This window comes from Natator depressus, chromosome 1 (genome assembly GCF_965152275.1).
Source record: "Natator depressus isolate rNatDep1 chromosome 1, rNatDep2.hap1, whole genome shotgun sequence".
Lineage (NCBI taxonomy): Eukaryota > Metazoa > Chordata > Testudines > Cheloniidae > Natator > Natator depressus.
The window spans coordinates 154,631,627-154,749,253 of NC_134234.1; the positions used below are offsets into that span (position 1 = coordinate 154,631,627).

Genomic DNA, 117,627 nt, shown 5'->3' on the forward strand with positions numbered 1-117,627 from the left:
TTGCCAATTAGAACTGGACTGATATGTTTTTCATGGCCATGAATTTGGTAGGGCCCTATCTATAGCACTTCAGTAGCAGCATTGTGTTTTGCACACATATACAGAGATCTGTGCATTAGACTGATGATGCATGCCCACACAATTTCTATCTACTTTATCTTCCTACCTACTGGCTTATAAAGAGACTTCCTCAGGCTGATTCCAAATTCCTGAAGTGGAATAAGATTCAACAGAGAGGGGGCGGGGGGAGAGGGGGAGAACGCAGCAATTTAAACAAAGCCTTAGGACAAAATTAGTTTGTACTGCTTGAGATCATGTGTTAACATCTTGAATTATGAGTCAATTCACCCTGAAAAGGGCCCCACCCCACTGTTCTTCCTTGTCCTTTTACATGCCCACACAACACATCACAATTAAACAATTAAAGCTGCACTCCTGAGATACAAAGAGGATCAAAAGGGCCTTTAAGAGGAAAGTTTTGTCTCTCTGCCAAATATTCTCATGTCTACAAACCAAATTGTGTTTGGACAAGGAGGCAGGCCTGTACAGTACCCTCAAGATCAGCTTCCCTTCACAGAGCTTTGAGACAAGATATAGCATGGGAATGAATGTACTGTAAATATCTTGGCTGTGTAGCATTACTACTGAAATGTGTGCATTCTCAAAGTACCACAATAGGTCCCCGTCCGATAATGGGACATCTCACGTACTGGAGATAACAGATGCTGAATGCGTTGCTGGATTGGGGCCTTACAGCATAAACAGTTAAGTGTATATTTTAAGCATCAAGACCATCATTCTATCTATCTTTGTCAAAACAAAGCTTACTCCTGTGCATCTCTTACAAAGGAAAGGAAGCTTTTTATCTTGTTCTGATTTGTCATTTATTTCCACCCTTCCCCAGCTCTCCCCCCCAGATAACAATGACATTTTGCTATTTTTAGCCATGTTTGTCAGAATCTTGGACAATCTCTAGAGTCAGGTGTTTTGTATCTTCTGAGATTTCTATCTCTGGCTTTTAGGACTGACAGCAGATCTCCCGGGGGCCAAGAAAAATCTGTTATTCTTAAAGAGAAATGGTAATTTGTTTTCTCCTGTGAGAATATTTGAGATTTTGGACAAATTTCCAGCATAACTAGAAAACAGATTCATTTTAAAATGCTTTTATTACTCAAATTAGCCCTGCAAAATATGTAAATACTGCATCTTCTGTGGAGGGTTTTGTTTTGTGAAGAGCAGACAAGTGGAACTTCAGTGAGCTAATTAAATGAACAGTTATGGAAAAACCAAATGGATGAAATAGTGTCTAGCTCAGTCCACAACAGTTTCAAGACTAAATAAAGCATCTTCCAATAACAACCTTCCACATACAACCTCTAAGGTTTTTACTTCACATTGCACTAAGGAGCCTGAGCTCCTTCTCTCTATACTGAAGTATCTGAGCATCTCAGTCTTTAATTTATCATACCAACATCCTCATGTGCTATTAACTTCACGTTGCAGATGGGGAACTGAGGCACAAAGAGGCTAAGTGGCTTGCCAAAAATCTCACAGGGAATCTGGAACAGAGCAGGGATCTGAACCAAGTCCCAAGCTAGCAACCTAACCACTGGACCCTCCTTTCTCTCAATGCAAAGACACCCATGGATTTCATTTGGAGGTGGATCATGCCTGTTGAGTGCCCAGTTGAAGTCAAGGGGAATTTGCCTTTGTAGGAAATGAAGGAAAACTTAGTAATAACTTAAGAACTTGGCCCAAGAGGGGAACACTATACAGAATGAAGTTTCATTGGCAGCTTATTTTTGCCTTGCAGCAAACATGTGACTTTCCAACTCTGTCTTAAGGTCACATCTTCACTGGCAACGTTCAAGCGCTGACACGGCAACGCTTTAATGTGGCTTGTATAGTCGCAGCACCAGTGCTGGGGGAGCTCTCCCCCAGCGCTCTAAAAAAACCCACCTCCATGAGGGGAATAGCTACCTGCACTGGGTGTGCGACTCCCAGTGCTGGTGCATGATCTACACTGGCACTTTATAGCGCTGAACCTTTCAGCACTCAGGGGAGGTGTTTTTTCACACCCCTAAGCAAGAAAGTTGCAGCACTGTAAAGTGCCGTGTAGACAAGCCCAATCTATCCCATACCAATCACCCTGGCATCTGAGCATCAGACAAAGCAATATAAATTCAGCATGCAAATTAGCTTTAGGTTCTATCCTGACATCACCAGCAGAGATGGAAAATTTCTCCCCACTTTTTCCTTCTCGTCTATTCCTTCTCCTTTAGAGTTTCACTAATATGCTCTAATTTTACCACTTTCTTTTTACAGCTGTTGAGTATTGGGAAAAAAACAAAACGATGGGAAATGATTAAAGGAACTTATGTTTTTCCAGTAATATTGTAAGACAGTGTTTTGACAATCAGTGGAGGCTAGTGACATCTGAACAAGGATAGGTAAAACAGACATGGACCGGTGTACAGTATTCAGAGCCATCTTAGCAGACAAAGATCGATCATACTGTATAACAGCCTAAGAAAAGCCTGTCTTGAGGAGCTGCCACTGCTGATAGCTCTATGTGCTCACAGCTTGACAAAGTCTAATTGATAAATTGTTATAGAAGCTTTCTCTGTAATGACATTAGCCATGACTAATTCCTATCACTATGGATGTAATATAAAGTGATCAATTAAATCCTAAATCACCAGTGGCAGATTAAACTGCCACACTAAGACCAAGGTTTTTCATTCATAGCTGGATTGGTGGTAAGTGGGATTCTGTTGTAGAAGTTTATATTATGAGATCACTTTAAAATAGATTAGGCCAGTGTTTCCCAATCTGAGATGAATCGGATGAGTTCATGGGGCAGAGGAGAGGATGAGTGAGGGTGGGGAATCCACAGGACCCCAAATCCATCTCAATGCCCTCCTCCCCATGCTGCCACATCTCTTTACCTATTTATAAAGGTCCCCATCACGAGCAAAGCTGAGGACCTCCCAAGCATTAACGAATTTATCTTCACAACACGTCTACAAGGTAGAGAGTATCATCATGCCTATTTTACAGGGGGAGAACTTTGGCGTGGACAGTTTTAAGTAATTTGCCTATGGTCCCACAGGAATTGTCTTCATGAGCAGACCCAGCAACTGAGCCCTGATCTCTCAAGTCCCAATCCAGTGCTTTGACCACAAGGCTATTCTTCCTATCAGGTAAAGTGGCAGGGGGGTCCTGGACAGCCACTCCTGCTCCTTGCTCCCTGTCTGTCCCTTTCTGTAGCTGGCTGTGGGAACAGCTCATAATGTATAGGCCGGCAGACAGCGGCCGCTGCCTGCCAGCCCAATCGACTTTTCTGTGTTCTGGTGCCACAGAGCTCAGCCTTGTGTTGACACCAATGTATGTCCTCTCCACCCAGCAGCATTTAGCCTTCTAGTGAGTGGGGGTTGGGAGGCAGGCACTGACCTGATAGAGAGGATGGGGTGGAGCAAGGGAAGAAGAAGAGTCAGCAAAAATAGAGGAGGAAAAAAGTGAAGACGACCAGAAAGAAAACAGAAAAAGAGGGAAGAGGGACAGAAATTAGATGGCAAAAAAGAAAGATGGTGCCAGTTGTGTCAGGCTGTGGTACTAGCAAAAGAAGTCTTGGAACCACTGACAGAACTGGGTACTATTTATAGAATCCCAGTTCAATGACAGTAACTTTAAGAAATTCCTCTCATGGGAAGGGACCAAGATCTCTGCCCCTCTGACAGAAGCTTGAAAAATCAGTCCCTCATCAGTGCGTCCGGCTACGGCTTAGATCCTGCACACATGTACGTAACTATAAAGCCTGTATAATGGAAACCACTTCAAACCAGGGGCTGTGGCAGCACCCATGAAACCCACTTACACCAATGAGACTACTCATGCGTTTAAAGATTGCAGGACTGGGGTTTAAGAAATCCATTTCTGCAATGGGAGGGTGAGGGTGGAGAGAGGGAGGGAGAGAAGGAAATGGCTATTACCTTATGTACATCTAACAAAGAGGAAAGTACCCTAGACGCGTTGAAAAACCAAACAGCAGCACTGCCGCCAAGTGTCCAAAGCGAAAATATCTTGTTCATGGTAGTGAGAGAAATATGGATGAGAATTCCCAGTTCATATACACTTACAATGCTACAATTACATCCAGGGGAAATCACTTGGCTTAGAAGTACTTACGCTTCTCCTACATCCTTTATCATCAAAAGCCCTTAAAGAAATTACAGAGAGGGGGAACATTTTATTTTTTGAAGATGAAATTTGGACGTTTCTGAAAAATGGAATTTTGGGGAAAATATTTTGATTTGAGATTTTCTTTAGGGGTTTTTTGTTTTCATTTACTACTTTCAGCTTTTGCAGGGACTTAGGCAGTAGCCCTGTTGGCTGCTTCAGCATCTAAGATGCTTGTACTGGCCGATTGCTGCGGTTCAGGAATTACATGGAGATGGTTGGGATTGCAGGCCATGAAGTCTGAAAGCGAGTCTGTGCTTTCAGCTCTCACACAAAAGCTTTTTTTTGTGCTGCATTATTCAATATGTGTATATACACATTATATATATGGATTCATCTTGAAGAAGACAGTCGGAGGCATAATGGACACACACTCATAAAAGTAGCGTCCCTACCTAAGTGCCGGAACGTGTGTGTAAGTAACATCCACACAGTGCTTGAGTAGCATCTCTACACAACGAAGCGTCTATTTTTGTTGACAGGGACGCCCTCTAGTGTCTGTAAATAGAACAGTCCATAAAGAGTCATTTTAGTTAGCAACAAACAATCCCAGTAACCTTGTGGCATTAAAAATAGTAAAAGGCTACTCAGATTTCAGAACTGGGAGCTGAACTCTCTTCCTTCCCCAAGGAAGGTTTCTTTTCATCATCAGCTAAAGAACTAAAATATAGCAACTACTAACCATTGCTCCCCACAGACTCCCTCTCAACACTTCCCTCTGACTCTGCTGGGTGGTGCAGTATTCATCTGCTTCAGGGTGAACAACCGAGGCAGGCTAAAGAAGATTCCCCCTATTCATACATTAAACAACAACACTTACCACCAGGCTCTGGGGCTATTTCTGTCTCCGTTTCTGCTGCCGGGCCCTTGTGGGCTGCTTCTGCGGGGGTGTCAAACAGCTCCTCCAAGTATAGACGCAGGACATGCTGCAGCTGCTCTGCCAGCAAAGCCTCCTCAGAGCAGTCTGAGCGCTAGCCTGATCCAGTGGCTGCTGGCTCCCCTCTCGTTGTATACTAGAAGATCACCATCCCAGCTGACCAGGCTATTGTGAACCACTGAGGGCACAGTGCCTGGCGCAGTGCCCAGCACCCAGTCAGTATTTGTAAAAGAGGCAGGATGATAGGGAGATCTCAGAGAAGTTCTCATCCCTGGCTTTCCAGTAGTTGCTCTTGAACCACTTAATCTGCTCCCTGCACTGGTCACTGATCTATTGAATCCCCAATGCCGTCAGCTCATCCACTATTTCTTGGGACACATTGTCATTCCTGGTACTTTTGCTGAAGTTGAACATCTTGCTCACCTCGCACTGGAGATTTACCAGAATCTGACTGGGTCCTGTGACCAGGTAGCAGTGCTCATGGCAAAGGACTTCTTGTTGGTGGCCATAGCTAATGCAGGAGACGGTTCACTCTGTTTGCATCTCAGTGATCAGAATCAAATGGAAGGGTTAAACGCTGAGCAGCTGCACTTGAACCAGGGGGATTGTTTCCGTTTCCTGGAAGTTGATTGGGTAGACTTGGGATAGAAAGGCTAGAGACACTGTTCCAGGGGACCCTTGCTGGGTTGTAGGGCCAGCATCCAGAGGGCTTACTGACCCGAGTCAGATAGATTTGTGTGGACAGAAGTAGGTGGGGTTTAGACTCGAGCCTGACTCCGAGCCCTGGCTTACATTGCAGTGTAGACATACCCTTATGGTCATGTCTGACTGGAACTCTGTCACACAGAAACAACTAGTGGCTGAAGGATATATTGCAACTAAAGATATTGCAACTAGAGCTGTGCAACATTTTTCGGGCAAATAGTTTGTTTGCTGAAAAATGCAGGTTTGGGTCGACCAAAACTATTCACAAAGTTATGCTGAGTTCATCAAATTGTTTCGAGTGAACCAAAAATGTCAAAACATTTTGGTAATGTCAAAGAGAAACACTGATGCAGACACAGTGGTGAAATGACAGACACATGCACGGAATTAAGCGGCAGGCTGCAACATTATTATTAAACTTTAACCCGGGGGAGGGGCAGTACCCGCACAACACCTGCACTCTCCCCTACCTGGCATTTAATTGGTTCCACTGCAGGGGTTAGAGGGCTCCTTACCATACAACCCGTAACTTGGGGTGGCTCTCCTTAGCCTACCTGCCGCCCAGGACTCAGCACTTTATGAGTCCTAGCACCCTCCCCCCCCCCTTTGAGGGGGACAGAGGGTGCAGCAGGGTGGGGACCTCTGTCCATGAGGGTCACAAGGTCTCACTCTATCCCATGAGCCCAAGGCCCATCACCAAAATCCCAGGTCTTTGACCTCTGGAAACTGTTCATTTTATCCTCTTAACCTCACTGGAAACCAGCTACAGGGAGGACCAGTGACTAGCTTGGTTGCTCTTCCCCAAGCCACACATCCTGGTGTCACAACTCCTGCCCAGTCAATTCCCTCACATTCTGTAGCCACGTGTCAACACCTCCATCTGACAAATGTACACCATCCTCCCTGAAAAATTCAGGCCAATTGTAATGGATGTCCCTATGCTGCATACTGAACCCTGTCTCCAGGGGTGTCTTGGTAAAACTTCCTTTCTAACCTTGTCCACACGGCTGGTTTGGCAGGGAGCCACAGACCCAGCTCAGGTGGACATTTCTGATCATACTAAACCTCACCTGTAGCTATGATTACCTGATCAAGCTAACATCCCTCTGGATTCTGTCCCCTAAATTGAGTCCTCTCCCACTGCCAAGATCATTCTCCCCAAGGGAAATAACCAGGACATGAGGTGGGTCTGTACCATTCATCAGAGATTGCAGAAGTGATATAAGCTGATCCAACTGGATGCCTCTTCTGCAGGCCCATTGGATGCAAACAGCTGTGGCCCTGATGCCCATCTGAGATCCAGCTGCCATCCTGGCAGTGATTAATTTGTGCCAGGACTGAGCCCCGGCACCTCTTGGCTTGGCAGTTCATAGCCCAGGCACCTCTGAGCTTGCTGCATCAGTTATGAATGAAAAGAAGAAAAAAAAAAGTGTTTGAGCCCCAGCACCTCTTTCATTACAAAGTAAGCACTACATCCTGTCCACCCTCTTGTGAAGCCTATACACTATAGAGTGCCCACAAAACCAACTCTCACATATGCTGTAGGCACCCTCTGAAACAAACAAGTGTATTGGGTTAGTTATGTTTTAAAGTTCCCTGCCATCTTTTTCTTGCTGCAGATGTAAGTCCTGTAACACCTTGATTTCCATTATCCTATTGCCTGCACTTCTCTTGGGCCAAAACCCCCATTGCTATCCCAATCCTGAAAAAAATGAGTACCAAATTTTCCTGGATCAAGACCGCAGCAGCTCAAGGTTTTGCTCAGCACCACACTGAATTGGTAGTATGTCAGGAAGCTGCCATTGCTGTGTGTGAACAGCAGGTCTAGCTGCAGGTGCTGGGGTTTTAGTAAGGCTCTCATGCCTTTAAGGGACACAAGTGCTTGTCTGTTCATTCCTTCAATGTCATGTAAGCCCCCCTTCATTCCTGATCTGTTTTTGCATGGTCAGACATTCTACAAAAGCAAAGGATTCACAAAATGGCCAGAAGTACGGATGCCAGTGCTCCACTTGGGAGCTTTTGCCCAGCCGTTAATACACTCACATGGGATGTGGGAGACCTGGTTTCACTTCCTCTGCCTGCCTGATGCAGATAAGTGCTTTTAATTTGGGTCTACCATATTGCAGGAAAGTGGCAGAGCCACTGGGCTGTACTAGGATGGGACATCTCAATCTCTCTTCTTCAAGGTGTTCTGCTTAAGTAGTCATTGGAACAGGCATTTGAACTTGGGTCTCCTATCTCCAGGAGAAGGACCTGTCAGACTATAGAGTCATTCTGGCTCACTTTCCCTGGTCAAATGACTATTCATTGTCATCATGAATGACTACATATTGCCCCTTTGAATAACTATGGATAGTCACCAGTCCAGGGCAAGAGCGCCTCATAATTCGCTATTCCATATTTTGTGCTTTATTCCGCTTAATGGGAAGTTAATTTAAACCAGGCATGCAATCAAATGCTAAACAGGGCTGCAATGGGGTCAGGACTCACCACCGCTGGTGCCTCCTTCTGGTTGCTCTGGGAATTAGCTCATCAGCTGTGGCGCACCCTCTGCGTGTGGTGTCTCACCCATTGTCTGCTCTGCTGATTTGGGAACCGCCTTGCTCCCTGCTCAGCGGTGTCTGCTTCAGGACACTGCCCTCTGGCAGCACCCACTACTCCATTCTCACCCCCTTCCAGGGTGGGGAGGGTAATGATAGTCCTTCAGCTTGCACCTGCCACAGTGGCCAACCACAACCCCAAAGTCTAGCCCCTCACCTAAGGGCAAGTTGCAGTCTGTCTCAGCCACACTCCTCTGTGGCCAGGTGCAGTGCAAGTGGGGAAAGGAGAGACACAGGCCCACCCACTACTCTGGGTCCCGACTCAGGGACCCTCTAGCGGTAGCCTCTCTCTGTCTGCCTATCTTCCCTGGGCCACTTCCCCTTTGGCCCTGTGCACCTTCTCAACCCTTTTTAGCAGGGGGCCACAGCCTGGCAGGTAACTGGGCCAGAGCTCTCCTCTGCTTCCGCAAGCATGCCCAGCGCTACTCTGTCAAAGGTGCTACCTCCTTACCTCAGGAGCCAGTCCTCCTCCATCACTAGTCAGAGAGAGACTACCCTCTCTTTTGCTAGGCAGCCTTTATATAGGACCCAGCCCAGCCCTGATTGGCTGCCTCTTCCTGCCGTGATTGGCTCTCCACAGGCCTTTGTTGATTGGCTGCTGGTCTGCGCAGCCTGTCTGGCCTGTTTCAGCCCTTTTTCTCATGGAGTGGGGCAGCCGCCCCACTACAAAGGCACACAGAAGTACTTAAACCCAACACGCGCGCTCTGAGCTGTACCCATTCAGCCCTGGTAGGAGAGCAATCCAAATGGACCTAGAACTGAGACTCTCATCTCTCCATGAATAAATGGTGGTTCTTGCATTTGAAAATAAGATAGCCCAGACACATCTGGCACTTATGAGCTGACTACTATCTCGAAAGTTAAAAGGGGCCTCAGTCAAAACAGTGGATAAAATTTTTAAAAGATCCTAGGTCCCAGCTTATAATATGGATCTGACATCACAGAGATATACTTTACGCAAGATGGCTCATGTGAGATATGATTGGAAAGGTAATGATTTACTGAATGTGATTATCCAATTTGTATGCCTGTATCATTTCTGTGACTGAAGTAGGAATATTGACCATGCATCTGTATTTCAAATGTATTACTTTGGGGGTCACCCACAACCAGCCCTTCAGGTACAACAATGGAAACGCCAGACAGTGCTAATGGCCCATTTGCCGAGACAATGGACTGTAAAAGAGCTTAGTCTTCCTGTGGATGCTGGAGACAGCCTACGGGCAATGCAGAGACATGGGTCTGAGTCACCTTGTACTGGATACCCCTCCTCCCCTTTTGGAATGCCAGTGGTTTTCCACTGGAAGACAAAGGGCTCCTGCCTTATACAAGAGCTGTAGAGGCAGGGGAGTGACATCATCATGGTTCTCTCCTCTGCCTTCCCACCCAAAGAGACACTGAAAAACACCTGGAAGCAAGAACTGAACTGGGGAAAGAAGAGTTGAGCTTGGCAAGCTGGAAGGGGGTCCAGCTTGTGAGTAACAATAATTGAGGTTTCAAGCTGCAGACTAGTGCATCTGCCTTTCAAGACTTTCTGTAATCTCCCTGAAACAATATCTAGGGTGAGAAATTACTTAGTTACCAAATTTCTTTAATGAAACAAGCTTAGTTTGTGTGTTTGATTTTATTTGCTTAGTAATCTGCTTTGTTCTGTTTACTATCTCTTTAACCACTTTAAATCCACCTTTTGTACTTAATAAACTTATTCTTGTTTATAATATAACCCAGTTTGTGCAATTCATAATGGGGGGGAGGGGGACAAGAAGTTGTGCATATCTCTCTTCACATTGAGGAAGAGGGTGAATTTTATGAGCTATACAGATATTTCTATACAGAGCAAGACAGTATTATTTTGGGTTTGTCACCCAAAAAGGGGTGTGCACATGAGTGCTAGGGGAGTCCTCTCACACAGAGCTGACTTCAGTTATTACATTATTATAATTTATAATAATTTATTATATTATTACAATTTATAATATATCATATTATATTCTAATATACTAAGCCCCAGACCTTCTTTAACATGCATGTGAGGTGAGCATTGGCCCCTCATTCTATTTTCCTCCTAGTGAGATTTGCATACAAAGGACTCCAGAGATAAATAGGTCATTAAAAAACTCCAGGTAAGACGTTTAGCAAAAGAAACATTTTATTGAAAAAAAATTACATTTCACGTATACACCATGAAAATAATGATTTGTGTTTAATCTTCATTAAGAAGAGGTTAAGACTTTCACAAAAATGTACACTCTGTATTACAGCATTACTCTATTTGATAACAGATTCTGGTGACCTCTGCCCTGTTCATTTACATGGGACAACAGTACAGCAGGACTAAATGTGCTACAAACAAAAGTCCTACACATTGGCCTCTTCCAGATGCTACCACCTTCTGTTAAGAAGAAAAAAAAAATCACCAACTGGGTCAATATTTAAGGTTCATTTTATGTATTTTAAGTAAGGCCAAACTTTAGTTCTCCTTTTCAGAAATCAACAGCCTGGAGAAAACGCCAATGGAAAACAATTCCAAACTCCCTTTTCTCCAGTGATTGAATAAGTGAAAAGCACAGTAAAATGGCATTTAGGAAATAATGTTTCTTCATTTTCCGAAGTGAAAGTGACATAAAAAGGCTACATTTAAAATGGCGCCCACAGCAAATTGTAAGGTCACGATTCAATGGCATTAGAATATCCAGAACTTAAACCCTTCTATCACATCATCTCTCTCCTCTAATGACAAACCATACTACAGTTTTCCAATATACTAATAAGTCAGAAGAAAATATTCTTCAATCAGTATTGAACATTTCTTGTATAAATATCAATTCTGATGGAGCCACTTGGCACTTATGGACAAAGGCTTCAATCTAACAAAGTGCTTAAGCACATGCTTAACTTTAAGCACATGAGTAGTATCACTGAAGTCAATGGAACGACTCACGTGCTTAAAGTTAAGCTCATACTTAAGGGCTCTGCTAGACTATGATGTATATACATCTACAAGTCCTCTTTTACAATGGATCATTTATTAATAGGTTCTTCAGACAAAGTCGTATTCGGCTGACAGCTCACAATGACTAGTATTATACTGCCTGAAACTAGGTCTTCTGGAACACCCTTCCTCATAGGGATACTAGTATTATTTTGGTTCAGGAAGTTTTTTTTTTAATCTGTAAATAAACAACAACAAAAATACATATTAATGCCACTTAGACTGGGAGATTTAAAAAAAGTAACCCATTAGATGCTGAAAAGTGCAGAACAATTCAAATCCAGCGTTTTCTACAGTGAACAGCAGGGTTTATTGGGTGCCTTAAATTTTTCTTGTGCAAAAACTATGAGTTCAGATAGTGTGGCAGGTTTGCTGCAAGAACTACAATAATTTGTTCTACAGAAACAGTCTAATTTTTAAACAATTCTTGTCAGACCTGGATAACACTGACAATGTACACGTACTGTGAAAACAGGCACTGTGAAAGCTACTTCACATTACTTTACCCACATAACTGTAGTTGTAAAAGGCAACCCGTATCCAGTTCTAGTGGCTCTTCCAATGACAACGACAATCACTGTACTACAAATTGTGCAACTGTGTAGTGGTTTTGCAGTGGGAGAGAGGTACTCGGTTGAAACAATCAAACTGAATTCACTTGAGAGCACTGAGATTTCAATATTTGTTTGAAGTAGTTAGCGTTTAAATACCAAAGTTCTTCATGAAATAAGTGGGGCCCACCACACCAGCTGGCAATTCAATATCAAGGGTATCAATTCTTTCAAAATGAGATAGCGTTTGGGTGTGGAAGAGCACATGATGCTAATTGTATCTTAGAGTGTTCTATTAGCCTCATACTTACTATTGTAAAAGTTAAGGAATATAATTTAATACATTACATTACATCTTGCAAATGCATTCTTAACTTTTAATGCACGTGGATAGCCCCATTGACATCAATAGGACCTACTTGTGCATGTTAAAGGTTGAACATGCGCATGACTATTTGCCGGATCAGGGCCTAAAAGTTTTTGTTGCTCTTAGGAAAACAGGGCAAAATCCTGCCCCAATTGTGTTATTGATTTCACTTTAGAAATATACAAAAAGAGGTGCAAATGACTGCTGTATGCAAGCACCTTCCATTTATTTCCCCTATGTGAATCTAAGGGCCCATGAAGACTATGTCATCGTGAGAAGTCTCATATGGCTAGAAAGACAGCAAGTGACCCATGAGGGCACAATACAGCAAAGCACATAAGCATGTGCTTTAATATCAAATGCATGATATGCTTAATCAGGCCCTGGGGGCTGTATTTGAAAATAAAACCAAACAAACTTGGCACTCCCTGCCTTAAAGGATGTTGTCACTAAGTGAAAAGCATAGCCATGTACCTATACTCCTTGCTAGCTTCCAAGAACTGCTGCATCTCCTCCTGAAGGTCAGTGCAGGTAGAGAAGTAAGTGCATTTTGATTCTGCCTCAGGGGCTCTATTCTTTCCTCAAGACTCATCACACATAAATTGTGCTCACAGATTCCAGTGGGAGTCGGGTATATGCACAGTAAAGCACAGAATAAAGCATACCCTCCTCTGTCCCGTATCACATGATTAGATGCTCCATCAGGTTTTTTAGTTCTTTGCTATCTCTACAAAGCCGAGTAGCACTTTGTCAGGCCTGGATACGAAAAAGCTCCCAAGAGAACACAGCTCATAAGTTCTTCCCCAGCTATTGCAAAAAGTGAGGAATTTATAAGTGTTTTTAGGAGACTGGACTCTTTCTTTAGAAAAATAAGAGAAGGGAAAGAAGACATTATTGTTTACTATTGTCAAATAATTTCTCCAACCCGTATGTATACATGGCTGGGATATGGATACAGCATCCAACATTGGACCCTAACCCAGTTTATCTGTGCAGGCAGCCCCTCGCCCTTGCATGGAGGCCCTGTAAAATAAATGTAAAAAAACCCCAAACCAGTTTCTTGATACTTAGAAGTGATTTGCTTTTCTCCTATTCTCCCACCCTAAAAATTAAACATAAAAAAAGTACATCAAGGTAAGAAATAATTGGTCTGATCTTCAAAGGTGCTGGAACCCACAACTCCAACTGAATGAGATTTATTGGTAACTCAGCTCTTCTTAAAGTCAGGCCCCATGTTAAAAAAACGTTCATAACACTTCAGATTACAACAACTTGCTGACCAAAAAAAAACCCTTCACTTTTCTCCATCCGTACTGTTTGTCTATTTTTGCACTCCACTCAGCATGGGCAGCTAAACAAAGCCAGTCAGCTTCACATTCAGTTTTAGTTTAGTCATGTTAACTTTGATTCTCTTGACTCATCTCCTCAGCACCTCCGAGACATGCTGAATTCAAAATCCATAAGTTTCTAACTTACCCCAGCTTTTTTTATCATTATCGTTAATGCAACTCAAAACTGAAATTTGGGACTACAGATGTTTAAAAAAAATCAATGCACAAATTACAGTGGGTAGGGCAGCAATATTTAGCCCTTTATCTACTGTACTACTACTCCCCTCCACAATTAAGCATAAAAGCCTTTCTGTAGAAAGAACAAAATGCACGAGAGCCAACCAGAATATACACAAACACTATCAAAGCCGACATTTTCACCAGAAATTAAAACCATTACATAGCACTCTGTTTGTCTGGCATAGAATTCGTTTACTTATTTTATATGCCTCAAGGATGATCTTTAAGAGATCCAAACATACAATAGGGTCATCTATTCAATACGAAACACCACGCAAATGTCAAGTACATAGAAAGTTTACTTGTAAATATTTCTCTGTTTAACAATTTAGAACTAAAAAAATATTACTTCAAAGGCATATTTTATTTATTTGTCATCTGTCCAGGGCTGGTGGGGTTGTACTATCCCTACCATGTCGTAGCCACTTTCTGCTCTCCTCCCTCACAATGTTACGCTCCTAGAAGAGGCAGATATGATGTGACTGGGACCTGAAGCCACAGTGCTGTCTATAAAAATATAATTCGTAAGACTTTCCGCTCCCATTCTGAAGGCCTGCACAGCCAGCCCCCAAATTCTGCATTTTCCCGCCACTGCAACTAAAACGTTAACACATATACACAGTACATATGCTACATTCTTCTAGACACAGATTTTTCTAAATAGCAATGCAACAACAAAGGCAATATGTAAGTTATACAGGTAATTTCAGTGATAACATATGGCACAGCCTTCAAATATTGTTGGTATTTTCTTCAATGTGCTACCTTATTCTCTACAAATTCATGGTTTTTTGCCTCAAGACCTGCAGCTGGTTCCGGAAGCACCAATTGAGGAATATGCATCCTTATTCAGGAAAGTATTTCAGACACATGCTTAACTGTACACGTATGCTTACGTCCCATTTACTTAAAGACTCACTGAAGTTAAGCATGTAAGTGCTTTCCTGAATCAAGGCCAGAGGGAGCTTGGTAGCTGGAGCAACAAGTGCCAATTCATAGACTCTGTTTTTGGTGTCACTATCGAGGCTTGGGATTGGTTTCCTGGTTAACTGTATGGAAGTTGTGGGGCTGCTATACTGCTTATATGTTCTTCTCTCCAGGATAGTTTCTTTTTGACTCAATTTAAATGATGAGCAACTAGCTTGGGATCTCATTCTGAAGAACACATATTAAAAACAACAGATTCCCTATGAGATCTGTGTTCAAGGCTCTTCTTTGGTAAAATAAGCACACACGTTTCACGTTTCTGATAAGCATCAGGGCATCCTGTTTACCTTAAATCTTCTACTATAAATGTGCATAAACTCATTGATTTACCCAAATATTTAAAAGTAAGAGATTTCTAGTTTCAAAGCTTAACAACTATTGCAGACTTGAATGTTTAAGTTGCTGTGCATAGCATAATGTATTTCAGAATGCTATGGAATAGAAACTGTCCTCGAATGAAGGGTCTCATTTGTCAATAGTTAACACCAAGAGGAGAGGAGAAAGGTATTTTCAAAAGCCATTTTTCTTTTGAAAATATTCTACTCTAAATATTTAATTAATAAATCTGTTCCATTGACTTAAATAGACATTGAAAGGTACTCCAACAATGAAAAGCTGCAATCTGATTTAAGAGAAATTATTTGTTTAATGTTTAAGCTTTAGTAAAGAAACATTTTGGTTTCCAAGTAGCTGGACTATGTGTTAGTTTTATACCAGCGTATAACTCAACTTTTTAAAGGGGTATAGGGGAGCCATTGTTTCATTTAATTGGGGGGCACCAATTTCATTTGGCTAAGTGACCAGAACAGCCTTTCTGACTGGCACAGGCATTTTGCAGAAGTGACTTCTTTAATAGAGGAACTCCCATGTTTCTCACTAAACTGGATGTCTGCCTTCTTCCACTCACAGAACGGCCGGAATGTGTAAATTATGCCATGTGGATACAGGCCAGGGGACCTGACCTGGCACTGCACTCCCTTCGATTTCACTGCTCAAGAAGCAGACCAAGGAATGAACTGTGGTTCTTGCTCTGGAGCCCCTGATCCCCAATGAGGGCAAAATACTCTCTCACCCTATGCTTTCAGTAACATGTATATGGGAATGGAGATGCAGAATGCCAGAGTCACTTTTCAATTGCAACATGTAGGTCTCTCACAGGCAGTTATGGAGCTAAACATCATGTATAAATCAGTCTAGCAACCTCAAATCACTAACTCCATCTCCTCTCCATTAGTGAGCTTTAACTCTTAACCTTCCAGCAAGTTTCTGCTGCTATGAAAGTTATTCAAAGAAATGCGCAGAAGATAAGCCTAGTATTGCCCCTCCCGCCCCCAATCCTGTGGTTTTATATTGGGATAATTTAGGTGTCCAAATGTGGGCTTTCCCCTTATCCACCCAATCTTTATATCAGCTACTAATAAAATCTTAATCAAATCCACGTACTCAGGAACACTACCGAACTGTTCTTGTTTTGTTTAATTCTGAAATGGGTCAACATATTCAAAACTAAGAGCTAACAATTTTTATGCACAATATATTAATGTAGACATTTTTATTACAATCTTTCTTGCCACATGTTGTAAAATAAAATAGACTATCACAATCACTGTAACAGTATCAGACAACGAATGAACATCGACCAATCCAGATAGGTATGGGATACTCTTAACAAGGCAGTATTTTTAGCTAGAAACCTTGGTCCGCCAATTCTTTTGTATAGTATGTTGGTTATAGAGTTTTTGCATTTTAAATATAAATCAGCAAATGAACATCTCCATTACCAATTTTAATGCAGATTTTAAAAAAAAAGCGTACGTACGCCAAGCATGAATAAACTTCCACAACACTTTTTTTTTTTTTAAACTGCGAAGTGTTGTGATGTATATATCTTCCAAGGAAGTCAGTAGGAATTTTACGCACAAAAAGGTTGGGTTCTGGCCCAGACGAGACGAGACAATTCATTTTAAAGAGAGTTTTGGTCCATTCTGCACAAGGGCTCCACAAATAAGTGAAACTATAATAATCAAAATGGCTGCCCACAAAGAAGTTCATCACAGAACACGGGGTCAAACACAAATGAATTAGCTCAAGTAACACCAGCCTTCCATTTTGCTGACCGATGAAAATCACTGAACAGAATGATTGAATCTGCTGCTCTCTGCCAAATTGCTTGTAGCTCTGCAGTCATTAGAGACATTCATTTTAGTTTGACAGCTTTTCTTTGTAGGAGGATCTGCCAGTGGATAAGACTTGACCCCTGTGATAGACTCATTTCCTTTAAAGGGATAATGGGCAACTGTGCTAAAGGCCAGAGTGAATACTGAACCGTTTCCTAGCTGCTCTGGAAGTACATGGAATTTCTGTATCAGTGGAACCTTCATGGATGTTACATCCAAGAGAAGAGAAGAGAAGGAGGAATAAAAGAATGACTGGATGGGATTGTTTTGAGTTTGTGCAGTGTGGCGCACACAGTTTGTTCTAAAAACACTAGGAAAAAGTGCTACATAACATTTCACTGGTAAAAATGACTGCAAGTTACATGAATTGCTTTAACGTTTAAAAATACCTTTGTTCATATGTTGTGACCAGAATGTACATTGTTACAAGGTAACTACAAAGTGCACTTACAGTCAGTTTCTCCATGCTTCTTGAATTATTAGACACTGAGCCTGATTCTGCAGCTGATGCATGGCCTGATCTAATTAAAGTCACAGAAAGAATATAATTGACTTCAATGGGAGTTCATTCAGATATCATACGAGCATCTCCCACTGCCTTCAACAGAAGATGGTAGAATGCAGTGGCTGCAAATTGTGGCCAGTTCATAACTGAACTTCTCCAAGTTCAGTTCTGCATTTTCATGTCTTTATTTTCCCTCTGTTTTTTTGTGGGTATTGTGTCAATTCATCACAGATATTAAAACTAGAAGGGCATTAATGCAGGAGATGGGGGAAGAGGGGGGTCCCCCTTCCTCTGAAGCATCAGGCACAGGCCATTCCTGAGGTCTGAATATCTGATTTAGACCACAAGTCCAAGCTGCTATGGCAAGTCATAGGCACCTCTTATTAGCTTGCCTCTGTTCTGCTTCATAGGAAAATTCATTTTGGCTAAGTTTTACAGATAAAAATTCTGTACTGAATTATTGTCATTTAATTTATTAACCCCTTTCATGGAATCTATTATTCCATTTTCCATATTAACCCCTCCCTTTTCCTAGAAGCACAAACCAATGTATTTGCTCCTACACACCAAAAGAGACTCCTTTTGTAGCATCTTATTGCAAGCTTGCCATAACTATGCTCTCTTGATGGCAAGAAGCTTGGATCTGTATGGTTACTGCTGCTTTTCAAAAAAGAAGAGGATTATGAACCTCTCTCTTTGACCCCCTGACATGAAGAACAGGAATTTCTCACTAAGCTATGGAAAAGTTGAAAATTCTGGATGGGCTAGTGCTAGAAGTTTAACACAGCGAGGATATTTAAAGAATCATTGTGTGAAGAGATGGAGCAATAGTCTGTTGATCAGAGCTTCCCAAGTCTATGGGAAGCACTGCAAATGTCAACATGAAATGTTATGAGTTTAAAAAAGTGAAACAAAAAAGGCTTATGCTTATAGTTATCTCTGGGGTGGGATACATGGCCACTAAGCGATTAGCACTTGGCAGTGGTAAAAACGTATTTGTGTTGAAAAATAAGTAGAAAGCCCTTGGAGTTGTATTACTGAAATATCATTTTTGTTTAAAAGCTACTATCTCTAATTTGAAAGTTGATTATGTTTCCCATGCAGCTTCCACAGCAAACATTGTATGTTAAAGAGGGCAGTTTTTAAAGTAATAAAGATCAGTTTTTAAACATTTGGGAATTAGCAATTATCTAGAAGGAAAACAGCTTTAAACTGTTTAAAAATACAGTGCTGAGGACTTTGCTAACACTATGAATGTTGGACATCAGCCATAAGCTCATGCGCCAAAGGAGATTGCTATGCTTTATTCATATTACCAGAATTATTATTGCTAGGAAGTTATTTCATGGTGGAGGTAATTGTAAATTGTGGCAGTCCAGTCAAGTTTACTAAGTAATTTCCAGATTCTTTTTTGCGTTTCTTATGTCAGCAGAGCAAATTTTTAAATTTTAATTGCTGAGTGCATTGGCGATGATAAAGTATTAGCCACTTAGAGCAAAAGCTGAGAGTTCTTCTCTTAAACTTATTGCAAAATGCATTAGTGTCTTATGGGTTATTTGCTTCAGAGATGCTGAAAAAGAGAGATTTAAGAAGTCTATTAGTTGGAAAACTTCCACTCTATTAAAAAGAAAAAAATTAAATCTGTTTGACCTAAAATTAGTGATACCTGGGTAAATTCTCTCCCTGGGTTCTGCTAGTTGAAATAAAATAGGGGCTCCAATGGCAGAAAGTCCACTCGGATAGTGGATGAACAAAGACTGCAGTGGCACAATCTACCTACAACCCAGGGACCTAGACCTAGCCAGTTGACCCAGCTTAGTAACTGGGCAGGGCTGGCCAGGAAGAAGTTTCTGGGAAGGTACCCAGGAAACACACAGATCAAGTGCTTTTTCTGGCAGCCTCAGACCGTGGATGGAACTGAAACTGCCCTCCTTTTAGCATCTCCCTCGGTGCACAACTGCTTCCTGCTACTGCAAGAGGGTGCAGTTTGTATCTCTGTGTGCCAGGGTGAACAAATCAAGTTCACAGGCTGTTTTCAGGTTTGGGCACATAGAACACACTAAGACTCATTCTCAGAGGTGCAGAGAACTTGCAGTGCCTGCTGAAGTCAAGAGGAGTTGCAGGTGGTCAACATCTCTCAGGAATATCCCCAGTGCCTAATCAGCACCCAGAGTACAGAAATTGTCAAGAAACCCATTCTGAGAACACTTCAGGGAACAGGATTCTGATACAAAAAAGGTTAACCAATAAAAATTCCCCAGCTGCCTCCATGAAAGGGAGGGGAAAAAAAGAGATCAGGAGGAACTTTATACTGAAGTGCTTTGGTACTATGGAGGATAATAAGCAGTAGTATAGCTCCTTAGATACACTCTAACATCTTGCAACACACATTAAAAAAAAAATCGCTATTTGTTTTGGAGAGGAAGCATAAAATAATTCAGTAAAATTCAGATCATGAAACTGTCTAAAGAGTGGCATTATAAACAAACGAATCTCTCTACTTATGTCTGCAGGCAAGGTAGGCAACTGTTCACTATTTAGTGCTTTACTGATGAACCTGTTATACAGTGCTCATTTTTATTAAGCAGGTACATCCTCTAAGGTTTCTAAATAGAACCATCCATAAAGGGTAAAATGCCCTCAAATAATGAATGTTGTCAGTATCCCAATGGCTTGCTATCCGTTGGAATACTAATAGGGTTACTTTTACAAAAGGTAGCCATTTTATCTCCCTTTCTTAAAGAAGCTTTGTCTTGAAGTCTTAATAAAAAAGGGAATTAAATCTGGTTCCAGAGGTAGAATTATAAATTTCTACTTGGTGCTACTGGTTGGCTAATTAGACTAGTAACATTGGTCTTTTCTGGAGTGGAACATGGGGACAAAGTGATGTGGATACTTGTAGTCACAGGAAATAAAGGGATTAGCACCTATAGAAATTGGACTCACATATTCATTCATAGGCCAGAAACAGGAAAAGTTATTAACATGAAATGATACTTCAAGACCTCTGCAGAGCACCTAATGCTAAATATCTCCAAACTGCTCCCTATATGCAGCCTGAAGTTGTGTGCAATTTCAACCCTACTGAATTTCATGGCAGTCGAGATAGTGAATACCACAATAAGCTCCCAAATGCCTTCAGTTAAGGGAGTAGGTAGCTAGTGAAATTGGCACTAGATGCTTTGCTACAGTATATATGCCAGTCAGTCAGTCATTCCACTAGCAAATTCATACCCAAAGTCTTTGGAGAGGCAGGAACCGGTGTATTCTCTTGCCTACGGTACACAGACTGAGTGAATGTGACAGCCATTTTGATACCTGTGAGTAAGTTTTACTACTCACTTTTTTTTTTTTTTTTCTTAAACCAAGCAAGGCCAGCACATATGTTTGATTGTGGATATCTGCCTACACAGGGCACTATTTCATGGAAGTCAGGTTTCTGTCACAGATCTAAGGCAAACATTACAATTTACAGGAAAGAAAAAGAGGACATCAATACATTGTGCGTTATTGGGAGACATACAGACTTTATAACTCAGTAGCTTTTATTATTATCTCCGGGTTTTCTATGTCCTTTTTGCTTTGGACCATTCTCAGTTCCAGCTGGGCTGGGCTAGGTTTGTTTCCTTTTCCAGCGTGTGCTAAAAGAAGATATTGAAGTGTCAATAATAAACAAACACACAAGAAAAAAAAAAAAAAAGAATGAATACGTTTCTGTCCTGTCCCCATCGTTACTTTTTTCCCCTCTTCTCATCCACTGTGCTACCACTGCCCATTGCCTCCACCAGAGGGTATACAGCACATTGTTTTCCCTATCCGCCAGCTCAGGTACTTCTGCAGCTTCACCATTATTTAGAGACTGCTCCTGAGCAGTTCTGAGGGCCCTCAACTCCTCTTTGGATCTTACTGGGACTTGAGGGAGTTCAGCAACTTGTATTCTAGGTGACAGGGACCAGGCTGTGTGGCAGTACAGTCAAACTAGATTACTTATGTGCTTCCAGCTGGTGTTTTTAATTCCCCTTCCCAAGAGAAGACAGTTTGAAGAATAATTTATTCAGCTATCACAAGACAGAAATTCACCACTCTTTAATAGTTGAGGAATCCATCCCAGGCCTAACATACACAGAAAAGGGTAACTGAGGCAGCTGGTGCATCCAAAATCGGAAAAAGGTGAGGCTCCCTTGTCCATTACATTCAGCATTTTCCTCAAATTCTCCCACTCTTGTTCTAATAGTAATGCAGTCCCATCACAAATGCAGCACCTGTCGACTCACCAGCGCATTTTTACCACTGTCATCTAGAATAGAGTTAGAGGACACAGCAGTGAACACGCTGGTGCTAGAATTCCCTAAATTCTGTTTTGTGGGTGTAGTCTAATAATAGGCCACATTTAGTGCTGAAAACAACTTTCCAGAATGTTTGTTCTAATGAGGATGTGAACAGAGTAAATACAGGAACAGGGTGTAAAATGATTACCCTTTGCACACTTGATGGTCCTTTGCAGAACATGCTGCATAGCTGATACCGTCTTTTCACATGCCACCTGAAATTAAATATACATATATGTTTAGGCTTACCAACATTGCAAATCACCCAAGTTAGTCGCAGTGCTTTTGACTAGAATGTTCAGAGGCCAACTTGATTGACCCGAAGGGTAACAAGAGTCAATGAGTTGTTTTTTCTCCACTCTATAAGGCACATACAAGTTGGCAGCTGAATTTAATACATAGTGTAAAAAGCTGTAGAATCTTGCAATAACTAGGAGCAAAAGGATCCAAATTAAAGACACAGTCTCCAAAATTAATAAGTAAGAAAGAATCAGCATGCAAAACACTTATTCTGATAACAAGCGCCACTACTGTAAAAATCAGTTATGAACCAAGGACAAAAACCAAATATTTTTAATTTATAGAGTATCTTTGATTTGGTAGAATCCCCAAATACTTTTACAGACTGTTCAGAGAAAGACCTCATCAGCCATCACTGAAATGCAATCACCAAAAATGAGTGGGTTTTTCTGGGGAGGGAACTATATCTATAGGGGACATTTTTAAGTTTGTATAATGTTAAGTGTCCCAGAGCTGAAATTTGGTCAGGGGAATAGCTCACACTCTTGCAAGAAGTAAAAACCAAAGGAGGACTTGTGGTACCTTAGAGACTAAATGTTATTCTGTATTCCGGATATTGTCTCTCCAGCATTCTGTATCTATATTCTGAGGACTAACAATAATAAAATGAAAGAAGTCATTTATTAAAGCAGTTTCCTGCCAGAAAAAAAAGCCACCTCTCTCACACACCTTAAGATTATTTGGATGTTTGTGTGTCCAGGCCAAGAGCATCGCAGCAAACAAGTCTCCGGTTCCAACGAAATCAGCATCCACTTTAGGAGACTCCATTCGAATTCTCTGGGTCACCTTGGTGCCATCTGCTCTAGCTGGAAGGCAGACATACACAGTTAAGAAATAGAACCTCTCCCTGCAATTAATACAATACTTACTAAAATTTAAAAGGCAATTACTGTAGTGCTTGACACTTTAAGTCAGTAGTTCCTTAGGCGGATCTTTAAAAATTTGCAACTATATACCAGCTCTTTCAAACTATTTTTCTCCAAACTTTGCCCATTTGGGAGCCACATCTGCAGCGTGAGTGCTACACATAATTTGGAAGAGATAGCTAACACCATCATCTTCCATACAGGAGTGCAAGCCACAGCATGCACAGGTCCCAGCATGTATTTCTCCATCTTGACCTATTGGCAGCTGGTTCAGTAAGTATGGTGAATCTGGAAGCTGCTCACACCAAGATAAGCATCATGTGCTGGAACACTTAGTATCTCTAGGTTGCACCTCGGTTTTAAACGTAAGGGCAGCCACAGGCCACAATGGAGAACAGTCTGTACCTGACCCATGATTACAACAATAACGAAAAAACAGCTTATGGTCCATTTAGTACACTAGAATTTTTAGGTGGTGCCAAGGAACACCAATTGGTTCTAGATCAGGTTTGTATTTCTTAATTAGTAATCCAACTGGTTTCTTTTGGCAGCCCAGCATGCAATCTCTACATTTACATCTCACTGGTAAAGAAGAAAGTAGGATTATTCACCATCCTGCTCAACAGCACTCCTTTAATATGAGAGCATTCAACACCAATTTACCAAGCGTACACACAGTGCTTGGTGCTATCAGAAGGTGGGGGAGACGTGGAGAGAAAAACGGCTTAGGAAAGAAACAAATTGTTCCTGTCCAGGTTGTTTACAATCTATTTTGTCAAGAAGACAGTGCAAATTTTCTTCTTCACTGACAAGCATCTTAAGTTTCCATCTTCCCACCCCACCATCACTGCAGGTGTCCGAATCCATATGATTGAGCTGTTCCCATGTACTCCAGGCTGTTTTCATGGAGTGATTTATTTTTACAGCAACAGAAACAAATGGAGTGAGCTGTTCGATAAAACAAGACCATGACTTACTTTTCCTTTGGCTTCCTAGCGCAATTAGGAAGTCACTTCCTAGAGAACCCTGTAGGTCTGAGCTTGTGATCACCACTGTCTCTGGTCCCATAGCATGAAGCATATCCATTACCTTCCCATGCACAAAACAACAAGAACTGGTCATTATGTGTTACTGATAAATGGTAGCAGTCACTGAGCACAGCTCCATTAATAATGCTGAAGAACTGTTTTGTGGAATACTTAAAAACTTCATTGCAACCCTCATAAAGATTAAATAATTTCCCCTCAAACAACTAATTTAAAATATTAGGATTAGATTTAGAGATCCATAACATTAATGCACTTATTACAATATATTAAGTGTCTGTGTTATTTTCAGATCCTTTTCCTATACAGTCCAATACCATGAGTTCAACTGTACAGGCCTCCAAAGAGGAGAGTGAAACCGTAAGTAATAAGAAACGTCTAATAATGTGGGGTGTGGGGCTCCCCTCACACAAAAAGTTCCATGATTTAAGATCTTATTAGACGGGGGAGAGTGAATCCACATATACGTGTCTGAGCGCCAGTGTCTTGTAATAGTTAATAGGATTCTGATAACTTCTCCAGCAACTGAGGTGTTACACTGAACTATAATGACAGAATGGCTTATATAGCCAGCATCATAAGAGACAGTGAATAAATAAATAATAATAAATTTAATAAGCTCAAATAAAGGGAATTTATCTGAGCTTATCATGTAAATGTTTCTCAATCTCCTTCTCCTGGGAGGAGTGGTAGATACGCTGGAGGGGAGGGATCGGATACAGAAGGACCTAGACAAATTGGAGGATTGGGCCAAAAGAAATCTGATGAGGTTCAATAAGGATGTGCAGGGTCCTACACTTAGGACAGAAGAATCCAATGCACCGCTACAGACTAGGGACCGAATGGCTAGGCAGCAGTTCTGCGGAAAAAGACCTAGGGGTGACAGTGGACGAGAAGCTGGATATGAGTCAGCAGTGTGCCCTTGTTGCCAAGAAGGCCAATGGCATTTTGGGATGTATAAGTAGGGGCATAGCGAGCAGATCGAGGGACGTGATCGTTCCCCTCTATTCGACACTGGTGAGGCCTCATCTGGAGTACTGTGTCCAGTTTTGGGCCCCACACTACAAGAAGGATGTGGATAAATTGGAGAGAGTCCAGCGAAGGGCAACAAAAATGATTAGGGGTCTAGAGCACATGACTTATGAGGAGAGGCTGAGGGAGCTGGGATTGTTTAGTCTGCAGAAGAGAAGAATGAGGGGGGATTTGATAGCTGCTTTCAACTACCTGAAAGGGGGTTCCAAAGAGGATGGCTCTAGACTGTTCTCAATGGTAGCAGATGACAGAACGAGGAGTAATGGTCTCAAGTTGCAATGGGGGAGGTTTAGATTGGATATTAGGAAAAACTTTTTCACTAAGAGGGTGGTGAAACACTGGAATGTGTTACCTAGGGAGGTGGTAGAATCTCCTTCCTTAGAGGTTTTTAAGGTCAGGCTTGACAAAGCCCTGGCTGGGATGATTTAACTGGGAATTGGTCCTGCTTCGAGCAGGGGGTTGGACTAGATGACCTTCTGGGGTCCCTTCCAACCCTGATATTCTATGATTCCTTTTGGAACCTAGGTACTGTATGTTTCAAAGGCATGTGTGTATCTGCAGAGGATGTGTACATGTCTAACATTATAGGTATATTCCCCCCTCTAACCATTTCTCACCAGAAGTCAAATCCCTATTTGTGACTCTACAATTGGCTGGTGTGGAAGTGATTTTGATTTTTACACAAAGAAAGGATGACTTCAGTACTGGGATTTAGCATAAAAAGCAGATACAAAAATAAATTCCCCTAGAAGAAATCCTCTCAGCCTAGCTATGACTCATGAACAGCTGAATAATAAGGGCTTACTTCTCCTATTATTATTCTGTATCGCCTTCCTTTCTTGTCTGAGTCATTCAAAGTTATTTCTCAACTGTCAAACTTCCTAACACACACAGAGTTGGTCAAAATCATTAACTCCACCCACTGTTGCCAGTGCAATGAATCTATGAGGTAATGGCAAGTCCATTTTCATTCCATATTAAATGTTTCACCAAGGTTTCTAATATTCTTGTACTATCTCAATCAAAACTTAAAAAAATTGTGAAAAAACCTGAAAAGCCTCTCAAACAGAGACTTGGCTGTAGCCTATAAATAGATGCCCCTGCTCAGGAACCAGTCAATGGCATTACTGATGTTACCAGACCAGTACATACTGTGATCTCTCACTGTGCGCAACAATTCAGACACCATGGAATAGTAATTCTGAGAACTGGTTTATAAATGGTCTTTTAAAAGAGGAAAAGCAAGTGGATGGTATCTGTGGCAGAGCCGTTTCTAATAGAAACCCTCTTCATAATTTTCCATGAGGCATCCGTTGTGCAATGCTTTTATTCAAGGTTATAACATGGTTCACTCCATGGTTTTCTAACAATCATTAGTACATCGTTGCTAGCTGCATGGGTGTCCCGTTTCCACCCTACTTGGGCAACTCTTTATCTGATTGATGTAGCAAAGTAACAGAACAAAGATTTTTCTGTCTTTGAAGAATGAACGACCTGGCTTAGGGCCAGATCTTCACAACAAAGGAAGTCTCAACTATGCAGACCCAGCACAGTTAAACATTCAGGTTGGTGTTCTAGAGCAGAAGAGAGAATTCTGTTCCTAAGCCATCGCCCAGCCTCCAAATACAAGTGAATACAAGACTGTAGCATGGCCATTCCAAGGCAGGCTTATCTAAGACTCTAGCATGATTTATTCACCTCTACAATAACACCAGACCATGTATAATTGTGTCAGGGGATTATACAGTGCTGCAATTGATCTTGCTATTAGAGCTAGCTAGATAACATTAATTCCATTTTGGAAAAAGTTTCAAGATTTCAAAAAAAAAACAAACACACACTGTTTTCGTTCTGCCTTTGAGCCTTGGGGGAAAAACATAAGACTCCCCCTCCGCTTTCCAGAATAGCCAATTGCCATGTGGTTAAGGCACTCACTTAGCATGTGGGAGACCCAGGTTCAAGTCCCTACTCTACCTGATTTGAAACAGGGTGCCCTAACCACAAGGTATTTGGGGGTCACTCTCTTCCCTCCCCACCGACCTGAGAAACCTTCCCAACTCAATTTTCATGAAAATACACTTTTCACAGAAATGTTTCTTTTGATTAATTGGCATTTTCTAATGAAAAAACAAAACATTTGTCAAAAAATTCCCAACCAGCTCTACTTGCTCTGCACTTGAGGTAAAACCCTGGCCCTGCTCTTGACTTTATTCCCATTGACTTGAGTGGGGCCAGGATTCCAGCCTTGGTCTTTGCTGTGCAGATGAGATCATGTGGAACAGACCCTGTATGCTGCAGGCAGCTAAGGAAAAACATGGCCAGAAGGAAAAGAAAATCCTACAAGAAACTAGTCTTCAAACGGGTAAGGTACATTTATTACCACATTGTCTCCTCCCTGGAGGAGACAAGATTTTTATCAGTAAAAAAGGGTTAACATCCAGCAATCACGCTGCTTGGTAGAGAATTCATTTGTAAAACAGTTGCTCAGCAGCATATCATCACCATTCTTGTGTGGGACTGGAACGTACAAACTGAAAGCTAATGGCTTGTAAGCATGACTAGCAGCATAACCACTCCACTCTACTTAGGCTCTTGATTCCATTGATGAGAATAGCAAAGACACTGTTATAATTAGTGGTGAGTCACATGAGGGGTATTCCCTGGATAGGGCACACTGGGGGATGCAAAACAGGAATAAAAATGGCTGAGATTTTTTGAGCTGCTTTCCACTGGGGAAAAAAACAAAACAATCAGCAAGCGACATTCAGAGGCTTTGCTGGAGGAAAAACTGCAAAGATCATGGCTGCTGTAGGTTCACTACTATCCTGGGTGTCAGCATGACCATTGGAATACAATTTTCAGATAAACATTAAAAAAAGGTGAAAAATCAAATCAGGAGAAATAATTCCAGAGTCCTTTACTGAAGGAGTCAATTGTATTCACCAAAAGGAAGTGTGTGTTAGAACATAGAACTGAGCCCCTCAAGTCAACATTACATCAAATCCCTAGTTTTACACTTTACGTTCCAACCCTGCAGACTTCAGCATATGTTCAGCTTGCGTAAGAACGAGAGGATTTAACCCTACAAGGACAAATCCTTACTGTAGAACAGGATGTTTGTGAAACCTGCAGCTTCTGGCACTGTCAGATTATGATGCTAGCTTTTACAGGACAAGGTTCAGGTTCCTCTGTGCCTACTATTTGGAAGTGCCTGAAGACCATAGTTGCAGCCTGGCTGCTAGTCCTCTGCACTTCTGGGGTGAGCACCACAAGCCCCATCCTGCTGACCAGCTCTCTGGATAGTAAGACACCCAGCCCCTCTAAAAGTTAAAGTTAAGAACCTTCCAGCTACAACTACCTACAGCAGAATAGGACCCTGAGCCCAACCCTTCCTGCACACACTTTCCTCAGTGCTGTTCCCTGCTGCACCGCAGAGCTTGCTGGTAACTTTTTCCTCTCTACCAAGCCCTGTGGCAGAGTGAAAGCTGGCTGTACTAGCCCTGCAGTGTTGCTATCACAGTAGTCACATCCTGGCAGCAGGGGAGCAGCTAGCACACCACAACAGTCATTTGAATGAAGAGTATGGTTTTCATCCTAATTAGTGCATTTCTCCATGACTGGCAGTGTGATCATTTATAATATATGGGGGCTCCTTCACCCCCCCACCCCATCCTTACATCTCAGTGGCATTAAGTCCACAGTGCTCTATTTAATATCATTGTTTTGGTTTTATTTAAGTCTTTTTAAAAGATTTTCCTTCAACTTTCCAACGCTAACCATAAGAAGTTTTCTGTGCATGAAGTGTGACCTGAATCACTACAGCTTTGCAGAGACATTACAGAGAAGGAGACACGGGAGGCTATATGCAAGCATTAAGGACACAAATTATAAACTGCAAAATTGCAGGCAGACCTCTGGACACACACACCTACGTACCTCTAAAGCTTCTTTTTCTGTGTGAATCTTTCTGCCAGTGAGCAACCTAGCAGTCAAGAAAGAAGATTTAAAAAGCATATATACTATGGACAATCACTGTTTGCTTTGCTCACCAGGATTACGTCTCTGAATATATGGTATCTTGTTTACAAGAGGGCCCGAGCAAACCATTGGCTATATTAAATAGCATGTGGTACCAGACTGTCTTTCAGTGTCTTTGCATACAACAGATAGAAATTTCTTATCTTATTGGCAACTGACTAAAATTTAAAAAGCTCTGTACATGAAACCAATGGGTGGTCTAAGTTATGTTGCAGTGAATTGTCTGCATCAAACACATTTCCATCTCCCATGATGAACCAAAGACATGGGACTCCTTCAGTAAAAGAGGCAAGACCATGATGCATCATGGGAGATTTAAACTGATCAGGGAGCCCAGCCTGGGGGGGAGAAGGGAATCATGAGGTATTGCTATGGTATTTCCAAAGCCAACTATTTCAGTCTTCAGCCAGACTATTTGTGGGGAAAACAAAACAAAAATAAAAAACTGAAAAAAAAAAATTTTTTTTGCACTGGGAAGGTGGTGGGGGACAAATATTTTCCAACAAGCTCCAGAAATGACCTTTGGACACAGTCAATTAAAAGTAACTATAAAATTCAGATGTTTAAGAAAATGGGATATTTTTGGGAGTTATTTAAAAAGGTGAAATTCAAATAATATTTTTTTTAAACAAGCAATCTTCAAGATTTACTAAGGAGCTCCATTTAAAAACAATTTAAAAAAAAACACCAGTAACAAAACCCATAAACACAAACAAAAGCCAATTTACTGAATATAATGGGAGGAACGGAGTTCATTTGTTCCTCTTTTAGCCCCAGATTTACCAAGCGTACTTACTCAGCCTCAAACTGATTAGGAGTTATTATATCTGCAATGGGTACAACTTTGTCCCTGTAGACTGGGAGAAGATCCTTTGGCACATACTGAAAAACAATAGGAAAATGATAATGAACTCTGCCAGTAATTACTTTGGTAGTTACAGTGGTAATTTTCCTTCATTTAAATTTGATTTCCATACATTAACATACATTCTGTAACCTAGTGGACTACTCAGTTTCCAACCTGCAGGAGTACTTAGAAGTTAGAGCAATAAATGGAGTCATAACTCCTGGCTTCTCTTCCTAGCTTTGCAACTGACTTGTTATGCGACTTTGGAAGAGTCCTTTAACCTCTCCGTGTCTCACTTTCTCGCCTGTTAAATGAGGAATTGTTCTCCAGCTGGCATGGTTGTTGTAAGAATAACTTCATTAAAGTGGGCTGGGAGGGGACACCAAAGATTCCTGGCTCAAAACTACTCCCCCCCCCCCCCAAAAAAAAAAAAAAGGAAGTTACAACTGTTACTTTTTATCTTGTACAGTGACTATTTATCGTTGAGACGTGTTGTGCACATATACCTTCCACTGAAGCTGTTTGTGCACCCACTACACTTGACACAGAGACTTTTAGTCAGCAGTCCTGTTGGGGTAGTGCACATGCCAGCTCATGTGTCCTTGTGCCTCCAACCAAGGGTGAGGGAACTCCAGCCTCCCTTCAGTTCCTTCTCACTGGTAGCTTGGCAACATTAGCCTCCGAAGGAGCAAAGAAGAAGGGTGAGTCAGGGGATATGTATGTGCACATCTCCAATAGTTACTGTACAGAGAAGTAACCTTTTTTCCTCTGAGTGGCTGTGCACTTCAGGTGATTCCCAAGCACTGCTCCTTCAGGTGGTAGGAGTTTGGCGTCTACTTGAATAATGGACTGTAGAACGGAAGCTATTCAGACAGCATAGTGCTTAGCAAACGTGTAGGCAGATGACCACATTGCTGGTCCACAAAAGTCCACAATTGGGATGTTGGGAGGAAAGCCCACCAGCCCCTCAGGTTAAGCGGTCAAACAGCATCAGTGCCATGGTCAGCACTGGAATTATTGACGGTATGAGGTCGGCATCAGTCAATGGAGCGGGTGTTGAGTGTGTCAGTTCGGACAGTACTGCGGAGCGGCACGTGAGGGCACTCACTCTTCACTTGGTGCCAGACAGCTAGTGCAAGCCTGTATCAGATGAAATGCTGCAGCTGGAGTTCCTGTGTGAGCTCAAGGAGTCCTTCTTCCATCTTGATGCAGTCTTTACTTTCAGAAGGCTGGGAGTTATAGCAGCCTTGTAGTATGGCCCGGGAAAGGAGAATGACTTTTCTCTCTGGGGGTCTACAGGTCCCCCCTCTGAGAACTGGATGAAGATGGAAGAGCCAAAGCTGTCTGGAGGAGGAATACTCAGCTTTCTCAGTCCCAGAGGGGCCTGGCTCATAGGCTGGGAGCATGTTTATCCTTGAAGTACTTTGTACCTAAACAGACTAGTGTGTTCTCCTAGTCAAGGAGTTGCAGATGCTGCACTTGTCTGATATGCTGTTCATCATGTTGAATGAAGCAGCAAGTATGTCCATCATTCACATTCATAACAGCTTCCCATGAAGGGCAGTATTTAAAACCTGGGGACATGTAAAGCTAGTACCAGAGTACAACCCCAGGAGCAAGACAAACAGAAGTTATCCCTTCAGGGAGAAAAATCAAAGGAAACGCTAAAACTATGTATTTATACAAAGCCTAAACAAGTGGTCACCAACTGGTCAATTGCGATCGACTGGTCAATCCTGGAGACTCTCCCAGTCAATCGTGATCTCCAGTGGTGCAGCGGGGCTCCTGCTAAGGCAGACTCCCTGCCTGACCTGGCCCCACACTGCTCCCAGAAGTGGCCAGTACACCCCTGCAGCCCCAGGGAGGGGGGGCAAGGGTCTCCGCACACTGCTTCTGCCTGCACGCACCACCCCCGCAACTCCCATTGGCTAGGAATGGGAAACTGTGGCCAATGGGAGCTGAGGGGGTGGTGCCCACAGAGAGGGACAGCGTGCAGAGCCATGTGTCCCCCCCGAGGGGAAAGTTCTGGCTAATGGCTGTTGGGAAATCTATGTGAAATGAGTCACCCCAGACTAGTTGCTAGTGGGCAGGTGTTCAAATCACAACTGGCAGTTTTGTTGGCATTGTCAACGGAGAGGCCTTCGCAATGATAGACGGCTAATGCACTTTGAGTGGCATGGAGGAAATTTTTCCCTGACAGTCCGTATGCTAGTTGTTCTGTGGGTTGATAGGGGACCACCGTTCCCAAGGCTATCCATCTAGCACCTTTCAGAAACACTAAGTTCATTGAAATAAAGTAAGAGCTCTATAAATGCGACACTGGAATTCAGACTCAAGTTTGAGCAAGGTAGCTTTGTTCTGGTATAAGCAGCTTGTCAATCTAAATATGGTTCAAGCAGACAATTACCAACCATAGAGCCTTCTCCATTCCATTTGTCACCCATCACTGGATCACACACTGCAACAGAAAATAAAACCAACCTTAGAAACAAAGGACCCTTGCGTAGTCCCTGTGGGGAGATCTACTTTTACCCAACAGTAGGAGACATGGTACAATACTGTCATTTTATAAACTTGTGTCATTTGACCCACTCTTGCAGTACATCGGAGCAGGAGTTTGTGATCCACGAAGGGAAAGGGCGGGAGGAGGATGTCAAAAACAGGTATCAGAGGGTTGTGACCACTCTGCTCTCTCCATATTGTTAAATTTTGGGGGTGGGATGTCCTGGTTAGAGGTGGAGGAGGGAGTGTTGCGAGATGGAAAATGCTGAGAACCACTGCCTCAGTTCAGAGCAATAAAAATTAGTGAAATCTGGGAAGAAAAGGGGAGGAGCTTATATTTATAGATTGTGTCACACAAAAGCCTTATTTTATTTTAATTAAGAAGGAAAACTCTTCTTCCAGAGCAGATTTTGTAGACACATACCAATCATGATAAAATTAGGATAAAGATAGACATTTATGGTGCAGTCTCAGGATCATCAATCACATTAATAGCCTATTCAGAGTGACCTTAATTTCAAAATAAGAGTGGCAATAGTCCAGCAGCTGGTGATGTGTTCTGGAACAGCAGTGCTGTCCACAGTATTAAGATAATCACTGTCAAGATACAAATCATGGGACAAATGCCAAGGTTCTTATTCAATGTTCAGTCAGTCCTTGCTTAGGCAAATTTCTATTGGTGACAAAGGGAACCTCTCAGAGAAACAACCTTGGCATTTGGCACCACATAAAGTTCTTTATCTCTCTTACCAGCACCAGTGTCACTCATTAATCTGAAAGAATTCTACAAATTAAGTTTATTTCCTGCTATTTTGCTGCCCACTTTTTATATTTCTTTCAGATGGTCAATGAACTACCATTAAGTGGATACATAATTGGTTAAACAACAGCAAATGATGAGTAACTAATAACTATTGATGGAATAATGTCAAATTGGAAGGAGGTCTCAAGTGGGGTTCCACAAGGATCTGTTCTGGGTCCACTGTTATTTAACATTGTTATTAATTACCTGGATGTAGGTATAGAAAGCATACTGATCAAATTTGCAGATGACACAAAGCTAGGGAGGGGTTGCAAACATTGTGGAGGATAGAGCTAAAATTCAATGGGGTCTTGATAAATTGGAGAAGTGGGTTATAGACAACAAAATGAAATTCAACAAAGACAAATGTGAAGTGCTACACTTAGGGAGGAAAAACCAAAAGCACAAATACAGAATGAGGAATAACTGGCTTGGCAGCAGCACTGCTGAGAAGGATCTGGGAGCTGTGGTGGATCACAACCTCAACGTGAGTCAGAAATGCAAATGCAATTTTTGGTTCCTTTAATAGAGGCATAGCATGCAAGTCCCGGAAGGTGATAGTATTGCTCTTCTTGGCTCTGGTTAGGCCTCAGCTGGAGTCTGGTGACTCAAATTGGGTATAGAAAGGATGTAGAGAAACTGGAAAGGATCCAGAGGTGAATGACAAAGATGATCAAAGGGATGGAATGCAAGCTATGTGAGCAAAGGCTAAAGGAACTGGGTATGTTTAGTTTGGAAAAAGAGGAGAATAAAGGGGGGGAGGACATGATAGTGGTCTTCAAATACTTGAAAGGCTGCCATAAAAAAGATGGAGAAAAGTTATTCTCTCTTACCAGAGAGGGCAGGACAAGAGACAATGGGTTCAAATTACAGCATAGCAGATGTAGATTAAATCTCATGAAAAACTTCCTAACTGTAAGAACAGCAGGACAATGTAACAGACTGCCTAGGGAGGTCTTTGGAGGTTTTCAAAAGATGGCTGGATAGGCATCTGTCTTGAATGGTTTAGACACAAGAAATGCTGCATCTTGGCAGTTAGGCTAGATGACCCTTGCGGTCCCTTTTAACCCGAGAATTCTATAAAACTGAACTGGGTGGTTTTAGTTTCTGTTTATAGTCTATTTTCTGATTTCATGCTCTAGTACAAAGCTCTTGGGAGCTTCATAACATATCAGAGAAACATTTTCAATGAAGGTTTAAACAAAAAAAACACCATCGCTCATGAAAAATATTTCTCTTCATATAGGTTTCATATGTTTTTTTTAAAAAACATAAAAAAGCCAGTTTGCTTTAAAAAAAAAAATTAAAGCATATATCCTGGGCCTAAATTTAAGTTGTGGTGTCTAACAAAAGACAGATTCAAACCACATTAGCCAGAGCCATGTTTAAACATTGTTCTTTGCTGTATAGTGCTGGCTTTAGGCCAGCTTACACAATTTTTACCATGTCAACACAGTGTTAGAACGACAGTCTTCCCAACCATGTTATAACATGTTGCCTTGAAATGGTAGAAGCTGCTATGTAGACTGCTCCAAATCCTGGTATACATAGTACTAATCAGGTTACAAAATGATTTTATAAAGCCATGGTACCGCCTGGCCCTCTTCTAGGCTATATAAACCAGTTCACAAAAACCACTGTAACACAATTAGACATTTATGCGGAGATTTGATACTATATAGGCATGTTGTTTCCATCATGAACTGTTTAAACATGGTTTAATTGGAACTCCAGGACAGACAGTCTTTTAATGTCAGCAGAATTATTATGTATTTCGTGGTGTTCATAGAAGGTTGTTGATTTTAAAACTGTACTGCTTATGCTTTTATTTATTTCAACAGGAACTGTCTGCTACTTATAATATATTTGTTAAAACATTTGTAATGCCTACAAATCATGACTGAATGAGGCACTCATTTATGGGCTACTCTACACAAAACATCAAAGTGAATCTGAGTATTTTTCACCTAGAAGTTGTTGACATCACTGCTATGCTTTAGAATGGGGCGAACAGGAACCCCCTTCTTCCCTGCAATTTGGCACCCGGTGGACACCTGAGATTGGCCAACATAGGGTGGTTACAATTCTTCAGCTCTGCAGGCCAAAGTCAGTGACTGAAATCTAAGTGCTGCTGGCTCAAATGAGATGTACGCCACAAACCAATAAGAATTCTGTTAGCTAGAGGAACAGTTTAATAAATCCAGGATCTGAGTCATCTGTTTCAACTGATAATTGCTTGTGAATCATTTGGGGAGTGTTCTGACCATGCAGCTCTACAGAATCTGAAGACCACTGGGTCAGGCCATCATTTGCAGTCCCTATTCATGGAAAGCTCCCACTGACTTGACTGTGCAACTTAAACAGGAGTTCTGCCTGATTAGGGTCTGCAGGGTTTGACCATGGCCATTCAAAGTACCTACAGGGATCAAGGAACTGGATAACTCAGGGGACTAGTAATGGGAAATGCAGGTTTTCATTCCTTTATTGCTGGTTTGAGCCTGGCCAGCTATGGGCAGAACATTCCTGTCATCTGCCAGCCCTCATGTGTAATCTCAGAGACAGGTCCAGTACTAAATGGTCCTGGATTCTGAACTGGCCTTTCAGAAATAAAAAGGCCAGGGTGCCACCTCCAGGATGTGACTGACACACCTTCACAGGACAACGTGGAGAAGTCTGTATCTGAGGATCAAGCGAAGACATCAGTTTCCAGTATTATCAGTACGTCTCACGCCCTCATTGCTAAGCAACAAACAGCAGCAACTAGATAGGATTTCACAGGACTTTGCTAGATAGAGAGGATCGCTCCTTAAGGCATATCTTTCTTTGGCTGGCATGATGCAAGAAAAGCAGCAGAAGGCACAAAAGTAGAAAGAAAAAAAATAAATCACTTTAGCAACACTAAACTGACATTCCAATGGAGTCTCAGCAAGATCAAAACAGGGCGTTGTTGTGAAATTCAGAATAATGTCAGAGGACTGACTTCACCTGAAGGGATTTCAACACGTGCACAGAAAATAATGAGACTGAAAAACTTAAAAGCCATCAAGTCCTTACCGTACACTAGATCAGAGTTCTGTTGCTTCAACTCCTGAACGATATCAACCACCATTGCAAGGAATGATGCATCCCTCGTGTAACCTTTAGGCAGAAAAATAATTTTTAAGTTAATTTCAGAGAGCAACATTTTGTTTACATCAGATACATCTCTATGCAGAAAGGAATGCTGGTCATTTCCTCCCATTCCTGGAAAAAAAAGTGTTTAGAACTGAAAACATCTTAATATTTTATTTAGGGATAAGCGAATACAGAACAAAGGCAAGATCAACACTTGCTAGCTCACCCAATTAAGCCTCTAAAAGAAAACAAGTCTTAGTAAATGAGTCTTGCATAGGAATTGCCCAATACGTGGTCTAAATGCTCGTAAATAAAAAAAAAATTTTTAAAAAGAACACACCCCCCTTTTGTTCAAAACACCAGTTTGAAAGTTCATAGTATAAACAGCATTGTTCAGGATGCAGCAAATGCGAAAGGGAAATATAAAGTTTTAAATTTCATTAGCATTTCTGAGACTTGTGCTGGAGGCAGCCTTCTTGTTGAAAACCAATGTTATCTGTGAGGCTGCCAACGTCCTAATCTAACAGAAGAAAATGTAAACCCGGGTATGTCTACACGGCAATGACAGGTTGGATTGCAGATTGTGTACACATACCCAAGCTTTAATCCAACTAGTTTGGGGATGGGAGCAGTGAAGTCTAGGCAGTGCTGGCTCTACAGGCCCACCTGGAACCTTGAGTAATTACTTGCATGGATGGCTCACAATGACATGCAAGTAATTATTCAGCTATGACATGCTGCCATAGCTTCACTGCTCCAGTATGCAAACTAGTTTGTGTGTGTTTACACAGGATGCAATCATACCCCGTGACTGCAGTATAGACGTCACATGCACCCTGTCTCTAGCCTGTTTGGATAAAGGTTTAACCATAGAACTCATTTTTAATATATTGTACCTTAAGTTTTCTTCAGATGTTTAATACTAAAGCAAGTTAGAAGCTGATTTTGTTTCATCCCACTGGGCTCTCATACTACTAGCATCACAAGTGATAGTGCTCTGTAGCAAAATGGTCTCCCCCAGCTTTTGGCTCAGAAATGCCAACAGTAACTAAATACTTAAGTACATTTCCGAGTTTTCATTAATTCATAGAAATGCTTCTTTCTTAGAAGCAGAGAAAAATGAGTGCAGTTTCCACATCCATGAAATCCGGTTTACTTCAGCAAGGAGGCACTGATGTCAGAGGGGAGAAATGGATTTATAATGAGCAGCCATCATAGGCTGATCTCTGTAGATTATGCTAACAACTATTCACCTTCTCAGAGAGAGTGTGTTAGTAAATTATTGACACAAATATCTCAAGCATTCCACAGAACTGGGGCTAATTTTTCCCCTAAGGTACCTCTTGTCAAAGTAAGGTAACTGTGAAAAGATCTGGGAGAACCTTTCACAGAAGCAATGGAGATGGGGAGCTGACCCCCAGCAGACATAGACAAGGCTTCTTCATGTTAAAGGTTGGTGGTAGGGAGGTGCCTCACAACCCTGGGAATCTCAGGAAGTGTCACAGCAGGTTACTGCTGAAGATAGCAAAGCACCGCTACACTGGATAACCTAGTAACATCAAACTCCCTTCTTTGGGGGTAGCAGCCTCACTTATGGCCCTAGAAGATAAAAGTCTGAATTCCAAGCCCAGTCAGGTGTAGAGTGAGAACCCAATGTTGAAATAGGGGTTCTTTATTTAGGAAGACATTAAACTAGTGTCTCTCTTCTGTCCATTTCTTTTATTTTTCTAAATGGGAATTGAGGCTCCCATGCAGAGCTGGCAAAAGAAAAAAACCCACATACCAAAGCCACAGACAAAACATTTGAAGTCGTTTCCAGAAAAACGACTAAAATTTCTAGTTTAGAAATTTTTTCCAATATTTAAATGAAATGTTTTAGCGTTGAAAATATGATTTTTCTTCTTCCTCCCTCCATCCATACCTTATGCCACTGAAAAGGGGGAGGGGGAGAAGGAACACTAAACTTTTCAAGTTTTGTTGAAAACAAAACAAAACAAAAAAAAACCTTGAGCATTTTTGAAAATTTCAAAAAAAACCAAACACCCCAACCTTTTTGAAATTTGTTTTTTAAAAAAAGGTCAATTTTTTATTAAAATATTTTTCATTTGAGAATTTTTGACCAGCTCTAATCACAAGGTACTGTTCGCAAAGAGCAAGGCAGAGATTCTCAAACTTGTCCATAGTGTGGTCCATACCTTATTAGACAGAGGACAGTCACCTAGACCTCATTTCTAATTCACAATTGCAAAAACAGACTTGCTTACAGCAAAAAAAAAAAAATATAAATGAGCAATATATTTTTATAGCTGCCTTTTAAGGTGATTTAGCACATGGGAAAGTTAGCATTGTCCAATCAACAAGCTCTCGCCTGACCATGAGCCAACACACTGCAGACCACCATGTACCAACGTTTGGGAAGTTGTGGAATTGTATAAGCCTCCAGTGACCTGGCCAACATTCCACTCTCAGAAAAAACAGGCTCTGCTGTCCACAGCTGGGAATGAATATATAAGCTAAATATACAACTGCTGCCATTATTGCATATATACAGTCAGCACTGACAGGGCCAAATGGACTTGATGTAAGCAGGTGCAATCCCATTCACTTCAACAGAGTTGCACCCCACTTACTCTGAATTTGGCCCCAAGTATCCTAGCTCATCACTCTGTAAAGTGCTATCTGGAATACAAGAGGCACTGTTACCAATTTTTTTAAAAAAGTGTTTTACATGCTGCAGACACTCCTGTAATAAGGACATGCCTCCAGATTGTTTCATGTGCAGTAAAATGTACAAAGAATAATCTTCTGGAAAATCCTTCAGTACCTTCTGTTTTTCTGGGAAATTATTCTACATGGCTGCAGACTAACCCTTCACTCAGGAAAAATAATACATACATGTGCCTCCCAACCAAATGGAACCCATTTACGCTGATATTCATTACCACATTAGTGTCACCTCATTCTGTGTCCTATTTAATATCTCCTTTACCTTGGAGAGCTCCATAGAAACAGGAGGGGAAATAATTCAGCAGACATGCAGTACCCTTCATGCTCGAGTGGTCGTTATGAGTCATAATCCCAGATTCATACAATTAAAGTCTCCTGTTATCTCTGGCTTTAAAAACACCTCCCTACATGTGGAAGTCATGTAATCAATCAATCTGGCAATCAATTTCTGCTTGAGTTTTAGAAGCAACAGCTCACTGCTATAAGAAATACAGATAATGAAATTTAAAATAGATGCACGGCACTCAGTGAAGTGGAATGCCATTAATAATCCACCCTGAAAGAAACACGAGCACTTACCTGTGAGTACGTAGTCATAGTGGTTGACATTGTTCAGTTTAAGCCCTTCGTACAGTTCATGGAGTTCATCTGAATTTAACACCTGGCCCTTCCAGTGAGCATAACCTGGAAAAGGAAAGCCAACTGGTTTATCAAAGCCCCATTTTATATGCAGGATCACATATTATACGTGCAGGAATTGGCTCCCCTTTCACCCCCAAAAATAGTGTTGCGGTCAAAAATTAGACAGGTGAGTTGTTAACAGAACAATTACATTCTCAGCAGTCTCTTAACTTTCTGAAGAGGAATTGTTTGTTAAAGGGGCCATCCTGACCACTCTAGAGACTCAAGTCCCACATGCATCAGCAAAGCAGGTAATGCACAAGCAGAGAATGCAAGCTTTCCCCTCTACAGCCTTCACCAACCAGCCCTGACCTGGAGGTCAGAGATTAGTTTTCTTAGAATATAAACTTATTTTATTTCATATTATACCAATGCAACCTGACAGCAGCCAGACTGCTTGATAACAGACGTATTAGTGGAGAATAAACGCCGCACATTGCAGCCACTCAGAATTTAGCATGCGCGCGTGCACACACACACACAATATGTGCTAGGCCCCCTTTCCACTATAATGCAGTGAGGATAAGAGGTTCTCCATATAGTTTAGCAAACAGGCTTATGTGCTTTAGTCTATCAGATCACAGCTATACGAAAGTCATACAGTGAGCAACTACTCCACTCCACTGCACCCCACAGCAGATAAAATACCCTTCGTTTGGTACGTGTTAGGATATTCCTTCACCGTAGGATTTCAGCTATGACAGTGTTCCATTACAAGTAACTTTATTTCAAGTAGCAGGATGCTCTTCTCAGTGACAGTGCGTCTGTATTTTGGGGATTTTGGAATGACCCTGTGGGTTCAGCAGGGCTTCAGGAACAACTATTATGAGCAAAGAAATAACTTTCCATGCACTCTTATCTCCAGAAAGGTCTAAGAGTTATAAGTATGTATTTGAGGCTCGGCTCAGCACCCATTTCCGTCAATGGAAAGAGTTCAGTTGACTTCAATGGACACTGATTCAGGCCTTTGGGATCTTTAAGGCAGCATGTACCCAGTATACAATGTCTATATGGCCTGGAATCTGTCTACAGAAGAAGCTGCCTCTCTCTACTGTCACAGAGCCCTCCCTCCCAAGCTGCAGCCCCCTTTGATACAAGAGATGGTGCTGCCTCCAGAGAATTCTGTGAGGGTCCCACCGCTTGAACACTTCCTACTGCCTTAGTCTGAATCTGCTGACCTACCAAGCTCATCATCTTATTGGGACTACGGAGTGCAGAATGCTACTTGAGGCATCTTCCCCTGCCCTGCCCTGCAAGGAGAAAGCATTTTTTAAAAAAATTTTGCTGTAGGGGTTAATTAAATTCGCTCTGGCTTTTCTTTTTTATTCCAATTTCTGTTACTAGGATAGTCATCAAGGGTGGTCACTGCCTGACATAGGTACCTTTTTGTGTTTTTGCTCCTATAAACCCAAATACACACACAGCGGGTGAACAGCTGCATTCTGTTTGTCTCCTCCTCTTACACATTCCAACCTCAAAAAATATTACTTCCAGCCAGCTGGCTGAAGGACAGTCACTCGATCCCCTGGCACTCTCTCAGTTAAATGTTGGGTTTGGGCAGAAGTGGACAAAATGAGGGTGTGGTTCTGCTCTAAGTAGTGACTAAATAAAAACAGCAAAGTCAGATGCCCTAATTAAGCAAAGTGCCTAAGCACATGCCTAACTTTAAGCAAGAGTCACACACTGAAGTCAAGTACCTCAAATACCTTGCTCAATCAGGGCCTTACTCAACAAATCAGCTCCCTGTCATATCTGATGATGGCTTTGGGAGTCATATCTGATGATGGCTTTAGTGATTCAAGAATTTTCTGCTTTTTTACTCCAGTTAGCTCTGCAGAGCCAACCCAGGTATGTAAGAATGAGCTGTGCAGTGTGTTTCATTTTGCATATCAACAGAACGGTTTACCAAGTTCTAATCAGGTACACCTGTGTAAACCCAGATGGCAACAGGGTAGCACAGCTGTCACCAAGAGTCTAATTTGGTCAGCAAAACCTTGGTTACTGGCGGTGATGGGCAAAGTGGAAAGAACCCACTATGACCCTTACAGTCCAGGCTGAGTTTGCAGGGCTGGCAGCCAGAGAAAGAACAAACATCTTTTTACTTGTAAACTGAATACATCCTATACAAAAAAAAAAAATCACCCAAAAGACAGACATTATGCCATTTATACAGTTACTTTTCAGGACAGAATTCAGGCTGCAGCTCCTGCCACAATGGAGCACAATTGAAGGCTGTATATATGGGGGTAGAGCCTCCAGTGAAGTGCAGCTGTAGAGCTGGCTTATCTAACCTTGGGAGGATTGTAACCCTATTGTAACACAATCCTCAGTTAGCACAGAGGTACCTACACTAACCCTCTCCCTGCTGCCTGTGCAGAGGGAATGGCTCGAGCAGGAGGATCTTGGCCAAGGTTCCCCTCTACCACATGGATCTCAGATTGCAGTTTTGGCCCTTGGGGGCTACTGGTTGCCACCATAAGTCAGAAGAGCAATCAGGCTGCTTTAGTTTACATCTAGGGACCAGCTCTGTACAGCCATCCCATGATTTAGGGATTATGCCCCCTGAGCTCCTCTCACGCCACATGATCCTATGCTTCAGGTGAGGATTTGACCTATGGACTGAAACACTATATACTGAAGGGGTCTGATATTAGTAGAGTTATAAAAGGGAACAAAATAGAATTCTGTATGTGCAGCCAAAAAGATACAGGATGCTGTTGTGATGTCCAGTTTTGGCAACAGCTGCTACGCTACTACTGAGCTTGTGCACAAGCCCGTAGACTCTGGTCTGCAGAAGGGTCAGGAGACAAAGTGCTGCTCATCTGGGATGTGACTGAAGGGAGGCTACTGGCCTCAGCCTTTTTTAGCAGAGCATGAAATTAAAAAAAAAAAAAAGCACTCACTCCTTAGGAGCAATCCTGGAAAGAGAGACAAGCTTTTCCTCTGAAGAAAGAGAATCTAGGAAAAAAGCCAACTCCCTCAATGAAATAAAATAATAAGCTGTTAAATAGCCACGTGCACTGAGAAGTTGGTCTGAAGAGGCAGCACCTGCAGGGACAAGAGTAAAGACTAGCACCACGTGCAAGACAAACCACAGAGGGGCTACCACCACCATCCGCCTGGCCAGGTTTGGACCAAGAAGCTAGCTAACGCTTTTTAAAAACACAGACTTAACGTATCTTAACTAATATTTTTAAACACCAGTACTGACAGGTGTAAGGCTATGGCTGATTCTTGCTTCTTTCTCCCCCTCAGCAAGGCCCCTTTAAGAACTCATCCAGTCCAAAAGAAATTCGAGACAGACCCAACAAGCGGTCCCATTTATTTACTCTTCTGGTTACATATTGGTCCTCCAGTCTCTCACCCGACAGTCCAAAATAACAGCATCTTTGAGACACTAAACACAAACTTACATAGTGTCAACGGGGCACAGCCCCCCCCTTTTCTGAGTGTCTGTCGGTCTCTCTCCTGCTTCTTGGGCAGGGTCTCTCCCAGGCCTCCCTGCCTGGGGTGCTTTCTCCTGCTTTTGTCAGGCTTCCTGGCACCCCCAATTACTTTCTCCATCAGCCACATGCTGTAGTTTCCTGTTGCCTTTTATGTTAAAACAACTGATTCAACCCAGGAGTGGCTCATCCTGTAATCAGGGCCAGCACAGTCCCTGGCTCTCCAGCTCATGAGGCAAGATGCCCTATTACAACAGGGTTTCAACATCTTTAAGAATGCATTAGCTGCTCATGGGAGGCAGGGGACAGGGAAACCTAGGTTTGCCCACAACCAGCTAACACATTTTAAAGTTACCAGACCCTGTACACACTAGTTACATTTTTAAACAGGACTATATTCCCCAATCTAGTCTAAAGATGCCCTTAGTGCAATTCTTCAATCAACCCTGTATTCAGTGCACTGAATATTGTATCCGTTTGGAAAACTCAGAGTCCTGGCTGAGGAAGTTGTGCTGATATCACCCTGACCACAAAATTTGGTAAAAGTGACATTGTGACCCAAAGCTCAGGGTGCAAAATAGTGACCTTTTAATATGCCAATTCAAAAGGAAACTGTCAAAGGGGCATAAGAATTTGTGTATGGTACATTCAAAATTGAGGGCCTATCTGAAACAAGTTGCTACAAGAAAACTGATTAAAACAATGTGTCTCGTCAGTCTCATTCAGGATTGGTTGCTAATTCCCATAGTCCATGGAGCAGTTACTGTCATATGTGCTTGATTCTTGTGGCAGAGATAATTTGCACTATATGCATGCTTTGGACAGACCTGGTGCTTCGAGCAGGTAAAGTGATGAAGAGTTGCAGAGCTAAGCAAAATTACTCTGTGGCTTTCTGATCTGCTACCTCAGGGAAAAGGAACTTTTTTTTGTCCATGTATTTCATCATGGCAATCAGGGTCTCCCTTGACCAGCCAGAAGGCCATCCCACGCCAGGGTAACTGAAGGCACAGATTTAGAATTAGATTTCATGCCTCATAAGGTAGGGATAATCAACTCATGGCAATCATTACCCCTATTATTGTTTCATTAACTATATTGAAAATGTGGTGAACTGTAAAAGAAAGCAAAACCATTTATTTGTGTACATGCTGTAGTTCATCCACACACATGCCATAGCCCTACCATGACATAATATTTATATTTTGGCACTTAGCAATAAGAAAGTTCAAGATTGCACATTACTTGTCTATTTATGCACTTTATATAAAAGGGGAGCCAAGGAAGCTTAGATAATAAACAATTTGTACTTAGAAAAATGACTGCACAACAGTAGGGCAGAATGCACTACACTGAGAACATCGGGGGGTGCTGGGTCGGCAGTGACTGGGTCAGTATACTAACCTTTTATCTTTGTAAGCCAAATTCAATACCTGGCTTACATTCTCCAGAAAGGAAAACATGAGCCCTTTCATCCTATTTTCCTGTTGTTAATGTTACAAAACCACCACACAATTTTGCTTAATTAGAAGTCTCTGCTCAAGTCAAACCCAGGACTGGAACAGCAGAACATTTGCAGAGCTGTTTAGGGAAGTTTGCAGTACACTTCTCCAAATGGTATTCAGCTCAAGCCAATGGTATAAGTCTCTCTCATTCATGAACACTACATTCACTTTCAAGTTTTAGGGGTTTTCTTAAATGTAAAAGCAAAGTGCTTTTATAGCCTTTCCTTTCATCTGGGTGTGATTTCTTTTTGAAACTCCTTATATTCCAGATTTATTTTTAAGGCATAGAGGTATCTTGGTGTGTGACATCTCTTGCCCTTCAATCCCCTATCATGATGTGTAAAGTCATGCCTCTCCAAGGAAGGGACCAGGTTAACCCATCTGGATTAAAAAGGGACTGTGCCCGTGAAGCTTTTGAACATATTTTCTTCTGGGCTTTTCCCCTCCACCACTCTTTTTCTTCTTTAAAAACTTATTTATAAACTTGGGAATTGCATTATAACTCAAAACCAAACCATACCACACCCCACACCCTTCGGGGAGAACACAATTTTTTCAGGGAAAAGACAGTTATAAATATATATGTCTTGCAAAGAGACATGCGAGTCTCTGATGTTTTTCCCCTTCTTTCCACCCCCACGCCCCATCCCACTCAACACACATTATTCTGAAGCCTGAGTTTCTCCTCTAATGCTCCCCAAAATTGTACTGAGTGGCTTGAGTGAAAACAGGAATCTTTAAAAAGCCTCTAAGGAGGAAAGAAGATCTTGTGTTTATGACACATGGCAGGCAGGAGGTCTGAGTTTATCCCCAGCTCTGACACATAATTCATCAGGGAATTCTGTTAAGTCACTTAGGGCTCATCTACACAGTGAGTTATTGCGCAGCAAGCCAGGCTGTGAATGTTCAGCACACCTGTTAGTCACACAGTAACATCCCGTGTGGACACTGCTACAGTGCAGCGAAAGTCCCGGAGCGTGGTTTAGTGACTACGCATTCAAACAGCAGCACGCAAGCAGACGTGCAGCAGTTTCACACCCTGGCTTGCCACACTATAATTCACGGTGTACACCCGGCCCAAAACTCTAGCACAGAGTTTCTCAGTCTGTAGCTGCATACATGGAGGGATGCTGTGACACAGGGGAGAAAAAGATGGGCAAGGCACTATCATAATGTCTCACAGACCAGAGCTACCAAGAAAACCACAGAGCCTAACTCCCTTACTATGGAAGTCAAAAGTTCCTTGCTTTTAAAATACAGGCCATTTCTCTGGAACAGTTTCAGGCATGGGATTCAGAGTGACAAAAAAAGCACATTCAGTACATTCTGCCAACTAATCTGCCAATCACTTCTAGAAAGGAAAGCAGCATACAAGGACTTTTTTTGAAAATGCTAAATAAAGCCCTCCAAACTAGATTTGCATTCTTACACAGGGCGGGGGTTGTTGGACCAAACAATTAAAAAAGAAAAGAAAAAAAGAGAGAGTATCTTTGTAAACCGTGTGACAGTTTCTTTTATGCGTGTATGAAGCACAATGTCGTTTGGAGGTGAGTCACTTCCTGTAACCATACAGTAACTACTCCTCACCAGGCAACATGGCAAACTGCTTCCTGGGGTTTTTGATTAAAAACACTGCCTTGCATTTCAGGATCGCCAGAGACTATAGAAAGCTGCATTTTCTGAGCCGTAGTCAGCAATGATCATCTTTTGTTGTAGTGATTGAAAATAAGAACAAAAATGGCAAGGATGATTCAGAAGATCAGACCCATTAATTGATAACAAAAGACAAAATACAAAGAGAGCTAACAAGACCAAGCTTAAAAGAAAAGGAAAGGAAAGGATCGGAGAAAAAAGAGTGAGAGGGACTGAAAGAACACAGGATCCAAAATGTCACAGTGGACTTTTCCCCCTTTGACATATATAAATCTCTCTCTCTCTCCCCCCTCTGGGATGTAGCATTCCCTTAAAACTTTACAAAAAAGCAGCTGAATGTCAGCTCTTCAACAGAAGTTCAGCCATTTGCCTTTCTCACAACAGCGCAACTGAATGGACTCTCATAAGATCTTTGCCTTTAAGAACAGGCAACGCTGATCTTCCTCACTTCATTCAGTGCAACATTTGACTCTGGAAAATTGCTACAATATACAAATAGTAATCTAACTTGGCAATCAGCGCTGCTTTCCCCACAACAACAACAACGGCTGTGTGCACTTGGTTATCTGCATTTGTCTGTGTGCACATATTAGTTGACCAGACAGCAAATGTGAAAAATCAGGAAAGGGGGTGGGGGGTTACAGGAGCCTATATAAGAAAAAGACCCCAAAATCGGGACTGTCCCTATAAAATCAGGACATCTGGTCACCCTAGCACATATATGGATGCATGGCTCCAACATCAGAAGGCAAATTAAAAGAACTCAACATTTATTTTTTTAATAATCTCATGATTCTAAAGGCAGTTTCATCATTTTGAGCTCTTGGGATTGTCAGTACTTTGCCCTTTTAGAAAAAAGAATCACTAATTTGTTGCTCCTCCCACCATCACCAGTAGCTGCCAAACCTCCCACGTGGCCAACCCCCACCCCGCTGTCAAACCTTTCCAAATCCCTTGGTGACACTATTAAAAAAACTAATATCCCTGTGTCCATTTCAAGAATCTGATCATCCTATTGATAATTTTATATGCTGGCCCTCAGAACAGCTTCCCTTTAACTTTATGGGCTAATTAAAATCTCTGACTCTCTTAACACTGCATAAAATTAATTTATTCTTGAAAAAAAAGCAGTAAAAAAAAACCTAGATGAAATCCCCATCACTTATAAACATTTAGCTACCTATTGCAAGCAAATCTGTGACCACCTACATTTCTGGAACTTACAACAATTTTATCAAGTTATCAAAATACTGAAAAACATTATTGCACCAAAAGTGTGAAAGGAATTTAAATCAGCTCTACGGCTTTTGGACTCTAGCGATGTGAGAGCACTCTTGTACTGGTCAAAGGCAACCAGCCAACTAAGCAGCTTTTAGTCAGGGCCAAGTGTATGTCAAAGAAATGTTCTCTATGTTTAATTATTACTCTCTCCACGGCTTCCCCAGATGACCGGCATACTTTGGCTTCCTAAATGTCCTTGGGACATTCTTTCACCATCCTGACCTTGCGCCAAAGAGTGAACTCTTGGCTCCACTGAACTCTATGGCAAAACTCCGAAGGACTTAACGAGGCCAGGATTTCACTCAATGCTTCCTAGCAACTTGACTTATCCTTCCTGAAATCAATGGATTACACAAGGTAAGAGAGCAGAATTTGGACCAGGGTCAAGATTTAATGAGAGAGACATGTTTCAGTGCTTGCTCTCGGAATTTCATTGGCACTTAGTTGAGAGCACTAATTCTTGTTGCTCTAGAAGCCTTCCGCACATTGCTTCTAGCAGTGTTAAAAATATCCCAACTCATGCAATCTTTCGAAAGATGTTAAAACTAGGGCTGTCGATTAATCGCAGTTGTCAAGGTTCCTTCCCCACTCTGAACTCTAGGGTACAGATGTGGGGACCTGCATGAAAGACCCCCTAAACTTATTCTTACCAGCTTAGGTTAAAAACTTCCCCAAGGTACAAACTTTGCCTTGTCCTTGAACCGTATGCTGCCACCACCAAGCGTTTTAAACAAAGAACAGGGAAAGAGCCCACTTGAAGATGTCTTCCCCCAAAATATTCCCCCAAGCCTTACACCCCCTTTCCTGGGGAAGGCTTGATAAGAATCCTCACCAATTTGCATAGGTGAACACAGACTTAAACGCTTGGATCTTAGGAGCAATGAAAATCTATCAGAATTTTAATTAAAGAAAAGGTAAAAGAATCACCATAAAATCAGGATGATAAATACCTTACAGGGTAATCAGATTCAAAACATAGAGAATCCCTCTAGGCAAAACCTTAAGTTACAAAAAGACACAAAACCAGGAATATACATTCCATCCAGCACAGCTTATTTTACCAGCCATTAAACAAAAGGAAATCTAACGCCTTTCTAGCTAGATTACTTACTAATTTAACAGGAGTTGTAAGGCTGCATTCCTGATCTGTTCCTGGCAAAAGCATCACACAGACAGACAAACCCTTTGTCCCCCATCCCCCCACCGCCCCTCCAGATTTGAAAGTATCTTGTCCCCTCATTGGTCATTTTGGGTCAGGTGCCAGCGAGGTTATCTTAGCTTCTTAACCCTTTACAGGTGAAAGGGTTTTGCCTCTGGCCAGGAGGGATTTTATAGCACTGTATACAGAAAGGTGGTTACCCTTCCCTTTATATTTATGACAGCAGTTAACTCATGCAATTAATTAAAAAAATTTAATAGCAATTAACTGCACTGTTAAACATAGAATCCCAATTGAAATTTATTAAATATTTTGGATGTTTTTCTACATTTTCAAACATATTGATTTCTATTACAACGCAGAATACAAAGTGTACAGTGTTCACTTTATATTATTATTTTTATTACAAATATTTTCACTTTAAAAATAAATAAAAGAAACCGTATTTTTCAGTTCACCTCATACAAGTACTGTAGTGCAATCTCTTTATCGTGCAAGTGTAATTTACAAAGGTAGATTTTTTTGTTAAATAACTGGACGCAAAAATAAAACAATGTAAAACTTCAGAGCCTACAAGTCCACTCAATCCTACTTCTTGTTCAGCCAATCGCTAACACAAACAAGTTTGTTTACATTGACGGGAGATACTGCTGCCTGCTTCTTATTTACAATGTCACCTGAAAGTGAGAACAGGCATTCGCATGGCACTTTTGTAGCCGGCATTGTAAGGTATTTACATGCCAGATATGCTAAACATTCGTATGCCCCTTCGTGCTTCGGCCACCATTCCAGAGGACATGCTTCCATGCTCATTAAAAAAATAATGTGTTAATTAAATTTGTGACTGAACTCCTTGGGGGGAAAATTGTATGTCTCCTGCTCTGTTTTACCCGCATTCTACCATATGTTTCATGTGATAGCCGTCTCGGATGATGACACAGCACATGTTTGTTTTAAGAACACTTTCACAGCAGATTTGACAAAACACAAAGAAATGTGAGATTTCTAAAAATAGCTACAACACTCGCCCCAAGGTTTAAGAATCTGAAGTGCCTTCCAAAATCTGAGAGGGACAAGGTGTGGAGCATGCTTTCAGAAGTCTTAAAAGAGCAACATTCCGATGCGAAAACTACAGAACCCGAACCACCAAAAAAGAAAATCAACCTTCTACTGGTGGCATCTGATTTAAATGATGAAAATGAACATGTCTCGGTCCACACTGCTTTGGATTATTATTGAGCATAACCCGTCATCAGCATGGACGCATGACCTCGGGAATGGTGGTTGAAGCATGAAGGGACATATGAATCTTTTGCGCATCTGGCACATAAATATCTCGTGATACTGACTACAACAGTGCCATTCAAACGCCTGTTCTCACTTTCAGATGACATTGTAAACAAGAAGTGGGCAGCATTATCTCCTGCAAATTGTAACCAAACTTGTTTGTGTGAGTGATTGACTGAAGTAGGACTGAGTGGACTGGAGGCTCTAAAGTTTTATATTGTTTTATTTTTGAATGCAGTTATTTTTTGTACATAATTCTATATTTGTAAGTTCAACTTTCACGATAAAGAGATTGCACTACAGTACTTGTATTAGGTGAATTGAAAAATACTATTTCTTTGGTTTTTTACAGTGCAAATATTTGTAATCAAAAATAAATATTAAGTGAGCACTGTACACTTTGTATTCTGTGTTGTAATAGAAATTAATATATTTGAAAATGTAGAAAATATCCAAAAATATTTAAATAAATGGTATTCTATTATTGTTTAACAGCGCAATTAATTGTGATTACTTATTTGAATTGCTTGACAGCCCTAGTTAAAACAGATAACTTTCTAAAAAAAAGCTAAGAATTCTCTTTGTCCATAGTTTATACACTCTTAAATGCTCTGATACCACCTGCAGTTGGTAGGGATTTTTCTACTAAATTATGCACGACAAAGCATAAAGAAAGGGAAACCTGAAGAGCTAGTGTTGCCAGATCTCACAATTGTTATAGCAAGTCTCACAATACTGGTGTTTCTCTTCAAGCCCCAGTGACTGGAATCATTAGATTATGCGAGAATCTAAACTTTCATTTTTAAAAAGTTTCTAGCCCTCATGGATGCACAGAAAAGCTTGAAAATGCGACAAAAATGCAACCAAAAGGCTCACCAACCAGAAAGCAAATATGAACCCAAACTGTATTACTTTAAAAAATAATACATGACTTTAAGCCACACATATTTTGGGGGGTCAGGCTCAGGATATTCGAAGTTTGAAGTTAGCAATAATGGAATATTGATAAAAGAGGCAAGTGACTCACTGTACAAGTGCCACTGCTGGAGATTCCTCCACTCTCAGATAACCTGTGTTGGTGATGCAGTATATGTGTTCTATTTCACTGCCTAATGTCTTATATTGACATGATATCTCCTTATGCGGTTTTATTTCTTCTAAATTGGCTAAGAAAAAGAAAAAAAAATCCACCCTCCATGAAGCAGCAGAATGGAACACATTACATTTAAGCTATGTCTACATTTAAAAACCTGCAGTTGTAGCGCTTCCGTGTAGCCATTTACTGCAGCAACAAGACGGGTTCTCCCGTCGCCTTTGCAAATCCACCTCCCTGAGAGGCAGTAGCTAGGTCAATGGATGAATTCTTCTGTCAACCTAGCACTGTTTACACAGGGATTTAGGTCCGCTTAACTACGTGGCTCAGGGGTGCAGGCTTTTCACACCTAAGAGACATAGCTATGCAGACGTAACTTTTCACTTTAGAGCAGCCTTTAGATTTAGGCCTTTATTCAAAGCCTATTGAATTCAACAGGCTTTGGCTCAAGCCTTGAACACTGTTGTCCTGTCTTGAATCCAAAAGGAGGAGATCACTGAATGATTGATCTTCTTTCCAATAACATGCAATCAGGCTGAATGAGTGTTTGGTAGGCCTAAAGTCACCACAGTGGATGCACAATAGTACTTCAAGAGTATGCGTGCGTATTTACCTGTGTGGTTTGAAAACTGGACAGAGTTCACAGGATCAACTTCAAATCCCAGAACCTGCAACACAGAATAAAGGAACACTATTATTATTAAAACAGAACTTTCCTCAGAATACCACTCAGATCATAAAATGGAAGGCAAAGGTTACCATGGTCTGTTACACATTTAGAAGCTTAGAATGTGATTTACAGTAAGAGCTGAGTAACCAGTGTTAAACATACAGTACTTTAGTAGAGGAAGGGGCATGGAGAGAGACACACAGTGGACCCACCAGAAGAGTGGAGCTCCATATCTGAAAGAGAAGATTCGCCTGGAGACCAGCAGGCAGAAGCTAGTAGAGCAGCATTCTTAGGGTCTGAAGTAAGTCTTGTCCAGGCAATGCCACTTCTACAATTCAAGGGGCCAAATGAACATAAAATCAGAGGGGGTAATGGAGGGTGTGTGTGTGTGGGGGGGGGGGGGGAAGTTCTCATGGTTCTGAAAAAAAACCAAAAACTTCTTCATAGATTTCAAGGGCAGACAGGACTTCTGTGATCATCTAGTCTGATCTACTGTATAGCACAGGCCATAGAACTTCCCCCAAATAGTTTCTGTTTGTACTAGAGCATATCTTTAAAAAATAAATAAGTCCAATCTGGCAATTTTTAAATCAAGTGACGGAGAATCACCACAACCCTTGGTAAATTGTTCCAATGGTCAGTTACCCTCTCTATTAAAAATCTATACCTTATTTCCAGTCTGAATATGTCTACCCTCAACTTCCAGCCATTGGATTGTGTTAGAATGAAGGGCTAGATTCTTCTTCTTCTAGCGTTTGCAGTGCTTGCTGACCCACCCAACAGCAGTTTCATCAGCACAATGAAGGGCCCGAAGGCCACCACGAAATCTAGTCAGTTGAGATTTGTTGATAGCAAGTGCCATGGACTGACGGAGACCACAGTGACAAAGTGGGTCGTTGCGCAGACCCCAAGGGCTAGACTGAAATATTTGTTCCTCATACAGGTACCTAGATTGTAATCAATAGACCTCTTAACGTTCTCTTTCTAAGCAGATTGAGCTCCTCGAGTCTATCACTATAAGGCATGTTTTCTAAGCCTCTAATCATTCTCACGGCTCTTCTCTGAACCCTCTCCAATTTATCAATGATCTTCTTGAATTGTGGGCATCAGAACTGGACACAGTATTCCAGCAGCAGTTGCACCAGTGCCAAATACAGAGATTGAGTAACCTGTCTACTTTTACTCAAGATTTCCCTATTTATATCCAAGGATCACAAATTCCCCTATTTATATCACCTATCTATATCCAAGGATCACATTAGTCCTTTTGGCCATAGCATTGCACTGGGAGCTCACATTCAGCTGATTATCCACCATGATCCCCAAATCTTTTCCAGAGTCTTTTCAGGCAGGTGGGTGAACAAACACTGTTTGCCACCAGATTTAGATTTCACAAGCTTTTATGAAACTCAAGACCATGAGAAATTATTATTTTTCAGATTTTATTTTGGTGGCAAAGTGTTAATTCAATGGAGGCATCTTAATTAAAAAAAACCCCAAACAAATAAATTTCCTTTGCAATATTTGCAATTCAAATATGTTCTGACTGCCTAAGGTGGGGGGGGGGGAGGGGAGGGAAGCCCAAAGTAAACATTTATTTCCATCCCCACCTCCCAGTTAAAAATAATCTAATCTATTGTGTTATTACTTAAAAAGACAAGGCTGGGGAGGGGGGCGGGGGGGGAAATCAGTGAAGATTTTTAACTTGGCACTGTCCATTTACTAGAAAGAGATAGCAATAACTATATATATTTTTAATCTGGTGTTCAAGCCATGCTACAGTTTGATCCACCACTAAAAAAAAAATCTAATACAAATCTGACAACACATTGACATTTAGTATTTGTTTTCACATCCTCTTTGCTATGGATAAAATTTCTCCTCAGAAGAAGAGCTGCTATATATGGCTCTGTGAGTCATGGGAGACAACAGTAATGATGCAGAAATAATCGTGTATGATCCATTTTCAGGCAGTTTGCTAGAGGGTTAACTGAAGCTTTTGCCAGTCACACTCTTCACGGGGAGACACATCGCTTCCTTGTCATCAACAGTGTAATACCCTCATGCAAATCAAGACCATGTGAGCAAGTCGTGCCAGCAATAAGACTATCTTAAACACATACACACACACAAAACTGGCAGCAGGCCTGGAGCAACAAGAGGCTGGTGGAATCTGCTGCAGATGATGTTCCCTCCTCCCCTCAGACACTGTGCAGCTATAGTTTTACAGACCATGTTAGACTTCACATGGGGTCTCAGAATCGGTCTCGTACAAAAAGGCAGGTGTTAGTTCGCAACTACAGGAAAAAAAGAATCCAATAATAATGCTAGACAGAAAGGTGGGTTAGTGTACACTGGTTTGATTAAAAGTAATGTCAGGTACTACACCTGCCCCAGAGTCAGTTTGTGGTTTTTTAGCTATGTGTTTTTGTCTCCAATGTGTGCATCTCTCACACATCAACAGACAACACAGGAAACGGACTATAAAACAAAGTGTTATCAAATGTACAGAGTAAACAAACTAAAAATAGATACAGAAAGTTCCCTAATTTCTGTCAGATATCATTATTTGGACCACCCAAGGTAACAGCAGATAAATATTGTACAGGAATGCAAGATTTAAGAGAGGACCTATGTAACACAGATAGGCCAAGGCAGGTATTAATACCTCTGCGCCTGACCATCTTCTCCATATTTCCCCAACAGGGGTCAGCTGTGGTCTCTGCTGAAAGAGAAGAACTAGCTGATTGTCATGGTTACTGCGAGATGTTTGCACAGAAAACAATTTTTGAGTTTAGTGTAACATGTGCACTAGTATGATCCAGATCTGTTGAGAGTGAAACCTACCACCTGAGAAGGGGGAATCTGGGCGCTGACCCAATCAATGTGAGAACAATGAACATCTGTGGAGAAAGCCTATGTTTACTGTCTAGACTAGATACAGGGCCGAAATTTACAGAGAAAAAATGAACCTCGGGATGTCCAGAAGATTGTTACACTCATGTCCTGCGCCCTAAGCAGGGTGAAAACTGCTAGTCTGCAGGAGAAAAGAGCAGGGCTCATGGAGCCCGGAATGGAGCACCTGTGTTACCAGCAGCCAGCGGGTGAGGAGCATTTCCCCTGGTGGGCACAGAGAGGGCTCCCTCCCGTTGTAAGCAGGTGGTACCAATTCACCTCAGACACCCCCGAACAGCATCACAGCCTGTCTCTCACTGGAGCTGGAGGTATTATTTCAATCTTAAGATGACATATCCATGCTAGCGCTGTGCTAGCATGCTAAAAATGGAAGTGTAGCTATACCAGTGAAAGGTGCAGGAGGGGCTAGCTGTCCCAAGCACAATCCCATCTGAGATCCTAGGTACATACTTGGGTGTCGAGCCCCTCCTGCTGCACACACCGCTGTGGCTACGCTACCGTTTTTAGCATGCTAGCTCGATCAGATGTAGTGCAGGTATGTCTCTGCCAGCTGGAAATGACACTTTCCAGCGCCAGTGTAGGCATACTCTCACTCTTCTGGGTTCAGCACTTCTCATCAGAACCTGCTCTGTGTTAACAACAAAAGGCATCGGCAACTAGTGTTTTAGAGAGAGAAAGAGAAGGCACTAGTTCTCCTGGGGAAACAGAGCAACGGCTTTTCAGTGACGGAGCTGCAATTCAGACAAAGCCAGAAGCCGGATAGTTTCAGTATGGTCATTACTATCAGGCAGGAAAAATAGTATTGTCCCCACCCCCGACAACATATAATGAAGTTCAACCTAGTTTGTCATGACTTCTAACTTGTCTTTCAAGGCTTTGTCCAAACTATTATTTAAAGAATGGTGTTAGCCTGCATTAGCTAATGCAGGCTAACATTCCGGATAGTTTCAGTATGGTCATTACTGTCAGGCAGGAAAAATAGTATTGTCCCCACCCCCGACAACATATAATGAAGTTCAACCTAGTTTGTCATGACTTCTAACTTGTCTTTCAAGGCTTTGTCCAAACTATTATTTAAAGAATGGTGTTAGCACATTAGCTAATGCAGGCTAACATTACACCTTTAAACCCTACTCTAGACAAGGCCAAGATGAGTACTAGGACTTAACTAATATTATGTTCCTATAGCGTTATGGTCCTATGTACGCATACAGAGAGCACAGAACTCTGTAGCAATGATTCATCTGAAACAATAAAACATTGCTACTCTGTTTAGAACAAGTTCTTTTTATAGAGACTCCCACCAGTACTAAAGATGTTACTCCTAGATCGGGGCAGGAAATGAGGCTCAAGAAAACGTCTCACTACTACTCTGAACACAAATTCAGCTTAATGTTTGAACATGAGACTCATGAAATTGGATCCATATGGCAGTTTCACATAGTTTAATCAAGGCAGAAAGTATTCAAGCTGGTAACTTTGTTATGGTTCACTGAAGCAGACAGAAACTAAAGACTCTGCTTGACAAATATGGCACAGGCCACTCAAGTGCCACCCTGTCAGTTGCCTAGTGGGGTTGCTGCAGTGTGATAAATGCCCTGAATATTTTACCTGTGACACATATGGCTTTTTCCATTGCCCCTTGAACTTTGCTAGACATCACTTTGCTCCAAGCAGCACCAAAAAAAGTAGATATTAATAAACCATACACTATTTATATAACGCAAATTATACACTGCCAGACTCACTGCTGAACGCAGCTCACTGCTGAATGCAGCAACAATACACAGCAATTTCTTCAGAAACCAGTTAAGAAGACTACTGTATCCAATTGGAAACGTGGAGGTTGGGGAACATTCACATGGGACCCAAGTTTAGATCTTAAGACCATGTCTTTGTATTTGTTCTACAATGCACCTTTTGATCTATGTATAAACAAATAATTTAAATAGAATACAGTGAGCCAGCTTGAAATGTTGCCCACATTAGATCTAATAAGTTCTGAAACACTTTCCAATCTGGGGCTAGATTCACTACCAAAGGCACAGTGAATTTTAGGTTACTACTTTCCTGTGCCAACCTCTGCTTGGGGAAGGGGTGTTACATGCACATGCACCCTGCCCCATTTCCTCCGGTGAGATTGCTGCCCTTAGTTTGGAAACGTGGATTATCGCTGGGGCTCCACAGGAGCAGGTCCTGCAAAGACTGTTGGAGGAATGCACAGAATCATTTTATCTCCCAGTTGCCCTGGCCATACCCTCTTCCAGGTTAGCATCATCTGCCCTTTGGACTGCAGTGGCCCTCTACACCCCCTTTGGCAGGGGGAAGTTCATGGATTCTGCCTCCTCTCCCCACCCCTAGCTACCTTTCTGCCTTGGACATACTGCACCAATAGAATCATAGATCCTGGGTGAATCTAAGCCAAACCCAGTTTGTGTTTGGGGGTGGGGGTGGGAGATAATTCAGTTAATCCCAAAATAGAGACTGCAAGGCATCCTCAGACTAGGCTCAATTCAAGCAGAGTTCTTCTGAAGAGCCAAATGAAGGCTGCTCACATTCATCTCATACAATATAACTGACCGCTACAGAAATCTTGGTCAGAGGAACTGGAGGTGTTTATTAAAACAAATCTCTGAAAAGTCGGATGCTACCATAGACAGATGAGTCTGATAAGCAGAAGACATGACTGGCGGATCCCTACTATCTCCTTCAGCTAACTTTTGAAAAACTAAATAAAAACCTTCACACTCATTGGACCAGGATACAATAAAAATATGACCAGCTATGAAACATGGAATACAACTTTACGTATGAGTTCAACTTAGCTTTAAACCTTCCCCCACAAAGACAGAAGGGAAAGAGACTGACACTGTCCTGCTCTGCCTGCAATGCAGAGGTCACTATCCTGGACTGGGGGTGGGAATGTGAGTCACCCATGATAAAATGGATATTTAAAAGATACTTAAAGGACTTTTACTAGCAAAGTTTGCCCCCCCCCCTTTTTTTTTTTTTTGAAAAAGAGACTGATAGCCTATCTTTCCTGACCACAAACAGGAAAGCAGAAGCTCAACTGAACTTCAGATGCAACCATCCTCCAAAACTTCAGGTTAGACTATGACCCTAGATCAGGATCCTAGTATCTATAGTGAACCAGTCTAAAACTCTACATCCAATAATACCTCTGAGGTTTGATATCCAGATCTGTACTGCACAGCTCTGGCTCATGTCTAAATGAAAATTTATTGTTTTTGTCTATGGTGTTTAAGTGTTCTTGGGATAATTATCATTTTGTTTAAAATTTGCTTTTTCCCCTCCCCCCAGAAGGTATTCAAGTTATATATTTCTGTTATTGATGCAGGATATTTCTTCACCCCAGCTCCACCATTCCCAATGGAGAACAACCAGCTTAAAATCACCCCTTGTTTGAGAAAGTTTGCCCAGTTGTTGTTATGATTAGCACCTAAGCTTAGTAGAAATGGAAGATTTAGAAAAAATATTTTTATCATGTTCAGTTTAATTTGTGTGTTGTTGTGACCCTAGGCACCCCTGTATTCACACCCTACACACAACTGCTATGGAATGTGTACAAAATATGCCTTCTGAGGCATCTTTTGAAAACTACCACCACATTGGTGAATATCATTGTGAAATGCATGGGGCAATACTGTGTATGGAATTAGGGATACTCACTGATATTATACTTTGAAGTCTGTGACTGAAAGGTCTTTAAACCAGGCATGTCAGCAGGAACTGATAAGCAAGTTCTCTGAAGACAAAGAAAAGAGACCAAAACCTCCAACCCGGTGTGGCAAAGTTCAATGGTTATTCATTTGTGTTGAGGTTGCAGGAAGAACATTTAGCTTGTAAAATGGCAGCAGAAAGCACCACACTGGAACACACCAGGAGACACCTTAATCAAAATAGAGTTAGCCTCCCAAGAGAGACAGGAGACCAAACTGACCATTGAAACAAAGGCAGATCTTGAGATATAAGGACACACAGAAAGAGTCTGAATTATCCTTCATCTGAGGAGTCAAGGAAAACCAGTAGCTTGGACTATGTGGGGATAGTCAGCCAGCTCTTGCTGGGAAAGGAAGACTGGTGAGGAAACTACCTTGAACAAAAAACTGAATCTTGCTAAGTTAATTCTTAGCCATTAGAAAGTATATTTGTACTTTTGTTTGTGTGTAACCATTTCCATCTTTGTTTCTTCCACATGGTATCACTTAACCCAGGGGTGGCCAACCTGAGCCTGAGAAGGAGCCAGAATTTACAGATGTACATTGCCAAAGAGCCATAGTAATACGTTGTCAGCCCCCAATCAGCTCCCCCACCCCACTCCCAGCGCCTCCCCTTCCCTCCCAATCAGCTGTTCATGGCATGCAGGAGGCTCTGGGGGGTTGGGGGAAGGGGTGAGGAGCGAGGGCACTGCAGGCTCAGGGGAGGGGACAGGAAGGGGTGGACTGGCGGCAGGGCCCGTGGCAGAGCCAGGGGTTGAGCAGTGAGCACCCCCTGGCACATTGGAAAGTTGGTGCCTGTAGCTCCAGCCCCAGAGTCGGTGCCTATACAAGGAGCCGCACATTAACTTCTGAAGAGCCGCATGTGGCTCCGGAGCCACAGGTTGGCCACCCCTGACTTAACCCATGTCCTTGTGTTAACAAACTTGTTTTATTCTTACTATCAATCAATTCAGTGCTGTGTTTGAGGGAAGGATGTGTTTATCCCAGTTAAATTAATAAGCTGTCACATACTGAATCTTTAACAGAGCAGGAAACTTAATGCCTTCTGTGAATGCACAGTGATATGGGCTGTGCATTGCAGAGACAGAGCTCTGAAGAGCTCAGGGGCTGGAGTTCAACGATTGTTACCTGCTACACAAGGTTCGGGCTGGGAGAGCCTTGAGGAGTTTGCCAGTGAGGAAGACAGACTGCGGTGGCAAAGAGCTGACGCACAGTCTAACCTCCAGCAAAGTTCATTCTTGCTGACAGTGGCTCACAGCTCTCGGTGTCCCCAGCAGAGTGTTACATTAGGCAATTTCACTTTGCCTGTTTGGGTGGTGTATACAAAACAAAAGGGGAGAGAGACACATTTTCAAATACAGGAAAATGTAACTAACACTCCTGAAATTAGCAGGGGACATAGAGGCAGATGTAATACCTGAAATTTACTCATTTTTTTGAAGTTGCATATACTTTGAATTGATATCACTGTATGCAACATTATACCATGCTCCTGAGACAGATAAGGGATGCAAAATTTTAAACCCCTAATACTAATATTTCCTAGTTGAAAGTTAACAGTTTGAGACAAAAAACCTTTAGCTCTGAAGATTAGTTCTGCATGAAAAGTAAGTTCCCATTAATAGTTCTGTAATGTACTGTTTAGGATAAAGTATATGTTTATTCTAAGGAATGCTGAAAGCTATTCCTGTACTTGCTTTTGTGTAAAAAAAATATTCCATTTTTTTTTTTTTTTTACTGTTGTTCCTCAAAAAATAAAAGTGTAAATTTAGCTTGCTACAGGGCATGGAAGCAACATTTAATTTCACTCTAGAGAGGTGCTCATCAAGCAACAAATCTGTTAAACTCCATCCAGTTTAGAAAAAAGAAGCACTGGCAATTGCATTAGGTTCTAAACTGCACTGAACTTAGGGCTGCCAATTTTGGTTGGACGTATTTCCTGGAGGTTTCATCACATGAGAATCTTTAATTTAAGATTAATCTTTAATTCCTGGAGACTCCAGGACAACCCTAAATGAACTAGTTTTGCCTGCTACTTCTTATTTGTATTACCATAGCACTGAGATGCACCTATATATGCACCTCATGGACCAGGACGCCACTGTGCTAGGCGCTGTATAAGCACAGAACAAAAAGATGGTGTGTTTAAAAGACAGCATGCTGTGCTTCATCACTAGAAACAAGTCGAGTGAACTATTTGTAATGTCTAATAGATATAGATTGCCAGACAAGAAAACCATGGCTTTTAGTGGTTGTAAAATTGCAAGTATAAAGTTACATAATATATCTGCATTTGCCTCCAATTCAAAAGATTTCTGAACACCACGACAAAAATGAAGGGTGTGGCCAACCTACTTTTAATACCTACTAACTTCATTAATTTTGCTCGAAGAGATAATATGCTTCACAAATTTAACCCTGCCATGACATGCCGTAGATAAAACCTGCCATGACAGTTAAACAGGTATATTGATAGAATCTTATGGAAAAAGGGATCTAGTTTTGTTAGAGTGAAATTCAGTTAAATACAGTTTTCTTTTCAGATGCCCTTTTGTCTTCCGTAGCTAGGACAATGCAGCACCTTGCCCTCTCTGTGGGTCTTGTGTTCCTGAAACCAGCTGGCATTTTAATGTGTGGTTCAGATAAATATAAATGCTGTGCAGATATGCAGTAATGCAACCCAAGCCACTGTAAGGCTGAGGCAAAAGGATCTGAAGCAATGAGATGAAATGAGGAGGAAGGAGAGCAGAGGAGCAGGAAGGTAGAGTTGAGGAAGAAAAGAAAAATGAGCCTGGAAAAAAGAAGGTAAATTGGATACAGGATTTTTCCTTCTCTCTGAATGAAGACTGAATATTTATTGTTATTCCTTGTAGCGGGGTGGCTACCCTGTTCCTAAAATAGAAGGGGTTAAAAGCAGCCCTGGAGAGGGCTGGGGATGGCTGACTGGAAAGCAGCTGCAGCTAGGCCACACCCCAAACAGGCCCCAGCTGGCCTGTATAAAAAGGCTGTGAGCCAGCAGCCCAAGGAGGTTCTCTCCAGTCTTGGAGGGAGCAGGGCCTGGCTGTCTGCAGAAAGGGTAATGGGAGTGAAGCAGGGCTGGGGAAAGGCCAGGGGAGCTCCAGGCTGGCAACTTCCCAGGCTGCAGGGCCTGGTCCTAGGCCCATAGAGGTACTGGGTAGTAGAGGAAGGCAGCTGGTCCAAACCCCCTCTTGCCTATGATGAGTGGCTTTTACACTGCAGTCTGCCCCAGGGAGTGGGGGCTTGATGATGACTGGCAATAGCCCAGACTGAGGGAAGGTGAGGATTAGAGGGTTGGGGGTTCCCCAGAGGTGGAGTGGGGGGTATTGCCAGGGGGCAGCACCCCAGATAAAAGGGCACCAGGGTCTGGGAGGGACACAGGGCCAGGGGACAGCAAGACACCGGCTGGCAGAGGGCGTTCTCTGCTGGAAAGAGCTAATTCCCTGACGACCAGCAGGAGGTGCCACAGGAGTGAGTCGTCATGCTGCTACATTCCTGTATTTCGGCCTGGGACACGAAACTTTATTGATATTTGCAAGGGAGAGGTGTGATGTGCTTCTATATAGATGTTTTCAGTTTACCTACAGTACAGTTTGGAACTTCCTGTAATCATGAGACCAATGTGAACTTTTTATTTGCACGTTAATGAGATTTAATGAAAGTGTTTAAATGAACTCAACAAGTGGGAGTAACTTGAGAATTACGGACCAAATCTTGCACTCTTTACTTTGTTCCAGTTTGTGGATGTCAGTGGGTGTTTTACCTGAGTAATGAATGCAGGATTCAGCCTTGGGTGACTACTTACATTCCTAGGAACAAAAAAGGACCATTCCATGACAAATAAGAGAACAAAGCTTATTTTGAAAGGATATCACTCCATTATGTTCTTCCTGGTATGAAGTTATTCATCCGAGTCATAATGTATAATCCTCTGCAAGGTGACTGCTTGAAAAAAATACTTTAAGGGATCCAGAAGTTCTTAAAAGCTCCCTGTGGAATATGTGCTACAGGACATTAGACACAAAACAAAGGATGTCCTTTGGAATACAGAATGGGTAATTTATCCTAATTTGGCTTTATAGAAGATTGAGTGTTTCCATTCTATTGCCTTAAAAAAATTCACCCCTAGGAAATTCCCTGAAGGACTAGTAAAGAAAAGAGGTGTGGGTTAGCCTAAAGACTGCAGAGAGCGCTTCGAAGTTGAAAGGCACCTAACCACTGCAACCACACTTCTAACTTCACACTTAGATTTCACCCTAGATTGGGGCACACGCTTTGAAAATCTGGCTCTGTAACTTGTGCGTTCATCTCTTTCAAAAGATTTGTCCTGAAGGCAGCCACCGTATGAGGAGATGCTAAGGAGAAAGAAAGTTACTGCTACCTCTAGAACAGAGATGGGCAAACTACAGCCCGCAGGACCAGCCTCTGAGCCTCCTGGCTGGGGAGGCTAGCCCCTGGCCCCTCCCCCGCTGTCCCCTCTCCCCCACAGCCTCAGCGCACCGTGCCGCCAGCACTCTGGCCCGCCGCTCCTGCCAGGCAGCACGGGTGGCGTGGCTGGCCCCAGGGGGGCTGCAAGCTCCTACTGCTCTGAGCAGCAGGGTAAGGGGGAGAGGGGAGGTTGGCTAAGGGGCAGGGAGCTGTTGGATGGGGTGGAGGTTCTGGGGAGGGCAGTCAGGAGATGGGAGTGTAGATAGGGGTCGGGGGGGCAGTTAGGGGATGGGGAACAGGGAGGGTTGGATACGGGCGGGGGCCGGGGGGGGGGGGTTGGGGCGGTCAGGGGACAAGGAGTAGGGGGGTGGTTGGATGGGTCAGGGGTTCTGAGGGGGGCAGTCAGGGGACAAGGAGTAGGGGGTGGTTGGATGGATCAGGGGTTCTGAGGGGGGCAGGAAGTGGGAGGGGGTGGATAGGGGGCGGGGGCCAGGCTGTTTGGAGAGGCACAGCCTTCCCTACCTGGCCCTCCATACAGTTTCTCAACACCGATGTGGCCCTCGGGCCAAAAGATTTGCCCACCCCTGCTCTAGAAGATGATAAACTTTTAGATTCTAGTTTTGAAATGAATATCTCTAATATTTTGGCTACTTTACTTTCTCTTTCCCCAGCAATAAGTGCAGCATGTTATTTTATTAAATTTTTCATTTTTAACTTTTTCTACTGTATAACAAAATTCTCATTTTAGAATAGTTTACAAAGCTGCAATGACATTGTTATATTTAAGGGGGAACAAACCATCAGGTACTGTCATTCAGACTGGAAGAGGGTTACAGATTGACAACACAACATTTACTGCTACTCTTCCCTAAGAGCAAAGGGACAGTGGGTTAACATGGACCTTCTCATTAGGCCAAAGATATCCATGAACAGCCTAGAACAGGGGTTTTCAACCTTTTTCTTTCTGAGACACCCCCGCCCCCAACATGTAATTAAAAACTCCACAGCCCAGCTGTGTCACAACAACTGTTTTTCTGCATATAAAAGCCAGGGCCAACATTAAGGGGTAGGAAGCAGGGCAGTTGCTCGGGCCCCCACATCACAGGGGGCACCGCAAAGTTAAGTTGTTCAGGCTTCAGTTTTGGGTGGTGGGGCTCAGGGTCCTGGGCTGCAGTCCCTTGCTGTGTGGCTTTGGCTTTCTGCCCTGGCCCCTAGAGAGTCTAATGCCCTCCATGCTTGGCAGCCCCACAGGGGGCCCCAGGCCCCTGTTTGAGAACCACTGGCCTAGAAGGCACTGTGGTTTAGTGGACTGAAGAGTAAGCCAAGGATTTAATCTCCTCTCTACCATGGATTTGCTTTAAGATCTTAAGCAGGTCACTTCAGCCAAAGTTTAAATAATTTGGGTGGCCTTAGTTTCAGATGCCTAATTTAGGACACCTTGGGCTGATTTGCAAAAAGACTGCACGCACATAGCTCCTATCACCTTCACTTTGAGCCAATGGTCAGGCTTATCTTCACTGCAGAAGTAACACAGGTGTTGCCCCTAATCCAGTTCCCGTCCATCCACAATCCCTCTCACCTGAATTTGGCAGTGCTTTAAATCCAGGCTACCGAGTGTGGGCGATAGCCCTGGTGCTACTGTCACTTGGCTGGTAACCTGCCCACTTTGCAGTCAGGATGCAGGCCAGGCTCAGACAGTCCTCCAGTGCCTTCCCACAATCCCCCCTGCCCATGTGCCCAGAAGGATAGACAGGTTCTCCCACAATTCACTGGAAAATAGAGTGGTTTAGTTTATTGCAGCAGAAAAAATCATGGGATATACTTCCCAAAAGTGCTAGTGCCTCAAAGGGTGAGTAAAACACAAGTGAGACCCCAGTAATTTGAATATGGCTGCTCACATGGAGGCAAGGTTAACCAGGGTGCTGATCACTAGAATCACCTCAGCAGTGAAGAAAGAACCCTTAATAGGAGGGAGAGGGATGCAGAACAGCCCAAGTGCCACTTGGTTTTGTTTTGTTTTGATTTGTTTAAGTGAGGGAGCAGCACGGCTGGGCCACTACAGTTAACATGATTTGGGGGAGGGAGAGGGAATAGATCAGCCCAGGTGTGGAAGGAAGAGCCCGAGTGCCTGAAGACTTCTTGTATACCTAGAAGAGGAGCAAGGACAGCCACAGTTGAGCCCAGCAGAGTGGGAGTTAACTAATTCTGCTTTTCCAAAGTCAGTTGATAGAGCAGAATTTTTTGGGAGGTAGGTAATGTTATACCACTCATAGGGGACAGGACTGATTTAAACACGGATGGACTGTGGGGAAGCAAATTATATTTTCACCTAGGGCTAGTAAATTTAGCACTTGAGAGACAGTGTCAAAATTCCCAAGCCCTACAACTAGCCCCTGTACATGGAAGTGAAATATACTGCTAAGCAAAGAAATGGAAAAAGAGGCAAAGCATGGCAACCCAATCCAGCATCCAGACACTTACTACCGGCAATAAGGCATCTAAATACCCCCCCCCCCCGTTCATTTAATTACCTGTCCGAATACCAACTCAGCCAGGGGCTCCCTAACTATAGCAAAGAATTATTCAGACTGAGGATTGGGGGCTGCAAGTGGCTCTTTAATGTGTCTCCCACGGCTCTTTGCAGAACATGATATTAAAGCAATGTGTGATTTTAATTATTAAGCAATCTAAGTTATTAACCAATCAGGATGCTTTTACTATGTTATTAGCCAATTGAAGAATACTTGGTCAGTCATTTTGCTGTGAGAATAATTCTAGATATATAGAAATAGAAAATGAAACAATGAATTCACACTACTGTGGCTCTTTTGAGTAATGTTTATCGCTAATTTGGCTCCTGAACCACTGAGGTCTGACTATCACTACTGTAGCACTTATGTTTGAAAACAGACCCCTGGCCTCTTCTGCTTCTCTCCCCTAGTTCAGCATCAGGCATCAGCACCCTCTGCTTTCAATTTAAAGTGAAAATTAAGAGTATGCGGTTAAGCCAGCTTCCAAGTCAGTTTCTTATGCTCAGGGTCTCCTTCCAAACTCCTTGCTGCATGCACTTGCCATACTGGCTTGGCTGGTGAGACCAAGCCAACTTCACAACAACTGCTCCTGCTGTCTCACATGTCTTTACTCCAGTGGCTGAACACTTGATGGATATTCAAGTTTTAAACTGCTTTGGGATCCTACTGGCAGAAAGCCAGTCTAATTGCCAAAGCATTGCAAGTTTCCCAATACAGTACTGTCCAATAGCTGTATTATCAATTTGACAAGGAGCAGCTGAGGGAAAACCTTCACTGATTCTGCACACAGCCTTACAGTGGATTTCAAGGCAGAAGCTGCCTCTGATTTCTTTCTGCAACTTCATTTTCTGCATCTTAGAGCATTACAAAAATACAGTAACTCCTCACTTAAAGTTGTCCCCATTAACATTGTTTCATTGCTGATCAATTAGGGAACATGCTCGTTTAAAGTTGCGCAATGCTCCTTTATAACCTTGTTTGGCAGCGACCTGCTTTGTCCACTGCTTGCAGAAAGAGCAGTCTGTTGGAGCTAGCTGGTGGGGGCTTGGAACCAGGGTGGACCGGAAGCCCCCCGATCAGCTCCTCTAAGTTCCCTGAGAAGCAGCTGCCCAGTAGGCTATCAATTGCTGGGCAGTTCAGCTGTCCCTCCCCCCGTTGCTGTGTGCTGCTCCTGCCCTCTGCCTTGGAGCTGCTCCCGGGAGCCTCCTTTTCGCTGTGTGGGGAAGGAGGGATGCTAATGTCCGGGTGTCCCCCTCCCCCACACTCCTTTACCCCATCTCCACTGGTCTTTATGAGGCACGGTGATAAATTTTGTGCTTGTGGCAAGAGAATTTTATCAGAAAACTGATATGCAGAAGACATATGTCCCTCTGTAAAAATGGTGTGCTTATAGTGATAACAATATGTTATCACCCAGATCTTAAATAAAACAAAAAAGTCTTACTAGACATATCAGTAGCAGGAGCTCACATTGGAATGATGAAGCATTTTCTGCCAGCAAAGCCTTTCCTGATGTGGCACTATCTATAAATGAATTATTCTTTTTGCAAGTTGGCTTCTTTGACATCTGAACAAAGTATTGCAAATCAGGTGTTGCTACTGCTGTCTTTTTTCCCTTTAGAGAAAAGATCAGAACAGTCTAACTGCACTGATGGGACCAAGGGATATAAACCAGACTTTATTTAAAATACAGTCTGAACTTTATGCAAGACTACATAGACTACTGGCTTATTTTTATTTTTTAATATAAAAAGGTAGTGGTATCTATTTTGGACACCAGAAGATTCCCATATTTTCCCTTTAACCAAAGAGTAATACAGCAAGTCCTTCCCTGGGGACTGCACCTTGACAGGGAAGGAAGGCTCATGTGTGTCAAGACCCCCAAGAGCTATGCCAGCAGGAGTTTTAACTCCTGACAGGGTCACCCACACTGGACAGGTCAAAGGATAGGGACTGGACAAGACACAGTTCATTAGCCCTTCCGAATGGGGTTAAGCAACCTATGCTCATCTTTAAAAAAAATTATAGCAAAGCAAACAGCATGATAGTCAGGGATGGTGAAGCCTTGTTCATGCTCCAAGTGACATCTAATGGTGAGGGAAGGATTCAGATTAGGCTACATCAAGTACAGGAATTTCATGCAAATAAGACTATTCATCCTTTTAGCCAGGCTTCCTGTTCTCCAGCTAGCTCAATACATGATGCTTCAGAGGAAAGTGTGGGGGAAGATTACTACAAAAACATTACTGTAGCTTCCTGACCTGGCCCTCATAAAAAGTACCACAGAAGCAGAAGGATCAATGAAGAGATGGGCTATGTTAACTGGCTGGAAGGACAGAGGGCTGGTCTACACTGAAAAACATACAGCTCCATAGCTATGTCTTTCAAGGGTGTGAAAACTCCACACCCCTGAGATGTAGCTGGGCTGACCTAACCCCAGTGTAGACAGCGCTAGGTCAATGACAGAAGAATTCTTCCATCAACCTAGCTACTGCCTCTCAGGGAAGTTGATTAACTACAGTAACAAGAGAACCCCTCCTGTTGATGTAGTGAGGGTCTACACTGAAGCACTACACTGGCACAGCTGCAGTGGTACAGCCATGCCACTGTAGTGTTTTAAGCATAACCATAGCCCCTGCATTACTGTTTATGGCTAGCTGCACATTTGACCCCTTGTCTGCACCAAGCCAGAGTACAGAGCTTAGCATGATCAGAAGTAACTTCAAAGGGAATGACAGCTGCATTGTCAAAGGACATCTGAACTGACTGTCCACTTTCCTGCTTGTGGGCAGTTAGCTCCTTGCTAGATTTTAACCCTGTTTAATTGTATAATAAAAACACAGTAACAATCAAATGGATAAATCCATTCTAAAGACAGCTTCTATGTCTTTCACACTCTGTTTCTGTGCTACTCTGGAAATAAAACTAGCTGAAGTGTGGAAAAGAGCACTTAATAATGGATAGGCAGATATTGATTTGAAAGTGCAAGAAGTCTAAGATGGGGTGGCAGGGAGTGGTTCTTTTTGTACCATCCAGCCATGACCCTAGGAAATCTCTTGGAAGAATGTTTGGCCCACTAAACTAATTCCTTTGCATGGTCTTGATCTGTGTGGAGAACTGTTCTTCCCAAGGTGTGCTATTTTGTTCTTATATTAAAGCTCCTCTTTTAACAAGCGTCTCATACTATCTACATCAGGGGTGGGCAAACTACGGCCAGCAGGCCACATCCAGCCCGCCAGCTGATTTAATCCGGCCCCTCCTTTAATCAGGGGCCACTCCTCATGTGTGCACTGTGGCTCTGCGTGGCTCCCGGAAGCAGTGGCATGTCCCCACTCCAGGTCCTAGGTTTAGGCGCAGCCAGGGGGCTCCGTGCGGTGCCCATACCCCAAGCACCAGCTCTGCAGCTCCCATTGGTGGGAAACTGCGGCCAATGGGAGCTGCAGGGGCAGCACCAGAGGATGGGGCAGCGTGGAGACCCGCCTGGCTGTGCCTCTGCATAGGAGCCAGAGGCAGGACATGCCGCTGCTTCCAGGAGCTTCTTGAGGTAAGCTCCTCCCATGCCCCAACCCCCTGCCCTGGCCCTGATCCCCCCTCCCACCCTCCGAACACCTCAATCCCAGCCCAGAGCACCCTCCTACATGTCAAACCTCTCATCCCCAGCCCCACCCCAGAGCCTGCACCCCCAGCCAGAGCCCTCACCCTCTATTATACCCCAACCCCAATTTCATGAGCATTCATGGCCCGCCATACAATTTCCATACCCAGATGTGGCCCTCGGATCAAAAAGTTTGCCCACCCCTGATCTAGATACTGCCTTTTATATCTATTGTATAACTAGGCTTGGCAGAATTCAAATGTTTAATATAATTGTAATGGATAATATTTAAGCTTTTTTACTTGTATCAATAAAATTTTCACAGTTGTGGGAAATTAGGGATGGGGTCAGACTATGAAACAGATGTTGAAATTAAAATTTTTTATAACTATTACAACAAAACTGTCATCAATATACACAATGTACATATCCTTAAATTAAACTCTAATGGTCTCAAGCAGCACTTTTGTTCTTCTTTTGCTAATCTGTAAATATCCTCATCAATGGAAATATTTTCTCATCAGTGTGTGTGTGTGTCTGTAGACACACACAGTGAAGTCAACGTTTACCAAACATTTACTGCTAAAAATTGAATCTTTCCAAGCCTAGGTATAAGCATCTGTATTTACTATACTTCAGAGTTGTGTATCTGTCACTGGTGAAATAACTTTTTCCTCAAGGTCATAAATACAGTATGTTGAATAGTGCTATTCCCTCCCCTGAACCGGTCCACTTGACATCCTTCCAGTTTGATACATTACTGATAACTCTTAGTTTTCTATTGCCAAGTTTCATTAAGATATTGGAGATACAGTGAATAGTTTTCTGTGCAGTGCAGTACATTGTCAAATGCTTTACTAAACTATATTAGGTCTACTGCATTATCATTATCCACTTGGGGTGCTGCATTAAAAATCCAGAACAAGACAGAGACTGGGCTAGTTGGGAACAGCTTCAACTCACTTTATTGACCCATGCTGGCAATTATGCAATGCTTTGCTCGTTGCCCCATCTGATCTTCTAAAGTAATTTACTACTGTATAAGTAGTGATATGATGGGTGGTTCTTTTACCTTACTGAACCAAATTACCCTTTCACCAATCCACAGCCACTCTACAGATTTCAATTTTGTCAAACACGGTTATTGTTAGAGGTTCCACTATACTCTACATTCAAGATCCTGTCTGCTCCAGGAGACTACATTTCTAGGGTTTGTGCGTTCATGCCTTATTGTGAATATGGTGCTTGTGCTGGATTTGATATCCTTGGGGAATGAAGCTTTCTGTTTATGAGATTGTTGTTGCTCTTGCTGTATTCAGGGCAAACCCCTTTGCCTATCAGTGTGTCTCAACTTGACCTGGAAGGATCTCCTCTGTTAGTAAAAGGATAGCTCAGTCTCCTTGGCCTCTCCACCAGGTGTCAGTTTGTGGTGTCCCCTATCCCCCTCATCCCCTTCATGAGGGCCCCTGTCCAGCAATAAATGGACTGAAGGCCAAATGGTCTGAGTGCCTAACTACCACGGAAACCAATGGCTGTTAGGCAAATAGCCTGCTTGGATAGCTGTGAAAATCCCACTGGGCTCCCATATGCATCTTTACACACCTAGATGCCTTTAAAAATTTGTCCCCAAGACCATAAACTCACTTCATACAGCCCCCGAACCATTGTCAGGTAGGGTGACCAGATGTCCTGATTTTATAGGGACAGTCCCGCTATTTGGGGATTTTTCTTATATAGGTGATTATTAACCCCCACACTCTCTCCCGATTTTTCATACTTATCTTAACATACTTACCATGTTATCTGGTCACCCTACTGTCAGGAGACACTTTTCTTACTTAAACGTAGCTTGACCTTTTAAAATGTCACTCAATAGGGTGCTGCCTCTCACTTGGAAAGATCTAGTCCCAGAAAAGCAAAATGCAAGACCTATTAAGAGTTTGTCCTAAGAGCTGGAAAGCTAAGGAGTAGGGAGGGGCCTAATCTGTCAGTTCTCACTGAGGCAAAATTTCCACTGATATCAATGGAAGTTCTTCTTGAGTAAGGACCTCAAAGTGACACAGTTGTGTTAATCTTGGAGAGGGCTGGGATCTAATTTCTCGCTGATCATAAAAATTTCCATTCAAGTTAAAGAAAGGAGAGGGATGTGTACTGAGTGAAGAACAGACCCTCTGAAATGTAGGTCTCCTGTTAATTTTTGAAAGGGGCATGCCTAACTTAAGAATCTCTTTCAAGACATAACTTTAAAAAAAATGCACGTTTAGTACGCAACATTTAGCTCTTGGATGTTGCTGTATGTCAGCTGTCCCTAGTTAGATTTGTTCCTACATCAAGTGATAAAGGTCAATAGTAAAATTAACACTACATTTACAGTAAGTTATGTTGAGTGACGTAATGAGCTCTTGCCTTTCTAAACTGAATTTTAGTATCTTGGGGTTAATATACAATTGCTATTTATATAGAAGACCCAGAAGGCCAAGCTCTGTCCTCAGTTAAATCTGTGAAGCCTCTGACTCAAACAAGGGTGTAACTGAGGACAGAATTTTGGCTCCACGGTCACAGGAAAACATGACATCCACCACTGAGAGATCTGACTTAGGGATTTGACCTACCACAAGAAATTTACACATTTAGATGCAATTTCTTTTATCTTTCACTTTTTTAATTCGAAGACTGTTAACCTGTAAAGGAAGAAGTCCGTATTTATATTCTATTCCCATGTGATCCTGCAAGAAAGCCATGGTGCCTAATTTGTGGCAACAGGCTAGTGTTCTAAATCCAAGATTATTATTATTGCTGCTGCAGGATCAAACAAAGCAAAAGATGGGTGCAAGATATAAACTTGTATGCAAACACCAAAAGGCATGATCATATTTAAGGCAATAAAGACATGACTCAGGAAATTGCTCATATAAAATCCCTTCCCTTCCTCCTCTGCCCATGTTCAGCAGATATGGACGTTCGCCTTTTTGATGGATGTTTGTTTTGAATCCAACATAATTGCTTTCATGGTGTTTACTGGGACAGCTGTGACAAGTCCATAAGCCAATCTTGTATACCCATTTGTGCTGGCTTTTGATGAGGCAGAGTTTGATCAGGTGTTTGGAGGTGATGGGAAGGGGGCTTATTTCTGCATCATAAGATCTTGGATATACTGGAGCAAATTCAGTTCAGTGGCATCTGTGCAATCCCAGTTATTTTACTATTTGTGTCTTTGTCGTGAGTTTCTCACCTAGCCATTACATCCTCCAATGTTTCACTGCTGAAAAATAACTGCTTACTTAGACTCGTGTATGTGGATTGTCTGTTAACATCAATATAATCTAGGATGGTTTTTACATTAGGATGGGAATGTTTTCTTCAAGAAAACAGTCTAAAGATTTCATGCATCTCTCCTTGCCATTGAAAGTTTGTGTGTTGCTGTATTGGTCAGATAAAGGCACTGTAAAGTTTGCCACATCTGAGGCAGCCAGCTGGGACTTCTGTGTCCATTTGCCCCTTTTTTGACCTGAGCAGCTAGTTAAAGTTCAGAGTCCTGAGGATGTTCCAGTTGGGGGCAGAAATTGACAATGGAGTCTGGTATTTTCTTTGATGTACTCTTGATTGTTTACAAGCAGACAACCCATGCCTGCCAATAATCGGGGGGCACAATGCAAAGGGGGAAGCCACATGACTGCCCCATGTGTCGCCTCTGGGAGGAAATTTCCAGCCCCACCTCCCTGGGCCAGGACAGTCAATCCTGCTGGCACCTGGGGGGCTGAGGCCATAGGAGCAGGAAGCATGTGCCTCTGGACCGGGCCGGGGCCGGCTCCAGCCTGGCGAGTCTCACAGCACAAGTGTCTCCCCAGAGCTCCCGTGCCCTCATGGACACCTCAGCGGGTGAGGGGTGCGGGCAGTTCCCCTACATCCGGCTGAGCAGGGGGACCTTGCTTTCAGCACCTTCCCCAGCAACATCCCACTCTGTGTCTGGCCCGGGACCACTGCACTCTCCCTGCAAGGGGGTGAGGTGCGGCGCTCTGTCCTTCTCCTGCTGCACCTCCCCCCAGCACATTTCCAGCTTGCTCGGCCTCTGCCCTGGCAGCCAGGCCTAGACAGGGAGTGGAGGGAGCAGGCCACCACCGTCTCCCCCAGCCAGGCTCCCTTGCAGACTGCGACCCTGAGCGGAGTCAGCCAGCGTCAGAAGCATCACCCCCTCAGCTCCCCACCCGGGCCTGGCTCCTGGGGAGAGGGGCTGAGCAATCTGGAAGTGATCTAGGAGGAGCTCAGCAGGAAAAAGACAGAGTACCCCTCCCTTGTTGACAGGCCAAGCAGAGCAAGTTCTGCAATGGCAGCTCAGCACTCTCATAAAACTAGGAGGGCACATGACCCCACATGTCCCGTCCCGTCCCGTCCCCCCCCCCCGCCCCCTGAGAAAGTCTCTGTGATTACAAGGAACATACAAAGTCCTGCTTCTCTGAATGCAGGAGGAACCAAAACAAAAAGGACAGGTTTTTTTGCTTGCTGCCCCTAGCTTCTTTAGCCAACACCAAACCCAAACAAACACACTCCCTAGCTTTTTCTAGGGTCATACACACAGGTGGTGGAAGAAGGGGTGCTGCTGCACCCTCTAACTTGAAGTGGTTATTATATACAGGGTTTACAGTTTGGTTCAATGGCTCGCAACAACCCCACTATGAAAACTGTTCCAGCGGCCCTGGTCACACACTGTTCTTACAGGCTGCTGCTATGACTACTAAGACCTGGTTGACACTAGAAAATTATGTTGGCATAACTAGGTCACTCAGGGGGTGCCAAAAATCTGTAGAAAGCCATTAATCTGTGGGAGCAGAGCCTATTTTGCCGACTTTGCCAGCGATCTGAAATGTAGTTGTTTGCGCTTGCTGTGGCGCTAGTGTCATGATCTATTGGCCTTGAAGAGAAGCAGAATAGTGAACGTATGTAGCGCAATGGAGAATTAGAACAGTAGCGCTTAAAGTCCTTGGGCAGTTCACTTGTTCTGGTGTTAGAGAAATCTAGGCTCGGGAAGCCAGTCAATTGACTGGCCAAGTAATGTCAGCTGGCTGGTAGTTTTATTCTTTGTTACCTTTACTATTCTAATAAATTAGTGCTTTAAAATGTCAACAATGGTCAACTGTTCAATATTTGACTGGAAGCCCAAATGCCCAACCCTAGTTAATGGCTAATTTTAGTTAATAGTGTGCAGAAAAGGATAATATTTTATACCAATAAGTACAATATAGATGGTGTACATTTGCCAGCAACATTCCTATGACAAGTTTATCTATGTGCATTATTCCATAACTTTGAACTTTGTAAGTATGGAGAAGCATTGTAAAAATAGTTGAACAGAGTCAGCGAGTGCATTCCTGCTACAACATTGCTTAAAGCCATGATTTGAACACATTTTGAAACCCTAAGAGAGTTGGCATGTGCTCACACCAAACAAAGTCAACTTCTTGGGGTTTTTTCTTTTTAAAAGCTGTAATGCCAAATGTGGCATCGCTACAGTTAGAAATGTGTTACTGCAGACTATAGGCTGTGAGCAGACAAGTATAGCACACTTCACACAAGCCTCAGCTACAGTCTTTTAAAACTGATTTCCATTCCTTTAAGAGTTTGTAAATAAGTAGGAAACTGAGGAGCAAAGTATTTAAAGAAGATCAGAGAGATTCATTACATAACAGTACTTTGTGATCCCTGGACTAAGGTAATATAGAAGTGCAAAGTAGACTCATCAGAATTTTTTACTGGAATGGTTTTTCAACGAAAAATTCCCTTTTTGCAGAATTTGTCTAAAATTTTTAATATTCCATCAGGAACCACTGAAATGATACTTCCCCAGCAGCCATTGCAGGGACAGAGGGAAAGACTGAGCACCCCAGCTCTCTTCTCTACAGCAGCAGGGTTTGCAGGGAGGCTGAGAGTTGGGCTCACAGCCTTCCTAGAAGCCCAGCTGGAAGGCTCTTGTCAATGACAAAGTGAAATTGACCGCCTTCCAGGTAAGCAGCCAGCAAGACCAAAAAATAAAAAAAATTTAAAAAATTCATTTTAGTTTTCTCAGGAATCCCTTCCCAGGAAAGTTTCATAGTTTGGACTTGTCCCAATTCGGGACAAAATTGTTTAACAGTAAAAAAAATTTCACAGGAAGGGATTTCCATTTTCTGGCAAGCTGTAGCAGAGTGCTTTATAAGTACAGTATTACATAAACTTCACACTACTCTGTGCCATTTAGTACATAACCCATGTTCTATAAAATCTATGGTTAAACTAGAGCAGGCAAACAGATTAAGCAGCTTGCCAGTGTCACAAGATCAGCCTGCCCAATTTTAATGCTATCTGAACTCTTACCTAAGCCTACCTGAGAATGTTTGACAGGAGAATACTGTACCATTTTAACTTAAAACTTACAATTTAAGAGCAGCTTATTTCAGTTTAGCTTATACCAATTTCTAATTGACTTCCTGAAATAAGCCTGGTTTAAACTGAAATAAGAAAATCCACACAGACTTTTGCACCCATTTAACAAAATCTGTAGCATTAGTTAAAAACAAAAAAAACCCCACACATATTTGCTCTCTCTGGAACACTGCCAAGCAAAGTTATTTTGATTAAAACAATCTATATGAGCTATCTGCACTGTTCCGGAGCAATTGCTAGCGGTCACAAAGTAGTATGGCATCTTAAGGGAGACTAAGCCCTGGTCTACACTAGGACTTTAGGTCGAATTTAGCAGCATTAAATCGATGTAAACCTGCACCCGTCCACACGATGAAGCCCTTTATTTCGACTTAAAGGGCTCTTAAAATCGATTTCCTTACTCCACCCCTGACAAGCGGATTAGCGCTTAAATCGGCCTTGCCGGGTCGAATTTGGGGTACTGTGGACACAATTCGACGGTATTGGCCTCCGGGAGCTATCCCAGAGTGCTCCATTTTGACCGCTCTGGACAGCACTCTCAACTCAGATGCACTGGCCAGGTAGACAGGAAAAGAACCGCGAACTTTTGAATCTCATTTCCTGTTTGGCCAGCGTGGCAAGCTGCAGGTGACCATGCAGAGCTCATCAGCAGAGCTGACCATGATGGAGTCTCAGAATCGCAAAAGAGCTCCAGCATGGACCGAACGGGAGGTACGGGATCTGATCGCTGTATGGGGAGAGGAATCCGTGCTATCAGAACTCCGTTCCAGTTTTCGAAATGCCAAAACCTTTGTCAAGATCTCCCAGGGCATGAAGGACAGAGGCCATAACAGGGACCCGAAGCAGTGCCGCGTGAAACTGAAGGAGCTGAGGCAAGCCTATCAGAAAACCAGAGAGGCGAACAGCCGCTCCGGGTCAGAGCCCCAAACATGCCGCTTCTATGATGAGCTGCATGCCATTTTAGGGGGTTCAGCCACCACTACCCCAGCCGTGTTGTTTGACTCCTTCAATGGAGATGGAGGCAATACGGAAGCAGGTTTTGGGGACGAAGAAGATGATGATGAGGAGGAGGTTGTAGATAGCTCACAGCAAGCAAGCGGAGAAACTGGTTTTCCCGACAGCCAGGAACTGTTTCTCACCCTGGACCTGGAGCCAGTACCCCCTGAACCCACCCAAGGCTGCCTCCTGGACCCAGCAGGCGGAGAAGGGACCTCTGGTGAGTGTACCTTTTAAAATACTATACATGGTTTAAAAGCAAGCATGTGAAAGGATTACTCTGCCCTGGCATTCGCGGCTCTCCTGGATATACTCCCAAAGCCTTTGCAAAAGGTTTCTGGGGAGGGCAGACTTATTGCGTCCTTCATGGTAGGACACTATACCACTCCAGGCCAGTAACACGTACTCGGGAATCATTGTACAACAAAGCATTGCAGTGTATGTTTGCTGGTGTTCAAGCAACATCCGTTCATGTGTTATCCTCAGGAGAGTGAGATATAATCCATGGTCACCTGGTTGAAATAGGGTGCTTTTCTTCAGGGGACACTCAGAGGAGCCCATTCCTGCTGGGCTGTTTGCCTGCGGCTGAACAGAAATGTTCCCCGCTGTTAGCCACAGGGAGGGGGGAGGGTTGAGGGGGTAGCCACGCGGTGGGGGGAGGCAAAATGCGACCTTGTAACGAAAGCACATGTGCTATGTATGTAATGTTAACAGCAAGGTTTACCCTGAAAGAGTGTAGCCAGTGTTTTATAAAATGTGTCTTTTTAAATACCGCTGTCCCTTTTCTTTTCTCCACCAGCTGCATGTGTTTCAATGATCACAGGATCTTCTCCTTCCCAGAGGCTAGTGAAGATTAGAAAGAAAAAAAAACGCACTCGAGATGAAATGTTCTCCGAGCTCATGCTGTCCTCCCACACTGACAGAGCACAGACGAATGCGTGGAGGCAAATAATGTCAGACTGCAGGAAAGCACAAAATGACCAGGAGGAGAGGTGGCGGGCTGAAGAGAGTAAGTGGCGGGCTGAAGAGAGGGCTGAAGCTCGAATGTGGCGACAGCGTGATGAGAGGAGGCAGGATTCAATGCTGAGGCTGCTGGAGGACCAAACCAGTATGCTCCAGTGTATGGTTGAGCTGCAGCAAAGGCAGCTGGAGCACAGACTGCCACTACAGCTCCTGTGTAACCATCCGCCCTCCTCCCCAAGTTCCATAGCCTCCACACCCAGACGCCCAAGAACGCGGTGGGGGGGCCACCGGCCAACCAGCCACTCCACCACAGAGGATTGCCCCAAAAAAAGAAGACTGTCATTCAATAAATTTTAAAGTTGTAAACTTTTAAAGTGCTGTGTGGCATTTTCCTTCCCTCCTCCACCACCCCTCCTGGGCTACCTTGGTAGTCATCCCCCTATTTGTGTGATGAATGAATAAAGAATGCATGAATGTGAAGCAACAATGACTTTATTGCCTCTGCAAGAGGTGATCAAAGGGAGGAGGGGAGGGTGGTTAGCTTACAAGGAAGTAGAGTGAACCAAGGGGCGGGGGGTTTCATCAAGGAGAAACAAACAGAACTTTCACACCGTAGCCTGGCCAGTCATGAAACTGGTTTTCAAAGCCTCTCTGATGCGTACCGCACCCTCCTGTGCTCTTCTAACGGCCCTGGTGTCTGGCTGCGCATAACCAGCAGCCAGGCGATTTGCCTCAACCTCCCACCCCGCCATAAACGTCTCCCCCTTACTCTCACAGATATTGTGGAGCACACAGCAAGCAGTAATAACAGTGGGAATATTGGTTTCGCTGAGGTCTAACCGAGTCAGTAAACTGCGCCAACGCGCCTTTAAACGTCCAAATGCACATTCTACCACCATTCTGCACTTGCTCAGCCTGTAGTTGAACAGCTCCTGACTGCTGTCCAGGCTGCCTGTGTACGGCTTCATGAGCCATGGCATTAAGGGGTAGGCTGGGTCCCCAAAGATACATATAGGCATTTCAACATCACCAACAGTTATTTTCTGGTCTGGGAATAAAGTCCCTTCCTGCAGCTTTTGAAACAGACCAGAGTTCCTGAAGATGCGAGCGTCATGTACCTTTCCCGGCCATCCCACGTTGATGTTGGTGAAACGTCCCTTGTGATCCACCAGAGCTTGCAGCACTATTGAAAAGTACCCCTTGCGGTTTATGTACTCGCCGGCTTGGTGCTCCGGTGCCAAGATAGGGATATGGGTTCCGTCTATGGCCCCACCACAGTTAGGGAATCCCATTGCAGCAAAGCCATCCACTATGACCTGCACATTTCCCAAGGTCACTACCCTTGATATCAGCAGATCTTTGATTGCGTGGGCTACTTGCATCACAGCAGCCCCCACAGTAGATTTGCCCACTCCAAATTGATTCCCAACTGACCGGTAGCTGTCTGGCGTTGCAAGCTTCCACAGGGCTATCGCCACTCGTTTCTCAACTGTGAGGGCTGCTCTCATCTTGGTATTCATGCGCTTCAGGGCAGGGGAAAGCAAGTCACAAAGTTCCATGAAAGTGCCCTTACGCATGCGAAAGTTTCGCAGCCACTGGGAATCGTCCCAGACCTGCAACACTATGCGGTCCCACCAGTCTGTGCTTGTTTCCCGAGCCCAGAATCGGCGTTCCACAGCATGAACCTGCCCCATTAGCACCATTATGCATGCATTGGCAGGGCCCATGCTTTCAGAGAAATCTGTGTCCATGTCCTGATCACTCACGTGACCGCGCTGACGTCGCCTCCTCGCCCGGTAGCGCTTTGCCAGGTTCTGGTGCTGCATATACTGCTGGATAATGCGTGTGGTGTTTAATGTGCTCCTAATTGCCAAAGTGAGCTGAGCGGACTCCATGCTTGCCTTGGTATGGCGTCCGCACAGAAAAAAGGCGCGGAATGATTGTCTGCCGTTGCTCTGACGGAGGGAGGGGCGACTGACGACACGGCTTACAGGGTTGGCTTCAGGAGGCTAAAATCCACAAAGGGGGTGGCTTTACATCAAGGAGTAGTTCAGGCAGGACTTCACGGAGGGTTCCAATAAGAAATGGTGCACCTAAGTTATTGTTCTTATTGGAACAAGGAGGTTAGCCTGGCCTCTGATTGATACATGGCTAGATCTACCTCGCAGCACCTTCTCTGTGAGTGACTGCAGTGTGACCTAGAGGAATGAGTCCCCTAGACAGGGCAGGAAGCAAATGAGTACAAAACAAATCTGGTCTATTTCTTGTTTTGATCCACTCCATCTATCTTTTACATCTTTGGCTGGCAGCAGACGGTGCAGAAGGACTGCAAGCCATCCACATCTCATGGCTGCTCGGCAGAAGATGGCACAGTACGACTGCTAGCCATCCTCATCTCTTGCCTGCCTGGCAGAAGATGGCACAGTACGATTGCTAGCCATCGTCATCTCTTGCCTGCCCGGCAGAAGATGGTACAATACGACTGCTAGCAATCCGTATTGCCTGCCTGCTCACCATTAGACGGTTCAATACGACTGACTGCAGGACTAAAGAGAATGACCTGGTCAAGTCACCAAAAATTTAGTCCCTGCGCCCATGTCTGCCCAGGCGCTCCCAGCCGACGTGGCCAGGAGCACCTCGGACATGACGAGGACGGGTACCAGTCATACTGCACCGTCTGCTGCCAGAAGGCAATGGGTTGCTGCTACTGTGTAGCAATGCCGTACCGCGTCTGCCAGCACCCAGGAGACATACGGTGACGGTTACCTGAGCGGGCTCCATGCTTGCCGTGGTATGGCGTCCGCACAGGTAACTCAGGAAAAAAGGCGCGAAACAATTGTCTGCCCTTGCCTTCACGGAGGGAGGGAGGGAACGGGGGCCGGACAATATGTACCCAGAACCACCCGCGACAATGTTTTAGCCCAATCAGAGTGCTCCATTGGGCTGCTCTGGACAGCACTCTCAACTCAGATGCACGATTGTTTGCCGTTGCTCTGACGCAGGGAGGGGCGACTGAGGACACGGCTTACAAGGGTAGAGTTCACGGAGGGTTCCAATAAGAAATGGTGCACCTAAGTTATTGTTCTTATTGGAACAAGGAGGTTAGCCTGGCCTCTGATTGATACATGGCTAGATCTACCTCGCTGCACCTTCTCTGTGCGTGACTGCAGTGTGACCTAGAGGAATGATTCCCCTAGACAGGGGAGAAGGCAAATGAGTACAAAACAAATCTGGTTTATTTCTTGTTTTGATCCACTCCATCTATCTTTTACATCTTTGGCTAGCAGCAGACGGTGCAGAAGGACTGCATGCCATCCACATCTCATGGCTGCTCGGCAGAAGACGGTGCAATAGGACTGCTAGCAATCCATATTGCCTGCCTGCTCACCATAAGACGGTTCAATAGGACTGACTGCCGGACTAAAAAAAATGACCTGGTCAAGTCACTAAAAATTTAGTCCCTGCGCCCATGTCTGCCCAGGCGCTCCTGATCGACCTCACACAGGCGACCAGGAACACCTCGGACATGACGAGGACGGCTACCAGTCGTATTGTACCGTCTGCTGCCACAAGGCAATGGGTTGCTGCTACTGTGTAGCAATGCCGTGCCGCGTCTGCCAGCACCCAGGAGACATACGGTGACGGTTACCTGAGCGGGCTCCATGCTTGCGGTGGTATGGCGTCCGCACAGGTAACTCAGGAAAAAAGGCGCGAAACAATTGTCTGCCCTTGCTTTCACGGAGGGAGGGAGGGAAGGGGGGGACTGACGATATGTACCCAGAACCACCCGCGACAATGTTTCAGCCCCATCAGGCATTGGGATCTCAACCCAGAATTCCAATGGGCAGCGGAGACTGCGGGAACTGTGGGATAGCTACCCACAGTGCAACGCTCCAGAAGTCGACTCTAGCCTCGGTACTGTGGAAGCACTCCGCCGAGTTAATGCACTTAATGCACTTCTGTGGGGACACACACACTCGAATATATAAAACCGATTTCTAAAAAACCGACTTCTATAAATTCGACCTTATTCCGTAGTGTAGACATACCCTAAGAAGCAGTGATAATTGCTGTAGTTACAAGGGCTCTGGCATGGAGCATACTAGACTATCTGTCCCCAAATGGTTCCACAGAAAGGGTGGCTAAAGCCACCCACACATGGGGAAAGATTAATTAGCTGGAGGGTACCAAATAAATCAGTGGCCAAGCCAAGAACTGGTCTCAGGAGTAGAGTCCAAGTCACTCTGCTCCAATCACGTGACTGTAGTCACCGGGTATAAAAACAAAATAAAATATTTGTGAGTGTGTACAGGCACACCCATTTTCAGGTTTCACAAACAGCTCTCTCTATTTTACATTGCACAAGAAGGCTAATGTTGTAAGAACAAAGCCTCTCTCCTGACAGAGAACTGCAGTTTTTTTCAGCTTGCTGTGGATTGGCTGACCTGACTGTAATATAATGGGCTGTCAAAGGAAAGAAAGACTACAGCAGCTTCCTTTGAAGCACAGAGAATTTGCTCTCATGTCGGTTTCTAATTCTCTGCTTTCCTCTGAGAAAGCTCACATAAGTGAACGTCTCTAATAAGCAGCCAAATTCAAGGGAAGGCTAATGCATTTTTAAAGATGTTCCTTCAAATCAACCTTCAAGCCACAGCACAAATATGATCAAATCATTCCATTTTATATTTCTCCTCTGACAGACTAATATTATTCAATTCAAGACACTAAGAACACGCAGTGCAAGCCTCTATCAGATTTCCCTGAAAGCCATTTCTTTCAGCACGCTAACTTCTCTCATCCTGTGCCATGTACATTTTTTCCAAAAATCATCCTCCTGTGTCTGGATGACGCACACAGCAATCAGCTTCTCTCCCTGCGTCATACAGTTCAGTTCTGTATCAATCCAATGAACAATGACAGAAGTTTTTAGCATAGCTTCTTCACTAATCTCTGATTGAGCATACATTTGGCATGGTATTAAATGATGGAATTGTATAGGCATTGATTTATTAGGGGAATGGGAAGACAAGGAAATCTCAGCATCTACTTCCCCCTTCACTCTTATTCAAAGCAAACAAAAGCCTCCCTGTTCTTCATCTCTAAAGGTACATCTCGAAATGTAAGCTTCCCAGCCAGGGAATGTATTTTCCCTTCCTCTACAAGTGAGGGATTGGACTCTGCTCCAGGCATAGCAAATAGGAGTTTTGCTGTTAACTCTGCAGGGAGCAGACTCAGCTTATGTATTTTGTGATATGCATTATAAGCTGCTAGATAGGACATGCTGTTTGCCTCAGTCCACAGATTTGAGGTCTTCTTGCTGCTTCCACCCTCATCAAGGAATTCCACAAATTGATCCATGACTATAGCTAAGTAGAGTCATGCGCAACACTGTGCAACTAAGTTTACAAGTACATATTAGCAGAGATGGGCCTTCACCAGAGCATCAGATCTGAATGTTCAGCTCTAGATCCAAACATCATGACTCTGGCCTATTTCTACGTATCAGATAGCACAGGAAGGAAAAAGTATTAAACAATTATCAAGTTATGTATAAAAACATCCATACAAATTATACAGCTCTGGGTTCTTTTCAAAAGCATATTGCTCTTATAGATGTTTGGGTATGTAGCTGTCTATATGTCTTACCATTGGTATGGTCCTTAGCACTGTTCTTTTGCACAAGTCAGAGTGCTCTGGGTGGGTCTGTTCTTTAAGAAAGAGACTGTCCTATTGAGAATAGTCAATCTTCTCCCAGGCAGAGGGGTGATAAATGGATCACACCCTAACCCATTATAGTTTCTGAGATTTCAGCTCTCTAAAAAGAGAACAGTATAAACCTACATCAAGGAGGGAGACTCCTAAAACCAGAAAAAGAACAGCCAAATACTTGATGGAGGCCAGTAGGCAGAGACCTTGCTTTGCCAATGGGAGGTGCTCAGATACTAAAGGTGATGGGTGCCAATGCAAAACTTTAAGATAGACAGCTACTCGCTGTGTTTGGTAACTACTGTGTGAACGACCAAAGGTCTGATTCTGTTTCCAGTGACTACAATGGGAGCTGGAACAGGCCACAAGTGAGAGTTGGTTATTCTAACATATTGTATACCTCAGTGCACTTGACTACCAAATTATGAAGGGAGTAGTCTACAGGGACTGGCTGAGCAGCAAGAGTCAGGACTTCCAAGTTCTATTCCCAGCTCTAACAACCTGCTTGTGACTTTAAGCAACCCACAGCTCGCTCAAGCATAAAAGGAGTGAAATACACACCTCTCTCACTGAGGTGTTATATGGCTTCAACCAAAGGATACTGAACTTGAGGTCTAATCAAGGAAAATCATCTCAGGCTCCACACCTATCCCTGAGCTCTCCTGTCCATTTGAGTTTATAATCACATTTTCCCATTTTAAAATAATTACTACACCCCCCGCCCCGACCCTCCATGCTGTCTTTTCCCCACACAAACAGGGGGGAGGGGGAAATTACCACCAATACAGGTGAAGCCATGAAACTCACTATACGCCTGGCAGAGACAAGTTTAAACTGAAAAAAGTCCCCTCCCCTCCCATCTCTGTTTTAGTCATCTTAGGCATTAGCAGATAAAAGTCACACCTTTGTCTGAAGATTTTTTAAGTTGAGTATTCCTTTGTTCTTTGGAAAATCAGAAGCTCAGATTTAAAGCATGAAGTAGTGAAGGATGAAGTAGCATGAAGGATAATGCTAGATCTTTAGATGTCTGGAATATGAAAGGGCACAATACAGGAGTGCTGCAGACACAATGGGATTTACAAATAGAGGAACGGAATCCCTTGGATTTGCAAAGTGTTTGGTTGTGGAGTTTTTCTTCACCACCAGTGCAGCCTCACTAGTGGTAGCACTAATGCAGACGGACCAACGTAGTGTTTTCATCACTGTGGCAGATTAGACAACGTTGTGATAAAAATGTCTTTGCCTTGTCTACGCTAGCACACCCTCCATTGTTACCACCGTTCTGGTAGTGCAACACTGTAAACCACGCCAAAGGCATCTAACACCATGTGCCAAACAGAGTTACATTAAAAGCAACAGCGCATACTCACTGATTTCTCTGGTTTTTTAATCTCTTCTGTTCACCTCCCCATGATTGCAGGGGTTTTTTTTTAATCTGGAGAGTGTGAAAGTAGAATGAATTACATTGAAATTATAATTCATTAAAGAAATGCTACTTGAAGGGTTTGTTGAAATATAGTTGTCAGGAAGAGAAACATTAAGGCGTGTGAGACAATGGGTCCTCAAACTAATTAACTTAGAGCTCCTACTGAGCTAGGAGATTGGTAAACATTAGTATGCAAATAAGATATGTATGTATATTTGTCAGTTTCTGCTTTCTTTTGTCTCTTATGTTAAATTGGCTTTGGCTTAGCTGTATAAATAAGTTATCTTGAACCTCAGAGAAGGGCTCACATCTGGGTGCATTAGCAAGGCGCTTTGCTAATAAACAGAGTGGTCTGACAAATTATGTGAGTCCTGAATCTGACTTTGACAAGAGAAACCACAGGGTGACTATATTTTAAATTTGTGTGTGAAGAATGTGCATCACTCTGTACTCATCCAGATTAAAAAAAAAAAAAAGACTGTGTCCTAAGAGGAAACCATAAAGTTCAGAAAATGGGCAAAAAACAGGTCTATATACTTACAGCTTGCTTGCTTTAGGTGGAGCCTAATGAAACTAATAATTGTTAAGACTTTGCTGTTCACTTAAACAAGATCTGCAACAAACACAAATCTTTTAAATTAAGATCTGTTCTTTTCACAGGTCCTGAATGTTTTACCTTTTGATGCAGTAGGTATTTGGTAGAGAAAAGGAAGGTTGGCTTCTTGAAACAGACTACTTCTGTTAATTGTACACGATTCACTTGCTATCTATGGAAGCACAGTTTACAAATATTAAAGGATCAGACCTGTTTAAAAAAAACAAAAAAACACACATTTTGTGTAGCAAGGTTGTGTCTGCAATTGGCTTCTACTCTACTGAAGTAATTACAGCTGGGAAAGAGATGCTAATAACCTTTAGACCCATCCAGAGATAAAATTACACTTGTTTGTTCTTTGAACGTATGTACTTTGAGACATGGCAGATTTGCTAACAAACCATAGGTGAAAGGTCTCCTGTCTTGATCTCTCCCCCCACGTAGAAATGAGGATCTCATGGGAGTCATCCCTCTCAACATCTGCATTATTCCTTATTAAACTTTTTTAAACAGTTTCTGCTGACACAGTTGTGCTGGTAGTGTGCGGGGAGGGGAGGGGGAGTAATTTTGCTGAACTGGCTTTTTAAAAAGCTGTTCTCAAGATAGCCTTGAACGCTTTCTAAAAGTGCTCTTAGAGCTAATTCGGCTGCACAACATGTGCTAGTAAAAAAAAAAACCCCCCAAAACACCAATGCTGCCAGATTTGTAATATGAGAAGGACACTGACCTGCAGAGTCTCCATTGTACACGTATGTTTTCATGCAGTAAAGGTTATTTACCCTTTACGGTGGGCTGTCATGGCTCATGCAATACTACATTCAGCTGATAACCTAAGTTTCCACAAGCTATTTTCCCACCATAATTTAACTTTTTACTGTATGTCTGCTCTTCCTTTGAAGCATCCCCTCATTTCTAAAAGTTAAAACAAAGCTAGTGCTACTGAAATGTGTAGTACTGATAGCTCTGGAGACTAAAGTCCTTTAACCACAGCAAAGCAGTTGCCCTGCTGCATCTGCTCTGAAGTATCCTAACTTTGACCTAGAGAGACTGTCTCTAGGGTTTGAATTATATCTAGGGTTCCTATACTGTGCCCATCACTCTGGTATCTGAACACCTGAAAGAACAGTTCATTATTTATGTACAGTCCTTGACCTCTGATTTTTCTTTTCAACAAGATGGCTTTTGAGATGTGGACAAGTCCCTTCTAGGAATAGGCTAGAAAAGTACAAGCTATCTTCACATAAGCCATCAGAGTACATTTGGTACCTGCCAGATTGGTCTGCATTCAGACCTACAACCTAGAAGTGTGACCGACTCTATATTTCATTACCGAAGAGCCACCTAGTCACCTGTAAGTTAGTGTTGGACAATATTTCAAACACGGTTTTAAGCTGAATTGTCCATCCTTACTTCACTTTTGATAACGTTGAGTTCACATGATAATTCCCTCCCATCCTTGCTCTCCTGAAATATGGGGGAATCTCCTCTGTGTTTTCACGTCTTGACTCTATTAGAACAGCTATCTGTACAAGGGAGCTAAAAGCATTGACAAAAACACCAACACTTTGATCTAGATAATGAGATTGTTCATGGTGGGTTATAATTTAGAGACAAACCTCCCTATTGTGGAACAAAAGACCTTTTGAGATCTGTTCAGCGTAGGCTTCTCCGCTGAATGGAATGAGCTGTCTGCTCAAGCAATAAAGATGACAGGTGATGCTCATCGTCTTAGCTCTTTCAGGGATTCTTTTCCATATACTAAAAAAAAAAGGGTGGGGGTATATTTCCAGTCCCCCTGGAAGTCTGAAAGAGGTAAAATTATTGAACTCTCAAAAAAGGACATTTCTGTGTTATTTAGAAATGGGCCCAAGCCACAGTCTTCAAGTATAGGTATGAACTTTCCTTGAGTTTGTGGGTGTTCAGATCTGAAGTTTTGGTCTGAACCAATCGCTAATGCTAATCTTTGTGCTGGGCAAAACAGTTGCGGGGTTTGCTTTTATTCTGACCTGTTGCAGTATAGTCAAAATAGGCTAGGTGCTATACAGGTGTATAGAAAGGCACAGAGCTTGTCTTGTTCTGACCACCTAAAATGACAGAGAAAGGGCTGGGAAAAGGGGTGCAACATATAGTTACTTTATCTAGGATGTTGGGTCTCCGAGGAAAAAACTTTGCTGCCTTTAACACTCCATGGCAAGTGTTTGCAGGCTAATATCTTGCTTTGCATTCTAGGAAGAATTTGTGATCACATTCCTCTACTTTTCATTCAGTCAGGTGATGACTGAGCCCAGAGCCTCAGCTGGTGTAAACTGGCATAGCTTCACTGACTTCAAAGAAAAATAGGGCAGATCTTCACCTTGAGCTGTTTCACTTAACCAGAGAGAATTGGGAGATTGGAGTCGGTGGAGATTTTTTGCATCGCTTTATAAACACACTTCACTCATGTTCTTTGGAATCCTTCAACTAAAGAGGCATGACAGAAAGGCCTGCTCTAGTTTGTTCTGCCATCTGAAGAGCAGATTTGAGGCTGGTGGAGCAAGGTTAATTTGGGAGAAACATGAGATCTGGTAAACAAAAGGTGTCCACCTCCAGGAGAGAGAGACATGATGCAATGTAGCAACCTACATAAACGGATCAAGAATGGATACCCATTGATAAGTATGGTAAAACATCAAACACTGTGAAAGCCCTGTCTTGGCAGACTGTTCTTACCTCTGACCACTACCAGAGGAGCCTTTACATTTTGGCAACACTGGTATAGTGTGTCATGTCAATAAAAATATTAAATTAAACTGAAATTCTTATACCGCTCTAGCTGATGTCCTGCAAGTTTTAATTCAACCTTGAATGTTGATGTGAATTCAACTGTGACTTCCTTGCCATTTGGAGCAATTGCGAATAGAGTAAAAGGAGGAGTAGAAGGTATAGATATTCTATTTGCTAGCATCCTAAATGGTGCACTGAAATCCATCATGTTTGGAGGGCTGTTCTTAAAAATAGGAAAACTGAATGACTCCAGATCCCATGAGGATGTGACGTCTCCATGTTGGGGAAAGCAAAAAAAAAAAAAAAAAAAAAAAGTGGTCTTACCAGAGGATAATTTTTGCACGCCACTGTCGGAACAGATGTCAGAAAATGCCTGTCTCCTCTGATGGGGTTTAGAAGCTGTGGGGGTAACTTCTGGTGTGTCATGGTAGCTGTTTGAAGGCAGAAGTAAGTGGTCTTCCTGAACAGCGGAACCTCTCCAAGCTACATTAGTCTGAATCAGAACTGAATAGTGCTCCAACATTCTGACTCACTGATGTTTCAACTCTGATAACAGGATATGAAAGCTATTCAAAAATCAAAACTAATCTGCAGTAAAGATGACAGCTGTCCATACTTGCAGCAGGGTGAGCAAAATCAAATCAAATCATAAAATTTAAAAAAAAACCAGTGCTTTCATTTGGCAACCATGGTTTATAGTTCAGAGATCAGAGTCCTTGCAGTGTCTGAGAAATGAATTGCTGGGCAGTCTCACAAAGGCAATGTTCAGTGTTTTTTCCCATCTCCTCCTCACCTTGGCTAGGACAAGTTTATTTTGCTGAGTGTTAAAGAGCTTATTGGAATTGGGTATATTTCTTTGTGGTTTGATTTTATATACTGCTCACCAAAAACTATTGTCTGAATCTCGCTGTTTTTCTCTTATGACTGACTGACCAGAACGTAGAGACTGTTTTTGCTATTGTCCTTCATTCAGAAGAGGAAAGAAAAGTAGGGTAGCATTTAATAGAAAAATCTATAGCTAGTTAGAACTTCAAAGTTGTACATCATTATTACAAAATGGTAAATTCCTTTATGGTGGCATCATTAGTAAAGCTAGGCCTAAATGCTGGTAAAATCAACTTTCTGCATTTCTTTTTTCAAAAGTAGCATTATCTTCCCTCAAACTTTTGAAAGTGTGATGACTAATGGTCTTTCAGGAGCTCTCTTTAGTTTCCATGTACCAAACCTCTCAGTTTCTCTCTTTTCGCCAAAAGTTAACAGCTTTGTTATACTAACTTATTACTATTAGCATCCTACAGCACCTAAGCAGAAATAAGATCCATTTCTGACCACAATCTCAAGACTTCTTGACAGCCATCTCCAATTGTAATGATCCTTTTATACATGAAAGCCTGGAATAGTCTAACAGCAATTGTTTTGTAGTCTTTGTGCATACTTTTCTGAAGCTAGAAGAGTACATAAGCTGGAAAACTCATTACAAGTACCTTATGTAAGAGGCAGTGGAGTAAGAAAACAGTTTAACAAAGGAGATCTGAAAAACAAACTGTGGTGAGAACGGTTATGTGTAGATCCAAGTTGCTATCAGCACTTGGACCAGGTTTTCAGTGGATCCACTGACAAGTTTTCAATAAAAATGTAAAAATATAACTAGATGTAATATTTTCACTGAAGACAAAGAGCTATACACTATATGCCAAAAATGGAGGTAGTCTAAAAATAGCCATACATGGCCTGCCTAGCAGATTAACAGTAACACCCTTCCAATACAAAAATCCATCCAAGTTTGACTTCTGTCACTGGGCTGCCAGTACTTTGTCCTTTACCAAGTTAAAAAAAAAAAAACTTCCTCAATCTGCAGACATCTCATTTAACCACACTCCAGAACTATCAACTCTGCTGTAAGGAGCCACATTTAACCCTCCTTGATTCAGCTGATATGAGACAAGAGGGGGAAAAAATTGGGGGGAGGGGGATTTGAAGGGGGCACATTTGAAGGGAGCATAAAGGGTATAGAACAAATCCCCAAGCCTGACACTGTCCCCTTATTAAATAAAGGATTCTTATTATAATTCTTATTATAATTCTCACAGTTCTGATGACTAATAAGATACCCAAATGTCACTAGAGCAATTTGCTCCCTTCCCTTCGTGTTTCATCAGCCCAGGTTTGCACAACCTTCAAATATAATGATAGGCATATTTATTAGCAGTTTGCTATAAACAATTCTTATGGCTCTGGGGGGTAGCCCACAGGTGTAATAATTCCTTCCAGCACTAGCTTTTATCATATGCCATGGCACTGAGGAACTTTAAAAACTTATATTGTATGACTTCTGTAAACAGCATCCACTGCTACTTCAGTAGGTATTTTAAAAATTAAAAATACTTCAGTGCCTTCCATCCAAAAGCACTTTGCAAGCATTAAAGTTTGCCTCAAGCGGGTCATGAGATTATGGGTTCTATTCCCATTTTACTGATGAGAAAACTGGGATACACAGAGGTTAAGTGACTTGTCCAAGACATAAAGGAAGTCTGATACAGTGGGGCTAGAACCCAGGTATTCAACTCCCAAGCCTGCACTTAAGCCATAAGGCAAAAGTTATCACCAGACAACCTTAGGCCCACCTCCCCCCATATCTATAATTAAAGAAAGATTATTCCTTATCTTATTCTTGCCAAACTCTGGACTATGTTCATTCTCCTGGTTACAATGTCCTCATGACTTCATTAGACTTACATTTGTTTTATTGTGGATCATAGTTACACAAGTACATAGAATTTGCCATTTAGCACATCAGATTATTGGTTAATCAAATCTGGCTTCCGGCCTCCATCAGCGGCCAATACAGGATACTGACCAAGGTGAGAAAACCCACAATGCTTATGACTGTGTAGTGCTCTACATAGGGTGACCATAGCTCCCTGAACCAGCAGTAATGAGAGGAGAGCATGAAACATGATATCTGATTAAGTATGCTTTCTAAAATAGGGTAGTCAGTGTTTGTAATAGGCTTTGAGAATATAAAGCACTAGGCATTATCATTTAAAAAACGAACAGTCACAAGCATTTCCAGTCCCTCTTTAAACCCACCTACCACAGTATTCAACTCCATGCATTTTTTTTAAAAGCCAAACCCCATTTACAAGATGAAAAATTGGTATAGCACTCAGTATACTACGGATGATTGTATAGCTATCAAATAAAGAAGCGTCCTGCTTTAAACCCCTTCGCACAAGCGTAAGGAATAGCTGGGTACTGACATGTACCTGTTTTGTGAATCTTAGCCAGCCTGTATTAACCGAGAACAGCGCCGATCAAGGACGTGTCTCCTCACTCACACACACACACACACACACTCCGGAGCCTTCCCTGCCCGGGCACCGGCGTGGCGCCCGCCTGGCAGCGGGAAAGTACCGCGCCCGGGCAGCCTCCTCCCCCAGGCGCCCGGCCCGGCTCACCTGCAGCGGGAAGCTCGCCGCCTTGTTGCCCACGTAGCCGCGCACGACATGGCTCTGGATGGAGAGCACCCGGCACCGCGCCTCCGCCTCCTCCATGCCGCCCGCGCGCCCTGCCCCCGCTGCACGCGGCCGGGGCCGGAGCCTCCCCGGGCAGCGCGGAGCTGCCGAGCCGCCGCCGGGCGCACAGGGTAGAGCGGGGCCGGGCAGCCCAGGCGGCGGAGTCAGGCGATCGGCGCAGACACCTAAGCCCCGGCTTACATCCGCCAGCCCAGCGCCGGAGTGAGCCGCCAGCGCCCGCCAGCGCCATTTAAAGGCGCCGCCGCCCCCCCCCCCCGCGGCACCCATACCACAGTCCCCCTGCCCCACACCTGGGGCCGCCCCCCTGCCCCCACAGTCCCACTGCACATCCAGTGCCGCCCACACCCAGTGCCGCCCCCCTGCCCCCACAGTCCCACTGCACATCCAGTGCCGCCCACACCCCCACGGCTCCTCACCCCCCCACACACCTAGTGCCGCCCCCCAGCCCCCACACCTAGTGCCGCCCACGCTCCCACTGCCCCTCACACAAAGTGCCGCCCCCTGCCCCTCCCCCCCACACCAAGTGCCGCCCACACTCCCACTGCCCCTCACCCCCCCACACGAAGTGCCGCCCCCCTTCCCCCACAGTCCCATTACGCATCTAGTGCTGCCCACACTCCCACTGCCCCTCACCAAGTGCCACCCTCCTGCCCCAACACCTAGTGCCGCCCACACTCCCATTGCCCCCCACACCAAGTGACACCCCCTGCCCCCACAGTCCCATTACGCATCTAGTACTGCCCACACTCCCACTGCTCCTCACCCCCCACACCAAGTGCAACCCCCTTGCGCCCCCACAGTCCCACTGCACATCCAGTGCCGCCCACTCCCACTGCCCCACACCTAGTGCCACCCCCGTCCCCAGTCCCACTGCACATCCAGTGCCACCCACTCCCACTGCCCCGCACCTAGTGCCACCCCCGTCCCCCCAGTCCCATTGCACATCCAGTGCCGCCCACCCTCCCACTGCCCCCACCCCTCCACACCTAGTACCACCCTCACTCCCCCTGTCCCATACCCCCACACACCTAGTGCCACGCCCTGCCCCCAGTCCTATTGCACATCCACTGCCACCCACACTCCCACTGCACATCCAGTGCCACTGCCCCATACTCCCACACACTTAGTGCCAGCCTGTTACATCCCATCCTGGCCCACAATCATATATAAACCATTAATTTAATACAAGAGACTGTGAAGCTAAGAACAGCCATATTGGGTCAGACCAAAGGTCCATCTAGCCCAGTATCCTGTCTTCCGACAGTGGCCAATGCCAGGTACCCCAGAGGGAATGAACAGGACAGGTAATCAAGTGATCCATCCCCCATCATCCACTCCCAGCTTCTGGCAAATAGAGGCTAGGGACACCATCCCTGCCCATCCTGGCTAATAGCCATTGATGGACCTATCTGCCATGAACTTATCTAGTTTTTTTTTTAACCCTGTTATAGTCTTGGCTGTCACAACATCCTCTGGCAAAGAGTTCCATTGGTTGAATGTGTATTGTGTGAAAAAGTGCTTCTTTTTGTTTTAAACCTGCTGCCTATTAATTTCATTTGGTGACCCCTAGTTTGTGAGTTATGACAATGAGTAAATAACACTTCCTTATTTGCTTTCTCCACACCAGTCATGATTTTATAGACCTCTATTATATCCTTGTTTAGTCATCTCTTTTCAAGCTGAAAAGTCCCAATCTTATTAGTTGCTTCTCATACAGAAACTGTTCCATACCCTTAATAATTTTTGTTGCCCTTTTCTGAACCTTTTCAAATTCCACTATACCTTTTTGGAGATGGGGCAACTACATCTGCATGCAGTATTCAAGATGTGGGTGTACCATAGATTTATAGAGAAGCACTGAGATATCCTCTGTCTTATTCTCGGTCCCTTTCTTAATGATTCCCAACTTTGTTTGTTTTTTTGACTGCCACTGGACATTGACTGGATATTTTCAGAAAACTATCCACAATGACTTCAAGATCTTTCTTGAGCGGTGGTAACTAATTTAGACCCCATCATTTTATATGTATAGTTGGGATTATGTTTTCCAATGTGCATTACTTTGCATTTATCAACATTGAATTTCATCTGCCATTTTGTTGCCCAGTCACCCAGTTTTGTGAGATTCTTTTGTAGCTCTTCACAGTCTGCCTGGGACTTCACTATCTTGAGTAGTTTTGTATCATCTGCAAATTTTGCCACCTCACTGTTTACCCCCTTTTCCAGATCATTTATGAATATGTTGAATAGGACTGTCCCAGTACAGACCCCTGGGGGACACCACTATGTACCTCTCTTCATTCTGAAAACGGACCATTTATTCCTACCCTGTGTTTCCTATCTTTTATCCAGTTACCAATCCATGAGAGGACCTTCCCTCTTATCCCATGATTGCTTACTTTGCTTAAGAGCCTTTGGTGAGGGATCTTGTCAAAGTCTTTCTGAAAATCTTAGCCTACTATATCCACTGGATCCCCCCTTGTCCACATGCTTGTTGACCCCCTCAAAGAATTCTTAATTAAATAAAGTCTCCCACTCATAAGGCAATTGCTGTATCTGTCACATACACTCCTCCCCCTCCCCACATTACCACCTCCACACACATACACACCCTTATACATCAGTGTACCCATTGCTCATCCCTGTACACATCACCTCCTACCATACCCCACACACTCAAATGTCACCACCTTCCCATCCCCTCACCACATAATGCAAACAATGCCACCCCCCACATCCATGAAACTCCCCAGCACCCAGTGCACTCACATCCAAATACTAGACTGTACACCTACCATTAGCTCTTGCAATACCCACCCACTGCAGCCACCCCAAACACTCTCCCACACACTGTGCATCTGACAGCCCCCAACCACCATCTACCCCATGCCCACTCCCTACTGCCACCTCTGTTACCCACTCACCATGGCAGCTACTCAAACATACATACCACACAGTCCATTATTGACTGCCTAGACATGGCAACTTTGAGAGCTAGGCACTGAGCTACACAGTGCCATTCAATGCACCCGCTGACACTTCTGATGGACACCAATGCAGAGCTACCCACTGAAAACCATCATATATGCACAGTCCCAGAGAGAGAGAACACACCAGAATTACATCATACAGCCATCACACTCCTACACACATACTTAGCCACCTCTCCCCATACATATGGAACATGCAGTGAACCCACACGCTATGGGCAATTCAACCACTGATATCATACATAGGCAAAGAATGTACAATACACCCTCTGGTACCACAAGAGCACACACCGCACACACTGACACTGCCCATACATGGCATACACAAAGCAATTTTTAATTGAGTTCAATGGTATTTTGGCATAACCAGCTACAAGAGTAGAGATACAATACATTAAGCTGCAGCCCAGGATAGGACTTCACAGCATGTTTGTGGATTTAATCCTCCTGTCCATTTGTCACTATTGACCATTCCTGATTCAGTCAAAGATTGACTCATAGCACGAAGTCCTCTCAGCGGTCTCATCTTTCTCCTACTAATGTGCAGGTTTTAGTCAACATTTTAAATAGTGGTCTTATTTCTGGTAATTTGAGGCAACTATGTTCCTTATACTACTTCATACTTTGAACAATCGAGTGGAAAATGCCTCTCTTTCACTCCCTTTCCTGCCACGTCAGTTGCAGAGTTGTTTCTCTCTGCATTTGCACTTCACTTTATGGCCTTCATTTTCCACCTGTAGTTTATGGTCTCATATTCTGTGTTTGGTAAGAGCCTACCATAGAGTTTTTCACCTTTTGCTATGGTGATTTGTGTAGGGAGCTGTATCAGTTTAGCATATTCTGACTTTTTCTGCCCAACACACCATACTTTGACGTTTTAGCTTTTGGTTCAGTGTCTTGGATATGTTCAGTTTTGGAGAGATTTGCTCCTCAGGTCAGGAGGTTAATGGTGCTGAGGCCTTGGATAACATCATATAGGAGTGGATTATGTTCTTGTTTGGATTTATCATTTGATTCTCTAGTGCTTTGTGATAGAGGGAGTGACTGCTGCTTTGCTTGAGATTGTTAAACTGCCGGTACTTACAGAAAAAGAATACGAATTAGGAAGAGAATTGTTCCAGATCTGCTCTGCAGCCATTAGTTATGGAGTTTCTCAATACCCAAATTTATTTGCATAGCTGTAGGTACAGGGTTTTAATGAAATTTTGTCTCAGATGGCTATTTAAGCAGGCTTTAGGCTTGAGACTTCACTCCTATCTAGTAGATGGAATTGAATTGTATTTTCATAGAGTTTTAGTCAGAAGGTTGTATTTATGCACACAATGAAATTACACACACTCACAGCATGTAAAAAATGCACCTATTGACACTACACACAAACTCCATACACTACTCACAAGTGATACCCAATTACATACCCTGCACAACATATAGTTACATATTACACACAAAAAACCACATTAAAACTTTAAAGTTGCAAAATCAAGCACTCAAAAGTTAGGAAATAGAATTAAGATTGCCCATGTGCCCTTAATTCAGCCCTTTATGTGTATTCATTATACTACAGTCTAATTATATGATCATGCAGTTTTTTCCCCCATGGGACCGGGACATATCAGGGTACAATCCAAACTAATGAGTAGCTGTTTCACCCCTACCCTCTAACGTACAATCCTTTGCTGATATAGTCTCCAGCCTGGACTGCTCACAAAGCCTCCAGCATATAAATCACCAGCCTTGGTTATATTGCATCGTGACCCTAATACCTCCAGTCTTAGATTTCCCCCCACAGATGCACGTCCTGTACCGTCTAACCTTCTCCTGGACAATACAAGTCCATTTTTTCTGTTATATAAATAATATACACACAGCTTGCCACCTCAAATGGAGTTTCCCAGACACTTCAATTCATGCACACTGGATTAGATAAAACAAAACAAGTATATTCACTACAAAGAGATAGATTTTAAGCAAGTTCAAGTAATGAAGCATGAGCATCAGAAATAATTACAAGAAAAAGATAAAATGCTACTGGTGCCTACTTAAACAATGTTCAATTCAAGGCACAGTTCTCGCACCACATGCTTTCAGCAGTCTTAGTGACCAAACTTTTTAGGTCAGGACCCCTCCCCTCATCCATCAGCTGCTTACTTTGGCCCTTCAAGTGCAGTAAATCAATGGGGAGGGGAGTACCTTAGGGTGTTTGACCGCCTCTTGAAAAACATTTCCAGCTGGGTATCAGGAAACAAAGTCTATGGGGAAGGATGTTCTCTGCTGCATTCTCTCTCACCTGTTTGAGTTTCCTTGTTTCCCTTGCTGCTTGAGGACTCTATTTACTGCCTAAATGCAATTTAAGCAGAGCACACATTCTTTTGTTTGAGACAGACCTGTTTGTCAACCTCAGTTTGGAACATGTTAATACCACCATACAATGGAATCTTATAGCTTCACATAGTGTTGCCACACATTTTATCAGGATAATAGTCATCAGCACGTTTGAGTTTTCAAATAATACCTCACAAGGCATATTTTGTGCAAAAATTTCTACAGTAGTGTGTACAGTGTGAATACAGGGATACATTCTGTCAGAGGGACCCTTACCTCATTTAGTGCACAAAGCTACTATTTTGTTTTATCCTCATTGAGCAGAGTGCAGTAAATAAGGCCTGAACAAACACTGCTATGGAAACAGAATTACTGATTTCCTCTCGGGCTTTCTTGTGGCATTTCTCATAATAATATCTAAGTGCTTCAAACAGTTTATTTTCACAACTCTCCTGTGCCGTGAACTAGCATTATAGTCCCCATTTTACAGACAGGAAACAGAGAGGAAGGTCAAAAATATCCACTAATTTTGGGTGCCCCATTTGAGATATCTACAACCTGATATTTCAGATTACTTAGCATTATATTGTATTTTGTGTGTTCAAAACACAGCTTCCATGGAGTTCATTCACATCTGTGAGTGCTCAGCTTTTATGCAAATCAGACCACATGCTCTCAAGTCAGGCACCCAAAACATGAGGAACACAATTAGCAACCACCTATGACAAGTTTGATTTAAATGTCTCGACCAGCATCACATCGGAACTTGATAGGACACGAAGAGGATAGAACCGAGTTCTCCAGGACCATGTTCCACTGCCTTACCATGAGACCTTCCTTTCCCTCCCTGCTTCACTCACCACAGCCCTTCTGCATTCTGAAACAAATGAAACAGGGATCTTATAGACAACATTCCCCTTCATTACACAACCCTGATTCATCTCCAGAGCAGGTCTATCCTGTGCAGCAAATGAGGCAGAGGGCCTTTGAAAAAAAAAATACCATAGCTAAAGCATCCAGGGAAAAATAATTAGAGGGTGCTTAGCCCCACACCAGCAGCCAAGCTCCCCCTACCCCCTTTCCCCTCCAATCAACTCCTTCTCCTCCCTGCAGTACCTCCAACCCACTGGCCAGCCTGCTGATCAACTCCTCCTCCTCATGCACACCACAGAACAGCTGTTCAACAGCATGCAGGAGGCACTGGGAGGGAAGGGGATGGGGCACAGGCAGGGAGGGGGCAGGGGTGGGGCTTTGGGGGAAGAGGTGGAATGGGGGGCAGGGCCTTGGGCAGAGCAGGGACAGGAAGAGGTGGGGACTTGGAGGAAGGGAAGTTGAGCACTCCCCAGCTAGAATGGAAGTTAGCAGTTCTGTGCGCAAGTAATCTTCATTTTAGCATTTCCTAACTTGAGTGCTTGGCTTTGCAATCTTAATGTACTTTTAACATGTGCATGTCAGAGGGTGTGCCTGCCTCAGTTTTTTCTCACCAGCTTCCCAGAAATAAGCCACAAAGGCTTTCTGTCCAATAGCTCACTTTCTGGGGGGGAAGAGGGGGAGAAGGAGGGGTATCTGCATTTATTAACAAAAACAATCAAAGTATAAGTCTCAAAATAAGCCACTCCCAGTCCTTTCTAGATTGCCACAGGACTCTGCATTCCTTATCCAACTCTCTGGCTCCAAGAAGTCAGCAGGCAAACTGTACTTTTGGCCTTGCCCTGATTTCTCAGAGGGCTTCCCTGGAATCCTTCATCACCTCAGCCCTCTCCAGGCTTAGCTACATTTCAATCTTCCAGGCTCAGGACTAGAGCACTGACTCCCAAGCTATTTTACCTGTTTCTTCCAACCCCACTTTCATAACCTGCCACAGAAACCCACCTTGTCCCCTGTGGTTCCTCTTCCAAACTGCCTTTTCTGCCCTTTTATAAAGCCCAGCTGTCTCAGGCAATCACCTGATCTTAATCCTTGCCCTTTTGGCTAAAAAGCAGTTAATTAGCAGCACACCTGGGACTGATGGAACAGCGTTGGCTAGTTCTAGGCCTCCTATTTATGTGAATGTGTGTGTAATTTCACAGGTTTTTTTAAGAAAGCAAACTGAAAAAAACAGAAATTCCATCATGAAGCATCATATTGACACCCTTAGAACCTCTGATCCACCACACAGACTTCTGTCACTTGCGCTAACAGAGTAACTGAAAGCAGTAGGATGTTGCTATTCTCTATGTGGGCCAGCACTAGAGGGCAATGGGACACTTTGCCAGTGAGTTTCACAGCTAATTACTGATAGCAGAGGAAAGGTGAGATTTAGGAATCCTAAGTTTCCTTCCAGGCTTTAGAGGGGAGTGTGCTCTAATGGGCATGGATTCTTCTGCCCATCCCCCCAAAATATGATCCCTTCTGTCCCCTCTCCCCACAGCCCTGTCTCTTCCCCACCTCTGGCTCCTCACCCTAGTTACATTCTCATCTAGTCAGTTCCAGTCTCTCCTCCTCAGGCTTCCCATTCAAATCACAGTCTCCTTACCCAGCCATTCTATTTCCCACCCTCCCAGCTCCTTGTCCCCAGTCTCCTTGCCCAGGCAGTTCAATCACTCCTTGCTCCTTGTCTGATCTGTGTGTTTTCCACTGTGGCCTCCAGTCACCTCCTCTCTGTCCATGTTCTCCATCTCTACTGGCTTCCAGTTCTAATCTTCCTCCCCAGGCTCCAATCTCAGTCTCCCTCTCACTGCTCCCTGGCTCCTTATCCCCATCTATTTGCCCAACTAGACTCAGTTCTTTCCCTCATATTCTGGCTTCTCATTAGCTCTGTCTTCCCTTCCCCTCAACTTCTTCCCCACCTCACTGATTTTCAGTCCCATCTCCCCCGCAGCTTCTCATCTGATTTCACTTTCTCCCCACAACCACTGTCTCCCATTCTCCTAGCTCAGCCTGTCATATTCTCCCCACAAGCTAACTTTCAGTCCCAACTTCTGTCTCCTACTTTTTGCCAGTGTCTAGTTCCCACACACACCCTCCACTCCCCAGGTTTGTTTTAATCTACCTTCCTCCCTCCCCACAGTTCTGGCTCTTGTCCCCTCTGCATTTGAATCAGGCAGGTTGGTCCTCCACACTGCCTGGGCACAGCAGGGAGTCATTTTTAGCACAGAACAGACAGGCAGGCTCCCTCCTGTCTATTCAGGTAGCTGGACCTGGTCCCACAGCAGCCGAGAGATGCAATTACAGGGCTGGGCTGTAGCATCCCTGATATGGATGGGATCTTCAGGGAATTTAGTTGCATACATCTGGTAAGTCTCCATTGAACATGTGCAAACTGCAATTTTTCACAGGCTTATGACTGAAAATTTGGGCAGATTTTCACAGGGATGGCAAAAGTTACATCCCTGACACAAAGAGTACCCCCTGGCCAAATTTTAAATTCCTGCTCCACAGCATGGGGGTGTTAGAGCTTTTCAAATAAAAAGGTCACCAGAATTTTTTTACATGGGCAAAATAACATATTTTCCCCTAGTCTCATTCTTGGAATCACCTTAAACATTTTTGCTGAAATTTTCCACAAAGCATTCAGTTTGAGGCCAACAACTAGCATGGAAAATTTCAGCCTAAACTGTTAAAGTTTGGGAAAGTTATAAGTTACTGAAAACAGGGTTCTATAATGGGAAGTGTCGGGGAACTATAATAAGAGACAACGTTACCAGCCCCACCTAAATGTATCCACAGAAAGTAATAGTTTCATTAGAACATGCACATCTACACAAAACATACACTCACCCTAGATATATATACAAACACAAACACAATATGCTACATGCTTGTGCACACATGGTAACCCTGAATAGAAACATGCAATTGTGTAATGCCACATTGCACGATATGCACCCCATGTGTTATATGCCCACCCAAACAACATATAGTGCACTCTGTAAACATGCATATATGTGTAAAAACAACAGCATGAAACCCACACGCAATTTGCACACCAAACACACAGCATGAAGGAAGTTTGACTGTTGCTTTTGATTTCACATTTAACAATCAGAGGTCTCCAGTTGTACATGCGTTTCCTGAACTTCAGCAGGCAGTGGCTGAGGTTTTGGGTTTACAGTGATGTTCTTTAGAACAGAAGGGAACAGTGCAGAGCAGCTTTGTAGTCTTTGTTATTCTGAAGTCTGCTTCAAACTTCTCTCAGACAGCTTTATAGCCAAACCCCAACCAACCTTAAACGTGTATGGCAAAATACGGAGGAGAAGGAAGAGCTAGAAAATGCTAGCATTAGGGTTTCAGGTAACTGCCACATAATGTGGAATATTTCTGCAAGTCCAAAGCTCTGCCATAAAGGGCATATTCTCCTCTACATGCACATGCAAAACTCCACAAACTGAAATGAAAACGACTTGCACTCAGGGAGAGAATATGCACATAAATCACTGCTGGAATATATCTCATTGAGATAGTACATTTTGATATGGGATCAAACAAATCACAACTAAAGAGTTTACCGCCAGCATATGACTGCTCTGAAATACTGGGTTAATTAAATATCACTTCATGTCATCTGATTCTATGTTGCTTTTCTCTGGCTCCTGTCAATTTAGAAGCAAGTCTCATGGGTAATTATTTAAAGACATACTGATAGTTTCTTTTGAGTTTGTTTAACGTTAAGATTTGATTATTGGCCATTGTTTTCAAAGCCCCTTAGATTCTGGAAAATAACATTTCTTCTGCCATCCTACTGCCTGGATTGTGATAGGATTCTGTTGCACTTCTTCACTCCCAGAACGTGAGGGGGCTGCGTGCATTGTTCTAGCCACATAGGTGTGGGGAGGTGTGTGGGCACACACCCCTTTTCTGAAGGAACTCAAGAAAATACCTCCTGTAGGGAAGCAATATGTGTAGGAGACCCTGAGTGTCTATTAACATAGTTGTGCATTGACATTAACATTTTCTCTCTACGTGCCTCAAGCGCCTGCTGCATGATGCCTCTCCTCTCTCCCAGTAATTATTTCCTCTTCATGGGCAATCCAAAGGAGCAGTCAGTAAGTGGTTCTGGCATTTCTGATTGCCCTTTCAACAACTGCCAATGTGAGTCTTGTGTTCTCGTAGACCCAGTTCCTCTCCCCAGAAGAGCAAAGCACCTATCACACGTGTAACGTCTGTCCTTCAGGTTTTGTGCCCAGTTCTGGCGACCTCTAGCACAGGTGCGCCAGACAGAGATCAGGCTCAGAGAGCCCTCACACACCTGTTCAGGTGCAACTAACAAAGCACTGCTTGCATTCCTGGTGAGCGAGGGGAGTTACAGCATCATTAGATGTGCCCAAGCCCCTGCTAAGGGAGCGAGCACGTGTATGCAGGGCTCTGCCCATCTCTGTGCACTAGCTAGCAGGCTAAGGTTATTTGTTGGAGGGAGCACATGCTGCATCTCCAAAAAGGACATGTAGAAAGCAGTCCTAAGCACCCTCGCCTCACTTCTCCATGCACCTAGAGGTCCAAAGGCAAAATACCTCTGGTAACTGCTACCCAAGCTCTGCACCTCTACACCCAGCCTGTTGCACTAAAATGCATTAGTTAACCCTAATCCAGAGGTGGCCAACCTGTGGCTCCGGAGCCACATGCGGCTCTTCAGAAATTAATATGCGGCTCCTGCTTTAGGCACCAACTCCGGGGCTGGAGCTACAGGCGCCAACCTTCCAGTGTGCTGGGGGTGGGGGTGCTCACTGCTCAACCCCTGGCTCTGCCACATGCCCTGCCGCCACTTCACCCCTTCCCCCAAAGCCCTGTCCCTTCCTGCCCCAACCCCCTCCCCCTCCCTTGAGCCTGCCATGCCCTTTCTCCTCCCACTCCCCCTCAGAGCCTCCTGCACACTGTGGGAGGCACGGGGAGCGAGGGAGGCCCAGGGAGGGCTGATCAGTGGGGCTGCTGGCAGGTGCAGGGGGGTGCTGATGGGGGCTGCTGACATATTACTGTGTCTCTTTGACAATGTACATTGGTAAATTCTGGATCCTTCTCAGGCGCAAGTTGGCCACCCCAGCCCTAATCACTCTTTCTAGTCTAGACAACCCCTTAAGGTGGCAGAATTGGGACCTAAGTCAGCATAGTTCTGCACCCCCTTAATCAGAAGTCCATCTCTGCTAAGACATTAATTTTGTTGGTCATTTGAGTGGTTGCTTAAGATTGATTGTACAAAATGAAGATTTACTATGTAAGAGTCCCAGCACTGTTTTATTTATTAGTCCTTACGTCTTCTGTTCAAATAGAAGTTCCATAGGACCAGTATTAAAAGAAATAATGTTGTCAGGAACTGTCAATGAAGAGGGAAAAAATGCTCTTCTCCTGCTAACAGGAAGTAGATTATTGAAAATGGATATTGTCATAGAGCTCACTCTGTGCTGGAGAGTTATTATGGATATTCTAAATGATTTGACAGAGAGGCTTGGGCTGATGGCTTTTGTGCAAAAGAGGCAGCAATCAATTCTATTTCTCAGAAAGTTTTAAATAAAATAGAACGGCAACCTAGCAGGACTGGCATGTTTTCTGCATCGATGGAACAGAACTGGTTTGAAGAATGACTGCCGGACTTAAATCCATATTGACTACAATAGTGATTATAGTGCACTGAATAGCATTTATAGGTGTCTTAACTTTCTTTAGATCAGAGAACAGGTCCCTGGAACAGATGGGTGAATGATGGAAAAATAAAAAGCCTATCATTACTGCCCCCAGGGCCTGATCCTGCAAAGTGCTGAGTGCTCCCGCCTCCTATTGACTTCAGTACTCTGCAGTGTCAGCTCCTCAGGATGTATTTTTAAACACTAGCCTCAGTTTTGAAGTCCACTGTAAAAGAACATTGATAAGTTATTTTTTATATTTTTAAGAGCGCATATGGCTCAGCGGGTTAGTAATTGGCTACAGAACTTCTCAGTGCTTTTATGCCTCCAGTTGAAAATGAACCTAAGTTCATTTGTGGTCAAAAGTTACCATTTGATGTTCCTCTGGATGACCTAGCCCCGAATGGTACCAACTAGTTTTCTAGTTGGAATTCTCAAGAGACAGGCCAAGGACTGAATGGTTTGGAATTTAAATTCCCCTTTTACCCAGGTCCGAGTTGGGGCACACACGGGAGGCAATGGGAAGAACCCTGCCACACATTGCTACTGTCCAGGGTGTGTGATGTCATTAACCCACTACAGATCTGTACAACTAGTCAAACAGGACTGGTGTACATAGTACAGCTCAGGGAGATCATTAAAACACATTTGCATTACAAATGTGAACAGGGTTTTAGCTGTCATCAGGGAATTGTAACCAGTTCCACCAATCTGACTGTTTTTAGTGTGGACGGGTCTCAAGAGTGTACAAGAGTGTTGATGTTTTAGGGAGGCAATTGTAGGTGGCATAGGTTTTGTACACATAAAAATTAAGTTTTGTAAGTGAAAATCAGCCAGTTTGTGCCACATTAATCTATTTACTGGTAGAAGTAGCAGTCTATCCAGCTGGAAAAATATACTGATCACAAGATCATTGGTCATGTGTGTTCAGCATTCAATTAAAATCAAAGGCTAATATTTTATGTTCAGCTGCATGCTACTTTAGGAGATTAGCCACAATGCAGGATTTCTACTCATTAGTTATATAGTTAACAATTTTATTCCTCTTTGGCAGCCCACCTTATCATTTTGCAGAGCAGACTTTACAATGGCCCGAGGGACAAGATCATGCAATGTATCGTAATCTTCAAATGTAGGACCTGATCTTGCAACCTTTATATGAGTCATCCACTAGAAGTAAATGGGATGACTCCCATGAATAATATATTCAAGAATTTTGGGCCCAGAAGGCTGAATGCCATGAAGAGAGCCAGGGCAATGATGGTATTAGGTTAAAATACCTGAAATGCAGACTGAAGACAGTCCAGAGTTTTGATGTTCTACAGATCCCTGACCCTTAGCCTGACACTGACCTCCTCCAGAAATGAGGCTAGAAATATCCTTCCATCCAAAGAAAACCCCAGAATGTTTCACTCTGTGTATTCTAAGATGTACATTCCTTACTCATGTAATATCACTTTCCCTGTTCCCATAAGCCATAGTATTCCAATTGCTCCTGCCTTCTACATGTTTTTGTCCCCAGCCGATATTGAACTAAAAAGTTAAAGTGAACAGAAAGCAGAAATCTAGACCCAGATATTCTATTAGGGTAAATCTGCATGACTACATGGAAACCAACAGGCCTACACTCTTTTACATCTGCTAAGAATCTGGCTCCAAGTTTTTTATATTAGCTGAATTAAGGATTGAATCCTATTGTGCTTAGATCTACTGTCAAAACTGTGGAAAAATAACTTTTCCCTATTATTTTTTTAACGAATTGCTTTTAGTTTATTCACTGTACAATGCCTTGCCATTGTTATTTATGTAAAACGGTAACTGTACGTGGCCATTAACTGACAGGTACATTTTTCTAAGGCTTTGTTTACATTGGCAAGTGAAAGACAAAACTTTTGTCCTTCAGAGGTGTTAAAGAAACACGACCACCCCTTCCCCCGAAAGACAAAAGTTTTGTCGACACAAGTGCTGGTGTGAACAGCACTTTGTCTCCTGCCGACAACACTAACACCGCTCTTTGGGGGTGGAAGTTTTTTGTCGGCAACAGAACTCTCTCCTGCCGACAAACAGCAGCTACACTGCACGGCTTTTAGCGGCATGGCTGTAAAGGCACAGCCGTGTTGCTAAAAGCTTCATAGTGTAGACATAGCCTAACAGTGAACAAAATCCCTGCTGTTCAGAGCCACAACCAGCTACAGTGCAATGTAATACAATGCAATACAGTGTGGCGTGTGGTAATGATAGTTTCATGAGAAAGCTGTATTTTCAGTGGGCTGGGGGGTTTTTAGGCACTTTGCTGGGTTTTTTTTTTTTTAATCCTGTTGTTTTCTGTAATTTACATCCGTATACATCTTGCTACATAACTTGTATTACTTAACCCTGAAAAGAGTTGGGAGAGAGTTTATATGAGAGATACTGTACTAAATACATTTGTATTCTCATGCATGCTATGAGCTAGAAAAGAGCAAGCCCCTTTGCTGGCAGTAAGAATAGAACTCCTAGTCATAAACTGTATCTCTCAGCAGTTTGCCCTGTATGTGTGTCTTGCGTCACATGCTATCGTCTTGCAGTCACGAGTCACTTACTTCAGTTCCCATTGCTCTGGGATATAAGCTTGGTGAAGCCATGTCTCTACTTATTTTATTCCCGGTGGAAATGTGCACACAAAGCAGTAGAAACTCAGGCCACTGCTGTGATTTAAACGGAACAGATTTGCATTTGAGTTAGAACTCCAGGGGGTGGATGGTAAGCTGAGTAATATTGCATCTATTTTCAGTCTTGTTACCTGGGTGATAGTAATTGTTTTGTTGTTCTTTTCCTACAGTGCTGGAAAAAATATCCCCTCTACTTGAAGTGAATGGAATTTAGATTTTTAAAAATTCAGTAGCTTCCCCAAAATTTTAATATAACTGTGTACAATATAACTGATTAGCAAAATGCCAAATATCCAATATAAGATAAAATCTTGGAGTTACAAGGATGACTGTTTTGTCTCACATTGCACTTCCTCTAACTAGGGATGTAAAATGTCTTTTAAAAAGATAACTGTATAAACTATTAAAATGATATCATTTAACCGGTTATCTGATTAAAGGGAGAGGGGCCCCAGGTACCTACTTTGTCCCAATGTGACCTCCGCAGACACACCGTGCCACCCCAGCAACAGTAGCTTCCCTTCACTGACCAGCGTGCTGTCCGCCTCCGCAACTGAACCCCCTATAGAGGCACAGGGGGAGGCCAGGGACTACTTTATCCCCCGACAGGACCCACAGCCCCTGCCCATGCCCCCCTGGCCTAAACACGTTCCCCCTTCCCAATTGGCCACCGCCCACAAAGCCCCTAGTGCAGCCTGGAGCCCAGCGGGGCTGGCCAGCTTGTGCAGCCTGGGGCTGCTGGGGCCGGCGCTGCCCAGGGCTGGAGAACCGATTCAAGACCTGCACACAGGGGGTTAACGGTTAGGGGGGGTTAATGATAAGACCAATACTTACTGGTTAACCGTTTAATATTTTACATTCCTACCTCTAACTTGCATTTGGTTTGCCTGTGTAATAATGCAACCTTTATGATATCACAACTCTTCTTTTACTGACTAGCTGTGGCTGTATGCTTGTTTAGCTTTGAAGGATTCCTGCCCTTCCCTATCTACTTAAAAAATATATTTCTAGGGTGAAATCAGTTGATTTAAATGAGGCCACGATTTCACCACTACTATCTTGTTTTGGTCCCAAATGTAACAGTCAGAGCTGTGAACGGTTTCAGAAGGATCCTAGGCTTGAATAAACTAACAGATTTATTTGGGAAGATAAGGTTGGTGGAAAAGTAAACCATCGCTTTGATACCTGCTAGCATCCTCAGACAACCCCTCCCACCGCCCCTTCAAGTAAATTGCAAATTCACATGAACTGTCAAATCCAGGCCCAGATCATCATAAGTATATGTCTTTCCATTCTGAAGTCATGCTGTACCAAATCCCACTCTGGGGAGCTAACTTCAAGCATTTGGGAGAGCCCAGAAGTTCAGTAGGTGCCATAAGCTGTATATAAAGCCCCAAAATAATCTACACCATGTTTCCATTATTATTCCTACTTGTGCAAGGTGACAAACTGTAAGAAGATGGAAGGAAACCCTGTTAGTACTGCCCCTAGTTTAATTAGAAAATCCAAACTATCAAAAGGGAATAGATGGATGCAGTGTTGTTGTAGTCATGTCGGTCCCAGGATATTAGAGAGACAAGGGGGCAGGGGGAGTGAGGTAATATCTTTTATTGCACCAACTGCTGTTGGTGAGAGACACGCTTTCAAGCAACTTGGGCCTGAAGAAGAGCTCTGTGTAGCTCAAAAGCTTGGCTCGCTCACCAACAAAAGATGGTCCAATAAAAGATATTACCTCGCTCACCTTGTCTCTCTGAAAGGCAATAGAGGCAGTCAAGTGACTTAAAATGATTCTGTTCTGGGGATTTAGAGGAACAGGTAAATGACATCTCATGGTCATACCCTTGAAAGTCAGAGATGCAAAAATTGCAGTTCCATTTTCTTTTTCCCTGAAAAAGTATTTGCTCTCTGATATCAGTAAACAACCTGAAAAATTCAGAGGCAGCCCCAAGAAGTTCTAGTAGCAATGAAAGGGATGGAATGAAAAACCAGAGAAATGTGGACATTAAAATAAAATAGAATAGAATTATAACTTGTTTGAGAGCAACAGAATCTGGATTTGGATAATCTAAAGAGAGAAATCATGATTTTGACAAATTTTATTATCAAAGGTGGGATCCATGAAGGGACTCAGAGTGCAACACTCAGCGTCGTGCTGCCTAACTTTTAAAAAATCACAAGAACAACACTGAGATCCACCAAGCTGAGTAAGGTGTCTAAGATCCATATACAATGAATAGGGAGACATAGGTGCCTAAGAATGGGATCCACAAAAGCCAGCACTCTAGGCAGGGAGCTCCCTAAGCCAGATAATGGCAGATTTTGACCTGAGGGCTGAGTGCGAAACCGTGTACCCCTCTCGGAGCCTAAGGCCAGGCTGCAGGGACATGTGAATCTTTGTTTAGTGATCCACAAATGGGAACCTGCTGCTTGGAGTCAGGCAGCTGAGGTGCTGAAGGTGTTTCTGGAGGGAGGGAATTTGGCACCAGCCTTGCTCCACACAAAATGGCTGAAGGAGCAGTACAGCCACCAAAGCTCTAACTAGTTGCTTACATAGCTTACATAGCCCCCATTACCTGCTATATGTTAATGAAAAAAAGACGTTAAAATTAGGCCCTGGGAGGTGGAGTTTTGCTCATCATGCACTGCTGGAAAGGGTAAGATCTCCATAATCTTGAAAACTGCCTCTTGTTTGCATTCCTTGAACATCACAGCTGTGCTGAGGAGTTACAGCCAACACATAACATCTCCCTTGGCTGATCTTAGGCAGCAGCTAGAATGCTATCCAGCTGGGGAAAGCTATATACAGCCCAAATGTGCACACACACGGTCAGAGGACTAAGGGACTAAAACTGAAAAATCCCATGATGGCTGGAGTTCAAGATCCAGTTAATGCATAATCAGAGACAGCTCATCCCAAGCTGCAGCTACACTAGGATTTTGGGGCACAACATTTTCCACGGGGTGTATCTCCACTAGTGGAGACTGGAGCATATTCAGGGCTTGGGAAGGCTCAGACATTTTTTCCAATTTTGTCTGACCCAATGGAAATTGGTCGAACTGCACCCTCAGCCATTAGTATTCTGAAAAATCCTAGATTGGGCAGCACTTCTTTGACAACATATTAAAAAAAAAAATGAGGAGGTACCAGTAGGATTCCACAGGGGAAGGATCTCAGTATCTGCAACTGGGAGGGCAGGAAATGTTTAGAAGAGTGATATGTTTGAATCATAGAAATATGGGGCTAGAAGGGACCTTGAGAGGTCATCAAGTAAAGCCCCCTGCCCTGAGGCAGGACCAAGTAAACCTCCAGACCATCCCTGACAGGTGTTTGTCCAACCTGTTCTTAAAAACCTTCAGTGATGGGATTTCAGAGCCTCCCTTGGAAGCCTATTCTAGAGTTTAACAATCCCTGTAGTTAGGTTTTCCTAATATCTAACCTAAATCTCCCTTGCTGTAGATTAAGCCCATTACTTCTTGTCCTACCTTCAGTGAACATGGAGAACAACTGATCACAGCCCCCTTTGTAACAACCTTTAACGTATTTGAAGACTGTTATCCAGTCTCCCCTCAGCCTTTTCTCAAGACTAAACATGCCTAGTTTTTTTTAACCTTTCCTCATAGGTCAGGTTTTCTAAACTTGTCATTTTTGGTGCTGTCCTCTGGACTCTGCAATTTGTCACTATCTTTCCTAATGTGTGGCATCCAGGACTGGACACAATACTCTTAGAGGAGGCCTCACCAGTGTCGAGTAAAATGGGACAATTACCAATTGTGTCTTACATAGGATACTCCTGTTAATACAACCCAGAATGACAGTAGCCTTTTTTGCAATTGCATCACTTTGACAACTCTCATTCAATTTGTGATCCACTATAACCTCCAGATCGTGTTCAGCAGTTCTTCCAGCTCTCCAGTTATTCCCCATTTTGTAGTTGTGTGTTTGATTTTTTCCTTCCCAAGTGAAGTACTTTGCACTTATTATTACTGAATTTCATCTTGATGATTTCAGACCAATTCTTCAATTTATCAAGGTCATTTTGAATTTTAATCCTCTCCTCTAACATGCTTGCAGCCCCCTCAGATTGGTGTCATCTGCATACTCTCTACTTCATTGTCCAAGTATATTAATGGGGTCTGGCTAATTCAGCTCTGTAACCATTTTCTGTGGCTTTCGCTGCCTTATTCATGGTTCCATAGCACAGCCATTGGGAAATGTTCATTGTAGAAAGCAGACTTGAGCTGCAAGTGCTTAAAGTAATTTTTGTTTACTTTTTACTATGAGCAAATTTCACCCATGTGAATGAGCCCATAACAAGCCCTTCCACATCCCTGAAACCTCATGACAGGAGGGGCAGGATCCACAGAGGAGGTCTCAGTGTTAGATCCAAATTGGGTGACACAGAGAAGCCATAAGGGAAAATGCCCTATGATTTTGCTTACAGATCCAGTCACCAAGAACCCTTATGCAAGAGGCACAGAGGGGCAGCTGGTGCTAATGCTTGTGAATAGTGGCTGTGGAGTCATGGTCTTCCAGCCCTGTGGCTGGCCTGTGATTTGGGAGGAATAAATTCCATCCCCCTCCCACAAACACACATACAAAGGCCAAGTAATGGGATTGTGTGTGAAGAAAGGTTGGATTTTATTCTAACTAAGCAAATGCAGTAGAATTCTAGGGACAGTACTGTGAATACCAGGCACAGATTTTGTTAATGAGTTTTGCAACTGTCCTAAGGCATGTTTAGGAATGACACCTGCATCATAGTCACACCCTAAAAAGTCTGCGGGCTGATCTACACTGGGAACTTACATGGGCACAGCTCACTCCCTCGGGGGTGTGAAAAATCCACCCTGCTGTAAGAAGTAGCTGGGCCGACCTAATCCCTGGTATAGACAGCACTAGGTCGACGGAAAATTCTTCTGTTGACCTGGCTACTGCCTCTCAGGGAGGTGGATTAACTACAGCCACAGGAGAACCCCTCCCATTGCTAAGGTGAGTATCTACATTGAAGTGCTGCAGCTGTAACGCTATAGTGTTTTAAGTGTCGACATAGCCTCAGGCAATGCTATTGGTCTGCCAAGAAGCATGTTTGATGGAAGCGATATATACGTGAAGGAGCATTTATCTAGTATTGACAATTCCTTTTCAGTGGAGGAGGAGGTTGTTTGGCATCATTCATACAGTATATCCTTCTCCATGTAGCTTTTGTATTCATTTAGCTTGTTTATTGATAAACATTGAGCATTGAGATAACAATTGGTTGCCCTTGTGATAAACATTGGTTGCCCTTGTGAAATCTCAGAGTTGCCTAATCTTTTTGCCATGGACCACCTGTCTGGCTCTTTTTACAGAGAAAGTGGAGCAATCTACTGGTTTTTCTAATGCAGGGGTAGGCAACCTACGGCATGCGTGCCAAAGGTGGCACGTGAGCTGATTTTCAGTGGCACTCACACTGCCCGGGTCCTGGCCACCGGTCGGGGGGGGGGGGGGGCTCTGCATTTTAATTTAATTTTAAATGAAGCTTCTTAAACATTTTAAAAACTGTATTTACTTTACATACAACAATAGTTTAGTTATATATTATAGACTTATAGAAAGAGAATGTTAAAATGTATTCCTGGCACACGAAACCTTAAATTAGAGTGAATAAATGAAGATTCAGCACACCACTTCTGAAAGGCTGCTGACCCCTGTTCTAATGCAAGGCTCAGCAAAGGGAGGGATTTCATAGGAAATCACAGAATGATTTGTGTTCCTTAAAAAAGAATAAACATTTCGGGTGGGATCTACAAAAGTACTTAGGCACCTAAACCCTAGACTTAGATGCCCAAGTCCCTGTTTCAGGCATCTAATTCCCAGTTTTGGCTCAACTATGATCCACAAAACTTCTGCTGACCCTATAGGTGCCTGCTTTTTGCTGTAAAGGTTCCCTGACTACATTCCTGACTATGTGCATGTGCACTGCAGCCTCACCCTGTGTGTCCAGATGCCTCGCTCTTACCTAAGCCCCAGGGTGATCCATGAACTGGGGAAGACAGGCATTCGGCTGCTTAAGTCACCTGCAGGGAACAATCAGGCGTGCTCAGGGGCCGCTTACTGTATTGGGTCCAATTCAAAATCTGGCAGATGGAGGAGGAGGTGCCTACCTTATGACTTTAAGCCCAGTGGTTGGAGCACTTGCCCAGAATTTGGGAGACCAGGGTTCAATTCCCCCCTCTCTGCCAGAGGGGAAGAAAAGATTTGAGGAGGAGGCGGCGGTGGCTGTGTAGTTTCCATGGAACGTTTCAATTTGGCTGAATCAGCATTGTCTGATGGAGAACTGTTCCCCTCAGAAAATTTTTGTCCAGCTCTGCAAAAAAAAGTTCAGAAAGGAAGCCACGCAGGAAATTCTTTCACACAGTTACAAAATACTAACTTCAGGCAAATCTTATTTTTATTATTCGATATGCATATCTGAAAAAACATCTTACTAAACTGACCATTCAGCTCACGAACTGCATAATTATACCAGGCTGTGTTTTGGGTGGCATTTTCAAGTGCTCAGCCTTGGCTTAACTCTGCTGCCACTGGAGTAAGTGGGAACATTTTTTCACACAACACTGAACTAGACTCTGGAACTCACTGCCACAGGAAGTAGTTGAAACCAAGAACGTTGCAAGATTCAAAAAGTCATGGAACTTCTATGGACAACAAGAATAAATAGAGTAATAACAAAAAATTTGGAAGAGATATAAACCTCATATTTCAAGTCTTAAGCCACTCTCTGACTAATGGGTGAGACCTAATGTGGGGGACAGATTATTCCACATCTGCCTACTGTGGGATTTTTACATTTTCCTCTGAAACAGCCAGTACTAGTCACTTTTGGAGGAAGGATCTGTTTTGCCAGACTTCAGAGGAAGCAGAGTTAGGCCAACACTGGGCACTTGAAAATTCCACCCTTCCAATTTAATGTTATATCTGCTGGATTTTTGGAGGGCAGATGGTATTTACTATACAGAGACAATGTCATCTTGAAATCCAGGTAAAAGTAGTTTCAGGTAATATACCCCTCAAAACTCCCCTTCCAAGTTACGTGTTTTTACAATCACATTTAAAGTACTTTTCTCCCTTGCTACTATGTGAAAGACCCTCAAAAAACAAAATAAACTAATTGTATGTGGGAAACCACACCCTACATTTTCTAAAGTCACTAGAGATTTTGGGTGTTTTCATTTTTGAGGGCCCAAATTCAGGCCCCTTATAAAGGGAGCTGATTTTCAGAGGATGTGAACTCAGCACTTTCTCAAAATCAGATTCCTCTAAGGTGTCACAAGTTGGGCACCTAAAAATTACTTTTAAAAATCTGGGCCACCCATGACTATACACCAAGTGCTGTCAAATATACCAACTGAAGACAGACACATTCCTTCTCTAATCTTTCAGTTTTAGTCATCTTGAAATAAAAAAATTCAGACAGACGTGCTGGGTTTTTAATCCAAAAGAAAATATCAAAGAACAAAAAAGGTCACACATGGTAAACAGAAGGTACAATGTAGATACAGCATAAAAACAAGTGGAAGTTTGTGTATTCTTAATTAGGAAGAGAGTGTCCTTAAAGAATGCTAATTTCTTAATCCAATTTAAGCTTTATCGCATGTGATTAAGGTAGCTTTGCATTCCAAAATCGGACCCATGAATTTGCTTTTAAAGCTAGTGACTTTTTCTATGCCTCAACCCCACCAGATTTTCATAAAATCACCTGCCAAGCAATGGTGTATTAAACATTTTTCCCCAGGTCATAGCAATGGCAATCCTAGCAGCTAACACCCACCTTGGCAAAGATGGAGGAGTACTTGTCAACACCTAACAAAGCTAAATACAAAGAGTTTCATTTAAAATTAAATTGCAATGTTTCTCCAGAAAAACAAACCTCTCTCTTTTTTTGAAGAATTCAACCATATATGATTCAGGAACTCAATTGTTCACAATCTCTCCTATCTAAGTAATGGATGGAAAAGCCTGCCCTATATCATCTGTTTAGAGTGAGGTAAGAGAAAAAATAATTTGATATTAAGTAATCCTCTAATTTAGAAAAAGACTTTTTGCACATACCTGAAAACCAAATGCTAAGCTTATTAGTGTTAGCAGCATAGAAATCTCTTTGCCAGATCTCTATGCAAACACAGCTATTAAGTTTAGTTCAGCACTTAATAAACTGTAAATGTTAGTCTGTGGCCAAACTAACCTTATAGTGTACCCTATCTCATCTGTCTTGGAAGATAACCAGCTTCACACTTGGTGAGCACTTGGATGGAAGCAGCTTGATTTTTAAGTTGTCTCTAGCTTAGTAACGTTTCCTTGACTGATTAGTTGCTTTGTAGAAGAACTATTCTATAGGAAGATCTTAGTCAGATAGCCACCTCCCATTCCTGGCTACTGGTGTTTGCTGCATTCTTCTTCCAGAGATGAGACAACAAAGAGAGAAAAAGCCCGTAGTCAAGATATAAAGAAATGAATAGGAAATAAAGATAAATTCTTAATAGCGTATTGGACAATTTGCAGCAATGTACATTAGAAGTGAGCCTGTATACTTTAGTCCCATATTCTTATTTTTTCTTGGTCATAAGATATAAGTATAGCTCAGTGTGTGCCAGTGAAGAAGTCTTACACTAGGTGGTGGCTGTCGGAAGTGCAGATTGAAAACCTAACGGTGTTCTTTTGTTTTTGCCAAATACTGTACAATCTATTCCAGGTGCCTAAAACAATGACACTTAGGGGAGACGACTGCAAGAAGGATGTATGCAGCTGTTTAGTACAACTAGAGATCCATATCTGTTCTTTAAAAGGCACATAGTCAACCTCAATTTTTTGAAAACTAAATTTTCTATTTTCCTGATATAAAAATCCTGTAAATAGTATGTCCTGAAATTTAAAAAAAAATGTCTTAAAGAATCTTTTTCCACTCTTCTACTTATAAGAAATAGGGTCTGTTCTGCAAGTTAATGGACTATATAGGGAAACAATGAAAATTACTATGCACAAAGTGCTGTCAAATGCACAAAGTAAACAAACTTCTTTCACTTTTACTCCACCACTAACTTCCTTCAGTTTTACTAATCTTAGGGGTTACTTGCAACAACAGTAAGTTAAAAAGTTTTCAAACAAGTTATTTTTAGAGTTGGCATCCTTTTAACTTTCATGTGTCAAATGTTTGATGTTAATTCCTACAAAGGAGAACAGGGTCCTCTGAAATATCCGTGCTGGTTACCGGAAGGTCCAGGAATCTTTCAAGTTCTGTTACCTGAATTCCATGAACCATGAAACCCAAGTCTTCAGTCAGTGCAGTGGCTATGTAGGCCTGATACCAGTACACTATTATCAAATAAATATGCTCTAGGGACAGATAACAGGGGCACTGCAATTCTGGGAACAGAACTCTCAGTTACCATTTGCATCCTCTGTTCAAAATAGCAGATGTCAGAGTTATTTTAGCATTATTTTTAAGTAAGGCTACATTTTAGTCATGGGTATTTTTAGTAAAAGTCATGGACAGTAAACAAAAATTCACGGCCTGTGACCTGTCCATGACTTTTACCGTATACCCCTAATTAAAACTGGGGGGAGAGGGAGGAAGGGGGCAGGATGGACTGCCCAGGGGTGCCGCAGGTGGCCCGAGACTATCTCAGCAGTGACTGGTGCGACTGGGGCAGGGGCATGGGTCACTGCAGAAGTCATGGAAAGTCACAGAATTCAGGACCTCCGTGACAAACTTGCAGCCTCATTATTAAGTAATGAAATCCAGGACAGCTGTCATAAGATTCCAATCTTAACTGCAAAAATATTAAAAATAGTTATGCTGTCACTTGAAAAATATATTTACATTTTAAAGAGGAACACTACACTGAGTGGTTGGCTTAATAATGGAAGTTGACATTAAAGACAAATAGTTTGGGACTTGGACTTGTCCACCAAAGGTGTGTTCCAACTTCCATCCAAGGCAACGGTAAATGGGAGTTAGCTAAACCCAAAGTTAGGGAAGACTTCTATACTAAGACCCATGGAAATCCAGGAATTCAGCTCTCATTCATGTATGTATTGTTTTAAGTGTTTTTCCTTTAGTCATCTTTACATGATTTTCCCCTTGTGATGGTCAGATTAGAGTGGGCATCATTTATGTGCACTTTTGAGAAGCTTTCTATATTTTCTACAGGGAAGGAGTGTGGGTCCTGTGGTTCAAATTCCAGCGCTGCCACAGATTACCTGTTTGACCCTGGGCAAGTCAGCAAATTTATCAATGCCTCAGATCCCCAGTGGGGATAATACACTTGCCTACCATCATCAGGTATTGTGAAGATAAATGTCACACACTCAGAAACCTCATTGTTAGGGGCTATAGGAGTACCAATCTAGCTAGCTATTTAGGCTGCAGTCCACTTGAGTGGATTCAGTAGTGGGATTTAAGAAAGGGGCTGGGATCGACAACAAAGTCTGATAACCACTGAACATGTTCACCAGTCACGGCAAGCTTCTCCGCACGGCAGAACCGGAAGCCTGAGCAGGAGAGACCCAACAGCAAAAGGATAGTTCAAGTTCTAAACCAAGTCATGCCTTCGTCTCTGCTGGTCCTCTGCGGAGGATTAACAAACCAAACCCACAAGCATAGCAGATTATATGTGATTTTATCTTCTCACTGCATGCTCATAATTACTGTTACTCAAATGGAATCTTATTCAAACATTGCCAAAATAGATCCCGCCCAAGACACTTATTAAAGTCTGAAGAAATGTATTTTTTAATCTTTCACATTACAAGAGGTCCTGTGCCTGTAAGAGATTTTATTTGGAAAGAAATCACTCTTTCTGGGTTCTTTAGGATATTTATTTTACATTCCTCCCAGAGCCTGTTGCTGTGGGTGAACAGATCATATTTTCGTGACTGAATAATTAGATTTCCAGTATCTTTTAGATACTGAAGGTTTAGTTCTTCAGTCAGGAAAATGTGACCTGACAGTGTTTTAGATGCATGCATATAGCATAGTTCTTGGAATTCTTAGTACTTATGTGATCATTGTAATTGAATACATTATGTTTTACTGCTGGAGAATATACAGAGAGCTGTCACAGTGCGCAACTCTACCCACTTGGGCACCTGAGTGAGGCATAGGGATTATAGCTTTGAGGTATACCTCCTCCCCCAACACTTCCTCAGCTTGGAATTTTAGGGTATATCTACACTACAAAATTAGGTTGATTTTATAGAAGTCGATCTTTAGAAAGCAATTTTATACAGTCGATTGTGTATGTCCCCACTAAGTGCAGTTGGTTGGCGGAGTGCGTCCTCAATACCATGGCTAGCATTGACTCATGGAGTGGTGCACTTTGGGTAGCTATCCAACAGTCTCCGTTACCCATTGGAATTCTGGGTTAAGATCCCATTGCTTAATGGGGCAAAAGCATTGTCGTGGGTGGTTTTGGGGACATGTCGGTCTCACCTCCCTCCCTCCTTGAAAGCAATGG

General features: G+C 43.1%; 2 protein-coding genes across 2 annotated transcripts; one reads left to right on the forward strand and one right to left on the reverse strand.

Moving 5' to 3' along the window:
- Positions 1-10,600: 10,600 nt before the first annotated feature.
- On the reverse strand, positions 10,601-91,635 carry PDXK (pyridoxal kinase). Its single transcript, XM_074969388.1, has 11 exons — positions 91,495-91,635; positions 51,886-51,940; positions 39,753-39,857; positions 36,387-36,470; positions 32,440-32,486; positions 29,978-30,063; positions 29,080-29,125; positions 24,043-24,154; positions 22,869-23,005; positions 22,048-22,114; positions 10,601-21,212 (listed from the first exon to the last, which is right to left on the reverse strand). Exons 1-11 carry the CDS (start codon positions 91,588-91,590, stop codon positions 21,100-21,102), a joined length of 948 nt encoding a protein of 315 aa, XP_074825489.1. The 5' UTR covers positions 91,591-91,635; the 3' UTR covers positions 10,601-21,099.
- On the forward strand, positions 76,221-84,254 carry LOC141988467 (uncharacterized). The gene is made up of 3 exons (XM_074954268.1): positions 76,221-76,803; positions 77,383-77,821; positions 84,209-84,254. Exons 1-3 carry the CDS (start codon positions 76,221-76,223, stop codon positions 84,252-84,254), a joined length of 1,068 nt encoding a protein of 355 aa, XP_074810369.1.
- Positions 91,636-117,627: the final 25,992 nt, after the last annotated feature.

What these genes read in the sequence shown, in the direction of transcription:
- LOC141988467 (XM_074954268.1), top strand. Translation starts at nt 76,221, where the DNA reads ATGCAGAGCTCATCAGCAGAGCTGACCATGATGGAGTCTCAGAATCGC. An exon ending in AGGCGGAGAAGGGACCTCTG is followed by an intron (nt 76,804 to 77,382) that starts GTGAGTGTACCT and finishes TTTCTCCACCAG; the next exon opens with CTGCATGTGTTTCAATGATC. An exon ending in CCCAGACGCCCAAGAACGCG is followed by an intron (nt 77,822 to 84,208) that starts GTGGGGGGGCCA and finishes TTGGAAAATCAG; the next exon opens with AAGCTCAGATTTAAAGCATG.
- PDXK (XM_074969388.1), bottom strand. Translation starts at nt 91,590, where the DNA reads ATGGAGGAGGCGGAGGCGCGGTGCCGGGTGCTCTCCATCCAGAGCCAT. An exon ending in CGGCGAGCTTCCCGCTGCAG is followed by an intron (nt 51,941 to 91,494) that starts GTGAGCCGGGCC and finishes TCTGTGTTGCAG; the next exon opens with GTTCTGGGATTTGAAGTTGA. An exon ending in CAGAAAAAGAAGCTTTAGAG is followed by an intron (nt 24,155 to 29,079) that starts GTACGTAGGTGT and finishes GTGCATGGGAAG; the next exon opens with GTAATGGATATGCTTCATGC.